Source organism: Armigeres subalbatus, chromosome 2, assembly GCF_024139115.2.
Source record: "Armigeres subalbatus isolate Guangzhou_Male chromosome 2, GZ_Asu_2, whole genome shotgun sequence".
In the NCBI taxonomy this organism is placed as follows: Eukaryota; Metazoa; Arthropoda; class Insecta; order Diptera; family Culicidae; genus Armigeres; species Armigeres subalbatus.
The window spans coordinates 168,965,433-169,109,611 of NC_085140.1; the positions used below are offsets into that span (position 1 = coordinate 168,965,433).

At 38.7% G+C, this 144,179-nt stretch overlaps 5 protein-coding genes and 3 long non-coding RNA genes across 37 annotated transcripts; 3 read left to right on the forward strand and 5 right to left on the reverse strand.

The window, feature by feature from the left end:
• Positions 1–6,490: 6,490 nt before the first annotated feature.
• Positions 6,491–10,950, reverse strand: LOC134215464 (uncharacterized). The gene is made up of 2 exons (XM_062694652.1): positions 10,012–10,950; positions 6,491–6,622 (listed from the first exon to the last, which is right to left on the reverse strand). The coding sequence occupies exons 1-2, from the start codon at positions 10,793–10,795 to the stop codon at positions 6,609–6,611; spliced, it is 798 nt and encodes a 265-aa protein (XP_062550636.1). The 5' UTR covers positions 10,796–10,950; the 3' UTR covers positions 6,491–6,608.
• A 3,670-nt stretch (positions 10,951–14,620) lies between these two features.
• LOC134211162 (protein lingerer) lies at positions 14,621–66,427 on the reverse strand. Of its 26 annotated transcripts, none has more exons than XM_062687807.1 (13): positions 65,995–66,014; positions 57,500–57,568; positions 54,085–55,337; positions 53,142–54,008; positions 52,742–52,914; positions 43,196–43,392; positions 42,188–42,325; positions 40,478–40,570; positions 31,665–32,238; positions 31,269–31,523; positions 30,983–31,144; positions 15,704–15,745; positions 14,621–15,541 (listed from the first exon to the last, which is right to left on the reverse strand). In XM_062687807.1, exons 1-13 carry the CDS (start codon positions 65,997–65,999, stop codon positions 15,443–15,445), a joined length of 3,927 nt encoding a protein of 1,308 aa, XP_062543791.1. In that variant the 5' UTR covers positions 66,000–66,014; the 3' UTR covers positions 14,621–15,442. The 26 variants fall into 26 exon arrangements, with proteins under 26 accessions (XP_062543791.1, XP_062543797.1, XP_062543796.1 ...); XM_062687813.1 differs by lacking the exons at positions 57,500–57,568; positions 65,995–66,014 and adding an exon at positions 60,052–60,149 and having other exon boundaries at positions 31,665–32,086; positions 32,141–32,238; positions 42,188–42,322; positions 43,196–43,389; XM_062687812.1 differs by lacking the exons at positions 57,500–57,568; positions 65,995–66,014 and adding an exon at positions 60,052–60,149 and having other exon boundaries at positions 31,665–32,086; positions 32,141–32,238; positions 43,196–43,389.
• Positions 66,428–72,539: 6,112 nt separating this feature from the next.
• Positions 72,540–73,339, forward strand: LOC134211165 (small ribosomal subunit protein bS16m). The gene is made up of 3 exons (XM_062687830.1): positions 72,540–72,819; positions 72,872–73,031; positions 73,124–73,339. Exons 1-3 carry the CDS (start codon positions 72,703–72,705, stop codon positions 73,261–73,263), a joined length of 417 nt encoding a protein of 138 aa, XP_062543814.1. The 5' UTR covers positions 72,540–72,702; the 3' UTR covers positions 73,264–73,339.
• A 3,628-nt stretch (positions 73,340–76,967) lies between these two features.
• Positions 76,968–78,208, forward strand: LOC134211166 (uncharacterized). The gene is made up of 2 exons (XR_009978951.1): positions 76,968–77,429; positions 77,545–78,208. It is a non-coding gene; the product is annotated as an uncharacterized LOC134211166 (long non-coding RNA).
• A 5,004-nt stretch (positions 78,209–83,212) lies between these two features.
• Positions 83,213–84,205, reverse strand: LOC134215465 (uncharacterized). Its single transcript, XR_009980177.1, has 2 exons — positions 83,718–84,205; positions 83,213–83,345 (listed from the first exon to the last, which is right to left on the reverse strand). It is a non-coding gene; the product is annotated as an uncharacterized LOC134215465 (long non-coding RNA).
• A 7,526-nt stretch (positions 84,206–91,731) lies between these two features.
• Positions 91,732–126,187, reverse strand: LOC134211167 (receptor expression-enhancing protein 5). 5 transcript variants are annotated; one of them, XR_009978953.1, is made up of 5 exons: positions 125,963–126,187; positions 123,322–123,493; positions 95,989–96,221; positions 95,747–95,912; positions 91,732–92,468 (listed from the first exon to the last, which is right to left on the reverse strand). XR_009978953.1 is itself a non-coding variant. In XM_062687831.1 (5 exons), the coding sequence occupies exons 2-5, from the start codon at positions 123,449–123,451 to the stop codon at positions 92,389–92,391; spliced, it is 543 nt and encodes a 180-aa protein (XP_062543815.1). In that variant the 5' UTR covers positions 123,452–123,493; positions 125,963–126,187; the 3' UTR covers positions 91,732–92,388. The 5 variants fall into 5 exon arrangements, 3 of the variants coding, with proteins under 3 accessions (XP_062543815.1, XP_062543816.1, XP_062543817.1); XM_062687831.1 differs by having other exon boundaries at positions 95,813–95,912; XM_062687832.1 differs by having other exon boundaries at positions 95,813–95,912; positions 125,977–126,186.
• A 165-nt stretch (positions 126,188–126,352) lies between these two features.
• Positions 126,353–127,445, reverse strand: LOC134211168 (uncharacterized). Its single transcript, XR_009978955.1, has 3 exons — positions 127,275–127,445; positions 126,856–127,207; positions 126,353–126,792 (listed from the first exon to the last, which is right to left on the reverse strand). It is a non-coding gene; the product is annotated as an uncharacterized LOC134211168 (long non-coding RNA).
• Positions 127,446–134,307: 6,862 nt separating this feature from the next.
• Positions 134,308–142,815, forward strand: LOC134211169 (RNA 3'-terminal phosphate cyclase). Its single transcript, XM_062687834.1, has 5 exons — positions 134,308–134,596; positions 134,933–135,502; positions 135,565–135,686; positions 142,317–142,575; positions 142,637–142,815. The coding sequence occupies exons 1-5, from the start codon at positions 134,555–134,557 to the stop codon at positions 142,718–142,720; spliced, it is 1,077 nt and encodes a 358-aa protein (XP_062543818.1). The 5' UTR covers positions 134,308–134,554; the 3' UTR covers positions 142,721–142,815.
• Positions 142,816–144,179: the final 1,364 nt, after the last annotated feature.

Below are 144,179 nucleotides of genomic sequence, written 5' to 3' on the forward strand. Positions count from 1 at the left end.
GTGTATGATAACAGCGTTTTGCCTTTTCGATGCCACGAAACAATATGATTTCTAATTAGAATCATGATCAACCCAACTAACGGTAATCTTGCTTTTATCGTGAATAGAAGAAGTTAATTAAAACCGAAATTTATCTCATCGCGGTGATGATGCCTTTTTCGATGAGATCTATGTGTGATTACATGCCTAAGCTAATTTTTGATCAATGAAAATAGCTTTATACAAAATAAAAATGCACGATCACAAAGCCAATGTTCTGGGCGGATTTATTTATACACGATAGTAATTAAATCAACTATTAATCAGTTCAAAATCACAACGATTGAATGGACCGGATTCATGAGTCACGGTGATCTTTTAAAGAATAAGGCTTGCTTAATGCAATTCCTTCGAAGTGTTGAATGGTTCTGTGGTAGAGTGAAAGACTATCAATCCATAGATCGAATCCAGTTTTATATTTTTTCCGTTGTAGTATTTGGCAACATTATTGCAATTTTACTGCAATCGAAGGATGTTTCCGTAGGCTCCACCCCTTGCGCTTTTTAGATTACAAAACAGTTATATTTGGCACATACGCAAAGATTGTTTATTTCCGAATACAGTCGACTCTCTCTCATCTCGATATCTCTTCTATGACGATGGTTTCCTCGGTCCCTTCAATCTACATACATTTGGGCATTCTAAATCTCGATAACCTCCCTATCTCGATGTGCTCTGATCATATTTTGTTCTGGATTCACTCTTCTTATGTCGATATGTTCAAATTTTTAGGCTACTAGACCATCTTTGGGGGCTTCGAAACGGTGAGTTGACATCTGGGAAGGGGCGCCTAACATAGCTCTGGTCCTCACAAGTTCCAATACTCACGCTTCCACGGGTCTTCCGATGACAATTGACCGCCAGCTAAGGATTGCGTACTTAGCTGGTAGTGTGGCCTGGGCACTGTTGTCCTTCTGACATCAGCTAGAGTTAGAGGGTGCGTCATGTGAGGTCTGCCTAGGATGTGGTGGGGTTCGACAGTGGGCTCTGTTGAACTTCTATAAAAAGCTGCATGTGTCCCCAAGCAGGCCCTATCAAAGCAACCATGTGCCGCTCAAAGCGCACTAGCCTAGTCCTGGTGTTGGGTGGGACTTTAAAGAAATTTGAAGAACTAGAGACGCGTGCTGCAGATATTCCGGAAGGTGGCAGCGTGGAAGACCAATGGACCGCCATCAAGAATGCCTTCATCGCCACCAGCGAGAACAATCTGGGCGAACTGCGCACCCAGAGAAAACAATGGATTACCGATGAGACCTGGAGGAAGATAGAGGAGCGAAGAGAAGCCAAAGCCGCGATAGAGCGATCAAAAACTAGAGGAGCCAAAGTCTTAGCCCGTCAACGATACTCGGCTCTTGAGAAGGAAGTAAAACGCTCATGTCGACGTGACAAGCGAGCGTGGGCAGACTCTCTGGCCTTCACCTCCTCTATGATATCTCACGACGCTTAGGCGGGGCGAAGATGAATGCAACGATGCCTGTGAAAGACGCGAATGATCAGTTATTGACCGGCCCAACTGACCAGCTGAAACGCTGGTTCGAGCACTTCGAACAACTTTTTCAAGTGCCAGCCAGGCCATCACCACCTCGGCATGATCTGCCTAAAATCTGACGTATAACACGCGTCAATACCGAAGCTCCATCACTGCTAGAGATTAGCCATCCAAAGCATGAAATCGAATAAAGCCCCAGGGGTCGATCGCATATCAGCCGAGATGCTCAAAGCTGACCCCATGACATCCGCTCAACTACTGCATCCTTTATTTCGTAATATCTGAGACACCGCAACTTTCCCGGTCGACTGGATGCAAGGTATCTTAGTGAAGGTGCCCGAAAAGGGTGACCTGACTGTATGCGATAACTGGCGAGGCATTATGTTGCTGTGTACCGTTCTCAAAGTTATATGCAAAATTATCCCAGCTCGGATTCAGGAGAAGATCGATGCGACTCTCCGGCGGCAGCAGGCCGGATTCCGTGCCGGAAGATCCTGTGTGGACCATATTGTCACGCTCCGCATCATTCTGGAGCAGGTCAACGAATTCCAAGAGTCCCTTTACTTGGTATTCATTGACTACGAAAAAGCTTTCGACCAGGTATCTGGCACCCCCAATTCTACCCACTACGTTTGACAATAGCCAACATCTTTGAGTTTCCCATTGTTCTATTGAAATTGGGTTTCCCACTGACAATTCTATTTTGTAAACAAACCACTATTCCGAAGTGATTTTTTCCAAATAGACGTAATTATTTTTCATCATTTTTCAAGAAATTGTGCGAAAGTATGAGCGAGGTGTATTTCAACAAGAATATTGATGTCTTCAATAAGTTTTCATATTTCAATCGGCACTAAGCGCTCTACTTCGCCAAAATATCATGATATTTGAAATATATTTTTAATGGCAGGTTTCAACCATTATGATTACGCCTTCGTATTAAATTAATCGTTGATTTTGATGCTGGCATCAGAAACATGGCCGCTTCGCAGACCCCTGCTTTCGACCGTCTCAATCACGAGAATATGTGGGGCGCCCTGAGACGCAAGGGGGTTCCTGAGAAAATCATCGGCCTCATCGAAGCACAGTACGAGGCCTTTTCGTGTAGAGTGCTGCACAATGGGGTCCTGTCCGACCCTATCCGGGTCGTAGCTGGTGTGAGGCAAGGATGTATTCTATCACCGTTACTGTTCCTCATCGTAATCGATGAGATTCTGGTAGATGCGATTGACAGTGAACCAAACCGCGGGCTGTTATGGCAGCCTATAACCATGGAGCACCTAAACGACTTCGAATTGGCGGATGACGTTGCACTACTCGCGCAACGGCGCTCTGATATGCAGAGTAAGCTCAACTACCTTGCCGATCGCTCCTCCTCGGCAGGTTTAGTCATCAACGTCAACAAAACCAAATCTTTGGATGAAAACACGGTGACTCCTTCCAGTTTCACAGTAGCCGGGCAACCAGTGGAGAATGTTGAAAGCTTCCAATATATTGGTAGCCAAATGGCGTCAGACGGCGGTACCAAGATCGACATAGGCGCACGGATCAAGAAAGCAAGGGCTGCCTTTGCGAGTTTAAGAAATATCTGGAAAAACAGGCAGATAAGTGAACGCACCAAAATACGAATTTTCAACTCTAACGTGAAATCTGTGCTGTTATACGCTAGCGAAACATGGTGTGTATCAGTGGAGCACACTCAACGGCTGCAGGTGTTCATTAACAGATGCCTGCGGTATATAATTCGGGCCTGGTGGCCTCACAACTGGATCTCAAACAACGAGCTCCATCGTCGTTGTCACCAGAGGCCGATAACAACAGAAATTCGGGATCGGAAGTGGGGCTGGGTCGGCCACACTCTACGTAGGGGCGGAAACGAAATCTGTAAGCAAGCATTAGACTGGAACCCAGCGGGACATCGCAGCAGAGGCAGACCCAGAGGCTCATGGCGGCGAAGCCTCAATAAAGAAATAAAAGAAGTCGACCGAAATTTAACCTGGCAACAGGTTAAAGCGATAGCCGGGCATCGCTCAGGATGGAAATCTTTCAAGTCGGCCCTTTGCACCACCGGAGGTGTACAGGATCCATAAGTAAGTAAGTAAGTCTACCGTCTTGTAGCCGCCCAATGTTAAGCCTCGGTGTCCGACTTCGACGCGTGTTGTACACCGTCGAGAGTTTTGAGCGCAGGCATACTGCAACGAGGTAGTGGTCGGATTCAATATTCGCACTGCGGTAAGTGCGGACGTTCGTGATGTCGGAGAAGAATTTATCGTCGATTAGAACGTGGTCGATTTGGTTTTCCGTTTCTTGATTAGGTGATCTCCATGTGGCCTTGTGGATATTTTTGCGGGGAAAGAAGGTGCTTCGGACTACCATTCCGCGGGAGGCTGCGAAGTTTATGCATCGTTGGCCGTTGTCATTCGATACGGTGTGCAGACTATCCGGTCCGATGACCGGTCTATACATTTCCTCCCTTCCTACCTGAGCGTTCATGTCACCGATGACGATTTTGACGTCCCGCAGTGGGCATCCATCGTATGTCTGCTCCATCTGTGCGTAGAACGCTTCTTTCTCGTCGTCGGGTCTCCCTTCGTGTGGGCAGTGCACGTTGATGATGCTATAGTTGAAGAAACGGCCTTTAATCCTCAGCTTGCACATCCTTGCGTTGATTGGCTGCCATCCAATCACGCGTTGGCGCATCTTACCCAGCACTATGAAGCCGGTTACCAGCCCGTTGGTAGTGCCACAGCTTTGGTAGAAGGTAGCCGCTCGATGCCCGCTTTTCCACACTTTCTGTCCTGTCCAGCAAATCTCCTGCAGCGCCACGACGTCGAAGTTGCGGGGATGTAATTCATCGTAGATCATCCTGTCGCAACCTGCGAAACCTAGCAACTTGCAGTTCCATGTTCCAAGCTTCCAATCGTGATCCTTTATTCGTCGCCTAGGTCTTTGCCGATTATATCGAGTCGCATTATTTCTTATATTCTTCGTAATGTTTGGTTTTCCAGGCGGCTTATTGGGCCTGTGCAAACCTCCTGTCTCGTCGGAGGGCCGTCGTTTCAGGGCTGTTTAGCGTCCCACCTAACACCAGGACTTGGGATTGTACGCTTTAAGCGGCACACGGTCGCTTTGGTGGGGCCTACTTGCGGATACATGCAGCTTTTTATACAAATTTAACAGGGGCCACTGTCAAACCCCACCACATCCTAGGCAAGCCCCACAATTCGCAGATGGCCTGGGGAGGGATCGTCAAGCCCTGTAGCCTACACTACTACCACTAATTGAAGAATTGACTTGGTTTTCCATTTTGGTCCCACGGTTTTCCCCATTTGGTTTGCTCAACATCTTACGCTCCACGTAAATAAAAAATCTTTTGTATGAACAAAATCTTGCATGGGGATCGCAGCAAACATTGCGCCTGGACAGCTGCGTTTATTTTTTTTGCAACCAAATTTTTCATTTTTCCGACTGAAGGCTGAAGAAAGCAAGAAATTGGAATACAAATCCGTACATCGATATTAGCGGTACTCCAGTATGAATAAGAAAACAGCAGCTGCTTCGCCAACCCGACAATGATTTTCCAACTCTATAATTGATGCATTGTCGTCAAGTGGCCCTCCAGTTACTCCCGCTCCTGCCCCAACAATATCCTATCCAGTGGTGGGAGTGTTTAGTTTAGTTTAGTTCAGCTTCACCTAAGAAACCGGGGCCTCTACGGATGGCTCTGTCTTCGAATAGTGCGCTCCACCGGGGAAGATATTCAGAATGTTCATACGAGGTTTCAACTACGCGCTTTTAAGGTGAAATGTTCGGAAAATGTTAACACCAATCGGACGACAGTATCTGGATGGAATCATCACCTACCTGAGGTTGCTGCTAAACATCCTGTTCTTGTGGGTAATAGAGGACACAACAGCTCAGTGAGATTGACCAAAACACTGCACAAGTAAGATCCATCCAATTCAATTATTTTTCCCCTCACCATATGACCATGACTGTTCTCGTGCACAAATTCGATTATTTTTTATTATATGTAATCGAAACTATTCATTCACTTACTAATGGGGTTCTAGCACAGACAAACAGACATAACACATTGAACATTCACTCATCAAATTCATCGTCGTTCAAACACTAACGACATCTGTTGATTTCAGTTAGTTGGGCAAATCACGAACCAGATGGCGGTAGTGAGCAAATGTCAAACTAGAGCAAATCCGATGCGAGCGCCACGAGTGATTGATTGGCCAACTAATGATTATTTGAATTGACCAGTAAATCAGTGAACGATGGAAATTTGACGAGTGTTATGTCTGTTTGTCTGTGGTTCTAGGGTTACCTTCATCCTAGGCGGAGACCTTATAAGATCTCCATCCTGGGCGGCTGCTCGCTTTAGCTTTGACCTGCACCCAGGTCAGATTTAATTGACTTCCTTTACTTCTTTGTTGAGGATTCATCACCGCGAGCTCTTTTGCTCTGAAGCTATTCGGGATCATAGATTTATTTTTCAAATAATGTCCCCAGGTTTCCATGAAATAATTTCAAAACTGATTTGTAGTTTCGATAAAAAATAACTATCACTATTAGCCTATATAATTTGATATAGCATATCTGTCTTTTAATGCGTAACGACTCTATATTCCTACTGGACAAGCATTGCGCTGTTCATCTAAGTTTTATTTTAATAGGGTAGCGGTACCAATAGTGGAGGTATTAGTAGATCCACAAAAGAAAATATTTTTTAAAAAATTGATAATTATGGGAATTTTAAAGCTTTAATATATTATTTAATAGAGAAAAATAATAAATTTACTAACAAAAACGAGATAGATGTCATTTAACATAATCAATTACTGTAATATACGACACGGATTTACATTAATTAAAGGTTTTATTTCCATATGTTTTCCGATACACGTTTTTCCACGGCACGCTCATAACTAAATAAATAAAATAAAACGAGGGGTTGTCGGATGAACATAACATATATCACATCCCCGCACTAATTCTATGTTACCATGGATAGCAATAAGATCATAAGATAATTGTAGTTTAATTGCTTACATCTGCTTATAGCACTTCAAATACTGAAATCTGTAAAAAAACATAATTTTATATCAGTCTCTCATTTGCTTCGTATTCTGCCTAAGAAGTCTCTGAATTTCCAAAAACCCCTCTCGAACCCTACTAATTCTAACTCATCGTCACTGTTATCGCTGATTTCCTCGCTATCAAACCTGTCTGAAATCTGTTCCGCAACTGATTCTGACCAATTTTCTTCCTCATCTACTTCTAACCCTGTCTCACACTCATTTTGTTGTTCAGATATCAACGGTGGGTCCATGAAAGTTTCGTCGTCGGCTCCTATCAACTCCTCATCCATCACTAGGTTTGGTACTGATAGTGGGGGTCCGTCGCCCCTTTCAGGTATGCCAATATCTCCTTGCGTCCGCTTGACTGGTACACGGAAGTATCTAGTACAGATGGGCTGCTTGACTTGTTCCTTTAGTTCATTGCTTTTTGGATTGCTGTCCGGTGTTCTTGTATCGTGTATCTGATTGATATGCCGCTTGATAGTTCTACCCGTTATGGTCAGCCGCACCAAGTAGTTTCGCCGTCCGAGGATTTTGATTACTTCAGCAGGTTTCCAAGTCCAAGGATCCAAGTAATCCCGAACCATTATCTTGTCACCACATGAAAACTTAACTTCTCTAGTACCGCGGTAGGTATCTACTTGGACAACTTGACGTTTAACAATTGCTGATTTTGCTTCTCGTTCCATTCTAGACTGCTTGAAATTCTTAGGCTTCGAAAGATCTAAAGTTGTTCGAATTTGACGTCCCATCATCATTTTTGCTGGAGAGATTCCTGTAGTGCAGTGACTTGTGGATCGATATCCCATCAAAAAATTTGCAACGGCTTCCCTGACCTCTGTCCTTCCACTGGATAAGCATTTTAAAAATGAGGCTTTAAATGTTTTCACTGCATTTTCCGCTTGACCGTTGGTTGCCGGCTGTCCTGGACTTGTTAAACGTAATTGGATACCGTTCGCTGTTAAAAAAATCCGAAACTTGCCGGCCGTGAATTGGGTACCATTGTCGCTAACTATTTCTTCCATGATTCCAAACCTACTTATACACTCGGTTAGTTTACTCAACACGAATTCTGTGTCGCACTTTGTTGTAGGAAAAACTTCCACCCATTTAGACAACGCATCTATCATTATCAGAAAGCTCATTCCCTTCACTGAGCCTGCGAAATCCAAGTGTACTCTGCTCCACACACGTTGAGGTGGTTCCCACGGAATTAATCGAGCTTTTTCTGGGGAAGGCTGTTAGTGAGACACGCTGAACAATTTTTAATATATTTTTCCAATTCCTCGTCTATTTTCGGCCACCATACCGTGCTTCTCAATATTGTCTTGCTCTTGACTACTCCTAAGTGTGACCGATGAATCTGTTCCAGTACAATTTTCCTGAGGCCGGTTGGGATGACCACTCTGATACCTCTCATCACTAATCCATCTTCCAGGGAAAGTTCGTTGCCAAACTTGCGGTATGGGCTATTCACTTCCAATGGCTTACCCGTAAGCAAATGCTGCTGAACCCTGCTTAACTCTTCATCCGTTTGCATTGCAGCTCTCACAACGTCACAATCCATCACCCTTTCTTCACTATTGTTCAGGAAGTTCAAATAGCTGTCATCTTCTTTCCACAGTTTCCACGATTCGAATGGAGCTCGCGATGGATAGTCTGCTATGTTGTTCTGTGAGCTAACATGTTCTATTTTATAGCTGAATCCTGCCATGAAATTTGCCCATCGCTGCATTCTACTCGCAGCTATTGGAGGGATTCCTTTAGTAGGATTTATAATCGAAAGCAGCGGTTTATGATCCGTTCTGATAGTAAATGTGTTCCCTATCAAATAGTGGAAGAACTTGTTCAGACCATATACTATTGCCAAACCTTCCCGATCAATGACACTATAGTTTCTCTCCGCCGCATGTAGAACTCTTGAAGCATAAGCTACTGGCCGTTCTCGTTCCTCTTCTCTTTGCAGCAGAACTGCTGAAACTCCCTTCATAGATGCATCACAAACCAATACAAGCGCTGCTTCTGGGTTGAAATGGGCTAACATAACATCCTGACAAATTTCATTTTTAACTTTGGCAAACGCGTCCTTACACTCTGCCGTCCACGAAAATCTTTCCCCCTTTCTCAAAAGGCGATACAACGGACACATAATCTCGGCCATACCTTTCACAAATTTAGCATAGTGATTTACAAGTCCAGCAAAAGCACGCACTTCTTGAACATTTTCTGGTTCTTTGGCTTCTCGAATTGCCTTTACCCGATCTTCCGTCTTCCTTAATCCATATGATCCTATGACATGGCCCACATAGGTTACTTCGCTTTTAAAAAACTGACATTTCGCTTTGTTGAGCTTAAGGCCTGCTTGCTCCAAAACATCTAGTACCATGGAAAGATTTCTCAAATGCTCCTCATCATCTTTTCCAGAGACTAGAACATCGTCAAGAAAATTTTGGACTCCAGGAATTCCACACAACAATTTTTCTAGCTCACGTTGAACGATACCAGATGCCGGACGGACTCCAAACGGCAGTCTGTTCATCTTGTACAACCCTTTGTTTGTAGAAATTGCACAAATTTCTTTGGATTCTTCATTCAGCAAAAATTGGTTGTAGCACTTTGACAAATCCAGCTTGGTAAACTTTTTTCCGCCATTCAACTTGCTGAAAACTTCCTCTACTGTTGGTAATGGATGAATTACATCCTTCACGTATTGGTTTACCGTTGACTTGTAGTCTCCGCAAAGCCGAACAGTTCCATCGCCTTTAAGTACCGGTACCAAAGGTGTTCCCCACGTCGAATTGTCGCACTTGCTGATTATTCCTTCTTTCTCCATCGCATCCAACTCCGATGACACTTTGTCTACTAACCTGTAAGCAACTGGCCGAGGCTTCCTAAACACCGGTTGCGCATTTTCTTCTAGATCAATATTCACGGTACAGTGTTTGTACGCTCCTAACCCCGAACTAAACAGCTCTCGATGTCGATTAATCAAATCGTGCAAACGCTGCTGTGTGGTGCCATACATTGTGCTTATAGAATACACCTTCAATTGGAACTGACGAACGAAATTTCTTCCAAGGAGGGGTGGTCCACCTCTGTCAATAATCGCAAATGTTAACGAACTAGAAGAATCCCGGTATTCGATTATCGGATTAATAACTCCCTTTACCGCCAATTTCTCTCCACTGTATCCCTTCAATTGTATGCTCGTTTTGTTCATTTCGTAGTTACGGAAGTGTTCAAGATAGAATGTCCATGACATGACTGACACTGAAGCTCCTGTATCTAACTGCATCTTGAATCTTCTTTTTCCAATGCCCACACTCAATACTACTGGCGAATCACATTCCTTCTCACTCACTGAAAACACATTCTCCACCCGACACTTACTGATGAAATTTTGCTGCAAGGTCACCTCATCCTCTGCTTCCTCCATTTGCTGCTCATCTTGCTCTCTTACGTAGAAATTCCGCTGGTACGAACAGGCCGCCTGTAAGTGACCTCGTTTGTTACACTTCTTGCAGACATATTCCTTGAAACGACAATCCCGTTTGTAGTGACCTTGCCTGTTGCAAGCTAAGCATCTGCCCATCGGTTGTCCTCGATTTCCGGTAGTCTGTCGACGGTTTGCTCCCTGTTTATTCTGATCGATTTGAAAAATTCCTGCTACTTTGATCGAATCCGGCTCATATTTAACTGCTATCTCGTACGCCCGCTCAAATGTTAGGGATTCGTCTTCTTCGCATATGCGATCGTACGCTTTCCCGTCCAATCCGTCAACAAATTTCATCAGCAAACTGTGCTGAAGATGATTTCCCATCTTGCAGTTCGAGGCTAAGTTCTTGAGGCGAGCCGCCCAAGCATTCAGTGATTCACCCTCCTCTCTTTTTGCTCTCACGAAGCCACGGCGTTCCTTATGAATTACAACTGGCGGTGTGAAATGCTTCGATAACAATTCGCACAGCTGATCATACGTCCTAGAGGCTGGAGCGTCTGGTGTGCACAAATCCCGGAGCAGTTTATAAGTTTTGGCTTCACATTGGTTTATCAAAACCGCTTTTTTCATATCCGGATCCACTTTGTTTGCAGCAAAATACTGCTCCAGCTGCTCCTTATACAGCTCCCATTCCTCACTGCCACAGTCGAAATTCCGAAATACTGGCCCTTGCGCCATGTCTCCGGCTCTTTAAGTACCCGAACACGCGTGTAACGATACACTACTCGTCGCCAATGTAATATACGACACGGATTTACATTAATTAAAGGTTTTATTTCCATATGTTTTCCGATACACGTTTTTCCACGGCACGCTCATAACTAACTGTCAAATAAAACGAGGGGTTGTCGGATGAACATAACATATATCACAATTACCAAATATTGCTTGCACCACTATGGGTGCACTGTTCCTTTAGTGGCTGTAAAAATTATTTTTGGTTCCCATAGGGGTGCTATACATTGGTTTCTTATGAGACTCGCCATTATTGGTAAAGTTGCACCACTATAGGTGCAAGGGAGTCAGTTTTGTTAAGGAAAATGATTGTTTTCAAAAGTTTTTCAAGCGAAATCTTAAGATAAGTTGCATTTAACAGGATATTTAAAGCACAACGCATCAACTGAAACCATCGTAACGTGTATAAATATGATAAATCTATTGGTGCTACCTCCACTAAGGGTACGGTTACCCTATATCTGTCTTAATTTAAAGGCTAATATTGTGACCGTTAACAAATTTTTCCCTTTTCGCGTGTACCACTGCGACCAGCTATAAGACCTATTGTATTATAAATTCAGTAGAAAACCGAATTATAGCCGCTATCGAAATTGGATTTATCTCACAATCCATACGTTAAACCTAATTTCGGAAGTGGTGCGCTGTATAGCACGTCACCAAATGAAAACAGCGCACCACTTCCGAAGTTAGGTTTAACGTATGGATTGTGAGAAAAATTCAACTTTGTTAGCGGCTATAACTCGGCTTTGCACTGAATTGATAATAGCGTTCCTCTTATGCCTAGTTTCTTTCACTGGTTTATGAAGAGGTAGATTGTACGTATTTAAACTACTGACTCGATTTTTTTTAAATGGTAGATGATTGAACATGAACCCTATAAGTTGTAGTTAATGCAAGTGCTACACAAATAAAAATCCACATATTTTTATTGAGAAAAATCTAAAGAAATTTGTGAATAAATTTTATGTGTGCGTTGTATTTGCGCTATAGGAAAATACATATGAAGATTATTAGATTAATAACCGCGCGGTTAGCGAAATGTCCGATCCTGCAGTGCTGGTGAGAAAAATTATAAGAAAATGAAACAATCAGTTTTTTGACCCTTCCTTCGGAAGTGTCTATAATTTCACTTTGTATGCGTTACGCAGGTGTGTTACGTATAAATCTATCAAGAAATCTCGTGAATAATTTAAAAAAATGTATGGTATTTGAAACAATTTTACTTTGATATTGATAATATAATTATAACAAATGATATGATATAGAAATATGCCTATTTTTCTAATTTGTTTCAAAGAAACAAATGATTTTAATTGAGGAACATATAGAAGCATGTACTAAAAAATCTTCTCAGAAAAGCAAAAACGTAAAAATTGAAAGGGATTTCAAAACTTTCTTCAGTGGAAGCTAGATAGCAAATGTGAGCATGTTTTGAGACACTCATAGACCACTTATATGCATGTTTGTGTGCGTATGTGTGCAAATTCTGAAAATTATTACCATATAAATCTTGCTCATTTTTTAGGTATTAAACAAGTTAAGTTTTACCAAATTAGGCATCCATAAGGCGAAATATATTTTATTATTGCACGCTATTGAGTTTCGCTCAGATTAATGACTGATTTAGTTAGTTCTAGATTAATTAATATCGAGGTCTCTGGAAATTACGAGTACAATATATGCAACCAGCGTTACGATAGTTACTAACCATGTCACAATCGCTATTCCATCCGACGAGCGCCTTTCAGATAGGCAGCATGAAGTACAGTGCGTTATCATTCGTTGAGTTGTCACTCAACCTATGACATCCGCCTTTGGGTAGGCAATTATTTTGTCACTTTCACGGTAAATCGCCGTTTGTTCTGCTTTGTGCGGTAAGCAGAACGATCAGCCGATCACCGAAATATTGTTCTGCTTTGTGCGGCCTTAAATTAAAATTACTAGTTTTTTTTATCGATCAAACTACACGTTATACACGGCATACCGTTTACCAAAACGAACCCTGCCACACTCCCTACCCCATATATCCAACATCCCAGTGATTTCTCGTGGAAGTGCAGATGACTCGTCGGCTTCTATCAAAGCGAGAATCATGTCAACATTATCCTACCCATTCCTCAATTGACCTGCATTCGGACACGGCCGGCGCTGGTATTGCTTATTTTTGGGTCACCAGTTCATACACATTGAAGATGATGTTAGTCCCAAACTTCATCTGTTGGTTCTCTGTGTAATTACAGCTGACCTGGCCATAACGGAGTAGCAACCGTGGGCGGTCAATCATGCTCATGCTCATGTATGAACAAAATTTTGCATGGGGGGGGTGGGGATGGCGGTCGAAAACCCCAGAAAAATAGCTTACGTAATAAGTGTACGACCCCTTTCTAACTATCAAATCGATTGTGTGTGGGGATTTACTTTCATAAGAATCGGCTAGTAGCGGAGCAAATAGACAAGTCCAAAATTATCTTCGCCGAGCGCGCTTAGGCAATTTACTTTACATGCATGTTTCTACTCATAGACCAATGATTTGTTGTTGCCGTTGTGGCTTCACGGGGACGCTGTTGTCGTTATGTTCTGGGCAACGGACTACGCTGATCGCCGGTCGGCGAGAGAAACAACGAACGACGCACGTGCTTTGCGGACGGAGATGCTGACGCTGACCATGTGCTTGTTCGATAGAGGGGGACGCTTACCTACGGCTCATCTTGACGATGCCTATCTCCTAGTGCGCGCTCTATTACTGATCCTCCTTCTACGCTACAAAATCCTTCATGCGCCTTGCCAACGAGATGTGGGCTTTGCTACTGCTCTCGGTCGTCACCGAAAGCGGGAATTACGGTTGCTGTTGCTGCTGACTTACTTTGCCTTCGCCCTGCCTGGGCGTGAAATTTACGATCGTGGCCCCTTCCGGCAGTCTTTGGTCCTTGCTCGTCTTGCCCCGAGGGGGTGGTCATATCGCCCCATATGGTAAATATAGGCATCATAAAAACGCCTTTTTGCCTTTCTCGTACAACAAAGTTGTACCGAAAGGCTATCATTTCACTCCAAAGTCGAACTTTTTACAGAAGTCTCGAAGACCCATGATGTTATATACCAATCGACTCAGCTCGTCGAGCTGAACAAATGTCTGTCTGTTCGTGTGTATGTGTGTGTGTGTGGATGTGTGTTTGCACACGAAAACCGAAAAATATTGGCCACTTTTTCATATAGTAATTCTTAACCGATTTTCTCGCAACAAGTTGCATTCGACGGGGGACAAACCCTAGTTGATCACTATTAAATTTGATAACGATCGATCATTGCGTTTAAAAGTTATTAAGAAAATGGTATCGAACTATGTAAGCGCCATATAAGGTTGGTGTCTTGGCTAAATGCGAGAAAGGCAGTGTCACCACTCGGTGAATTAAGTTGGGTTTTTAAAACCAATTTACAAAATACATTAGTGTGACTATTTTACAAGGGTTACCGCTTCGCTTAGGGTTGCCATCTTGCCCCACTTTACCCTATACTGCCGTGAATCGCATATTTGTCCCATATGAATAGAAAACTCAGCAAAGATGGGACAAATATGCGATTCACGGCAGTATACCCGATGAAAATGGTTAGCGATTCGAAGGATATATACAAGTCGAGGTTCACAGTGAGACAATAAATAATTTAGTTCATTAACATAAGTCATAACCAGACGATAGGCTTCTCAATGGCAAGTATAATAGCAAAATTAATGAGGAATAAGTGATACTAATTAAAAAGTGCAGAATAAAATGTTTACAGGTATATTAGAAATTTCGTTTCTACATTTTAAATTAAATTATTACAGAACATGTGTTTTTTAATTATTTTATGTGTGTTTTATTTTTTGTTTGTTCGCCATTGCGCTCGTTTTTTGTACACTACAATCATGTCTTCCTTATTCGATATTGAAGTGTAACCTTCGCGCCAAAGAAAGTTGACCGTGCCTTCACTCGCTTGACGCATGGTTCCTATATTTTCTCTATATTTTTAGGAGTGATTTGATCGGGGTAAATTAAACAAGATCTAAAAGAAGGCTTTGTATTCAATGAAAGAATAAACGAAAATCGAAAATACTTGTAGCTGCTCGTTCTCGAGAGAACGTGTATTTTTTTCATCGAAATACTGTGACATGGTTGTTTATTTACGAATGTGTGAACGTGTATTTTTTAATTCATTCAATGACTTTTTTTACTTTTTAAATACGATTGAATTATTTGGATTTTATATCTCTTGATTCCGTTAGATTTCAGCCTCGGCCTAAATCCTTAAGTAGATCTTTTTTCGCCTATTTTTTCTGAAATTCTCCTTTTTCGTCTTGCATAGAATCCAATCTCTCATTTCAGTGAGAGCGCTCAGAACGAACGGGATTTTCTATTTGTCTTATTATTGGGCAGCTTTTAACAAAAGTACCTTAACAACTGTTTGAAAGATCTATTTGGATGAATGTTCGAATGTACCTGCTATTGTGTTTTAAATTATTTATTCTGCGTCCGTTTTTTGCTTATTTTACCAATCGCTTCAAATACATTACACGAGCTTTAGTATTATGTTTAAATGTAGACATGTAGTTTAGTTCTGCCCAGTCCAATAAGACGGAGAATAGCCTTGCTTGGTTGCAGTCTTGCCCTGGCTGTTCGATTGTGGTCTTTGACCACTGCTGTTGGAATCCTAGAAGTATGACAAAAATCTTTTAGTGTGTATACTTATCTGGTGCGTGCATAAAACTATGTAAAAATATACAAATAAATCAAGCATTCGGTATTTGGCTACATACAGCGTCCAATAAGAAATTTAGTGCTAAATCTTTACAAGCTAGAAATAACTACTTACCCTCATCACACCACTACCACTATTATAAGTTCTATTGTCCATCTTCATCGTGTCGGTATCAATCGAAGAGAGACGCAAAGTTCCAGCACCAGCGCCAGCGGTCGCGCGTTTGGGTCGTTTGTACGCATTTTACACGAGAATATGGGCGTATCGTGCGATTGTTGTATGTGTGTTAGGTGGCGTTGATGAGCGAGTAGTTTTATATTTGCATTTCAACCAAAATCAAGACAAGTGTTTTTAATTTGTGTTTACGTTATTTGAATTTGTGTAGAAAGAAAGAAAAGAAAAATAAACCAAAATAGAAAAATAGAAACAAGACTATGAACAACATGCGAACACAATCTACAACAGAGCGACAATATCACCTACTTGTATCTATTCAAGAATAAAACAATTGAAAACGTTCATCAGACAATCAACTATTCTTAAATAACATGAAGAGCTTATGGTGTAAATTTGATTTATTTTGTGCAAATAACTTTTACGTAAGTTTTATCTTAGCCTTTAAATATCGAAATTTGAATGGGACCTACTAGAACCTACTTACAAACAATCATATAACTGTTGTAGAACAAACAGCAGACAAACAAACAGACTTAACACTGGATCATTGACTTATCAAATTTATAGTCATACAAACACACAAACGACATCTGTTGTTTTCGCCAACTTAGACAAATCACAAACCAGATAGCGGCAGTAAGCAAACTCGATTCGCGCGCCACGAGAGATTGAGTGGCTAACAAGTGATTATTTTAAAGTAAATCAGCGGACGATGAAATTTTGAGTGTTATGTCTGTTTATCTGTGAATTTACATAGAATTGCAGAAATTGCTGGTTTTGTAATAATACGAGACCTTGCATAAGTGTGTCAAAATCAATAGTTCATTGAACTTTCTGATCTGATCTCAATGTGGAACGACTGCTGTTGTACGCATAATTGTCCCGTTACCTTTAATGAAAAAATCTCAATACCTATCGGTTCAATTTGTGTGAATTAGCAACGAAGCAGGCGATCGTCCCGTTTGATTCATATTCCGCACTTTTTGCACTTCGGAGGTCTTTATGGTAGGTACCTACTAAATGACACGTTGCTTGTCGATTTCCGCTTTGCTTACGTAATCACCTTTGCTTCAGTTTAGGAGCCTTATTAGCCCGGAACAAATATAAATTTCTTCTTTTGTCTCATTCGTCTTATGAAAATGAAGGGGACGGGACATAAAAAAGTAAATGCATTACCTAATTGATAAAATCGAAAAACTCATCAGTCAAGGAATTTTTCACGAAAGTTCAAATTTCTATTTTGAATCTTGTGTGTTATCGCCTGCTCTCGACTGAATTTCACTATGAGTTTTTCATTTATTTGCCAGTAGAAACCGAGAGTGAACTTTACAAAATCCCAACATATTCAAAATTGCAACACGTTGAAACCATAACTATTAAAATAGAATATTATTCTTGAATTTCAAATTTTCTAAAAAGACTAGCTGTTAGAAGTGAAAAAGTGGAATTGGAAATAAACGTGGATAAAAAACGTCCTGAAAGTTTGGTTTTATTTGCGGTCACAAAAGTATCGAGCACTGCTAAAATTATTAAAATTCATTCCCCGGATTCCGCCGTGTCGGCTAGTTCAATTTTGCATCGGTGATGATCATTTTTCATTCATTTGAAATTTAGCAATCTTTGAAGAGTTCAAACCAGAATAAAATCAGGAACCATCGAAACAGCAAGATGACAACAACAGGGGTGAAGCTGTCAAAAGGATCAAATGGATAGTGGAGAGCCGAAAGAGCGTGTAAGGAACAGTAACCAGGCAGCAAACGAAACTAGATGGAGCCGGTTCTGAAGTTCTAGAAAAGAAAAGTTACGGATATTGGAAAGGTGGGGAGGCTTAGGTTTAAAGTTGAAACCTCAGAGGTCCAAAGGATGAAAAGCCTGAAGCTGGAAGAAGGAAACCTTCGAATCCACGAGCCAAAGAACCAAATCAAACGATCGTATTCGTAAGGGGAATTCACTGAATTTCGACGAAGAGGAGATGCTGGAGAATATTGAAGCAGGTTTCCCGGTGGTCGTAGTACAACATATAAAGAGGCAGAACAGAAACAAGGGCCTATTGGACACCTACAACATCAAAGTAAAGGTAGAAGGAGGACAGGTAGCCAACAGAGTCAAAGTTTATGGATGTAATTTCAGGGCTGGATTATACATATTCCCCATTAGACAGTGCAAAAGTTGTTGGCGATATGGCCGCGGTGCTAAATATTGCACCTCTATGACTCGCTGTTCCTTATGTGGAGGGTTGCACGACGCATCCGTCTGCAATAAAGAATTATTATCTTTATTAGAGAGGTTTTCGGCCCTGGGCCGGTTCACCTCGGATATACAATAAAGAAGTTAAATGTGCAAACAAACAAGCATGGGCACACAGCGGAAGACCCAGACTGTCCGGAGATGCAACGACACAAGAAAATTTGACTAGCAATGAAGGAAAAACAAATCCCCTTCAACCAAGCCCATAATTTCTACCCCAGACTGGAAAACCACTTCGACCTCTTGAAAGAAGAAGAAGCAGGAGAGACACTTTCATTCTCAAACCTCAACGACCAATAACAAACGAACATAACCACACAAAGAAGACAGTCGGCCAGACCTAATCCCAAAAATGCAGGCAGCTGGTTCATGCGTATGCGGAGTTTTTTGGTAGGCCAAATTACACTCGTTTCATACTCGTGAAGCGAGTATTTCCACCACTGAATATCAATGTCGTCGGCAAAACAAGATAGTTGAACGGATTTCGTGCAAAGCGATGTTGAATAGCGGGCACGAAAGACCTTCACCTTGCCGTGTAACCCTCTGCGCGTTTCAAAGGGAGACGAGAATGCACCTTAAACTCGAAACTACGCACATCACCCGATCCATCGTCGCTTTAATCAACCATATCAGTTTATCCGGAAAACCGTGTTCGTGCATTAGCTGTAATAGCTGGTCCCGATCGGTTGTATCATATGCGGCTTTGAAGTCGATGAATAGAAGATGTGTGGGCACGTTGTATTCACAGCATTTCTGCAATACCTGTAGGCGGCGTTCAACGCTTTTAAAACCTATAATAATAATAATAATAATAATAATAATAATAGTAAATCTACAGAACCTTTTACTGATGATCCTGAAACAGCTGAACATACCAGAAAACCTCATCTCATGGCTCCATACTTATCAAAATCGTCGATGGTTGTTTACAGTTTACAGAGAGGCCAGTGTTACCGCCTCTCCCCCATCCTGTTCAACTTCTACACACACGAGCTACACAAAATCAAGTTGGAGTTTCTGGAGTTTTCTTCAAGACTGGAGTTACTAGACCTTTAAATCAATGTGTCAAAATTGGCTGCAATAACGTTTACAAGAAAAGATATAAGAGGACTCAGAATAGATGTAGTAGATCTGGAGAAAATAAAATTTAACATCACCCACCGGTATTTCGACAGAAGCCTAACCCATCTTGCTGAAGTAAGAACGAAAGCAGCACAAAAATTAAAGGTCATCAAACTACTAGGCAAAAGAAATAGCAGCGCGAACCCAAATACCTCATGAAGGTAGGCAATGCCATCATATATGTAACGAATGAGGCTTAGCCTTTAAAGCCACGTAAATAAAACTATTAAGGGGGAAACACGCAGCGCAGATATATGGAAGTGCAGCTAAAACGAACCTCCAGAAAGTCCAAACTGTTCATAATAGCTATCTAAGATGTTCTGTGCGATACATGAAGTCGACTCCGATGCACGTCATCCTCGTAGAAACCGGACAATCGCCATCCGACGAGAATGGATTACGCTGAAAGAAGTACTGAAAAGCTCCTTCCACGTCAACCAACTCCAAGAGTTCGTCAGTAGAGCCATCCAAACGGACGCTAGAAATGGACCAAACTTCACAGAGATCGCCATAAAATACAATTATGTTGTACACCAAACGCCTCCAACTACATCAAACAAAGCCTTTTCGAAGGACAGCAACCGAAGGCAGAACCCAACCAGGAATTTTGGAAACAGGAGTTCTTAGAAACCAAAAGCCGCGAATTCCAGGACTACCACTAATTGTATACTCTAGCAGCCTATGACAGATTAAACGAACAAGTAAGCAGAAAATATCAATCTTAATTTCTCGATTAATGCTAAACTACCGGAAATCTTGACAGCCATAGAAATCATCCAAGTAAAACAATACAAGAAGGCAGTCATTTTCACCGATGCCTGTCAAACCAATCTTAACAAATCAAAGGCAGAAGAAAATTTCCAAGCATAGAAAATTCGAAATAAAATCAAGGAAGACAGGTCTTGCATCATAATATTACAACGGATGCCAAAAGCAACCAAGACATACCAGGGAATGAAAAAGCGGATTAAGTAGCTATTCGAGCCACAGCAGGACCCCAAACAACTTTCAACCCCCTAACCCTCTCTGATGCAATCCGTCTTGTGAAAGAAGAGATCTAGATTGATGTGTAATCCGAATACATAGAGACATCACAAGAAACAGAAATCTGGCATTTCAACTTAATGAATGAACCAAGCAACAAAATATGGCTCAACGGATTAGAACTGGACATACCACTACCAAGAAGGGAAAGACACCAATGGGGAACCGAATCAAATAAAGTATCATAATTGATTTAAACTCTCAGGTTAGCCATGAGGAGGAATTTGGGCCGACTCTCGGTTGTCATTTGGTGCCGATAAATGGAAAATCGGTTGAACGAACATCAATGAGAATAGATAGAAGGTGAGGAAGAAGACCAAATGCAAGTGTATTAGTAGATGATGAAAAATGAAAACAGCAAAGGGTGACGTACATATTTGCACGGCTTCTTATAGGAGTTCGTTTGAATCTAGTAGTGAAAGCTTTTTCGCCATACACGAAAGGCACGCTCACAATATGTGGATTTCCATACTTTAGTATATATTTTCATTGAGCGAACATTATGAAATATTGAAAAATTCCAAACCTAAATCAGAAAATTATCATGCTGTCACGAACAAAAAAATTAAGAAACGCCGCGTTGATTTTTTTTCCGGGAATTTTGTTATATTTGTTATTGTGGATTTACTTGACCAATGGATTCGAAGGTCGGTTCACTTGCCTATTTCAAACGTTTCTTTTGCAGCAAGGTTTGCCAAACTCAATAAATGTTTGGTAGACTACCTTGTTTTTTGTTTTTTTGCTCCTTGTCTATCAAAATAGATGTCAAAACATCGGAAAAGAAAGAGAAGTCCGAGGGAAACAGCAAAATGCACGTGGCAGACTTGTCAGTTTTGACAGATTTTACTATGAAATGAAGGTGAAAACGGCGATTCCAACGACCGTTCAAGGAGCGTGCGTTTCAGAATTTAATTCCAGTAATTCTTTCTAGATTTTCCTAGAATTCCTCCATATATTTTTTTTCAAGAGATCCCTTCGAGATGAATTCCTTTGGAAATCTTCTAGGAATATCTTTGAATACTGTTCCAGGATTTTCTCTGAAAGTGGTTCCAGGAATAAATTTAGAGGAATTCCTCTGAAAGATCTTTGAGGAATTCTTCCGGAAGTTCCTTGAGGAATTCTTCCGGAAGTTCCTTGAGGAATTCCTCTGGAAGTTGAGGAGCTCTTCCAAAAGTTCTTGGAGGAGTTCTATCAGAAGTTCTTCCAAGAAATCCTCTAGAAATTCCCCCGGAAGTCCCGCACGAGTTTCACCGGAAGCTCCTCCAGGAAGCAGGAAGTTTTTAGAAGAAATTCCTGGATGAATTCCTGAAGGAACTTCCGGAGGAGTTACTGGTGGAGCTTCCGGAGGAAATCCTGTAGGAACTTTCGGAGGAAATCCTGAAGAAACCTTCGGATCAATCCTTCCGGAACTTTAGTAGGATTTCCTCAAGGAACATGTAGAGATGAAACCTGCGGGGAATTCCTGAAGGAACTTCCGGAGCAAAACGTTGATGTTTTCCATGTTGGACTATTGAAAGATAAGGAATTTCAGAAGGAACTCCTAGCATTAAAGTAGCCTCACACCTCGGGAATTTGGTCCGCGGATTTTTTCCCCCTGTATTTTTACATATGTTTTCAGGATTTGGGTAAGGAAAATCAAAATCCCGGCCCCATTGAAAATGCACGGGGTCCAAAATCCGGCGGAAAATATTCCCGAGGTGTGAGGCTACCTTTATCAAGAGGGGCAAGGAAAAAAAATAAGCGTATCCTGGAGAATTTTTATTACATGTTTCTGAGTGTTTTTAAAAAAACAAAAACTTTTGCAGAAATAGTTATTGGAATTTCAATATGATTTATTAGATGAATTCTTGTAGAATAGAAAATCTCCTTTACATGAATTCTATACGGAATTCTTGGTATAAAAATGTGTACGGGATTATAGAATATAACAAACACGATGCTATGCACACCAACATATCCAAGGACAGATGGAACTGAAAATGTTTTTTTATTCTGGGTTCGGGTTGGCACTGACCCAGGTTTGTAAACGAATTCGACATAAGTACTTGATACAGTGACTCATTCTCACCACCATTTCACACACCTCATTTGACATTCATCACCTCCGGAACCTTTAAAAAAAATTAAAATACATATGCACAATTAAGTAAATAGCTTGAACTTTTGATACAATAAAAGATCAAAGCAAAAAGAGCTGCATTATACGAATGGCCTAACATTTACACAGGAACTTATATCGTAGGTACTTTATGTTTTTAAATGTCCAAAATATTCTCGGATTCGAGAAAAGATGCCCCGTCAGGCAATAAAAAGACTATGTAGACTATCAGGGGGCCCTCCTTAGCCGTGCGGTAAGACGCGCGGCTACAAAGCAAGACCATGCTCAGGGTGGCTGGGTTCGATTCCCGGTGCCGGTCTAGGCAATTTTCGGATTGGAAATTGTCTCGACTTCCCTGGGCATAAAAGATATCATCGTGTTAGCTTCATGATATACGAATGCAAAAATGGTAACTTGGCTTAGAAACCTCGCAGTTAATAAATGTGGAATTGCTTAATGAACACCAAGCTGCGAGGCGGCTCTGTCCCAGTATGGGGATGTAATGCCAATAAGAAGAAGAAGAAGACTATCAGAAGTAAAGACTATGAAAGATCTTTATTTGTTGAAATACTGTTTAAATGGAATTTTCAATTTATTGAAATTATATAATCAGTTAAACTAGATTACAAATTACCCTGAAAATTACCCAAGCATCTAGTGGAGCTGTTCAATTTTGCATCTCACGGTCATTTATGTGTTCAGTTAACCCTTTCAGGACTGATGGGTCATATTTGCCCAGCGCGCAGGGGCATATATGACTCATCCGTCCTGAAAGGGTTAGTGTTAGAGTTGAAATAAAAATCACAAAAAATGAGAATTAGGCCATACGTTTTTTTAAGATACTAAGAGATGAAAAACTGGAACAATAATCCTATATTAAACTCATCATGTCAATTAAGAATACTGGGGGATAGGGGAAATCCATAAATGACGCACCTTTTTGTATTTTAATATAAAATGGTACTTTTGTTTCTGCATTATCGATAAGAGTGAATTCTCATGAAAACAAGTTTTACATGGAGTCGAACATGTCCCTCGTTCGTTTAAAATTAAGCGTTTTTGGTTTATCCTAAGAAGGTGCGTAATTCATAGTATTTTCATATATCGTTATTATTATTTTGAATAGATAAACAAGTCTAATGTACGCAATAAACAAGATTCGCACAGTGATGTAGCATATGTAAATTGAAATGATAACTAATCATACTTTAATGTAACTACTTAATAACAAGCTTTTATTAGCCGATTTTCGACACTATTCACCAATACTCGTTTAATTCATACCATTTTATTGACCGCCCGATATACTAACTCAATATCACCAAGCAATGGTGTTGGAACACTACGTAAACAAGTTGATGCTCCCAACTAACTAGTGACAATTCGGAATGAATTCTAGCGCTAATTAGTAAAAAACGGGAAATGTCCTCCAATATTCTTAGCACACTAGCACCGCGCAACGGGTGCATAACGACATACTTCAAAATGACCAGTACAAAGTTTTACACAACTTCGCGACATGAGATGAACATCTGTTCTCTGTGGTGAAACTACGAAATAGTATAAAACGCCAACACTCTTGCTTAATCAAATACTAAACCCGAAGTACCATGGTAGCCCTTTCCACTCAGTCCAATTTGCTACGACGACTTTAAATTTCAAGGAACAACTCATAAGAACTTCGTAAACGCGTCGACGATTGTCTCTTTAGGACAAAAGTTACTGCAAAACTATCTGTTCTTATTCACACGAATTTTTCCGTCGTCTCAATATATTTTTAATTAGATTGCCTACTAACCTGCTCGTACAACGGCAATATACGATTGATTATTATCGTTCAGGGAATCAATATTCGAGCAACGCCTAACAATACAAAACGAAAACAAAGCTTTGTCGCTTGTTTCGCATGCGCATCCAAGAAAAATTGATTCCCTGTTATCGTTACAATACTGTCAGTTTCCCTCCAAAATCAGCTATGCTAGTCATCATAACCACAATATCTCCTGCGTTGCTTCACTGAGCACAATTTACTCCGATTGCATTGATGATAGTGGCACAATGTTCTGTTGCTTGCTTCTCCAGCCACTGTGAATACAAATCTTCATGTAGACTTCCAGGTCCTATGGTCCATCCAGTCTGCGTCAGAGTGTAGTGTTGGAGCTGATCCATTAAAGTGCAGTTTCCAATTAATTAGGCTTATTCTACTACTAGAGTGACGTGAGCTGAGTCGACTCACCTTGATTGAACGATTCCCCGAGTCGAATGCAGTAAGAAGAGTCGCTATGAATGAACTGAATTGGAAAACAATCAAGAAGAGATCTGATGACTCGTTTTTTGTCCAGTCTGTTGGTTGTGATACTTTTAAAGCAAGAGCTGAAATATCAATCGCTATCACAGAAACATACAACGCTCCAACCAAGCTTCTGTAGTTGATGTTTCAGTTAATGTGGCTTTGCAAGTGCAAGATGCCTGGAGAAGCTACCAAGTCTTCAGTTCTCGGTCTTGGATTCGTTTTCCTTCTGTATTCGTACCGCGTTGAATTTCTCGACCAATTACATCCGTGCCTCCCCTTTTGTACTACGATGCGAGCGTTTCAGGAATTCTTATAGACTATATTCATCAAATCAAAATCAAATTTTTCCGTTTCAATCCCTGTGTAAAACTCAAAAGTTTCCGCTTAATTGTACTCAAGTTCTTATTTACCATCATCCGTTTCAATCGGTAAACGGTTGACTTCAAATTTAACTACATTCCTCTTAAGTATCGTATCTGATATCCGAAACTGATTGTAACCCCGCACATAGTATGAATTTCCTGCCACGGACATGCGAAACTGAACTTTCTCCCCATTTGTGTAATGGAAATGAAGCATCTCGCTATTGTTCTCCAAGAGTACTGCATGGCATCTTCGGCTTTAAATCCAATGAAAACAGAATTTTCGTCAGAAATTTTATATGCAGTTTCCATCTGTGATTGATCACCGGTTAGAGATTTCACAAAGCGGCCCATATCCGCCAGAGATGGTTGAGCGGCATTCTCGGGGTAGAGAAATGCTAACGTGCTGTTAACCGTTGCTTTACTGCACATTCCGATTGGTTGATAGACATACCGTGCACGATTGAACAAAGCACCGAAAGCAAACGCGCGAGTGGACCAACAATACGTCAGTTTTAGGACACGCTCGATTCTCAGATTCCATTTAACGTTGTTTGGTGTCTATACAATGGCTGAGTTTTCAAGAATTGGCATTACCTGGGAACTATCATCTCGTAGTGGACACCGATTTATTTCTATCATTGATATGTTTATTCGTTCTCTGGCGTTTTGCTGGGGACATCCATTCCGGTTGCGTCTAAACCAGCAACGATTGTTCATTCCTTTGTTTCAAATGATACGAATTTTCATATCGCTTTACCAGCAACGATAATATTTCCATTTGCCATTATTTGGCACTCACAGTCACCGACAGCTTTTGAAACAACTTCATTACCATCTGCTAGTCAAAAAGGTTGCTTTCGTGAAATATACATTGTCGTAATCTCCGACACGTCACCAGTCATATGAGAGATACACGCCGAATCTAAATACCAAAGTCCATCTTCTTTCTTCGGCCGAAAACTAAAACAACTTAATTCTTGGGCTTTGTTCACTTTCTGCTTCTTTCCAGTCGCTTAGCTTCAGTAAGCCTTACGAGCGGAGGCAAAGGATTACCATTCCGGATACGGCGAGTTCGATTCTCGGTCCGGTCTAGGATGTTTTCGGGTGGAAAACGTTCTCGCCTCTTTGGGCTTAGTGTATCCATTGTACTGTCGTCATACGCATGTTTGTCCCATGTTTGCTGGGATTTCTATGTACATGGGACAGTTATGCGTATAACGGCAGTGTACTGCCCACACAAGATACCCAAGATACAATGATACATACTCATGCAAAGGCGGGCATATGACAGCTGTCAATTAATAACTGTGGAACTTAGAATACTTATTTGAAAAGCAGGCCAAACTCCAGTTGCAATGTAGTGCTATTGAAGAAGTAGAAGATGAAATCGATTATACACTCTAAAAAATCATCACGTCATATTCACGTGAAAAATCACGTAACTCGTCTGTCTTGAACAAACGACAATTGTTACGTGACGTTAGTAATGCTCACCTGAAATTCACGTAACTTTTACTAAAAATCTTGGCGAATATGACTGTATACCCACGTAAACAATTTAAGTGAGATTGTGTTAGTGTGATTGCAGCTTCGGCATTTGCGTAAGACCTGCATTGTAAACAAGAATGACAGATACATAACCTAAACATAATGAGGCTTCGCGGAGGTACACGCAAAATAATCTTCACGTCATGTCTACATGAAAACCTACGTGGTTTTTTTCCACAGCACTTTTCACGTAACGGATAAGTGATTCAATGGTGAAGGAACTCAGTACCACTCAATCGGATCTCACAGGCATTCAACATAAAGTCTACGTGACTTTTTCAATGAGTTACATGAGGAACATGAATAAATAATATTTGTTTTGTTTTTATTTAAAAAAAATGAAACCGCAATTTTTTTTATTGCTATCTTTGATTTGTATTTCTATTTATGTATTAAAATAAATCTTTCCCACATTCGAATTAATTATTACATAATCAATAATAGCTTGCGATGATCCTTATGTTCGGCCACCGTATGACGCAAAAGAAATTGATCCATAGTTGTATATGAGAAACGAGATGTTGTATTTTTGTTGAATATGAGCACGATGCTGGCGAATGCGAGGTCGAGGAGCGTGTGAAAATTGTGCACATGGCAGTTAATGATATGCATTTGTTGAGCTGCAGCTGGAAAATGTCCATCCATGTTCTAGCGATATTTTCCTGCAACTTGTTTTGTAAAACTAGATTAATACAATTTTCGCCACACGAATAACATGGGCATCTGTATCAGCATTCAGCAATACATACCTTATGAATCTCGATGAACAATTAATTCACGCTATTTAGAATTTGTAAAAAATAATGGATTCTTACAAAGTACTGGGGTGACATTGCGCATTTCGAATCGAATCACTCGATTCGTACTTTTTTGCATTCGTTTCGAAAAAATTGCGGCATTATGTATTTCGTTCGACTTCATTCAGTCGCAGTACAAGATTTCGAATGGTGCTGTACTAGCTCAATCGAGTATGTTCTGTCAAACGAAATGTAAACAGAGAGAATAAGAGATAATTGTCTCCGTGTTTATCATGCCGCCCCCTGGAGAGACAACCTTCAGCGCATTGCGAATGTGAGTAAACAAAGAGAATAAGAGTAATTTCATCTGCGTGTAGCATGTTGCCTGTTGCAAAGGCATCCTTCGTGGCATGAATTGGCAGTTAATTTATAAACAAGCAAATCGTGCTCAATGACTATAAAAGCAATATTATTTATTGAGCAGTTGAAATTGATTAAAACATTATGCCGATACGACATGTTTTATAAATTGAGATATAGTTACGACACAAATTATAAGTTATAATAAATTATAAGCAACTCGGTCGTACGAAAACCATTTTGTTTTTGTAAATGTCTTGGCTGTGCATGGCTTTTCTAAATCATTTGTTTAAACCGTCTAAGACGAATTAAGTACTATCCATTTAATTCCACCAGTTAATTTTCGTTATCTTTGCAGATACGTATTTCGACCACAACTGTGTGGTCGTCTTCAGTGTCTTGTACTTGACTCGACTTGCTTATAAGTCGAGTCAAGTACAAGACACTGAAGACGACCACACAGTTGTGGTCGAAATACGTATCTGCAAAGATAACGAAAATTAACTGGTGGAATTAAATGGATAGTACTTAATTCGTCTTAGACGGTTTAATACATTCCACTAAACGAGCTTAATATATTTTTCTGTCATTTGTTTAGTTTGATTGCTCTAATTGTATTCAAGTGTCGGTCTTCCACCGTCATTAGTCGTCTGAGTATACGCGACCGCATGCGTAGAGCAATCAAACTCATCAAATGCTTTAGCATTTATTATAATTATTCGAGTTTATGCCACATATCCAATTTTGAGCTAAATAATTTAAAGCTAAAAAAGGATTCGATAATAAATTACTTTGATGTTTCCATGTGCTTTAGTTAGATGCACTTGGGTCATCTCTTGCGCGTTTTTATTTAACTCAACTATTTTTACGTAGATTTTGGAATATATACGTTTTCACGCAGATTTTCCCCATAGATTTTTCACGCGGTTTATCGAAATTGTCAAGAAATACGTGGAAACTGCAAAAAAAAAACAATTTAAGTTGAAGTCGTTTTTACGAGGATTTCGGGATAATTAGAGATTGCATATTGTCTGGAAACTATAAAAGTAGGTATACTAATGACATTCTTTCCTTCAAGATACAATAATGAAACATTTATACTCTTCCCGTAGAGAAATAATAACAAATATAATGAAAAACTTTCAGCAAGAAATGACTCTCGAACAACATTCGAAAGCTATAAAGGTGACGAGTGATTTTCATTCGACTTGAGTCGTTTTTCAGTGTGCTATCGAGTCTCCATAATGCCAAAACATCTCGTTATTCTTGTACCTCCTCGAGCATACTCGAACGATGAGTCGTTTCCGAGATCGAATCGAAAACCGTAATGCCAAATATGTTCGACTCGATAGAATTACGTTCGAATCGAGATGCACAATGCCACCCCTGATTTGGTGAAAACTTTTGACATACGAAAAGTTTTGACATGTAAACATTAAGCTGAGTGAGCTTCTCTCTCAACTTATGCTTTAGTGAAGTGAAATTCACGTAAATCATATCGTTTATTTAGGTTAATCTCAAAAAGTTTCAGTCAAGATTCATGTTACACTCCTTACTTTTCATAGTTTTCCGGTAAATAGAGTGGGATGAGTGAATTTAGTGGGTACGTGATTTTTCACGTACTATTAATTTGTAGATTATTTTGAGTGTAAGTGATATATCTTGGTGGATATTTTCCGTGCATGCATTTTTCCTCCTTGGAAAAAAAAAAACAACGGAAGTTGGTTAAAATTTATTAGATTCGTTGAAAAATGATGTGGAAGAAAAGAAAGCTGCATGGAAGTCTAGAGCTACAGTTTTCCGGTCGCGTTAGTATAAAATTTGTAGTCTTTGTTCCACTACTTTTTGGTTAGTTAATAGCGGCAATATTAGCAATTTTCGAGCAAGAAACTGGTTTTCAAATTCTCAGCGATTCTCATTGACATCATTTCTCAACAAATCTGATAAATTCCATTCAACATCCGCCGATAACTTTTTTTTTTCAAAAGTGTTTCTGCGGTAACTCCAAAGCGCAATGACCAAATGACGGCATTTCAATGTATCAATGCATCAACAACGCGAAAAAGATTCCCCTTTATGGGCAGCCCCTGTTCATTTTTTATTCATTTCAAAATCACTATATTGCAATACATTTCAAAAGATGTAGTGGTTACCTGCTGTCTTGTAGCTTTCACTAAAATTTCACGTCACCAGTACGTACAAATCACGTCAGGTTCACCTGATCAAACACGTAACTACTTTCAAGCTTCACGTCATTAGTACTGGAAGATCCAGTCAGAGTCACCGGATAAATCACGTAACTCAAGGAAACTAAAATTTGTTCAGGTTACTTGTCATTCAGGTCACTCTTACGTGAAAAGTATGGTGGATGAGAACCACATTCGTTTTCAGGTAAATATGACGTGGAGATTTTGCAGAGTGTAGGGGAACTGCTCCTCCATCTTCATACCATGTACCATATCAATACCATTTGAAATCAAAGAATTGGTGCGCAAATTGCTTTATTTTTCATTTTTGTGATTTTTTTCAGCAGTGAGCACGCCGGATAAGAACAAAACACGACTCAAATTGAGCAGAAATTGCCTGTTTTGCAAATGTTATTGATATAGGAGCATGTTATTAATAATGGAACAGATACCCTACATAATATACATCGACTCCGTTAAGAGTTACATACGCCCAAGGGTATCAAAAAACTTTTGTCCAAAGAACCGTTAGAAACGACCATTATTCCGCCTTCCGTAGGGCATCCGTCTATGAGTATGTTTTGGAAAAGGAACCACCGTCGGGAAATACCTGTCGTTACCTATCTACCGTGGTATCTGTTGAAGTCGTGATAAATTCGACCATCATCAGCAATGCTTTGTTTCAGTGACATAGCTTGTATTTTTCTTATTGGCTTCCAAACAGTGGTGACAAAGGATCAAATTATTACTGCTAGAAAGAGTGCTTTTTACTGAGCACTTGATAATTGGGGTGTAGGTATAATAGTTCAACTTCGTTTGTAAGAAAAAAAAAATTGGTCAACCCCCTTATTCCCGTTCGTATTTGGACTTATTACTACAGAATCAATTGAATTTGGTACACGGTTAACATCTGTAATTTTCTAGTGATGTACGAATAATAAGCATTGCGGTCGGAATAGAAGTGCTGCCTGAATGGTGCAGTTACATGCTCAATGTGATATACTTTTACCAAAAATGTAAACATCTCAATTTATCATAAAATTGAATTCATTTTCTACATATGCTACACCACTGAAACTTTGAGGCTAATTTCTACCATTCCTACTGAAATTAATTCTAGACTTTTTTTTCGATTATCAAACATCTAAATTGTTTCTGCATACACATTCTACAACAAATCAGCCAGTACGAATAAAAATGGAATTGGCTATCATACCTGATGCATCGCCTGATGCATATTGATGTTGTGGTGCGTCGGAATCTGCGGAATATAGAGATGCTGTCCGTAGGGCTGACCGGACGTTGCACCAGCAGTCTGTGTTCCGGCTATATTGTAAGGTGGCGGAGTGCCAGAGTGAAACGATTGTTTCTCGTACGACTGTGGGAGAAAACGAAGTAGAAAAGCGAAAAGCAAGCCAAAATAGTATAGCATTGAATAAAGGTACATTATGAGCGAACGTATGAGCATGTTGCGTGAATAGATATGGACTCTAAAACCTTACATTGACTTTGTTTAGCGCAACATGGCTCTTGCCATACATCGAAGGCGCTATATCCGAACCGCTCCCTCCAGCCGATTGTTGATTCGACACAGTTTGTCCCTTGGACTGCTGTCCAACACCCGAAGATGGGTAAGGATTTTTGTTGTAATCCTGTCCTGACTGACTCAGAGCATCGTAACCACTAGTTCCATAACCACTGTTGTATGCCGGCTTTTGGAATTGTCCCCCGGACGTCGCATTCGTCGCCATTGGTTGCTATAGAGGTTGTTGAAGATTTTGGGTTGTTATTGTTGCATGATGATTGATTTTGGTTTTGAGTGAGAAGAAATACATGCAAAAAAGACAACAAGTCAAAAATCTACGTTCTTCTGCTAAATAATTAAACTAACTACTAACAGGAGGATAAACTGCTGGGGTGCCATATTGGAAGCCGCCGGGCATCACATTGCCGCCGTAAAAATAAGCGTATGGCAGGTTCAACATAGGACCACCAGACCCTGTTTGTTGTGACATGGTACTTGGTACATTACTAACAGGAGACGAGTTGTTGTCGGTCCGTGTGAACCGACCATCGGACATGGTTGAGTACGCAACTGAACCGAGGTTAGCGTCGCGCACACCGGCCGCACCGAGACTCGTCGGCGTCTGGTAGTTCATATCGTAGTATCCAGGCACATGAGAAATACGTTGCTGCAGCATTTGCAGGTCTTCGTACGAGTATAGTGGCTGCTGATAGAACGGCACACCGGGCTGGATGTACGGGCTGACCATGGGTATGTTGGGCACCACTCCAGTGCCACTGCTACTGCTGCTTTTAGCTGTGGAATTGGTCACTTTAGTATTCGTTAAACCAAGCGATGGTGAACTCATACTTGTCGTGGATACCACGGAGCTATTGGGCAGCGAGGACGATGAACTCGACACACTGTTATTGTTCGTACTGTTGTTGGAAACCGTGCTGGACGAAACGCTGAAAAGAGAAACAAAGTGTTCAATCATTCTCGAGGTGAAGTATATTATGTACTGGATACGCTGAAGTATTCTAAAACACTGCTATGTCTGAACTATATGGTTTCTATTTCGAATTCAGGGAAGTAGATTAAAGCAGTGATTGCAATTACACCCAATTGCATTTATTAAACTTAATGGCTCATAGTACAAACGTTGATCACATCTTCTACCGAGGTTGCAGCAATTGCTACTGAATTGGAATCAGCATTTTAACAGGTGTCGGAATTGGCGTAAGCCGAATCGGAACCAGCAACGAACGAAATGTGACGTGCCGCACAATCATCTACCCGCTAAATTTATTGCCTTTCAATTAACTTCATTTCAACAGAAACATATTCGAATTTGTTCTTTATCTGTGTCCGTGCTTTGAAGCTGCAGTGTGCATAATTATCGAAAACCATTATATTCTGTTAAAAGGTTCTATGACACTACCCCGAACGCCAGTACCCCGAGTACCCCACTACCCCGAAAGGCCGTTACCCCGAAAATCATAATTACATTACGTATTAATACTGCGGTCTCTTTTTACGCAGTTATATGGCATCAATTTCCCTGTCTACCTCAATTTCCTAATATTTGAGCTGGAAGCGCCCGAAAGAGTGAATGCCACAGAAGATGTTGATCTGGCTTCACGGCTAGCAGGGAAAAAAACAGTTTTATGAGATTGGCAACACAAAAATTTTCTATACAGTCAACTCTCTAAATCTCGATGTTCTATATCTCGATATCTCTCCCTATGTCGATGGTTTCCTCGGTCCCTTCAATCTACATACATTTTGACTTTCTACATCTCGATAACCTCCCTATCTCAACATCCTTCTATCTCGATGGGTTCTGAACATATTTTGTTCAGGATTAACTCTCCTTATGTCGATATGTTCAAATTTTATGGCTACTAGACCATCTTTGGACATTAACAAACACATCAACAATAAGAAATGACATTTGTTTTGTTGTCGTTTTTCGTAACAACGAGCTTTTTTGGATCTAGTACCCATTTCAATTTTCCTCCCATTTCTCGATCTCTCCCTATCTCGATGGTCCCTTCAATATCGAGATGTGGAGAGGCGAAAAAATGAAATGGTCTGTGTTCGTATCCGCGGTATCTGCATAACTCGAAAACGGCTTGATGGCATTCATTCGCACAAGCATTTGCTCAGAATAAGGTAGGGCAGTAAACACCTTTTTGCCTTTCTCGTACAACTAAGTTGTACCGAAAGGCTATCATTTCACTCCCAAAACGAACTTTTTATAGAAGCCTCTGAGACCCATAGTATTGTATACCAATCGACTCAGCTCGACGAGCTGAGCACATGTCTGTCTGTCCGTGTGTATGTGTGTGTGTGTGTATGTGTGTGCACAAAAGCTATAAAAAACATTAGACAACTTTTCGTATAGAAATCCTTAACCGATTTTCTCGCAAGTTTCATTCGACAGGGGACAAAGCCTTGTTGATCACTATTGAATTTCATAACGATCGGTCATTGCGTTTAAAAGTTATGAAGAAAATGGTACATCGGACCATATGAACCCCATATAATGTTGGTGTCCTTACTAAATGCGAGAAAGGCACCACCAACGCTAGGTGGATTAATCTGGGTTTTTAAAGAACGATTTGCCCGGATCCGAATAATGCGAAAGAGTGAATGCATCCTTCTTTTAAAGCACGAAATTGCGCGGAATAAGGTGGAAGTAAACGACAACATCTGCATTCAAAGCACGCATTTTCCCGAAATAATGAAAAAGAGTTAATGCCTTCTTCTTCTGAAGCACGGATTTCGAATAATGCGAAAGAGTGAATGCATCCTTCTTTTGAAGTACGCGCTTGCCCGGAATAAGACGGGTGAGTAAAGGACTATGTACTACTTTTGTTATTTTGAATATTGTTCAACACATAACATTAGAACCTATTTTCATTATTGTAACGCAATCTAATAAATTAATGTAGTGAGTACGTTTTATTATTTTTATTTTTTGACATTCGGGGTAATGGGATGTTCGGGGCAATGGCCTTTCGGGGTACTGGCGTGACATTCGGGGAAGTGTCATAGTATCTGGTTGGAGTCGAGAACAACGTCGAGCAATAACTCTAGGTGTAGTAGGGATGATAGTGGATGTATTTCTGCATTCCATGACTGGAGAAATGTAAAACAAATCTAGGAACTTGTCATAAAACGAGTTTGTACTATCCCATTTAATTCCACCACTTAAATGTACCTTGACAGATACGTATTTCGACTTCAACAGTAAGGTCGTCCTCAGTGTCTCGTACTTGACTCGACTTCGAGACACTGAGGACGACCTTACTGTTGAGGTCGAAATACGTATCTGTCAAGGTAAAATTAAGTGGTGGAATTAAATAGGATTGTACAAACTCGTCTTATGACAAGTGAAGACATTCCACTAAAAAGCTCAAAATAATTTTCCTAACAAATCTAGTCACTTTTTTCAAATAGGCGTAACTGTATTTGACCTTGAAACTTAATTTGAATTAACTGTAATAATCGCTATTCCAAAAATCAATGTCTGAATCAATTACGCCCATTTGAAAAAAGATCCTAGAAATCTCTTCGCTGTCGTCTGATACAAGCTCAATTAATTCGCAGCTAACTGAGATGAAAAGCAAAATTTCAAAAATTATGGACACGTTGCAACTAATTGACGTCAACGATGCACCTTTGAAAACAAGTTTCTTCCACTCCACTCGGAAATCAACCGAATAGGTAATGAGCAGGGGCGTCTCGTGAACTTTTGGTACACCTGTTCTACCAGCCTGCTAAAAAAATATACATCAAGCTGAGGTTTCGAATGAAAGTTGTGTATTTGATCTAATATTATAACCTTTTCTTGTACAACGTAACCAAATATTAGAAAAAAAAAACAATTTAAACAGAAAGGATTTTTAAAACAATAAACAGCTTCCTAATCTCCCTACTAAATTAATCTCTTTTGTTTGTTCTAAAAATGTTTCAAATTAAGATGCACTCAAAATTTAAAACTCTCCCAATTCGTCCGAAATCTAACTTGGTAACAGTTGACGATAACTGGATGTTGCTCAGAATAGAGATCTTTCAAATCGGCTCTTTCCACCATTCGGTTGCGCAGGACCCATCGCCCCTAGCATTTAAAAACTCTCACATATTTTGTTGTTATGAAGGAAATGTAATTAACCATTATTAGTATCATCATTTGATGCGACCCCAGATTGAGTGTACTGCAATGTTTTAGAGTTATTTAGTTTTTCAAATTTAGTGAAAACTTATTCAGGCCTCTAGTGAAAACCTGGGTGCTGCGGATAGAGCCGCTTTTTCTGTTTTCAAGCGAGTAGAGGATTATTTTGAAATCAATCTAATGAGCAAAATTATTTTGCAGTTACTTAGCTGTCAAACATTTCCCACTCTTCGAATTTCTCTTTCCATCCTGCATGGTGGCGCACGAATGTGCAAGACTCTACATGACTTTATGATTGTTTACATACATTCTTGCTCCTATCAGCTGTTGAATCTCGTGAAATTTCATAACGAGTGCTTTTTAATTGCATTCCTACTAATTTTACACTCGAAATATAATGCGAAAATATTTGTTACAAATAATACAAAACTCAAACTAAGTTTATTTTTATTGTTTCTCCCAAATAATAACAATACTTCTCGATAAAGAATCTGAAACGAACATAACCACAATCTTCAATGTTTGGCTCCGGCACAATAGAAAATTTTGGCTTCAGTTTGACAACCAAATCGATTCTATCCGCACCACCCAGGTGAAAACTATGCCTTTTTTTATGTTGATTGGTTTTGATTATTTTGAAAAAAAAAAAAACATTATTAAATAATTCAATTTTATAATATTTTATAATAATCAAATTTTGATGTCTTTTTAAAAACTCAAACATTAATTTAATATTGTTCTTGATACTGAATTGTTTATGATGCATAATCATCAGGAGAAAAAAAAACTGACCGTTCCCAATCATCGAAGTATAATCGAAAGCGTGTGCGGTCGCGGTGCGCCTTTCGGCAAAGCACAGCCCGACACTCCGACCGAGTCTAACCGAAGATACGTCGCGTCGTTGGTTGTTCTCGCAGCACGTCGAACGGGTTGGACTCCTGCGCACATAGCACGCACAACATTCATCTAAACGTGCCTGCGTTGCATGCGAAAGAGGATGATGTGAGGAAACGAAGAAAGCTGGCAACGCTCACGCTGGTTCTACGCGCGCGGAGAACAAGTGCGCATACCAAGGAGGAAATTATTTCAAAACTTTCGTCATGGCGCAGGCTTTAAATTTTACTTCTGCCAGCGCTGCTGTTGGTTCTTTATGAATCGTACGACTGGCAAAAGCTTTCTATGTGATGTGGTGTGCTGTTATTCGTCAGAGGAACACATATTTAACTGATCTTGTCTGAGTTGATCCGTCTACGCAATATTTTGTTTCGTTAGATATTAAACCATCATTGGAAACATTACGTGAAACTTTGTTTAAAAATTTCACTGAGTAATTATTTGCCCTAATTAATAATTGCAAAGAAATTAATTGTAAGGACATTAACTTTCCTACTTCTGAACTAAAAATGGTTACCTGTTCCATGAACAGGTAGAACATATGAACGAGTCGCCTCTGGTAATGAGCGACACGAATATTTTACTACTTTGTCTTTAATTGCTCTACATTCCAATTGGAACTTGGCCTGCTTTTCAACTTAGTATTCTATTAGCATCTCCTCAGTTATTAATTGAAAGCTTTTCTTTGCCCGCCATTGCATGAATATGTATCTTGTGTGGGCAGTACAATGGATACACTATGCCCAAGGAGTCGAGAATGTTTCCCCCGAAATATCCTAGACCGGACCGAGAATCGAACTCGCCATCTCTGGATTGGCAATCCTACGCCTTTGCTCGCAAGGCTACTGGAGACCCGAAAATCATTATATTCTGTTAAAAATGATGAAATCTTTTTCCAACAAAACTTATAACGACATGCCATCCGATTCCAAGCCTCCTGAAAGTAGGATTACGAGCCTCTTGAAAGGAGGCTTCCGAGATTCTGGAAGGAAGGCTTCCGTGCTTCTTGAAAGGAGGCTTCCGCGCCTCTTGAAAGGAGGCTTCCGCGCCTCTTGAAAAGAGGCTTCCGAGCATCTTAAGAGGAGCCTTCTGAGCACCTTGAAGAACCGCTCTCAGCATCTTGTAAGGGGATATTCAATTATCAATATTTTTTATTGGAGTTGTAATACATCCGCCATTACGGATTTTTGTTATAGGTGCCCCCCTGGGGCCAACAAAGATACCCCCAGGATTACATGTACACCAGGTTGGGAGCCGCTGTGTTAGCACATGGAAACCATGAAGTCTTGTATCTGAGCTGTTCGTTTATTGTAAATCTTTAATGATGTAAATTGTTCAATGAATGTAATTTTGTGCTCCTAAAATATTAATAACAGTACGTACAACATTATAGTGTTGAAGACGTCCCAAATAAACAAAAATAAATATTCTATTGCAACGATCGCCTGGAAATGTTTCAAGATTTATTTCTCAGATTTTATGTTCCGGAATTTGTTCAAAAGTTCCTTGGAATTTCCTTTATATTTCTTACACTGAGGATACTGGTCGTAAGATTTTCATACGACCAAACTAATGAGAATGTTTCATAAGAATTGAACTATGAAAATCATAAGATCATATTTCGGTCAAATCTATCTTCTTATAGGATTTCCAACAAGACGATGCCTCGAAGCGTCGGTGGACGTGTGGTGTTATCACACGTCTCCTAATCACGACGTCCATGGTTCGAAACCAGGTTACACTTTTTTAAACGAACTTGAAATTTTCATGAGATTGTCGTATGAAATGCTTTCTATTAGTGAATCGTATGAAAATCAATACATTTTCTTGTGGCGAAATTTCAAAAGAGAATCGTATGATAGTCTTACAACCAGTATCCTCAGTGATAGCTATTCACTCTTGAGAAACTTTACATCATTTGCTCGGCAAATTCTTCAAAATATCTTCGACAAATCCTTCGGAATGTCCTCGTCAAATTCTTTGCAAACCACTCATTGAGGAAAATGGCTCTTACGATTTTCATAAGGCCAATCTTATGAGAACATTTCATAAGAATGGAATTATGAAAATCATAAGACCTTGTTTTGACAAATTCTGGATATATTGGCTATCCAGCGAAATGTTTTCTTGAGGCGTTGATAGGCGTGTGATGTAATCACGCTTCTCCTAATCTCGACGTCCACGGTTCGAATACGGGTTACATTTTTTTTACATATATTGAAAATATTGCATAAGATCGTCTTATGAAATCCATTCCATAAGAAAAATTAACACATTTTCTGATGTCGCAATTTCAAAAGAGTATCTTATGATGTTCATACGACTCGTTTCCTCAGTGCTCGACAAATTCTTATGAATGTTTACGACAAGTTTTTGTTAATTTTACGGAATTCTCTCGAGCAATTCTCTAGCAGTTCCTTGGTAAAATCATTGGAATTTCCTCGGGAAATTCTGCCAAACTTGCACGGAAAATTCTTCTTAATTTCTTCGGCTTATTATTTTGCAATTTCCTCGAGAAGTTCGTTGGAATTTCCTCGCCGAATTTTTCAAAATTTCTTAGACAAACCCTTCGGGTTTTGCTCGACACATCCTTTTTGACTTTATTGAAAATTAATTTTTCTATTCCTTCTGCAAATTCTTTGCAATTCCTCGGCAAGCTCTTCTGAGTGTCCTCAGTAATTTTTTTTTTAGGAATGAGCATGAGCATGATGACCGTGCATTTCGTAGTTGCTACTCCGTGATCGATCAGAACAATCGCAATTGCACAGGGAACCAATGGATGGAAGCATGGGATTTTGCTCTCCAACCTCAATGTGCACAGTCTAAGAGCTCTAGTATTTTGAATGGTCGATAACGGCTGGCCACGTCCTCACGGTCATCGGGGATGGGAAGGAATTGATGATGCAATCACTCGTCCACTGCAAGCCGAGAACACCTCTGCACTAGCCACAAGTTCCTGCGGAATTTTATTGGAATCTGGGGTTAGGTTTTACGGCAGAGGTTCATCTTGGTTAACGGGTTGCCAATGTGTTAGTAATGAAAGGGTGGAGTATATTCTAATTGGATACCGAATACGAGCTTTTTGGCTCATTTCGAATTCTCACAGTTACCTGCTAGAGAACTAATCAAGTTGTAGGTATAGGTATATAAGATGGAAACGGTATGACAGTTAATTTCCAGTTCTAGCGATTGCCATCCGTGGTATAGCGAGGCGATATAAACTCGGAAAAATCACGTTAAGCGCTGACTTCCTGCCGTGGAAACTTCGAAGAACTTGCGTGGATAGTTAACGGAGGAAAAAGTTTCTCGAGGAAATACCAAGGAAACTGCGAAAAATTTATTTAAGAAATTAGGAGGAAGAGGACTCCTAATTTCTTAAATAAATTTTTCGCAGTTTCCTTGGTATTTCCTCGAGAAACTTTTTCCTCCGTTAACTATCCACGCAAGTTCTTCGAAGTTTCCACGGCAGAAATTCCAATATATGCGTTGTAAACATTTACTATTGAATAATGGAGATTTCTAAAAATTTCAACCGGAATGTCCAAGCCACAAATTTGTCATTTTACATAGATAGTATTATCTACCTATAAAAGCTCGAAAGAAAAGAATAAAACACCTATTCCTTCGGTTCTTATTCTGCCCATAAATGCATAATTGTTCTATGCGGATGTGAAATCAAGCAAACATGGGATAGTTATGCATGCTATCGGCAATATTGCAAACAAGAGGACTCACTGTTGAAAAACAACGGCATTTCATATTTCCATTTCTGAATATGGAAGCTGTGTGATGAAGAATTAGAGCTGTAACACTACTTAGAAGTATTTTTTTAAAAGGATTGTACCAATGTAACTTAAATTACCAAAACACATTTTTCATCTTGTTGCGCATCAATTCGTTGTTAATTACTAGTTGAAAAGCTGTTTGATGCTTTTTAGCACATTTGAACGTCACTCAAAGTTTTCATTTCTCAGTTTGATCTGTTTTACAACAATTCAAACTGAAAAAGCTAGCTGAAAAAAAATTCGACCAACTACAATAACAGCTGGACAGCATGACACCGAGTTATAAAACAACTTTGAGGACATAATCAATGTTCAACAAAACAAAATCTATTTTAACAAACGACTTACCTGTCAAACTGCGTAGAAACAGGAGTATCCTTTAGCTTCGAGCTACTGAAATTGCTGTACTGCCCGGAGGAAGTGCTGGTGCTGCCAGAATACCTAGTTCCACATGTGGCGCAATGGTAACGATTGTTCAGTGAAATGCACAAACAGCACACGGTATCCCAATTGGTCAGTTCCGAGCGCAACAATATGATAGGTTTTATGTATGGGTGTGAGTGTGAATACATTAGGATTGATCAATGGTAGATGACGTTGGTTGAAGAAAGCATTGGGTTTGTTGACCACAAACGGGGTTAGCGAAACAAACAAACATGAAATGTAAAAGAAAATAAAACATGGTTAGTTTCATTCATTCATGATTTTGTTTTAAATATGTGAGTTACAATTAGGTAAGTTATTGAAATTAACTATCTAGAAACTGGAGTATTCATTGGCAGATTTTTTTTTACAATAAAATTTGATTACATATTGACGCAAAAAATATGAAGAAGAAAAAGAAATCTGTCAGAGTAATATGTATTAAAATTAGAAAAATTGATTTTTTGCTCCACGGCGTTTTTACGATTGTGGTCTATGAGCTGATTGTTCTCCGAAAATGAGAGCTCATTTGGGTAAAAACTTAGTGGTTAGCCAAAGTAGACGCGGCAGTGCAATTTTACAGTTTATTTATAATAATTGTTATACCTTTGCGTGAGTCGTGTCGCGCTTATGGCCCGTTTACATATGAGCTAGTTCTAGCGGACAATGTACTATCCGACAATACTAGCACGAAATTAGCATAATGTAAACGCGTATTAGCGAGGACAATTCCTGTTTACATTGTGCTAATATCGCGCTAGTATTGTCGGACAGTGCATTGTCCGCTAGAACTAGCTCATATGTAAACGGGCCATTACTCTGGCAGGAACCTTAGGCTGCGTCCCATTTCCTCATCTAAACTAAAAAGTGACAGTTCTATACTGTTACAGAATAAACCTGTGAAGGGTAATTTTTAATTTTCGAATTGTTGTTTTTTAATATAATTTGAACTCAGCTTAGGAAATAAGACGCAGCACTAAAACTGCATATGCACAGTATTTTTTTGAGAAAATTAGCACGAATTGTTGAGCGACGCGAAGCCCGTGTTTGTTGGACATTTTATAGCTCTTTGATTGTTTGTGCCAAGAGGCCCAAATTTTATTATAATCATATTTGTATTTTATGCCAAATGGTCATTGTGCAAAGCGGTCGCTATGCTAAATTGCTCAGCACATGTCAAATGGTCGCAAAGCCAAATGACACTAACCTAGCCAATTTGTTATGCTAAACGGAATTATTCAAATTGGGGTAGCCCCTTACAAGAGCTGTATGACAGCAAACACTTATAAAATAAAATGTAGTTTGGAAAATAAAATAATAGTTTAATTTAATCCGAAATATGACAAAAAAGTATTATGTCTTATTATTTTAACTCTTTGTTAATAGGATATCAACCAATAAACCAATATAATAAGGTATTTTCTTGCATTTTTTTTCCACTAGATATGTAATTCAAAAACGGCATCGGAATTGTTTTTGATAACAAGTTACACGCTCTCAAGTGGTAGTCGGTCGGCTTACCAGCTTTTATGAATAAGGTGTATGCGCTTCTCCCTCGATTGATTCTGTTGGGAGTGCTGTTGACAAAAAGAGAAACGAAAAACCACACAAACAAGCCGTATTCTAAAAACTTACCCAGTGTTGCTGTTCAGGCCGGTGTTTCCGTACACATTTTGCGAGCTGTTCTGATAGCTCTGCTGTGAGGGAAAAGCTGAAGACGTTTGACTGACCGGATACTGGCTAGATAGATAACCAGTGTTGGTGTTCGAACTGCTGTAGTTCCATTCGAGTGAATCGGGATTGAGTTGAAGACAGAACATACACAACGTATGGAAAATTTTATATACATGAAAAAAATCAGAAACATATTAAATATAAGTTTTTTGCACGTACACTGGAGTCGATTTTTATGCGTTTTGTATGAAATTTTTATACGGTTTTTACGTGGATTTCAAGATTTACGCGAATTTTGGAACTAACGGCGTTGGGATGACCCATCATTGGGCTTAAAGTCTAATTTAATAAAAACAAATATGAACAATTACGTAGTCTTTTACATGGATTTTCGAATACTTTTTTACGCGATTATTTTTTATTGCATGATGATGGATAAGTAAAAACCGCGAAAACTGATTTCCGATTAAATCGTTTTTTGGGACCTACACAATTGTTTATGCCGAATTAGCAATTTACACGGTACTCATAACCCGCATAAAATCGACTTTAGTGTAAATTGAAGTTATTGACATTTTTTAAAAAGATCATGAATGCCTTGAAAACTAGAACAGATTTGATTAAGTGAATATGATTGATTTATCTCATTTTGCTGAGTAATTAACACCACATAACGAAAACAATATAGGGGAAGTGCACCGGTTTTGGCCAACTTAGTACCTATTTTGGCCAACCCTGAAAAATACATATTTTTCCAAAATAATCGATCAGTTTAAAGCAGCGTTGAATCGTGAGGGATATATCTTTTGTTGGAACTAATAAAACCCACCCGAATTGCTTTATTTCTGGAGTTATTCACAAAATTGGCCAAATTAGGAACATGGCCAAAACCGGTACAGTTCCCCTACAATCTGTTTTTAAAAAGTAATCAAGACATTTAATACAAGACATTATGAACGTATATATTACCTGTTATTGCTAACATTGTTGTTGACGGGCAGGCTGGGATTGGATTGATTCACAGTGGACACTCCAACTGAACTGGTGGGGTTGTTGTTGGGCACTACACTACTCGACACATTACTACCGGACTGTTGGTAGGAATTGACACCACCTTGGTTATACGAGCTATAATTGTTTGATGACGCTTGGTACGTCGATACCTGCTGAAAAAGAGAAGATTTTCAACATAAACATCATTAAATTTATACGTGAACTAATGTTAAATAAAAATTCTAAGGTACAATGGGGCAAGTGGGTAAAGGAAATCGTATATTTCATGTTCATCAAGTCATAAAAGTTGAATACCGTGCTGTGCCCTTATTCCAATCAGCGCCTAATTCCGTTCACGCAGAACAAAATAATAAATAATGAAGAATTTTTGTATAAAAATAACAGAAACATATTTTTATACTTTTCTTCGGTTATATATGCATGAAAAGAAATGAAAAGCAGGGTCATTCGAGTGATAAATGGTGAAAATTTCAACAAAGTTTGTTGATCGTCACTACAGGCGCCATTTTGACTGTTTTCATTAACCCACTTGCTAAGAACATCTACCATAATATTCAAGCATTTTTAGGTGAAAATTTGCCCTTAATTTGAAACAAAACTGCATAACAAGATATAACAGGTAACATTGCAGTGTATTACCTAATCGTTGACTGTATTGTTTCGATATAAAATGCTGAAAAGTGAAAAATATCTAGACCGGAATAAGGATACATCTAAATCAACTCGTTCCTTATTCCGTTCTATGGGTCTGGAGGATGGATTCCGAAAATTCCATTCGTGAGAATATAATCTATGAGTTAGGAAAGGTACATCGTACATTAATAAATTCATGCAGAATGATGAACTTTAGAAATTCTATCCTGCAAGCAATCAGACCGGAAGGAACTCCGTTCATAACTCTACGCAAAATAGTTATGGGAACGTTTTTCAATTCATGCCGGGGAAACGCAGTTTTTTTTTCAGTTATTAGTGATTGGCGAATTGTCAAGTGAACAATATTAAAAAAGGGCTTCCGAAGAATAAAGAAATATTCAATTCGAACGAAACAGCTATACGAACAATTCCAAACAAATAGAGACATTGTTTGGGAAGATTCAGGCCAAAATTAAAGTATCCAGGCCAAAGTCAAAATTACGTTGAGGATAAAGTGGGAAACTCCGATAGTGAATCGAATCTGCATTTATCTGTGGTACCTAATGCTACTGGGCTGGTAAGCTAGCATAAATGTTCATGTTGAACTCGTATGGTAAGTGAAACAAACGAAAAAACAACCAATTTAGCTAAACTAAGGAAATAACATTCATTGTATTTTAAATTTGGAAGAAAATAACTTTTTTTATTTGCAATAATAATGAATGAAAAGATGTATTTGTGAGAAAAATTATGTCTGATATTAACATCTCCAAGAAATTAAATGTTTTTCGAGTGATTGGAATTAGGAACACGAATGAACGGATTTAGGAACAATGCCATTTCAGATGATTGGAATTAGGACCACACAGTTGCTCAAGTTTATTTAAACTATTGGAACTTAAGTCTATGAATGCATCCCAACATATTTTATTTTCAATTGTATATTGAAAATGACACTATGTAGTGAAATTGCAGCTACAAAATACTTAACGGCTATTTTTTAGAGTTTTTAGACATAGCGCATTGTCTTAGGTGAACGGAATAAGGGCACAGCACGGTATAATATTGAAATTGATCATATTTATGACATAACGAATCATCTATCCAATCTTTATATGCCTGCGAACAAGATCTTTGAAAAATACTTTTAGGATACAAAATATTTGGAAAACAAAAAAATCGGTTTCAACTTTTCACTTGCCCCACATATGGGGTAAGTGAAAAAATGATTTAAAAAGAAGATTTTTCAATATAAGAACACATTTTCTGTTCATATATTTCATGCAAATGTTAATTATACTGAATAGAGCATAACTGTCATCTGTTGTGATGCTTTTTGACACTTCATGAATGCCAAAAGGCACTAGTACCTCCATTAAATGATTTTTATGTTTTCTTTACTTGAATTTTTTAGGTCTAATATCTCATTTCCATTTGTGTCTAACACTACTTTTTGTTTTAGGTTTATAGTAAGATAATGAACCTTGCCGATAATGCAGAGAAATTATCTTTGAAATATTCATCAAACCTGGAATCATATTGTGTTTCATTAACAATCCACTTATGATTTCAGTTCTACATTAACAAATAAATAAATTTTATAAATTTCAACTAAATAAATCATAATTGTTGATTTATTTGCAATAGTAATGATTCTTGTATTTAAGCTATATAAATAACATTTTTCACGAATTATTTATCAAATATGGATTATTTAAAACACTGACACGCTTGGCATTTTGTATTCCTGATTTAATATTACCACGTATCACTGTAATAACCAAAAGCCTTCAAATGAGTTCGAATTGGTATCATTTGTTTATATACGTTTAATAGAAATTATTTGTGTTTGGAAAAATAGAGAAATGCATTAAGTGTCGGGAAATTTTCACTTGCCCCACCCATGGTAAAAAACGGGTAAAGGAATAAAATATTTATTTCAAAATTTTTGATTTTCATATCAATATTTTGTGGCTGGAATTCAAAACTACAAAGAAAACCAACTTATCAATGCACTAATTGAATGTGTTATGGAAACCAACATAAAAAAATATTTGTATTTATTGACACGCAAAACAACTTGTGCAAAAGATAAACTTGAAAGGTTAATAAACTTTTACTCTCGCATGTTGAAATGGTTCATTATTTCATGTTTCACTTATTCAACGCATTGATTTGAATGGCCTTGTATGATTGTGAAGTGAAATTGAATAATTCTGTGCTTCATCAGTGAAATACTTGCGTTTTTTTCACTTACCCCATTTACCCACTTACCCCACTGTACCTTATTTGAAATTTTGTTTAATAAAGTTCTAGCTAAACTTGAAATGACCCGTAAAACAAAAATAGGGACTAGAAGAAAATATCAGATTCCACACTACTACTCTTTCTTTCCTCTTCATACGCAAGCTTGGTAGAAAGGAAGCTCGTAAGATTTATAGCGTAACAAAAATTGCCTTCCGCTCGTTTTCAAATCCACTTCTATATAAAAATCAACATGCCAGCCGTATCCTAACCTAAACGGAACTATCAAATCTATACTTTCGCCTCTAATTCTGTCATGAACATGTACGTCTAGGTTTGGGAGATGACATTAGTATTTCAATATAATTGATAAATAGGGTAGTTTTTAAGTGTCGTCTAAATAAGGTCCAATTATTATATCGTCATCGTTGATATGATCCCTCAATAAGAAAGGGAGGAAATGTATAGGCCGGTAATCAGACCGGATAGTCGGCATACCGCATCGAACGACAAATGCCAACGATGCATAAACTTTGCAGCTTCCCACAGAATGGTAGTCCGCTAATTTGCAAGTTCATGCTAGAATGTCTAATTTTCGATCAAAATTTATTCATTTCAACGCAGTTAGCACAACATCGCCTACATTACTTATGATACTTTCACTATATTACTAAAAATGTTTAAATTTCAGATTGCTCGACGAGATTACACGTTTTATAGAAAGTCTGTTTTGCATAAGAAACAATGCTGAAAAATATTTTAGCTTGCCATACTCTACCAGATGAAATTTTATCATCAAATCAAGTGACAATAAAGTAGAATCAAATTATTCATCCTACAAAGTCATAATCTTCAAATGAAAATGTATACGATGCTCAAAAACGGCCCTGACCCATCTTACCCCGTGATCCATCTTGCCCCGCCTAACTCTACCTCACAAAACTTGGATTTAGCCTACTAGGACCCTACCTGTTATTTTGATCAAAATAGTTGAAAATAGTGACTTTTTACGAGAAAAAGTGACTTTAGTGACTTAAGCTAGAAAAAAGAGACTTTTTAGTGACTTACCCGAAAAAAGTGACCAAGTCACTAAAAAGTGACCTGCTACCAGGCCTGCCGCTTAGCTAAGCTTTGACTGACTACACTTATATTTATTAGAGTGGGGCGTCATGGTCATTTTTTCAAATCAATGGTTTTTCGAAGCCATTCTGGGTCCTGAACAACTGTGCAGAATCTTGGACCGATTGGTTGCTTCCTCGCTTTCCGCATCGCGTTTGAAGTTTGTATGAAAATTAATATGGGAGAACGTATATTTTTGCATTTCTACTACTAGAGGTTTCAGTTCATCGTAAACCAAGTGGCACATTGCGTTGAAGTATAACCCAAAGGATGCCGAAAAACTTTGCTGAAGAAGGCACGTTGCTGGATCGTTTACGAAAAAAGTTATAACGCTTGAACATTGAGTATTCAAACCATATGCAAAAAATCGTTTATTCTGCCAGCACTGCCGTACTATGTACACCAATAATTTAACTGAGTGTTATTTCAAAATAATTTATCTTATAGGGCTATTGAGCTAATGGGAGCTATCCGGAATTATTTCACAAAGAAAAAAATCCGACAAGAAGGTAGATGAGTTTTGCCCTTCGATAACCATAGGTTGTCCGGTAGTGATGGCAGAAACATTGATTTCTTGCATATGGTTTGAACAATCAATTTTCGAAACGTAATCACATTTTTTGTAGACCTTCCAGCTACGTACCTTCTTCGGCAAAGTCTTTCGGCATCTTCCAGACTATATGCTAACGTATTCAGTCACGTGATTGATGATAAACTGAAGCCGCTAAGAGCAAAAATGTAAAAAGTACGTTTTCCCATACTAATCTCCATGTAAATTTAAAACGCGATGCGGCATGCGAGGTCACAACCAATCGAGCCCATATTTTGCACAGTTGATTGGGATCCCAACGCGATTCAGAAAAACTTTGATCTCACTTGATCGGACGAAGTTTGCGTTTTTCCATACAACTGCGCCCCACTCTAATATTTATATGGTTGCTACTACCATCAAACGGGGTGGCTTGCAACCAGTGTTGGAAAAAACTCAAAATCTCAAAACTCATGGATGATTCAAATCAAGCGTGAGTTGAAACGCACCCAACTCAGTACCCAAGAACTCATGGATGAGTTGAATCATCCGTTTGAATCATCGTAGGTTTTCTTTTGTTCTCCTTCGTTAAAAATAGTGAATTGACGTTTGTTGCATAAAATATTAGACCTCTTTTATGTATAAGCAATAAATTGCCCCCAAATTGATTTCAAATGCGTTTTTAAACCAAAATGATTTTTTGGCAAATGAGTGAAATGATGCGTTTAAGCATGAAATATTCAAGCGTGATGCATTCCTTTAAAATCGCAGATGATTTCGTTCGCACGGGAGCGCTCGTTGATTGAGATTTATGAGTGATGTTACCAACACTGCTTGCAACACTTTTCAAATTTCTCTCTCAATAATACACCCGATTCTGTTTTTACACGGATTTTTTTACACTGCCGTGTAAAAAAATTCCCATGCAAAATTTTTGCAAAGTTGCTCCAGTTTGCATGATTTGTCGAGAAATCATAAAAAAAATTTTACACGGATTTTCAAATTTTGAACTACAAACTTTTTTTACACGGAACGCATCCCCCGTGTAAAAAAAGAATCGGGTGTACTGAAGGGGCTACCCCGTTTGGCATAAAGTCATTTGGCATAAAGCCGTTTGGCATAATGGTCATTTGGCATAACGCAATGAAAATGATCTTATTTTTAAAATCATATTCCTTACGCAATTTAAAGCTAGACTTCAACATAGACTTCTTGATATTGACAATAAAGAAGGCATCATCAACTCTTTTGCTTTATTACGAGCAATCGCATAATATAATAGAACGAATGACCTCCCTTTTTGCATTGCACCGAGCAAATGTGGACTTTAAAAGAAGGCATCACCAACTCTTTTGCATTATCCTGAGCAATCGCGAATATTAAAAGAAGAAATGATCTCCCCTTTCGCATTGCACCGAGCAAACGCGTGCTTTGAAAGAAGGCATCATCAACTGTTTCGCATTATCTCGAGCAAATGCGAGCTTTAAAAGAAGGCAGCATCAATTCTTTTGCATTTATCTTGAACAATCGCGTCATTTTAAAGGAAGGAATGATCTTCTTTTTGCATTGCTCCGATCAAACGCGTGCTTTAAAGGGAGGCATCATCAACTCTTTTGCATTATTCAGAGCTATCGCGTAATTTAAAAGAAGGAATAGGCTCCCCTTTCGCATTGCACCGAACAAACGCGTGATTTAAAAGGCCACTTTACTTACTTCGCCTTATCTCGAGCAACCTTCTTCTTCTTATTATTGGCATTACATTCCCACACTGGGACAGAGCCGCCTCGCTGCTTAGTGTTCATTAAGCACTTCCACAGTTATTAACTGCGAGGTTTTAAAGGCAAGTTACCATTTTTGTATTCGTATATCATGAGGCTAACACGATGATACTTTTATGGTCAGGGAAGTCGAGATAATTTCCAATCCGAAAATTGTCTAGACTGGCACCGGGAATCAAACCCAGCCACCCTCAGCATGGTCTTGCTTGAAGAGGGCCTCGAGCAACCGTTTGATTTAACTTTGATAACTTTTACTTTCACTTTTTGGGGAATAATACGTTCTTTGGAATGGTCTCCTCGGAAATAATGAATATATTCTGAATATTTTATTCAAATGTTATGGTTTTCGACAGACAGTTTTCTGGAAAAAGGGGAGAACCTAAATCGTTGATAAGAATGTATCAATCAAAGTGTAGCCATCTAAATTTAAAGTACAGCCTATGTGCAAATGAGCATGAGCATGAGCATGAGCATTATGACCGCACAATTCGTAGTTGCTACTCCGTGATTGACTGAACTTGCGAAATTGTACAGAGAACACAATGAATGGGGCTTGGGATTAGCTACCCATTCTCAATGTACACGTTTCGGGAGCTCAAATATTTAAAGTCAATAACGGCGCCGGCCACGTCCTTACGGTCATATAGGAATGGAAGGATTGTTAGTCCGACTCTCGTTGCTACTAGAGACCGAGTATACCTCTGCATCTCCACGATTGTCTTGGGATAGGATATCGTCTTAGTTACAAAGGAGAATTCATCTGGATTCGCTTTGGTAAGCGATGCGATCTATGGGATGGGAAATGACACTAATACGAGTTAAAAGTTAAAAAACATGCACGCCCGGTGGCATATGAAAGCTAAGGAGATTCGCGTTTTGGACGACCGCACGGAAGCGCAGCACTCTGTACTCACTTGTTCGATGGCTACAGCAAACTATTGAAGAACTCGCTTTTTTCGACCGCGCGCGACATGCGCATGAGCCACCGAACACAAGATAGATACTTTATTCCTTTCCCGACGACTAAAACACGCACTGCACTTACTTGTTCGATAGCTACTCTTATTACCGGCCGCGCAATGCAGAACAAATATTTCGGCCGATCGCGCGATCGTTCTGCAGTCCGAAACAAGAGAAATCTCGCACTGAATTGATTTTTATTACCGGCCGCGCAATGCAGAACACATATTTCGGCCAATCGCGCGATCATTCTGCAGTCCGAAACAAGAGAAATCACGCACTGAACTGATTTTTATTACCGGCCGCGCAATGCAGAACAAATATTTCGGCCGATCGCGTCATCGTTCTGCAGTCCGAAACAAGAGAAATCACGCACTGAATTGATTTTTATTACCGGCCGCGCAATGCAGAACACATATTTCGGCCAATCGCGCGATCATTCTGCAGTCCGAAACAAGAGAAATCACGCACTGAACTCCTATCTGATATGCTTTTAAAGTATATAATACATAAAGGTGTCCCGGATTGGCCTAAGAAAAATCTGGTCACTTTATGCTAGCCCAATTAAATTGATACTGCTCAGCTAATTTTCCTATCATTTTCTATCTTCGCAGGTTCCATCCTGACCCTATGTGCAAATGAAGGGAAAATCATATTGAAATATATATTATAAAATATATAGGGGAATAGACGGCTTTGGCAGGTTTTGTTCTATTATTGGCAGGGGGGTTTTTGTTGACAAAATTTTATGAAATTTGGCCACAATATTCTTTGATATGCAAAGAATGTTTGGGCCAAATTTGAGCATAATCAGTCATAAAAAACCCCCTGCCAATAATAGAACAAAACCTGCCAAAGCCGTCATTACCCCTAAATGCCAATAATAACTATTCTGAAAAAATTGTAATTTTTCTGAGTTTTGCGTTGCAACGGGTTCAGACAAACATATTTCCAATTTCTTAAGGTCACTCCTGACGGAATCCGAGTTTCAAAGTGCTCGCGTTTTCAGGGGCACACCACTCGACACGGAGGCGGCGTACAACTGTCATTTTTGTTAATTTATCTTTGCTGCATCACAGCATGCGTAAAATAATAAAAATGACAGTTGTGCGTTGCTTCCGTATCAAGTGGTGTGCCCCCGCAAACGTGAGCACTTTGAAACCTGGATTCCGTCGTTAAAAAATTCCTGAAGAACATAATCAAAATACACAACGTGTTATCCATAATCAATAGTAAACTTCCTACTTATCTTACGTTTAGTGCCTGTTGTTAGATTCATTGCGGTATAATTGGAAGTGATGAGGTTTAATGATTTGTCGAAGGACTGAGTGCGTCCTTATGATCGGCTAGCAGCTAATAGAATAATGAGGTTAACAATATTATACATTAAGTTTAGGTATAATTGAAATGTGTTGTGTACTAACCTTTGCTATAATTAACCGTAATATATATCTTGGTTTAAGCTATCTTATCGTTCAACTTCAGTTAGGATTATTAACCGTTTTTCACTTATCCAAATTCCACTAACATTTCTAATTTAAATTAGATTTAAGCAATAGTTAAGTAGAAATAAAAACTAACAATAGTACTGATATAGTGTTTAGTTACATTCAAGACTGATTTGCTTCTCTTCTGTCATATAATCGCACTTGACGTATCGACGTTTCCATATCGTTCCAATAACTGACAAGCAGCCCCGCAAGGTAGTTGGATAAAAGCAAGCACGTACTATCTACGCTGTTGGATGTGTGGTGCTTTGCAACGAAACGTTGCAACAGAGTATATATTATTTTTAATCAATTATGCCAAACGGCTATTATGCCAAATTATTTTATGCCAAACGGCGTACCCCCGATTGTAGTGACATTTTGGGATATGAATTAATATTCGAAGATATACACACGGACAGACAGATATTTGTTCAGTTCGACGAGCTTATCCTTCATCTGGCATTAGATTAGAAACCGATTGCCACTAAAATAATTAATTTACCGAACATTTTTACAACAAAACAATGGAAATAGTTTTTTTTATAAAAGTTTTTTCAAAGTATGTTATCCCAACAATGTAAAAGTAATGGCTGAAATCCATATCTTTCTACTGCTGTGGGAGTATTATTGTGCCTTGGATTTTATAATACCTTCATCAACATCAAGTCGATGAACTTCGATATCAATTTGCATAAGAAACGCAAAGTATTACAAGGCATTGATTGCCTAAGACCTTTTTGCAACATACCTGTGTACTAGAGTAGCTAGAGTTATTGTATCCTTGCGGCGCAGCCGACGATGGATACGAAGAAGTTTTGTTCGCCTGCGACGTTGAGTACGACACGTTCTGATATCCTCCGGAGCCGGCATTCGTCCCGGTGGACTGACTATAGGGATCAGTCTTGGTTAGTTGCTCCAGTGCTGTAAGGAGGAGGGTGTCATAAATTAATCTATTCTTTCTTATAAAGTCAATGTGAGATTTGGCTTTCGTGTACTTCAATATTATCCAAATTCATGAGATTTCAACTGACACAAATCCTAAATCCCGCCCTTAAAATCTTAAAATACACGATGACCTTACTCGGCGGAACAAATGTGTTAAAAAAAAAACAAATGAAGTGTTAAGCTTTTTTATGATGTTAACTTACTCGACGTGGTACTGCTAATGGAGTTCACATTGACGCCGGAACTAACCGAGGAAGGAACAACGGTAGAGTTGTTACGCTGTGAGTAACTATTAGACAGACTATCGTTCTGAGTGGCCGTAAGTGAATCACTCTGTCCAGGTAGAATCTGCGTGCTTTGCAAGCTACTGGTGAGATTAGACTTTTGCTGGAGATTGTTCACGACACTAGGTTTATTTTGGTAGTCGCTAACTTCTGACTGCGAAGGTTGAACCGCAGATGGAAGCTGCACAGACGAAGGTGTGGTCTGCTCGAGACTATTCGAATTGAACTTGTCCGTCACGGGAACACTATCGAAAGTGTCATCGGTACCAAAGTCGAGTCCACCAAACTGCACATCCAAATAACCGATATTATTCAGACTATCACCTGGCATTTCGACAGCGCTTGCCGGAATTTTCGATGGCGGCGGAACACGTGCCCGCTGCCTTCGTGCTGCCGGTGCTTGCTGAGAGGATGTCACCTGATCACTGTAGGTGCTACTCGAACCGTACGAAGTTGAATATTGCACAGGGCTTTGTTGATACGAGTTCACAACACTCGATTGGAGATTGGAATTCTGAGAAGATAGTGTGTTGAAATACTGTGATTGTTCCGCGGAGAGCGACGACGACGAATTGATCTGTGGCATCTCGAGCGCTTGTCGCAGATGCTGCGCTGCACTGGGAGCCGAATGGAGATCGGGATACTGAACTGTCGCAGCTGCCGCTGCTGTTGCCGTGCTCGACACAACGGTGGTGCTGTATTGCTGCACCATATCAGTCTCTTTCGGCTGCGGAGGGTTGAGAATTTGCTGCTCCAAACCTGGAGGGGCGGACAACTCCGAAGGATCTACAAAAAATATATAGAATAAGTTGATGAAACATGGTGAAAATGGATGTTCTTCAAAATGAACAAAACAACTCACTCGTTACCGACGATGAAACCGCTGCAGGCTGAACAGGCAATGCTACTTGCGACTGCGCTGGCTGCGGCGTCGTTGGCGGTTGCGACTGCGACGACGGTTGAGATTGCGTTGACGATGTCGTAGTTTGTTGCTGCTGTTGCGCTGGGGGCGTAGTTGCAGCTACCTGCGTGCTCGGCGTGAAAACTTTGGTGTCTGATAACGAACCAGTGTACTCTTCGTTGTCCCAGTCTCCCCAAGTATCCGCGAATGCTGACGACTCCTCAGGCTTATTGAGATCATTAGCAGTAGATGACGCTACAGAATCCCACACATCGATTTCCTGGTGATCCGTAATACGGGCTGCCCGATTTGAGTCCCGCATACCCGGACCACGAGTGCCAACTCGAGGGCCCCCACCGCGTCCACCACGAGATCCTCCACCGTAACTGCCACGACCAGGACCACCATCACGACCATCGCGACCTCGAGGTCCTCGGCCACCGCGATCGAAACCATTACGATCACGATCACCTCCACGATCTCCATCACGGAATCCTCCGCGACCTCCACGAGAACCAGGACCTCGAGGGCCGTCTCCTGATCGTTGATTACCTGGCCGATTACCTCGACGATCTTTCGGATCCGTACTCAAGCCACCACCTCCACCAGATCCTGATCCAACATTGCCACCATTATCCCAATCGCCTTCAACAGCAGCAGTATCATTCTGCTCTTTGTTTTGCGATTTGTTTTTCTTCTTTTTGGAAGTGGTGGCGAACGCTCCGACCGGAAGTGTTTCGAGAAGGAAAATAACTGCGCGGTCTAAGTCATTGTCACACTCTTGAAGAGCGCAGCAGACCTCCTCCTCCGAGCGTTGCATTGTTTCCATCAGCTTTTGGATCTTCTCCTGAATCTTCGGATCGTCCATTCCGCTTTTTATGTCTGTGATAAGAGCAATGCGAATCTGTTCGGCAGTCGGCTGCTTCGTCTTGATTGTGTGTGTGGTGGTCTGCTGATGCTGTTTGTCCTTGGAGTCACCACCCTTGGAACCGCTGTTGTCTGTACCCTTCTTCTGTTTCTCGCCACCGCCGGAGTTGACTGTGGCGTTGCCTTTCTGCTGCTGTTGTTGCAACTGTTGCTGCGGCTGTTCGTCCGTGCCGGCATTTTCTTTGTTCTCCTTGCTGGCTTTGGACTTGTTGCGGCCACCGCCACCACCTCCGGAACGGGTTTGTGTGCTCATCTCCGCTATATATACAAAGGTATTTACAATGTAGCTACAAGTATAATAGAACGAAAAGTTATTTTTGGTTCGGTTTAAGTGAGAAAAAATTAGATTAAACTATCAAAATTATATTCATGTTTTATCACTTCATGGTTTGCCGCTTAGAAAAAAATAAAACGAGAACATATGTAGGTATATCACACCCATTCTAGATAAGACTTCTCTTTCAAAACTTTCTATACTATCTATACTAAATACTATCTATGTTAAATATGAGGGGGTCCATATGCCATACCAATAATCCAAAGTGGATGGTTTCCTCAATAAAGAAATAAAAGAAGTCGACCGAAATCTAACCTGGCAACAGGTCAAAGCGTTAGCCGGGCAACGCTCAGGATGGAGATCTTTCAAGTCGGCCCTTTGCACTACCGGAGGTGTACAGGATCCATAAGTAATTAAGTAAGGATGGTTTCCTTGCGAACATTAAAATTATGAACACTTTCTGTTTAGATTTTCAACTCCCCTCCCCCTTCGTTACACTTTTTGTATAAGCCTTTAGATTTTTGTTTGAATCGTCACGCTGTTCGGAGCCCCTCTTTCCCCCTCAAAGCGTGACATACTTTTTGCATGGCCGCTTATTATTGCGTTCATTTTTTTCAATTCATTGAAAATAATAACACCGATTTCATAGTGTGTTCGTACCAGAGTGTATTATATAGAGTTGCGCAAAGAGTGAAGTCAAAACTACCTATTGAACTGTCAAACAGTCTACATATCGAGCAAAGTGAACAAAATGCTCTTATTGATAAGGCGGAAGTATTGTTATCGCCTAATGATTTTTATTGCGAATTATAACACAAGAATTAAAATGCATTAGATTTGATTTAGAAACAACTTAAAAACACTTCAATAAAGTCCTCCGAATAAAGTAGTAACAAGAAACTCCTTAGCCGTGCGGTAAGACGCGCGGCTACAAAGCAAGACCATGCTGAGGGTGGCTGGGTTCGATTCCCGGTGCCGGTCTAGGCAATTTTCGGATTGGAAATTGTCTCGACTTCCCTGGGCATAAAAGTATCATCGTGTTAGCCTCATGATATACGAATGCAAAAATGGTAACCTGGCTAAGAAACCTCGCAGTTAATAACTGTGGAAGTGCTTAATGAACACTAAGCTGCGAGGCGGTTTTGTCCCAGTGTGGGGATGTAATGCCAATAAGAAGAAGAAGAAGAAGAAACTTAATTGTCTGCACTCTGTGAATAACTTGGTTATCGAATTCTTTAGAAGTAAACACTCCCGTGAAGTCACTTGAAGGGTTAAACAAAAATGAAAGTTGCCAACATAATAACATGAGCATCATTTAGAATCAGTATAAGCAGATCCTCTTTGCACAACTTTACTATCATAAACTTTTGTTTGTACTATTAGCAAGTTACACTAAGGTAGCTTTTTCCGCGTTTTTTGTTGTTCCTGGCTTTTGGAGTTTCGAAAAAAAAAATCGATTCTAGTGTATACAAATTCATGGTTTATAAAACTCCAGTTACAAAAATTTGCAGCAAATGACTGTGAAACTGATAATGTTAAACAATTATCTGATTTAGACGTTATTTGAATTAGAATTGATTAATATCAACTGATCTTCTTGAAATTTGCACGAAAACTCAAACTCAAAATACAAGTCAGCAATATTTAAAAAAAAAAAATTGGCCATTATGTAACAGTCGTCTTGAATTTTAGGCTTTTCCAAAAACTGACTTTATAGTTTTTCAACTCCTTCGAACGCACGATAGTCTAAATTTTATCTTCTAATGAAATGTTAACGTATGTGCTCAAACTTGCTGGGACTACTATTTTTACTTGTTACATACCGTTAATGGGGGCGATTAGTATGCTGATGTTAATTGAAATAAATTATGTCTGCAAATCGACGCAAACCTTGATTCTCAAGCAATGGTTTTCAAACTGTGTTCTTTCTGTGTCAAAATATAATAGAAATCATAAATAAATATATTATTATTATTAGCATACCAACACAATTTTGGCATACAAAAAATTAGTCAACAAGAAATCCCTTATCAAACAGTTTTATTTCTAAGACCATTCGTCGTATATATAAACAGCCGATACTATCACTTTGTACACTGTTGCTCTGGCTATCTTCTCAAATTTACCGTAACCAGTGCATCGAACCATGAATCAAACGATCCCCTCTCTTACCCTTGGCAATCAATGCTTGCAATAAATCTAGTATACACTAAACAATACTTGCTACATTTTACGGCAAACCTTCAAAAATGATAAAACATGAAAAATTATTATTTTTGGTGTTGAAAAAATGGAGCTGAAAGCGATCATTAAATGAAAATTTTAATGTGAATCAAACACTATGTATTGCGCTCTCTCCCGGTACGTCAAACTGAATGGCTTCCGCGGTTGCTTGTCTGGGTGCGCTGCCTTCCTTTATTAACCCTATAACCGATACCAGGTGTACGACATTGATGTCGCGATTCGCTGGTTGGGCCACATCTAGGATCCTAGGGCCACATGATCTCGACCTAACTAACGAATTCGGTTTTAGTTGGGTCAACTGACAGCCCTTTGGACACGTGCATTTCGACTTGAATATCACATATGATGTCCAGTGACGCCAAAACCCATTTTCAGTGTTTTCATTGCATTTTGACGTACCGTGCAAACTCAAACCTCGGACACTTAAGCACTTTCTGGTTGAAAATCAATCTGCAGTCACACATTTTAAGTCACTCAGTTCAAATTAACATTGCAACCATAACATATACTATTCTTCTTTGAACTACGGGTTAAATAGATCCATATTGTTGCGTATAATATTTGTGATTAATGAAAATGTCCGGCATTTGATTGTTTCTAACTTCGGACAGCAGCTGATTCGGATTCATATTTCGGACATCATGAATCAAACTTCGGACATCCAATTACACGGTATCGAGGAGAAAAATTGCAAATAATTTTAACTAGATAGCTCAGGCTGACTTTCAATTGTTTTCCTGTACTGAATTATCACGGCTTACTATAATGCAACTATATTAAATTAAGCTATAGCTATGGGTTCTTTCCACCCAGCTTGAGGAAACATTTCGTTGAAATATTTCAGAAAATTTCTCATACAAATTGAAGTGTCCGAAGTTTGAATATGTCCGAAATATGATTATCCACGGTATATGATTGCTTTTTAGTTTGGTCATGGCCCAGCCAGCGGAGGTCCAACTAATAAAAAGCGATCCTAGTATTAAAATCCCAACCAGCGATGTGTAAAGTTCTTCCACAAATTACGTAACGCTAAATTTGATGATTTTGGACCCCCTCTCTCCCCCTCGTAACTTTTTGTATGGAAGGTATTATTATTTTTTGTATGAATCGTAACACTCGGTCTGACCCCCTCCCTACAGCGTTAAGTAATTTGTGAAAGGCCCCGTAGTGCCGTCTAATGACTCAGTTCTTGAAGGACTTAAAGTAGCTCGGTTTTACTTGAGAAAGATGCAGAGAACTCGATGGTGCCACAGTAGGTTTTGGAAACAGTAGGAATCGTTTTGGTAGAACGTGAAACACAGAAAAAACTATGATAGAAATACAAAGTAGGAAAGGTACGAGCCTGGCATTGAACCCACGACCTCCTGCTTATAAGGCAGAAGTGGTAGCTACTAGACCACCGAGCTCGTCTGTAAAACCAAAACACTACAAAATACATTTACCTACATAAACTCCAGTTCATTCAAGGACATCTTTGCAGGGTTAAATGCTGATTATTCTATTCAAAACCACGGTCAGTTTTGTCTCACACAACCAAGGGGACTTCGATGCAGGTGCGGGTAGAGGCGTATGAAGAAACCCACCCTTTCGAGTGACGGATTGCCGTCGATGTAACACAAAACACATTGCGAAAAGGTGAAAATTTCCAAACGGGGGCGCTGATAGGGCGAAAAAAAACTATCTCTCTTATCCGTACGAGAGTTCCGGACCGTTTCCCTGGCAACGAAACAGTCAATAATTGCGTATCTCGAAAAGAGGATTCTTATGGGAAACCATGGATTGAATGAAGAATCTTCAAGAATGAATGATAAATAAAGAGACGCAGCAAGAGGTGACTACTACTACAGGGTAAAAAAATGAAAGACGTCGCCGTGTCAGACACAAAGACCGGAACAGCAGAAGGCGTAGCATCGAAAGCCTGCTGAGTTTCACTGCACGAATCGATTTTCATCCATTGAGACCCATATTTACCGATAGCTAGAAATGCTTGTGTGCTACTTTAGGATACCACAATGCTATTTCTTTCCGGTCGGAACAATCCACTACACTTGAGGAACTTCCACACTCGCGAACTACGGAGAAAAATGGACCATGTGCCAAATTTTACTTTCTGCTGCTGTTGGCTGCCAGCCGTATTTGCTTCCTCCTTTTCGTCTTCTTCTTATTTCTATTTTGATCGTTCTCCTCAATGAAAAGGTGTGGAACAGAACAGCGAAGTAGTCGTTTGTCGTTGTCAAAGTCGGCGGAATTCTCTCTTCGCCTGTATATGGAACGCGACCAATCAAGCACAATTTTTCAAATCGTCGCAATGGTGAATTTTCATTTTATTCTCGATTATTTCTTCACACTGGCAAGCATCTATATACATAAATAGCGTACAAATCATAATCCGTTATCGGTTAAGGTCGTTATCAATCGGTTAAGGGAGAGAAGATCGATATCAACTAATTGGGAAATGTGTGAAAACGAATAGTTCTTACTTACGAACGGTAATCCTAACTGTCACTTTCGATAGCGGTAATTTAGGATTATTACGATTTATTGATATTTTTCCATTTTTCATTATGTTATCTCATTCTCATATACAGTTAAATTTACTAATAATATTATGTCCTGTCCTGTTTATGCGGGTATTGCGGAAATATTCGATACAAAGTGAAGTTGAGACATAAATAATAAATTTGCTATATATTCCGAACGGATTTATTATAGGAACCTAAATCCAAAATTATGTAAATCGTTGCGCACACTTTTTATTTACTTTTGTCAGTCACGTCAGATTGGAAAGTTCTGCTTGCAATATTCTCTCAAAACAAAAGGCACGGCAGACGCCATTATTTTGCTAAGAACTTGCTCAACACATTGAAACATTGGGATCGCGACTGAATGAACAATCAGAGAGGGAGAGAGAGTTGGCGGATTGTTTTGTCGAAAGGGAGAAGCCGGAGAAGAACCGCAAAGTGTGTAAGTGTTGCCAGTATTGTTATGCAAATGCTAAACAAAATATTACTACAAGACAAAATATTCAAAACGACTTATCTGCTTTTATAAACAAAAATTCAAACGACGTTTTGACGAATTTGATAGCTCTCCCACGCAAACCAACACCATCAATAGGTAGGTGAAGGTTCCCGCTACCTGTTGGTGATGTTGGTTTGCGTGGGAGAGCTATCAGATTCGTCAAAACGTCGTTTGAATCTTTGTTTACAAAAGCAGATAAGTCGTTTTGAAAATTTTGTCTTGACTACATACCTTCTCGAATTGAGTAAGTTCAGTAGATCGCGCATAAGCACATAGATTAAGTTTTAAATAATTATTTTTCAGCTCACAACGTTTTTTTTCTCCTTACTCTTAGTTTCCATTGCCTGTCTTATAACCACTTATAACTTTCGGGCTAATTGGGTCTTAATTTAGAAGCCCTGCCTTGTTTACGGTTGCAAACGATAGTGCATCGTTAGCAATCACGTTTATGTTATTCTGTACGTCAAACAAGACCGAAAATGTATTTTGCGCGGTCATCAATTTTTATATTTTAAATTAAGGAATGTTTTTTACGACTGACTGGAAAAAAATCTGAAGCGATCAGAATGATTGGCTTTATCATTTTCTGAAAAAAAATTGAATATCGATTCTTCATTTTATAACCAAATTGAAATAATAACTCTGATAACATTATGAAAGCTCATATGTGAATATGTACGTTATGTGGAAGATATTGATTTGGAAAATGTATTGGAGGTAACCACTTTCCCTTCGATGGGACTCGAACCCATGACCCTACAGTACGCTAGACTGGTGCTTTAACCAACTAAGCTACGAAGGACCTCCGTCGGCCTTCGCAACCTAGCGGCTACTGAACGAGCTCGAGATTCCCAAATTGGACGCATAGTCAAATCACTCGCAATCCACTTCTCAAGCCAATACTTCCACATGTGTATTGTACACGTCTACATTAGAGGAGCGTGAGTATTTAGAATGTCTGGCGGCTATACACATTCTTCATCAACAACGGTACTGATCAAGTGAGGTTGTGTAAGCTATTTGCCAGTCGGTCGTCAAGCTCAGACCCGACCGCATTGCGTAGGCAAGAGCACGCAACTTAAGTTCAGTTCAATCAAAGGTAATTACCTATTTCCGGGGAATAAACCACCCGACTTGGACGTTAATTTACAATGTTATGAAAACTCATATGTGAATATGTACGTTATGTGGAAGATATTGATTTGGAAAATGTATTGGAGGTAACCACTTTCCCTTCGATGGGACTCGAACCCATGACCCTACAGTATGCTAGACTGGTGCTTTAACCAACTAAGCTACGAAGGACCTCCGTCGGTGTGGAAGTATTGGCTTGAGAAATGGATTGCGAGTGATTTGACTATGCGTCCAATTTGGGAATCTCGAGCTCGTTCAGTAGCCGCTAGGTTGCGAAGGCCGACGGAGGTCCTTCGTAGCTTAGTTGGTTAAAGCACCAGTCTAGCGTACTGTAGGGTCATGGGTTCGAGTCCCATCGAAGGGAAAGTGGTTACCTCCAATACATTTTCCAAATCAATATCTTCCACATAACGTACATATTCACATGAGTTTTCATAACATTGTAAATTAACGTCCAAGTCGGGTGGTTTAATCTCCGGAAATAGGCAATTACCTTTGATTGATCTGATAACATGTCCCATCCCAGTGGCAATCAAAAACCAATAAAACAATCTCTTTGTAGCTGTAACTCATCCGTATCAGCACGTAGGCTCAAAATGAACGTTTTGATATAGTGGGGGTACAGCAAATAGACACCATTTTGATTTATTTTAGCGCTGTTGACGAGAATTACATCATGGGTGAAAATTCCTGCTGAATCCCTATTCAATTGAGGCAGAGGCTACAAAAGTGCCTTGTTGATTTATGGCCATTTCGATTTTTTTTTTCAAAAATAAACTTAAGTTTTTTGATGCCAGTGTCTAACTATTTCTGTCACTGACATTTGTCTGTAAAATATTTATCGCAGCTTAGCATTACAGCGCAATGTTTATATGCTTTTGCAGATGACGGATACATTGCGCAAAAATGTATCAGATCTATTTATTGAGACCAAAAAAAAAACAAGTAAAATAAGAATATTAAGACACGATGGTGTTAACTCTGACAGATCCTACAGTACAGCATAGGATGCCAATTTTGAAACGCTTATAATAAATTCTAGAAAAATTGTAAATAAAATCTGATTGATGTACGATAGGGAAAAAATTCTTAATTACAACTTGAGATTTTTTTTGTATATTTTTCAAAAATGTATCTACCTTACAGTTTGGAACTTTGTCTGTATCATGTACACTCAGGCAAATGAACATACGAAAAACATAAGTCCAAAGTTATGAATCCACAAGAATGTTGGAATCGGTTGAAACATAGTTCCTCATGCTTTTCATCTCTAGCCCTTCAAATTTCATTTCTGGTCGTATAATGTTCATTTGTTGCATGTAAAGAATATCATAAGACTCCTTTTAACATTTCATTTAATAATTTAACAAACCTTATAAGGCATTTTATGAAAGACATCATGCTCATTTCAATATTATACGCTAATCGAAAGTCAATGTAATCTGGTTCTCATTGTGAAGCTTTCCAAGTCGTGCGGTTGATTTGTGCATCGTATGAGTGAATCAAAAATTAGGTTGAACTGTTCTCAAGTGCCAATAATAAAATAATAATTGCCGCAACATTTGCATGAAAATAGTATTATAATCCAAGAAAAATGTGTAACTTATAATCATATAATCAACTATTTGAAGACATTTGGAACACGCTCGTGGACAACGTGGAACGTAAAACGTTCGGATAATGGTTCGGCCATCGTTTGGATTTATGCTGATGTACATCAATCTGATTTTAATTATATTTTGTCTAGAATTTATTATAAGCATTTTAAAATGATCTTCCTATCCTGTGATGTTCTGCCGTTATACACATATTTGTCCCATGTTCGCTGGGATTTCTTATGTATATGGGACAATTATGCGTATAACGGCAGCGTAGGACCTGTCCAAGTTAACACCGTCGTTAGTCTTTATATTTTTACTGAAATTCGTCTATTAAACTAATTTTGACTGATTCCCGTGACAAAACATGCCGCTAGAAAAAAAACTGATTGATGTGCGATGAATAGAATCATACATTTGTGATGAAATCAAAGAACTTTCGTACTGTTTGAACTGGAATATGCAAGGACGGGATGTATTCATCTAAAGTTTTACAACTGGTAGGCTACCGTTGATCCATGTATTGTGCTTTGCAACGACTATCTGGCGCTTAATTTTCGTTGCGACTAAAAATAAGCGGAGATTTTTTATGTGCAGTACAATAATTACAATTACAATTTGTAATCCGGATTTCGAAAGAAAAAATAGTCATTCGAATAGATATAACAAACAATAAATTGATTTTTGTAAAATTAATATAAATAGGGTATCCAATCATGGTTTGAACTAGTGAATAGCGTATCATGGTTTGAACCATTTTGAAATCAGTAGAAATTACCATCTCATTGGCAGGAAATGAACCTAAAACAGTATGAATGGCATATTTAGGTATACAGGAAGTAATAAAGTTTATTTAGACATTTGTACATATTGTTTAAGTAATAAAATAAAGCGATTTAAAATCGTCCTGAATTTCTGCTAAATTCCCCCCACCAGTGGCATAATTTCAAAAAGCTCGTGAAGGTCGCATTTTATGACACAGGAGTGAGATCAATATATCAAAAGAATGCTATTTTTATCTGTAATCGATTGACATCGTCATACAATTGAGAAACAGTTTTAAATTGTTGAAATAGTAACATTTATACAAGGTAAAAACTGATCATGGTTTGAACTAAATTCGTACCATGGTTTGAACTTGTAAATGCAGTCATGTTCTGATGCTGTCCGCTAGGAGCGCTGCATGCGCCTAGCTGGAGCATTTTGTTTACATTTCCAATATGAAAAAATCGCAAAATTCATATCGATAATTTAGACGATTTTCACACGTTTCGAGTTACTAATCTAATGCGAGAGGATGAATAGTAAAACAAATTTGCTTTTCTAAAGATTTCCTCAGCGTTGCATGCATGTGATTAGTATTATATTTAGGAGCTGCTGGCTGCTGCAGTAGTTCAAACCATGGTACGATTTTAGTTCAAACCATGAACAGTGTAGTTCAAACCATGGTACGAATCAAAGTTATGTAATTATTAAGTTTTTTCAATGAAACTAAGCATAAATATGTGCACCCAGGATGTCTTTAGAAAGATAATGAACTAAGCTTCCATATAAACTAGAAATCGCAGTTCTAACATGTCCCTTTAATGAAATAAATCAACTTTGTTTTGACGGCTCATCTGAAACCCGCCATTTGGTTCAAACCATGATTGGATACCCTATATTGAGTTTTGAAAAAAGGCAACAAACCTCTAGCATTTTTTTATATACACCTGTGTTCAGAATAATAGCAGCGGAAGCCGTTTTTCATACAAAATGGTCAACTTTGACAAGCTGTAACTTTGTACCCCGATGACCGATTGAGCTGAAATTTTGACAGTGAACTACAAATATGATGAATTTTACACATAATACGTACCAATTTTTTCGAATGACGCGTTCAAAAATTACGCACTACGTCAAATTGTTAAAAAAAATAGCAGTTTTTATTTTTGTTATATTGGCCAATTCAAATGTCAAATTCAACAATTTATATTTTTTAAATTTTAAACTTAGTGTCTCGCAGCACCTGAATTCAAATTGATAACATTCCAATCAATTGTTTTATTGATATTTACAAAACAAAAACTGCTATTATTTTGAACAATTTGACCTAGTGCGTAATTTTTGAACGCGTCATTCGAAAAAATGATACTTGCTATGTGTAAAATTCATCATATTTGTAGTTCACTGCCAAAATTTCAGCTCAATTGGTCATCGGGGTGCAAAGTTACAGCTTGTCAAAGTTGACCATTTTGTATGAAAAACGGCTTCTGCTGCTATTATTCTGAACACAGGTGTACATACTTCGTTCAAACTTGCTTCCTTGACCCGATAAAAAGTATGTATATACTAACTGGTTATCGTTAAAAAGGAATAAACAATTACAATTTCCCCTGAATGACACTTACACGTACACCATTTGCTTCCAACTCTTTAACTTGCCTAACTTTATTTGCATTTTAACTTAATCTTTTTATTCAATTTTGTATTAAAGTGTGTCTATAGAGAAATTTGTTCGAATCAACCTTTAATTTCTAGCACAAGCTTTTTGTTCAATAACGTTTAATGTGCAATAACAATTTCTGGCAACACTGACAATCGAAGGGATGAGTCAATCGTGAAGGGAGAACTCTCTCGCTCACGCTCCGATTTCCACGCTTCGCCACCCTCAATCCGGCTTGCACTTACCGCATCCAGCAACAAACGCGATTGTTTGCACGTATAGGAATATGATTTTACTCACGGCAGCACCAGCCAAGCAAACCGGAGCTCACTGCCCCACACACCATGGAATGAGGGAAAAATCCTTACAAAAGATGATCCACCAAGTGGGAACGAAAAATCGGGAAGTCTGGGTCAGACGCGAACACACTTTTTACGCAATACTTCGGCCAATTTCGGTCACAAACTAGCACACGATAGAATTCGTCTCTATCTCTATCGTTTCACAATAGATATAGCACTCAATTGCCACTTTTTCAACACCAAAAATTAAAATGAAAAATTGTTGACTAATAATGATGTCTGAAAGATAGGTACCTGCAAATGCGCTTTAATACGCACGTCGAACGTTTGCACTACTGTACAACTCTCGCACCGCCACACTCGCAGAATGAGGCGAAAGCTCACGGGGTTTGTCTTGTTGACCTACCGCAAAAATGCGCTACTTTTACAGTCGACATATACGTTACGTCACTATAGAATATTTTTAAAAAGTGGCCAAAACCTAAAACCGATAATTTGCAAAACCTAGAACCGATAATTTGCAATAAACTTCTGGTACTTATTCAAAACGACGTACAGCTTTTGTAAGGAAATATATAGATGAATTCGAATTAGATCTGAATGTATCGAATATTAATCAAAGAAATTCAATTTACGTTCCGTCCATTGACGAATTTAACCTTTCAAACTTGTTCGGGTCAATATTATCAATTCGGTGCAAAACCGAATTATAGCCGCAAACAAAGTTGGATTTTTCTCACAATCCATACGTTAAACCAAAAGATATTTTAGTTACTAGATAAAGATTGTCGCTGTCGTCGCTGTCCGGAACATCTTTTGCTGGCGAGGATAGGGGAGCTAAATGTCAAAGAAGGAAAATCCATACGATTTGACAGGTATGTACCACACATGTTTCGGACAGCAGAACAAAGGGAACCGAAGCGACAATCTTTATCTAGTAACTAAAATATCTTTTGTTAAACCTAACTTCGGAAGTGGTGCGCTGTTTTCATTTGGTGATATGCTATACAGCGCACTACTTCCGAAATTAGGTTTAACGTATGGATTGTGAGAAAAATCCAATTTCGATAGCGGCTATAATTCGGTTTTCTACTGAATTTATAATATTGTCTGATTTTCTCAAAATTGCACGCGGCGAACCCTTCATGAAAGGTACCGCCGCGCTTTCTGCACCCCGTTTACTTGATTCTTATGGGTGAATAGCATTGCGGTGTATCGTTTGGCGCGGCCGTACCTTTCGACAGTCATTCGCCGCGTGAAGTTTTGTGCAAGTACCCGTTTGGGAACACTACAAACGCCGTGCAGTGTATCATATCTAGAAAATCTGACAATATGAACAATATGACCCGAAACGTATACACGGTTAAACTCATCTACCCAAAATGAAGTTCAAACAACTCAAAATTAAGTTCAATTCACTTCATTTGGACCGTTGGTGGGGGAAGCCAATTTTGAGTTGGATGGCCCAACTCGGATTTGAGCAGTTTCCGTTTGATCCCGTGTGAAAAAGTACCTAAATATTAAGTTGTTTCCACCTAATGTTAAGTTCAAGTAGGTTTAAATAACATAAATTTGAGTTCAACCCCTTTAACCTAGCGTTGGCTTCCCCCATCGAACTGCTATCATTGGGTGGTTTTCTTTCTCTGTTTTTGATATAAAAGGATAGAATGAAAGAGATGCCAGATCGAAAACAACTCAAAATTTGGGTTGTTTGATCTACCCATGTACTTTCAAACTGTAAGGGCCTGTTGAAATATTACATAACAATTCTTCGAACCACCCCCACCCCTATGCGTAACGCGTAATAAATGCTATTTTTAGAAAAAAATCTCAATTTTAGTAGAATTTGAATATTTTAAAAAAATATTTTTTCTCTATGCAAATAACTTGTTACGCGGACCCCCACCCCCTATATTTTGCGTAACATATCTTTTGGTCAAATTGAGTTCAATTTATTATCCAAATGAGACCAAAGCCTATAAGGCATTTTATGAGACAGATCGAAACGGCTGTTTTTCTCGTGTTTATCTACTTTGTCAATTAGTGGGAGCCCGTTTGTTTGGTAATTTCTCGATGAACATTTCGATGGGTCCCATCATCAATTCTACCAGTTTTACTTTTCGACTATACCAGGATTTTAGAACATAGTTTTTCATATGACTTTTAAGACGTGTCGTTAGATTATTCATACCAATGCATTCTAAGCATGAAACCTAAAAATTAAAAAATCACCCCGTTATAAGAATGGCTGGTGCTACCCAGCAATTCCAATAGGACATCGATGGAAAATGATTCGATATCTGTCAAAAGTAATCTTGCTCTGCGAGCAGGGTTATTCGATAATTATTGAAATGTCACTTATAAGTTTAATTTCAGTTTAATTATCCAATTGAGACAGACCCTCAGTAGCATCGCTGGTGGTGTGTACCCTATTCGATTCTCCTTGCACTGAACTTGGGCTGGTGTATCTTAGTTATTATGGAGGAACAAACTTACTCAAGGTACACGATCCTATTAAACACCTGTATCTGCAACGCATCATACGACGGAACGCCCTTTGAATCCCTCGCTCCGAAATAGAGTTACGGCATTCGATTCATAGTAAGCAGTTTCCAAAAGCACCACTGGAAGTTTGAAAACAGAAGAGCTAGTCGTAGTAGTAGATAGCTGAAATATTAGTAAAGCTAACTATAAACTAGTAAATATATAAATAGTAAAAACATAAATTGTTTTTGTATTAATTATTGAAACTTTTCATTTGTGGAATAAAACCATATCCTTGCCTCACATTGGAATTATAAATCTGTTTCATATGATTTATTTGATTCAACAAATTCAAAATATTAACCGATAAATAAACTTCATTTTTGATTTAGTATAAAATTTATGTGTGGGCACAAATAATTATGATAAAAGCAGAAAGACAAATGGTTATATGTGTCACACATAGACAGCATTTGTATAGACAAATTGCTGAAAAATATATGTTCGAAACATACAATCGATATGGATAATTTTCTCAGTGTAGGTTATCGAATTAAAAAGCTTTAGAAGTGAACACTCCCGTGAAGTCACTTGAAGGGTTGGACAAAAGTGAAAGTTGGCAACAGAATAACAAGAGCATCATTCAGAATAAGTGTAAGAAGATCCTCTTTTCGTAACTCTATTGCGATTCTTTTCTAAAATTAGCATACAGGCTCACCAGTTACGCGCCGGGTCCCATGCGCCGAGTTGTGCGCCATGCAAAAAGTAAATAAACGAATGTCAAACAGATGTAAGCTTTCGGTATGAGCTTTTCCACATTCGGTTCTAAGGTATGCAGCATATTGTCGTCCCTTTACGAAACGATATTCTTTAGTGAAATTGTTCAAAGTTTAGTAGTTTTGTATTTCTCGTACAACAAAGTTGTACCGAAAGGCTATATGATTGCTGCAAAAAAGAACTTTTGATAGAAGGCTCGGAGACCCATAGTGTTATATACCGATCAACTCAGCTCGACGAACTGAGGTGATGTCTGTATGTGTGTATGTATGTGTGTGTGTGTATGTATGTGTGTATGTGTACAAATTTTGTAGACACACTTTTTGGAACCTAGCATTATCCGATTTACTCGCAACAAGTTGCTTCCGACGGGGAATGCGGTCCCATTGTTTGCTATTGAAAATTGGCTCGATCGGACATTGCATTTCGGAATTATTGAAAAATCATTGTTGTTTTCCCAAGGGTCCCCCCTTGGAAAAAAAATTCAAAACCAAAAAATTTGTTTTTTTCGAAAATGATGGCGATGCATTTTAACTAATGCAAAAACATGCGAAATGATCGAAAAAAATGTGATCTATTCTCCAAAAGAGCTTTTTTGACCTTTCTAATGTGATTCTTTCAATATATTTTATAATGCACGAAAAAGGCATCATCACTGCTAGGTGGATTAATCTGGGTTTTTTTTGCTTTTCTTTCGCTTGCGCTGCGTTCGGTATATTGTTTAAGTGGATCTTAGCAGTGCAATTATTGTGTTGAATTTGTGATGTAATATTCTACACTTAAATTGAGTAAGTACCACAATATGACAAAATACGTTGGTGGCGCACAACTAAGGCTGTGAACCATTCCACCGATTCGTTTAACTTTTAGTTAAAATTTGACAGTTCGATGGTTATTTCGCCGTGGTTAAAAATAACCCTGCTCCGGAGCATGGTTAGATTTGACAGTTCGATAGTTGAACTTTGTTCGCGAGAAAATTGGCGCCAAATCCATTTCGTTCCGAATAACTATCAATCTGTCAGAACTCAAATGGGTCGGCTTCGGAGTAAAATTTTAACCACGATGGGAAAATAACAATCGTAGTGTCAAATTTTAACTAAAAGTTAAACGAATCGGTGGAATGGTTCGCAGCCTAAGCGATACTATAATATCTCGAGAATCACAATATTATAAGCCATTTTATGAGACAGATTCGAACAGCTGATCGAAATTTCATTTCATTTTCGCAAATGCTCCTTGTAAAATATAAGAATTAGTATTTGGTCTGCTGTCATTTGAGCTTCTATAAAATGGCTTATATACACGTAAAAAAAATAACCTTATATGTTATGGCAAAAAACCATTCGAAAATACTTATACTCTTCATTATGCCACCTAATGAATGATCCCATATCAAAAAGCTAATAAAATTCATAAGTTAATGAAAAGTATAAGTTTCCGAATGTATGTGACTAATGCGATGTATAAGTTTTTCTTATACATGTCATTAAGCGCCTGCTTTGGCAAAAAAGTATTAGAAATATTAATAATAAACAACATTAAATTTTTTTACGTGTAGACTCTGGGTTTTACTATAGATATAGTAGAATCTATACACTCAAGAAAATTGGCACATACTTTATGGCAAAAATCCATGTATTTTGAAATATACATATCATGTGTCGCCACATACTTAATTGCATATAAATTCACACATGGATACTATGACCCACATGGATAGTATGTGTGAACACTCATGCAATGCATGTGGGCACATGGAATATATGTGTCGAAACTATGAAATCCATTTCGGTACCCCCATTGCAAAAATCCATGTGTGAACTCATGAATATAATGCGGAATTTTTTGTGAGTGTAGATGACCGAAAGCATGGCTGAGTCGATTTTTTTGACCGTGCATACGCGCATATGACGTCACAGCCCTTAACATTTCCATTGAAATCGTGACGTCATGCTCGTTTGGAGACACGTTTGACAGTTCGTTTGGAGACAGAGGATATATTATCAATTCAGTGCAAATCCGAATTATAGCCGGTAACAAAGTTTGATTTTTCTCACAATTCGTACGTTAAACCTAACTTCGGAAGTGGTGCGCTGTTTTCATTTGGTGATGTGCTATACAGCGCACTACTTCCGAAATTAGGTTTAACGTATGGATTGTGAGAAAAATCCAATTTCAATAGCGGCTATAATTCGATTTTCTACTGAATTTATAATATCTTCGCTCATCTATATATTGTCAGTTTCGCTGCAGGTAACAAAACGCGCCGATCACTTTTTAAGCACCTTTAAAATCGTCGACAATATCATTATTTTCAATCTGTGGTAGTTCAAAGCCAAATTATGAAAATATGCATGAAAAATAGTACTAAATTTCGGGAAATAATGTGATTATTGAAATCAAACAATTTTGTTCACAGTTGATCTGACAGATCTTATGGCCATTTTTGCTGGCGACGATTTCGGCGACGATTTGCTTTGCGACGATTTCAAATCGTCGCGGCCGATAAGGTGGGAAATTGATAATATTCCACTATCTATTTTAAAAAATCAACACGCTCAATTTAACTGTTCCATCTATTGAATGATCAACTTTAAAATCACTGTTATTGAAAATGATATTCCTTTGATTTTGAAGTGGTGTCACACCTTTCACAAGTGTGTTGAATGCAGACAATTCCATAACATCAACACTGTTGATCAAAGTGCTACTCACTGGATGTTGAAATGATTAGCACTTCGATCAGCACTAATAATGTCTCCAAGAATTGAAAGTGCTATGCTATTGAATTCACAGGTTCAAGGCTATTGATTTAAGAGTGGAGCGATATTGGTGTTGTTCTAAAAATAGATGACAGTTCTTTCATCTGTTCTGCTTATTTCAAGAGATATTTCGAAGTGTGAGATGGAGTCATGGTAAGACGAAGGACTTTCAAGCAAAGGTATGTTATTCAAATCTGAGCTGAGGTAATTCTATTTTTTTATTTTGTGGTTTTATTTTCAAAATATTGCGCACGTCAAATGGAAGTGATGGTCTTTGAATGCGACGAGCTCAGCTATTGATATTGATTTGATTCCAAAGTAGTGCATATAAATATTCAAATGCAGAACAGTTCGCATGGACGTGTATATTTTTTACCGTATTTTTTCCGTGTATCAGAAACTTTGGCTTCACCCGCAGTCGACATATGCATGTCGACTCAAATCAAATCAATATGACAATTCGCCAGGTCAAAAACCCAAAACGTCAGATTTACTGTGCGAATCGTGCGAATACCAAAGCTCAAAAGAAACAAAAACATTGTATCAGTGATTAGCCGAAAATTAGCAAATAATTTGCTAATAACTAATAATTTTAATAACATACTTTATAACATAGTTAGTTTCTGAGATGCCCCTTATTCCAGCTAGTGGAACCGGTAGGTTTTGGGCACGTTCCGCAAAGATCATACGGTTCGCACGGCATGGGTGTACCAACAGGCCCTTTTATCACATTGTCGTTATGGAGGTAAGTGTTTTATATTTTTTGAAAATTATTTCTTATTCGCAGTTAATTACAGCGTCGAAAAAATCAACATCAACCAGTGATCGAGCAAATTGGTACCTATGATCCAATTCCCAACGAGTTTAACGAGAAGTTGGTTTCTTTCAATTTCGAGCGAGTTCGTTATTGGTTAGGAAGTGGAGCTCACCTTTCATCGCCAGTAGCTGAACTGTTAGGTAACAGTAGTGTTGATATTGCGATGGAGAAAAATGCATTCGAACGTAAAAAAAGCATAAATATTTAACATATTATGGTTTTTGTTTAACAGGCATTGCTGGTTTGCTTCCCATTCATCCGCGCACTTACATGACCTCATGGAGAAATAGACAAGCATCAGAGAAAGCCGCACAACTTGAAGCAGCGGAGCAACACGTTGATGAGTCTGAGTCTGCGGAGGGTAGTAAATAATGCCTAAGTAATTGAGTGAGAATAATGAAATTGGTAACGTTTATATAGTTGAATACAAACAATGGTTAATTCCAAATCCTTGTTCTTAACACGAATAGAGAAATGGAGGGTGCAACACTTGAAATTATTCCGTAAACAATGTTCATCAGATTTTTTGTTCGATCTATTTGAAACTTTTAGGATATGTAGTACAATATGTATACTAGAGTGGGGCGCAGTTGTATGAAAAAAACGCAAACTTCGTCCGATCAAGCGAGATCAAGGTTTTTCTGAATCGTTTTGGGACCCCTATCAACTGTGCAAAATATGGGCTCGATTGGTTGCGACCTCGCATGCCGCATCGCGTTTTAAATTTACATGGAGATTAGTATGGGAAAACTTACTTTTTCACATTTTTGCTATTAGCGGCTTCAATTTATCATCAATCACGTGACTCAATACGTTAGCATATAGTCTGAAAGATGCCGGAAGACTTTGCCGAATAAGGTACGTAGCTGGAAGGTCTACAAAAAATGTTATCACGTTTCGAAAATTTATTGTTCAAACCATATGCAAGAAATCAATGTTTCTGCCAACACTACCGGACGACCTATGGTTATCGAAAGGCAAAACCCATTTTCCTTCTTGTCGGTTTTTTTCTTTGTGAAATGATTCAGGATAGCTCCCATGAGCTCTAAAACCCAATAAGAACAATTATTTTGAAATAACACTCAGTTAAATTATTGGTCAACGTAGTTCGGCAGTGCTGGCAGAATAAACGATTTTTTGCATATGGTTTGAACATTCAATCTTCGAAACGTTATAACGTTATAACTCGTAGACGTTCCAGCAACGTGCCTTCTCCAGCAATGTTTTTCGGCATCCTTTGGGTTATACTTTAACGCAATGTGCCACTTGGTTTACGATGAACTGAAACCTCTAGTAGTATAAATGTAAAAATAGATTGTGCCACGTTTGGCCTAAAGTCGTTTGGCCTAATGCCGTTTGGCATAAGGTCGTTTGGCCTAAAGTCATTTGGCCTAATGGTCGTTTGGCCTAATGGTCGATTGGCCTAATAGTCGATTGGCCTAATGGTCGTTTGGCATAATAGGTACATATAGGCGTAAGGTAGGTGCAAAATAAAGCCATGTGCATGTGATCAAAAAGCGTAATACAAACTAACGTTAAAATATTGCAAATCACTTTTATAATACAATAAAACCAGGAATTTATAAAAAGGAAGGTATAAAAACAATGAATCAGATATATTTTGGCAATGTCGACATATGAAAACAGTATAACTTGAAAGAACTGATCATGCTTCAAAGAAGGCATCAACATTTTTGGAAAATGCTTGTCATATGCAATACCAAAGCAACATGCAGTAAATCTAGAAAGAACAGCTCATGCTTTAAAGAAGGTGTCAACCATATTGTAAAGATTGTATGTTACCTATACAATGTCAAAACTCAGACCCCATTCGATTTTGGCATCACGTTCGTTGCCATTTATGTTGCCAAAATCGAATGGTTTTTGTTTTCTTATGATACTTTAACATTTCTTCACTTCATGTGACGCTAGACACACTGTGACCTTTTTTTACATTAAGATACTGATTTTTCTTATATTTATGTTGTAAACATATGTTGGTTTTTCTTAAAATTGAGCCCACAGAATTTTATTTCGAAATGAAAAGTGAAATGAAACCCTATTTTAATCATCTTTTTGCCTTTATCGTACAACAAAGTTGTACCGAAAGGCTATCATTTCACTCCGCAAACGAACTTTTTATAGAAGCCTCTGAGACCCATAGTATTATATACCAATCGACTCAGCTCGACGAGCTGAGCACATGTCTGTCTGTCTGTGTGTATGTATGTGTATATATGTGTGTGTGTGTGCACAAAAGCTATAAAAAACATTAGACAACTTTTCGTATAGTAAACCTTAACCGATTTTCTCGTAACAAGTTTCATTCGGCAGGGGACAAAGCCTTGTTGATCACTATTGAATTTTATAACGATCGGTCATTGCGTTTAAAAGTTATGAAGAAAATGGTACATCGGACCATTTAAACCCCGCATAAGGTTGGTGTCTTAACTGAATGCGAGAAAGGCACCACCAACGCTAGGTGGATTAATCTGGGTTTTTAGTATAATTTCAGGCAAAATATACATTGAAGAAAGTGAGTTTCCAAACAAAACATCAAGAACTGTACTGCCGTGAATCGCATATCTGTCCCATCTTTGCTGGGTTTCCTGTTCATATGGGAAAAATATGCGATTCACGACAGTGTACTTCAGACAATATTCGGCTAAAATTGTGAACGGCTAAATAAAGTGAACCCAAACTTTTGGCCTTTTACACTTGAGTAAACATTTTGATTTTTAAAAATAAAACAATTTTTTTCCGCCTAAAAATTATCAACGTCCCTCAAAGATGATTAAAATTGGGTTCCATCTCACTTTTCATTTCGAAATTTTGTGGGCTCAATTTAGATAAAAATCAACATATTTTTACAACATAATAATAAGACAAATAAGTATCTTAATGTAATATTTTAGTACATAAAAATAGAAATTATTAGTTTCAAATACCTACGGTGCAAGATCTACTCAAATTCTTTGTATCGAGCTAACAATACCCGAAATCGGATGTACGACGGCGAAAATACGACCAAAAACTTTTGCCTATATTTTTTGAGGGTGAACCCAAACTTTTGGCCGGGAGTTTACGTACATATCGTATGTGACTGACGATGATTATCGGATGATGTTGTTATACACCAATAATAGTAATGTGTATTTCCAAAAGTAGCATTAAATAAAATATTAACGTTTTCACATATTTTACTACTAAGAATAATTAACGTTTTTCAAATTATGCCAAAGGACCATTAGGCCAAATAACCATTAGGTCAAACAACCATTAGGCCAAACGACTTTAGGCCAAATGACCATTAGGCCAAACGGCCTTATGCCAAACGTCATTAGGCCAAACGACTTTAGGCCAAATGACCTACAACCGTAAAAATATACGTTCTCCCATACTAATTTCCGTACAACCTTCAAACGCGATGCGGTAAGCGAGGAAGCAACCAATCGGTCCCAAATTCTGCACAGTTGTTCAGGACCCAGAATGGCTTCGAAAAACCATTGATTTGAAAAAATGACCATGACGCCCCACTCTAATGTATACCCATGTGACTTCATGTAATTTCGTTGTCAATTCCAAGCTACGTCACTTTTATGTCAAAACTCGATACAATTTGTAGTGGCTCGGTAACATAGCCGAACCCTCTGGAAGGGTTCTCAGTGTAGACTGAGTGTACTGTATGAGATAGGATCTAATGATGTACTGAATAAAGCTGAAGTTGTTTTCTGACTATGAACTGAAACAGTTGTCTTTTGTATTATTGTAGAAAATTAATAACTAAGCAGGTTATTACAGTGGCGACGAGGATGAAATAAGCGTTTTATCGTGCGTGCACTGCGTGCAACTGTTTTTTTTGTTTTCACGACCGCCGGCAATTTTGCTTTTGGCGTGATTTTTTTCGTAGTAAGTTGTTTTGGTGAATAGTGTTCCCGTGCGATTCGGACATTTTTTTCTCATCACCATTGTAAAACGTTTGCAAGAGATAATGCAATATATCCATTTCATAGATTTTAGTGAGTGTGAAGTTGCACTTTTGTATACTGTTTTGTGGTTTAGCATGGCGTGAGAAATTGCTTTTGTGAAATTGGCGCAAACCATTTTATTTTATTTTAGTGAATGAAGCGTACTTTTGTTGGAAGCACCAAAATGAGAGGCTTTATTTTTCACCATTTGTTTTGCTTCATGTGCATTATTTATTTCGTAACACCATTTTCTTTTTATCCTTAACAAACCAAGAAAAAGCGGCATTATTTACAACCAGTGTTATGATCAACTGTGACAGTAAGACGGTAAAATGAACGCAGACCACCACAACCACAGTTTGTAGACATATTTATTTACGTGCGGCGAATGTGTGGTGACGAATTTGAATGCATTTCGACTGCATTTTGTTTTTGCTGCAGCTGATGGTTGTGTTGTTGATTTTAACAACCTTCTCCAGTTTATGATCCATTTGCATTGAAAGAAACCATTTATGCTTTCAACGGAGGATGTGTTGTTTTTGTTTGGCCTTTGATTTGTGCTATTGAAAGGTTTGTGAATGAATTTGTGGTGCAGTTTTTCGAGCCGTTATTTCGGTTTGGTGAGCCGGTTTTGACCGTTGGTGATTTTAACGGTGAACTTCTGTTTTTTTTTCTCATTGAGCAGCCGGACCATTTCGCAATGCATCGCCGCATGCCTGCTCGACGTTTCATTCCAAAAGGACATAGTTTTCAACTGAATGTAAGAAATCAAGAAACGATGAAGAGGAAGAGTGAATGTTTGTGGATTCCGTAGCAGACTTTTACGGATTCATTTGTGGATAATTGTTTCGGTAGACAATGTTGCATGTTGCTATATAGAATGATGCACCTACGAGTTGAGCTACTGCATCTGCAGGTTTAAATCTTCCCTAGAAAACAATGTTCGACCAACATCGAGTGTTACAATAAATATGCATAGTATTTACCAGAAAGAACAGGAAGTAATGAATTCATGGATTTGTTTGCAAAAAAAAGAAAGTTTATGTTTGTTAAAATTAGAGTTATGAAATTGTTCTGTGTAATGTCAGCATGGAATTTCGATTTTGTGAATTAAAAATAATTATTTGCTTTCTGAAATTTCTAACTAGCAAATATGAATAAATATTAAGTTGCTTATGAATGTATTAGGTAATGTAGTATTTTTACTAAGGGGGAAGGAGTTGTAGTGGCTCGGTAACATAGCCGAACCCTCTGGAAGGGTTCTCAGTGTAGACTGAGTGTACTGTATGAGATAGGATCTAATGATGTACTGAATAAAGCTGAAGTTGTTTTCTGACTATGAACTGAAACAGTTGTCTTTTGTATTATTGTAGAAAATTAATAACTAAGCAGGTTATTACACAATTGTCTTGATTCTATAACATTTCCCAGAATAAACCATTCCCCAGCATTAGTTTCCTATATTTGAAAACAATTCTATCAATGATTTGTGGTGGTGGCTGGCCCAATTATTACTTCCGGTCTTTTACTATACTTAGTATAGTAATAGTCAAGCATTCGTTCTACATATTACTAATATGGGGGTAAGCGTGGAGAATTGTTATAGAATTTAAAAAGAAAACGAATGCTAAGACCAAGTGCCACTGGATGACTCCAAACGGGCCAGTATAATGTGGGGTAGTCAGGGTTTAACTAAATTAGCTAATAGTATAACTTATTTTGCCACGCACCAATTTCAGTATAATTTGTTTCTACGAATCAAATTCCTAGAAGTTAGGTTTTCAGCATTACTTAGCGCAAGAGAGGGTTTAAACTCTGCGTTAAACTGAACTTTATTCGCCGATTCGGGGCGTTATCATGAGTGATCAGCACTCATGGAACACATTGTTTAACGCGAATGTCAGACGGGTTCGATCAAAAGTGTAAGATTTAGTGTAATTAGTTTAATTATTTTTATTTTTAGGCATCAAACGTTAGGAGCATGTTTTCAGCGTCGCACAGCCCAGGAGAGGGTGTAAGCTCACAACGGTATAGTGTAGTCCGTCCTCGATTGGGGTCCTGTGGGTCGCATTTAGTGGCTGTGCTCGGGGCAGTTATGTGTTGAAAGCGGTTTCGGAGCAGTTAGGATTGAGTTTTAATATAAAAAGATGTAGGATTGAACAAAGTTATAACCTTTAAGGTGATTATAGAATGAAGCCCGTTGTGAATTTCAAATTCACCACACGTTTATCTACATACATTTCCAAAACCCCATATCTGGCGTAATAGTTTTCGTACAGTGCCGAAACACAAATTATGATTGTTCAGCATAACTAAGCAAACGATCTACCATTATTTTAGCCCCATACGCGTTATGGTTCTTTCATCTCGTGCTCTTGAAAAAAATATTGGAAAAGTACGTGGTTTACAAAATGGCCGATTTCTGGCTTCATTCTATAATCACCTTAAGGTTCATATTGTGAAGACTATTGACAGCCAAAGCGTTGAGGATAAGCTTTTAGTTAGCAACTGAATTAATTTATCCGATTTGGAATCCTAGATTGAATAGTAGGTATATATGGACAATAATAGAAACTATATACAGTTATCATTTTATTAAGTATTGAGGATATGTTTTTGGTTAAGTTGAGTATCAGGTGGGCATGTGTGATATCCATTAATAAGACAGAATTATTAGAACTGTATTTTTGTCTTTGTAGTAAGATTAATTACTTACTAATGTTTTGCGGGCCGGCGAGTGAAAGCGGCCCAATTCTTTATCTACCTCTTTCCAGACGACCAGTGATGAAGAAAATCTTATTGTTCCGGTATCAGCAGTGGTATTCATATTCATAACAACCACCGTCAATACAGGAAGTCTGTGTTCACAACGTGATTACTTCAAGGACAATCCCAACATCTTCTGTGAATTGCAGATAAGTATTGCGTTTATATTTTAATTGCACTGAGCTCGTTCTAATCTGATCGATGAATGAATTTACTTGTCACTAATCAATATCATTAGTAAATTTAAATATTGCCGTAGATTAGAAAAGCAAGTGCATATATTTCTATTTTATGGCAACATATCACAACGAAACGGACCCTTGGGAGCCTTAAGTAAGATCTCGGTCCGGTTGCATCTAAGGAGATCTTAGTGCAGTGCACACCGGACGTGTTGCCCAGTAGACGTATCGCTCAGTGGTATTTAAATACAACGCAGATAGGCTATGGTCAGAGGGTGCGTTGATATTACAAGATTACAAGATTACAAGATTCTATCAATGATTTGTGTTTCTATACAGTCAAACATTCATGAATCGAAATTAAAGGGACCATCGATTCAGTAACTATAGTTGTCCTATATAGTTGGCAAAAAAGTTGCTCTTTTATTTTAAATTATTTTGACCTTTTGTCCATTCGACGTTTTGTCCTCTTTACCTTTTGTCCCTTTCGACCTTTTGTCCTTTTCTACCATTTGTTCCTTCGACCTTTTGTCCCTAACCCTTTTTGCAAAACTCGCTTCGACCAGGTCTTCACTCTTGGCATGTTCATCATTGAAAATGGCTGCTAGGGTGGGCTTGGTCAACTGGAACGCTTGCTCCCTAAAGATCAAAACAATTGAGCTGATGGATTTCCTTGTGGAGAAGGCAATAGCCGTGGCGTTCATCACCGAAACGCACCTTAAACCGGAGGTGAACGTCAACATTCCGGACTTTCGAATCGTGCGACTCGACCGGCCGACCAGGGGAGGTGGTGTGGCCATCGCTCTTCGCTACAATATCAACTGTCGCCTGCTGCCAAGCTTCCACCTGCGCATCGTTGAGGCCATCAGTGTGGAAGTTACTACCTCTGTCGTAATCACGCTCATCGCTAAAGCTGGCGACGGATCATCGGCCGCCCTTCGAAGGGACATCATCAAGCTTACCCGGAGACAAGGTCAGTTCATCATTGCCGGCGACCTGAATGCCAAGCACCAGGCGATCACCCAGGCCCGTGAACAACATATGCCAACTGCTAGACTGATAGGCAACACCCTAAACATTGATTTACTCACCAAAGATTTGATCCGTCTGCGAAATGTCACTCACAGACAGTACCAACGTACTGGTCTGCCTGCGCTTAATACTAAGGACACACCTGTGGTACTTGTGCCATGGTACAAGAGGACAAGAAAATTATTCCAAGACTATCTTTGATAAAGACAATAATCGATACGGTACTCGTTTCAAGATTCTTGTACCATGGTACTTATACCACCAGTGTGTCATTAGTATAAGGCTCGGTGCAATCGCATGACCAAAATTATCCAGGCAAGAATGGTGGACCTCAGAAATAGTTATTTTTCCAATGAGATCCGCGCTCTCCCAGACTGTGCCAAGTCGTTCTGGAAGCTAACAAAAATTCTAAAATCTAAGCCTCGACCCATCCCACCTTTCATCCCATCAGACAGCAATGGCTCTAAGGATCGCTTGATAACTCCTGCAGAGAAGGTTTCTGAAATAGGTCGTCACTTCGTCACCACACACAATCTTGGAACATTCCATTCCAGAACATCACCAGCTACTTTCCATCGTCCTGGAAGTCAGCGAAAGTCATCCCCATCCGTAAGCCTGGGAAGGACCCTTCCTCCCCCAAAAGTTATCGTCCCATCAGCCTTCTCTCAGGGTTATCCAAGTTATTCGAAAAAGCTATTTATCACCGGTTACTTGAGTCTGCCGAAAATCTCAACATCTTGCTCGAGGAACAGTTTGGTTTCCGACGCGGTCGATCAACCGTTCACCAACTGACCCGAGTTACCAACGTCCTCAGACGGAACAAGTTTGTCTCAAAAACCACCGCCATGGTCTTACTCGATGTCGAGAAAGCGTTTGACAATGTCTGGCATGATGGCCTGGTCGGGCCTGGTGTACAAACTACAGCGCTACAATCTTCCCAGCTACCTGATAAAAATCATCAACAACCCTCGACAGCAAGCTTATTTTCAGCCAACAGGTTGAGAGAGCTACGCAAATACTCATCATCTGAAACTACAATAAGTTCAAAACAAGTTCCATGGATAAGTGACCATGAACACCCCTCCCAGGACACGAACTTCTAGGATCCACCGTCTGGCCGGTATTAAAACGCTACACGAGCGCTTTGGTGAGTGTAAGGAAAGGTTTAGGGTCCGTTGCTGACAATCGGACCAGGCGACTATTAGGGCACTAGTTCCAATTTAGGTTATCCAATTATTATTGTAAATATTAGTGTACATAGTAGTTGGGTTATCAAATTTTCTAAATTAATCATTGCCTAATTAAGGCTATTCTGATACATTAGATAAACTTTATAAATTACATTTAAATCCTAACCATTGCTATTGAACCCAATGAAAGATGAAGGGCCAAAGGGACAAACACTTGAAATGATAAAAATAATGTAACAAACGAAAATAATAAATAAACGAATTAAAAAAAAAAGGAATCATTTTCTCATTTTACTTTTTTTGGGCAAACTCGTGCCTTAACAGAAGGCATATACTATGCATAGCAATAAGAATATAATGAATCATTTGGCTTAATCCGGGAAAATTCACTTTTCAAAAGAAGGAATCATCTACTTATTTTTCTTATTCAGTGCAAATGCGTGGGTCCCTATTTCTTGTTCCTTATTCGGAGCGAATGCGTGCTTTAACATAAGAAGCTATTCACTTTTTCTGTTTTTGCTCATTGCGCCAGAAGCAGTGTTGTAAAATGTCATTTGCATTCGTTTGTATAATTTTCGCAGAACTTTTTTCAGAAGGTAGCTATCAATTCATGTTGTATGACGAACTTATAGCGCTTAAATGGACCTACAACTTTGTCTAACATGACTTTGCTGTAATTATGTAATCCGGGGGGTGGGAGGCAAAACGTCGTTCAAATGACACGTGACATTTTGGAGAGTTTTCACTCTTCAGCCTCAGATGTTATCCAGCTTTTTACGCTAAAACCCGACAAGGGGTGATTCAACAATGACATGTGCTGTGTACTGATTTTTTGTATAAACATCAAAGTAGCCTTAGAAGTTACACAGAAAGAAAAACCATTATTAAAATTAAAAAAACCATTGGTAAAAATAAAAAGTTGCATTGGTTCTTTTTCGTAGAGAGTTGCAAATATTCAAAATAAAAGTACGTTTACTTTTGCAACAACTATGGTTCAAAAGTTGCATCCCGTTCTGAAAATAAAAGTTTGAACTTTTAAAACAATGCTGTAGAACTGTCAAAAAGAAAGTATCACATCGTAAATACTAGAGTAAAATAATTTCATTCAGAAAGGAGAATTTCGCTTGCCCAAAGGAACCTCCCACCCATTCAACTTTTCTTTTCCATTTTAACTACATTACAATAATTATTATAGGTTTTGTTTTTTATTTCATAATTTCATTCAACATTGAAAATGTGTAGCAGCTCCAAAAAGCCCCGACAGCTCGCCTAACAGTCGCTTGTCTGGTGTGCATTGCAGGCATTATAATGCTGTTTTGCTGAAAAATAAAGATTTTTGCATACCGTTAAATATTATACTAATGACACACTGGTGGTATTCGTACCATGGTACAAGTTGTACCACAGGTGTGTCACCTTGTACCATGCTGGTACAACGTGGAAAACCATGGTACAATATGTACTAGGGTACATAACCGTGGTATACCACGGTCCTTGTACCATCAGTGTGTCTTTAGTATTAATTGTATTTCTCAAAATCACGCCAAGCCCCTTGCGCAATGCAGCGAAACTTCGACGGGAACAACGAGATTTGTCAACCGTTCCGTTGCATTGTGTATGGGCCTGGCCGTAAGCTAGATATTTTTGTTTGATATGATGATGTTGTTCAAAAATATAACACTATGACCTACCTTCCATTCCCGTAGTTATTCAGCACTGCTAGCACCACAGATTGATTGAACAAATCAATCTTCAGGAGATAAAATATTTCCACGAAGAAAAACAAAGCAAAACAAAAATTCCGCGACTTGTTCCTGGTCAAAAAGCTTCGCGGCGAATAAAGGCGAAAACGATTATGCACACGGAAAGATACTATGGGAGTTTTTTTTTTAAATTATTGGACAAAAAACAACTTTAATCACATTGGGCTTGGATAGAAATCTTATGTTAGTACATATTATATATATATATTTTTTCCTAAATGTTGTAGATAAATGTCATTCGAGAAATAGACAATAATTAAGGTGACAAGCGAAATAAATATATGTACATTTTTATAAATTTTATTTAACCACCTGATAGTCCATAGTGGAACTGGGTAAACAGAAGTAAACGTTTTTCTCTTTCTGTTTTCTCTCAAGACTTAGGAAATTTGACAGTTCTACAGTTTTCTAGTTAAATGGATGAACTTTCAATTTCACAATGGGAACATGAGAAAAAAACTTTCGAAATGATAAAATTACTTTGAAAGGAACAATATCACTTTTATTTTTAAGAAAACGGAACACTTTTCAAATGTAAAGTGCAAAATATTCTATGAAACAATGTTTGTTTTTTGTGTGTAAATTTGTGTTTCTATTTGTCAAAAAATTTCACTTTTTCGACAGCGGTAAATTACTCCACGTATTTTAATAAAATAATAAGTTGTATTTTCTAGGTTCTATGAAGGCACTCACTGAAACGCTCTATGGATAATTGTGCGAAACCGTTGATCCTTGGGTTGATCTATAGCTATGAGATTAGAACCAGATCTTGTGTTCCGTGGCTAATGATCACCATGTATACACTACACGACAGTGTTCATCAAATGTTGATTCTAAACTAAGAAAAGCAAATTGAAAAATCGCGAGATTCTAGATGGTATCATCGACGTTGAGCACATGCTAAGTTGGGTGGTTTAATAGACTGCGTTTTCCGAATTCAACCTCGATTTAAAAATATAAAATGATAGATCAATAATCACCGAATAACCCTGTATGAAGAGAAAGATTACTTTTGACATTGAATTGCTTTTGATAGATGTCTTTTGTCTTACTGAAAAGCATAACAGTTCTAATGACCGAATAATTTTCAATTTTTGCACTCCCACTTTCAGTTTAACTCGAGGAATTTGTAATGTTTATGATACCCCAAATTATTTCCAAGATATGGTTATTTCTCCTGCTAAGAATTAATTCGACTGTTTTTAAGAATATTGCAGGCTATTTAAAAAACATTTTCGATCAGTCAATGTTTGGGGTATATATTTGAGATACAACAAAATATATTGTGCGTGTTTATTCGTGTATCACGGACAAATGCGTGACACTCATTCATTTTGTTTTAGAAAGATATATTAAAGAATTTTCCAGCAGCGCTGATTGACCTTAAAAACACATTTTTCATAGAGTTACTTATTTGCTCGAAAACTATAGGAAAGTATGCTTGATAATGCAAAGTAAGCTCCCTCACAAGGATCAGAAGGATTCAAAAGTTATGGTTTTCACCGCTTCACATAAATTAATTTCGATACTCTGGAACAGCTTTTTGAATTTCGTATCAACTTGCTGAAAATGTTTCTTCATGAAATGGTGCAGTTTATGTATAGTTTGTGACGAAGTTCCTTCCAACTGACGAACAATAATGAATATTTTTGATTTTTTTCATTTAAACCTAAAAAGAAAGATATTGAATTAATGGTGAGAAATAAAATTGATTAGAAATAGAACAATAACACGTCAATTCAATATTTATGTACACAAAAATTTCATCCACTCAATGATTGCTATGTTTTAAAAAATTATAGTGGACACGCCATGTGTCAAAAGGGGTTATTCAAAGCATTATGGCAACATAGCGTAAAAACCTGGATACTTAGAACAATGTACCCTTGGACAAAAATATAGCCCTACTCAAGCGTTATGAGTACATTCAAAATTATGGAATAAATTTGGCTTCTAAAGAAAGTTATGAACAAATTAGTCAAATGACATGCAGATGACATTTTACATGCCTGGCCAGAAGGCCGAACGAATTTGAGTCTAATTCATAACATTGCTAAATGACCCTTGCACATCCAACTAATTTAAGCACGGATCAACATAACGATTTTAGGGCTTCGCGCGGATTTAGTTTTTGATGAAAAATTCAACAAATAAAATGCCGATCTAAGAACGTTTTCTAAACAATTCTGTAACATGACGCGTCTGTTGAAGGACATGAACACCCGTTTTTTGCTTACCCCGGCAATTTCGTCGTAATTCCGAGATATTTAAGGTACCCAGGGGCAAGTGAAAATACGGGGTAAGTGGGTACTATGGCTGTCGATTAATCGGTGAACGTTTTTAATGGTAACAATGTTCTAGAAAGATGAAGCAGAATTATCAACGAATTCGCCTGACACAAAAAAAAAATGGAATCAAAACCATTTGCGGCACCATACTAATGGTATTGTTTAATCTATTGACTTTAAACTATCGGCAGAATCTATTACTTCTTCCTGATATATCCCGATGAAAACAAACCACATCCTTTCTATGCGCTTGAAAGGGAAAGGTGATTGAACGTCAGCAACCCTTATTGTTATACAGAAGAAAACCACCCTACTGTCATCGTCTATCTCTCTAATAGACTTATGCAGGGGTTCATCGAATTCACTCACCCGACGGATTTTGACATTTGAGCGGGTCGTCTTCTCGAACAAAAGTTCATTTTGCGTTCATTATGCGACCCGCTCAAACGTCATAATTTCTTGGGGGAGTTCATTTTGCGTTAGTCTATGGGAAAAAATGGTGGCTAACATCTCTGGGGTTACCGCGCGGTGGGCCCCACTGACAATTCAAAATTAGTATAAACAAAAACATCATTTCGGGACTAATTTTCTGTGATGGAGTAATTGTTGTTAAGCGATTTGAATGAATTTATTACTATTTTCGTTATGTACCATAAATTCCGTGCCGTGAAAAATGTGTTCGATTTTCAATTCAATTGTAATAAGACCGTCATTCAACACAACACGGTTAGTACGGTGCAAAACAAATTTGAATATTTGGTGACACTATTGTATCAGAAAATAACGCCCACAACAAAATAATAACGTGAATTTTATGGTGGAGCCAGAAGCATAGCTGTGTGTCATCCGGCTGAAGAAAACCATCACCTAAACGGTGCTTTTTGAAATATTGGATGTTTAGTTCTTGCTATAGATAGTAGAATCTATAGATGAGCGAAAGCATGGCTGAGTCGCTTTTTTTGACCGTGCACACGCGCATATGACGTCACAGTCCTTAACATTTCCATTGAAATCGTGACGTCATGCTCGTTTGGAGACACGTTTGACAGTTCGTTTGGAGACAGAGGATTTATCTTCGCTCATCTATATATTCCACTATCTATAGTTCTTGCTCACTTAGCCTCGGTACTTCTAGTGGTAAAGAGGACCATCTAGAAAGGTTGTTATATTAACTGCGATCTTAGCTATATTTTAAATTTGGTACAAAAAAAGACAACACGAAAAGAGTGCGATAGCTGAAGCGCAGGAGAACATGGATAGAAACGATATGCGAAGGTTTTACGCAACTGTCAATGGCGCGCGGCATAAGTGCCCGCCATGTGCAATGACCGAGAGGGGAATTTGGTGACAGACAAGACTATGGTGGCAGCCAGGTGGAAGGAGGAACGGTCAAGCTGTGGAACCAACGCTGGACGAGGTAAAGAAGGCTCTAAGCGAGCTGAAAAACAGTAAACCTGCTGGGAAGGACGAGATCCCGGTCGAGCTTCTCAAACACGGAAGTGAGCAGCTGCATCAATCAATCCACCACATTATCCTGTCGCGTATCCTGTTTAACAGACTGAGACCGCACGAGGAGTCTTTCATCGGCGAATACCAAGCAGGTTTTCGTGAGGGCCGATCAACGACGGATCGGATGTTTAGCCTGCGGATAATCCTTGATAAATTCCGGGAGTACAACTTGCAGACTCACCATCTGTTCATTGATTTCAAAGCGGCGTACGATTCAGTGAAGGGAAATGAGCTGTGGCAGATAATGTCCGAACATGGTTTTCCGGCGAAACTGATAAGACTGATACGTGCAACGCTGGATGGCTCGGAATCAAGTATTCGGATTGTAGACGAAGTGTCAACCTCGTTTGTGACCTTAGGCGGATTGAAGCAGGGTGATGCACTTTCGAATTTATTGTTCAATATTGCACTCGAGGGCGCTATTAGGAGATCTGGCGTGCAGAGGAACGGCACTATCATCACACGGTCGCATATGCCAGAACCATGAGTCTTTCTGATCCAGCTTGATGAAACATTTCGACGAAATATTTTATAAAATTTCCCATACGAATTGAAGCATCCGAAGTTTAACTATGTCCGAAATTTGATTATCCACGGTACTTTGATTACCCAAAGTTTTTTTTTGCAGCGACGATAAGCTCGTCGTTAGTCACTAGCGGTTCCACGTCAACTGACACATATGGACGGTGTAACCTGAGGGGGAGGAGGGATGCCCAAAATGTGACAACCCATACAAAAAAAAAATTATTCATGCGAAAAGTGTGACATAGGGGGGAGGGAAGGTTGAAAATGGTCGTTTTTTAAGTTACGTAATTAATGGATCTTCCCTTATTCCTATGGCGATTAATGTAGCCCGTAACGCTGGGTAGACACCTTTGCGTGGTGTGTTACGGTGTAAGATCTACCACGGTCACATTGTCAGCTACAGACAAATCCTGACGCAACGAATACCTTCCCCAATATCCCACTCCGTGGTACTTATGAGGGTGTCGCTGAGTCGGGGGCCTCTCGTTAAGTAAGTACTACATCAACACTTCCTTCCCTTCCCAAGTTACGGTGAAGATGGGCGTGGCCAGGAGTAGTAATCCTCATGCCTTTGTGATTTTTATCCTAGATTGAAATCAAAGACCACACTCACCTTGATTTCTGATAGCAATCTGAATAAGGATTTCAAAAGAAAAACATGAGTATCACTAGTGTCCAATCTACGAAGTACACCGTAACTATGCTATGCTATGCTTCCCTTATTCCTATGGCGATTAATGTAAATTTATTCGTTGAAAGAATTATACTTCATGCAAAACAAAATGAATTAAAAATAATTCGACTTTTCTTTAGAAACTTTATAAAAATTTTCTAAAACTCTATCCGAAAAAATAACGTAACGAAAGAAGTACACAGGATTTTGTTTTTACACGATTTTTTTTCGCTCGTATTTTTGATCGTGTGACTTCAATTTGCCACCAAACTCTTCGCAACATGTTTCAAAAAATCCAGAATAAATCAAAGAAAAATCACATGATAATTATTATACGTTAAACATTTAGGATGAGTGGAAAATTGAGAAAATGTAAATCGCGTAAAAACAAAATCCAGTGTACAAGATTTTGTCTACCCCCGAGATTTTATCACGTTTTCGACCCGATTTTGTCACCCCAAAAAAATTTGTCATTCTTTTTATTTTCGTAAATAGTACCACAAACAAACAACATAGATTTTCATGAAATAACTTTCACCGCCTGTAGTTTATTACGAACGACTTTTGAGTACCTACCTGGGAAATATTCTGTAAGCAATTTCGACAAGAAATACCGTTCACGCATTTGGCCTTTCCAAGGCATAAAATGGTTCATATTTGTGGAATGGGTTTAACAAATTGGAAATATTTGTTTTTCCAATTTTGTCACATACCCTGTTTTATCACCCCAAAATTCACCAGGGGGGTGATAAAATCGGGATATTACTGTAGTTGCTCTCGCGTTTGCCACTCCGCCACTCGCTGGTACTTCATTTGCCGGAAATCTGATGTGCTTCCTTTCTGGCATTGACCATATCGACCAGATCCTTCTGCACCCATCGATTTGTACTTCTTTGTTTGATTCGGGATACATTCCGCTATCCAGTTTCACCGAACCTTTCAACAAAATGGCATCCTACTGCCAGCAGTACTACCATCGTTAACGCTTCCCCTGACTCAAATATTTATTCCTTCGGTTAAATCTCGGGTATTCCCGGATAACTCCGACAAGTAGATTCGCCATTATGTTGCCGATGCTGATGGGGTTACGACGCCTGTCCATCGGAACTTAGGCAACTACATTAGCTTTTGCATTTTTCTCCTGGTTGATAGCAATCTATGTAGGTATGGAACCGGTCATGATGACATCACATAGTTTGGTTCTACGCGAAAAATGACGTTTCCAAAGAGCAACTATTGTATAGCTTTAGGGCCAGGGTAAACAACCCTTCAGGGAAATCTCAATGTTTTGGAAGATCCCGATGTGGATTATTTGCAGGCTTTCTATGCATGTCTTTCCTCGACTGATATCAAAGTCGAATACCCGTGTAGGGGTGATCGGGGCAATATGGGCCACCTAAGGAAATCGTTCCGAAAAGCGCTGAAAAGCTCAAAAAAGCATCGTTCAAATGTAGTTGACTTATACTAGAGAATGTTACCTTTCATATAACGTCGATGAATGACAAAAAATGCGTTTAGAAGTTGTTGCAATGCACTTTTGAAAATGTATTGATTTCAATGTGTGTTCCCGACTATACGGGGCAATATGAGCCACCATTTGGGGCAGTATGGGCCACCCTTCCAAAACCTTTATTTAGGCGAAAAAAGTATCGTAATATAGAAGAATATGATATTCCTACAACAGTTGTGAGTATTCCATACCAAATAAAATGAAAAAAATGCACAACAGCGGACTGAACTGATTTGCCACTCTTCACCGTTTGACCAGCCACATTTCAATTGGTCAATAATCATTTTTTCTGTTTCTATCGCAATAATGCGCTGTTGTAATTTTTCCGTAATGAATCTTCCATGTATGATAATATTCTTGTATTTGAATACTGAAATTTGAACTTATTCGCATTTTAAGGCCAGATATCTTGTTCTATGCAGGTATGCCCATATTGCCCCATAGAGACTGGTTTTGGGAAAAAAAAGTTTTATGAAAAATTCAGATTTGTATCAATATAAACATGTGTGCACAATATTCAATTTTAATATATCTTTTGATTGTGGTGTATTTTTGACCTGTATTTTAATCAGTTTTGTGTCAAAACCTTATTTATAAACTTGAAATCTTATAATAATTTTGCCTATGCAGTGAAAATTTACATTTTCAAGTATATTTTCATATTTGAATTGAATTTTAATGCGGTTTTCATGTTGATGCATATGTGGAGCATCCTCTTAAAGATCATATAACTTTTACATGATAAAACTTGTCAATAAGCTCAAAATGAGGGTGGCTCATATTGCCCCGTATGTTCATATTGCCCCTACTGCCCCTATTGCTCTTTTCAGTTTTTTTTCTCTTGTTCGATTCTGTTTTTCTGTTCCGTGTACAATGAAGTTTTGGCCACCATGCTCCTTGTCGAACCAAAATAGAGTACGACGACGCCACGCAAAACTGTTTCTAACGCCAAACGCCAAAGCTGGAATAACCTAAACCCAAATCTCTACCCCGTCCGTCCTTAATAAAGTAATTTCTAACCTTGAATCACCACGAGTATATTCCTTCCCTACTAACTTCAAATGATAAGATGATAAAATTATAAAATAAAATTATAATATATAATCTTTCCGATTCGGGTCACGACAGTTTGAAGGCCACTTAGTTAAATACCTTAGTTAAGGCCCGTTATGGAGTTTCAGCTTCCTTTTTCTCTATGTGATGGTTCTGAAAATACTATTCGATTAGATCAAATCACAAGGAACTACCTACAGTATCTTTTAGAAGCTCCGGGTAGACTGATTGGTTGATTTTGGTGCCTTATTCGACTAACTGTGGGAAAAAACAAGGATAATTATTCCCCACCCTGTGTATCAGTAAGAACTTACTGTGTCCCAAATATGAATGTGGACGGTACCGTTACGGTTCAAGGGAAGATTCTTTCTAACAAATAAAAAGTTTGATTTTGTGATGTCATCTGTGTCTTTCATGTTTTCTATAACTCAATGCGATTTTTTTTCGTTAAAATATTTAAACATACGTGTCTTTTCCACAAACCACTACTTATCCCTTGAAAAAATAAAGCATTTTAATCCGTAATGATGCAGTTTTCTTGCGTTACCTTTCCTCAGATTCACATTTTGCATGACTTGGCGATTGTTTGGTTGTTTTATGTGTGCTGTTGTACTATCAACAAAAATAATGGCGTCTTATTTCCATTTCAATAAATAAATCAGCAATAGTGATTTGTAACTTTTGTTGCAGAAGTTGGACTAAGGCAAGTGTGTACTGCTGACTACTTAACTAATCTATCCACGTCTACCCTAAGAATCGTCAGAGTCACGTTGTTACATTTAGATCTAGCAGAATCCAAATAGATACATATGATACAATCAAAGCATTAAGCCGAATACCGCGTTGAAATTTAAATCATAACGAAAAGCTTAAATTTCGTTTTTCTTTGCATTTTGATGTTTCTGCGCTAGCAGCCAGTTGACAGAAGAATTGAGTGAAAATGATGAAACTTGTCTTCAAATTGCGTACAAGAAAAATGTTTTAAATTTATAATAAACATGCTACAAACATTCTAATGAGACCTAATCGTGGGGTGTTGTTTTAAGACAGCTTCTTGGAGATCACATCACCGGCCACCTGTTTGATCTTATCAGTGGCTTGTCCGATCAGATTGTCCGCACCTTTCAGAAAAAAAAACTCTTATTAATAAGCAAAAACGTATTTTTATTACTTCTAGGAATCCTTACATAAATATCGGTTTTATAATAATAAATAATATAATCTAAATTAACTACATACAAATGAGATAAATTAATGATCCTTCAAAAGCCTAAATTTTTGATCATTCGAAAACTTTTGTCAATTATATGAAGGACCAGGGCTGAATTGGCTTTGTTTGCAAACGAAATTCTTTTTGTTGCACTCGATTTTGACAATTTCTAATCTCATTAAAACTGTCATAACTTTCATTTTTTAAACCTAGGATTCTGCTTAAACGCAAAGGGGGTCGACACGATCGACAACCAATTCGATCAAAAAACCCTAAATTCTGCGCTCTGATGGTGGAGGAGAGTATTTCCGTTTAAGAAATGTTTAGCAGATACCGGAAACCGGAATTATATTGCAACTAACGGCACCATGAAGTCCACAACGAAATGGCGAAAAGGAAAAAATCGATTTTTCGGTAACATGGTGCGCTATTAGTTACACATATTAATGAAAAAAAATTGGGGTGAAGCCATCGCAACAGCAAACTATTTGTAAAATTTGCTATCATCAACACTGCCCCTATTCGCATAAGCGTCCCATGTCAGTTTTCTTCAACTTAAGAAATATGCCGTTGAGTTTTTCAAACTCGTTTTACATGGAGAAATTAAAAAAATACTAATAAATCGATAAAACCAGCAATCTTTCTGAAAATTTGGTATAATATTCTTCACCTGTGTACATTGCTATGGAACTGTTAAATGGACCATAATTACATTGATGTTTGGTGCGAGAGTGTATCAAAAACTGGAATGTGACTGTTATGCGAATAAATAGCAAGATGGGACAACACAAGTGGGTTTTGATTTTCAAATTTCTAGAACAAAGCCTATTATTTTATCAGTTTTTCTTAAAGATGAGTTTATTGCTTATTTCTGAAAGAAAATCAAAATCGTCAAAAATCGACATGGGACTCTTATGCGAATCGCGGCAGAACAGCTGTGGCATGAAGGAACACCTTCTTATACCAAGCTACGTGTATTTTTTATTAGCAGCGTGGGCGTATATTCAAAGTGGGAGGAGAAAAAGGCTGGACAAGAAAACTTATAATTTGATGCAGGTGGGTAACGCTGAGGGATGCAACGCCTGCCGCTGCCTAACTACTGAAAATTGTCAAAGGCGTCAAGTTTGATGGACTGAGTAGATGAGGAATCAAAAAGCAGGAAAACAATGAATCATGTAATGAAAGCGAATCAAACGATAATGGTGAAGAGTGTATGAATTTTCACGGTTTCCAAGAAGTAGAACCAGAAAGTGAACCAATCAACGACGGTTAAGGAGCTAGAAATGTGTTTCCAGTAGCTGATTTTTACGGTTTTGAAGATCAAACTCCAATACGTTCCCAGCGGGTGACGAAAGGTATTCCTTCACGACGACTATTAGTTTATGCCGAAAATGAACACCTAATGAAACAAAGTTAATTGCCTATTTCCGGGGATGAAACCACCCGACTTGGACATTATTTTACAATGTTAAGAAAACTCATATGTGAATATGTACTAGGGTGGCTCAAATTAGTATGGAAAAAACTTTTTCCAATTTTTTGATGGGCCGGCCTGTTATTCGGTTCTATTTGATGCCCGCAATTAACTCTGATCGAACTAAACCTGAGTTGCGTGCTCTTGCCTACACAATGCGGTCGGGTCTGAGGTTGACGACCGACTGGCAAATAGCTCACACAACCTTACTTGATCAGTACAGTTGCTGATGAAGAATGTGTGTTGCCGCCAGACATTCTAAATACCTTAGATAATTAATACAGTAGCCGCTAGGTTGCGAAGGCCGACGGAGGTCCTTCGTAGCTTAGTTGGTTGAAGCACCAGTCTAGCGTACTATAGGTTCGTGGGTTCGAGGCCCATCGAAGGGAAAGTGGTTACCTTCAATACATTTTTCAAATCAATATCTTCCACATAATGATAATGTACATATTCACATATGAGTTTTCATTACATTGTAAACCAAAAACGTTTGTTGAAGCTATGGAGAGTTCTTTGAAACAAGTGTGGTATTCGAACATGAAGAAGGAGTTGCAATCAATAGAAGCTAATGAGATCTGCAATTATGGGGATTTGCCGATGGCATAAACCGGATCAAAATGGGTTTTTGATTGAGAATCAGAATCTGAGAATCTGCTACGCGATTCCAATTCGCAAGAGATAATGAACAGAAGTGTCATTGTTATTTGAATAGTGTCCCAGGAATTAAAGGACTGCCTATTTGCTCATCAAACCATTAGTGCTGGATACACTTTTTTTCAAGCTGCTGATAATGAGGAACGAATTAATTTTTTATCAATCAAATGAAGGCCACATTGAAATGGTTGAGTTGTGGGTGTTTTAGTGAGTCAAGAATTGATAAACATTGAGGAATCTATTAAAATGATTTTATGCATGACTAATGAGAGGACCATCTCCCTTTGTAATTCAACCCAGATCCCAAAAATACTCGTCAAAAGCTTCCAAAGATTCATTTATAAATATATGTGTATACACTTTAGAAAACCTTGTGTGAATAGTGGCCTGGTCATGACGAGAATAGCTCTTTATGTGATTGAATTTTGAAATCTCCAGCGATGTTGGCACCTTTGTGGTTCATTTAAAAAAATATAATTTAGAATTTAGAAATTTTTAAATCAATTCTCGATTTTTAACTGACATTTAGCTCCCAACCTATCTCAACCTCTTTGTCAGCAAAGAATGTTCGGGATGTGTTGATAGCGACAATCTTTCTTTTGAACAAACTGATTTACATCGATGAGTAATTTTCTATTTCAAAATACCCTCACTTGACATTATTGCTATAATTTCGATTGGTTTTCGTAAGCATATTTCATATCGATTTTGATATTCGGAAGGGTTGTATGAGCTATGCTCTGAAATTTAGGTGGAACAAAAAAATCAATATGACCGTCAGACAAAAATCTATTCGAATATAATTTAATTTGTCAAAAAAAAGCCAAACAGGTTTTATTCTATCCCTCATGCTCTCCATAGTTACATAATAATGATAATAAAAAACGATTCGTAACATTGATTGAACTGAACAGTATTTTGTTGAAAACTATTTTTTGTGGAATTATTTAATCTGAGAATGGTAAAGGTTTTACTAAAAATAGGTTTCGGAGAAATCTAATATCTATAATTGAAAACAGCAGAGTAATGATTTGTAGAAATATATGTGAAAGCAAACTTACCACGACTTCAAATTTGTGAATACTTGCTTTTTGTACTTGGATGCTTCTCATGCTCGCATTACTTACTTTTTTCGTATTTCTTGAAATATGGCAGGATGACCTTGTGGTACATTACGGTCGATCCATTGTTATCAATTGGTACCATGCACCAGACGAAGAAGACGCACTGCATCGAGGAATAAATGAATTAATGTTACACCTTTTCAAACTTGTCCTTGATTATGATAAATCCGCCGACTTACCTTCAGCAGCCAGTAGAATGGGATGATTTGCACCAGGAAAAAGGAGAAATGCTCAAACACGGACAGAACGCCGTAGATTACCCAGTAGGTGAGCCATCTGGTGTCGTCTTCCTTTGTGCGGGTTTCGATTGCTTTCATGGAAATGTACGCCGGATAAGCTACGCCGATAGCGTTGCACAGGATCTGTGCGGCATAGCCGAAGGCCAGATAGAGAACCACAATGGCAACACCACCTGTGGATTGGAGAGAGAAAAACAAAATTTTACAATCGCATCGAATTCATAGAAATTTGATAACTTTATGTAGCTTTCTTTTTGCCGGTTTTGATTGGATTTCTTCGACTGGATACTTAAGAAAAAGTAATAAGTGGCATAATAAGTGGCATAGAATCCCATACCTCAGAATGTACCATTCAAAGATTAGACTAAATTATACAAATATTATACAGATTTATGAAAATGAAATTATATGTAAAAATGAAAAAATCTAAAATGAAACGACTTATTTGCTTTTGTAAACATTGATTCAAACGTCGATGACTACTGTCCGATCTATCCAAACAGTCTCGCAGTTCACTTCCGTTCAGAAATTCCATGACAAAAGGGAATATCGGGTTAGTTTGCGACTAGTTCCATGCCTCAAGCTAACACAAGCATCTCCGGAGAGCAGTTTAAAGTAAAATTAAGTATAAAGTTCAAATTTTTAACTCACTAGTAGGTAGTTTTTCACTCTCTCTCATGAATGATATTGAAAACAAAGCAAGTTACATTTACTCAACGTGTAATGTTCCGTGCCAGAAGCTTAATTTGAGTATTTTTCATCATAGTCCCGGTTGAGTGAAAATAACATACATTTGAGTTGATAGAACTTAACCCCTTTCTTTCCACGGTAGCTGTAGTAGAGCTCCATCAAATTTAGCACTTCCCAACTTTCATTCAATTAGGGTAAAATGCCCAATAGTGGACCCCTTAGTAGCGAAATTTTGCTCTTCCTGGCATAAGGAGTGGAAATTTTTAAAATATTAATTTTGCGTGATATCTAATATCAAGCTCTGCATCTCCTCTTTATGATACATACATAAAACACTCAAATACTCGACGTTATTCGTTGAAATTAACATTTTAAAGTCTGACTGAATTCGCCCTATAGTAGACCCCCTGGGGGTCCATAATAGGAAATTGCTTCCCTATAGTCGACACTTCATTTGATTTTTATGTTCCGTTTCGAGACGTTCTTCTTTCCTATTATAGACCCCCCAAATATTCCTATAATGGACACTCTCGTGTTTATTTTTTATAGAATTGTAAAAAATCATCTAATTTTACTTTCCATAGCATTTCTAATGCATGTAGTCAAATCATAGGAGTGTAAGGTAGGTTCTCCCGATGGAATTTCATAGCAAAATGTTTACATTGTGCTATAATAATGCAAAAATGGCTGGAGGGTCCACTATTGGTTGGGGGTCCACTATTGGGCACTTTACCCTATTTCCACAACAAAAAGCAATATTTGGCACTTGTGTATGTTTTCAGAAAGCTTATATTCAATTGTGTGTAAAAATTGTGAAACTATTGATAAACAATCCGAAACTCTCTCGTTTTCCACTATTTTTTCTATGCCAAATGACTTTTGTTCTAGCATTTTCCTCAAAGGTGATTCCTTGCTACTGAAAACTTTGGAAAAAGTCGTGGGAAGGAAAGGGTAATGATGGGTTTACAAGGGAGCAAAGGCAAAGTGTTCACCGGAGTTTTTAGGCATTTTACTTACTTTTGGCTTCTTCCACACAAGGGAGGATTTGAGTGAAAGGATCCCAAAAGTGAGTTGATTTCCTTTTCTGACAATGACTTTTCTGATAATGAATACTTTTGCGTACGTTTTGACAATTTTTCTGTTGAAAAACTGTCATAAACGTACGCAAACCTATCCATTATTCAGGCCGGCATCTTGGACATCAAAGCATATCTTGATTTCATCGTACTATGTTTCCTGGAATTTGATTATTTAAGGTGATTATACAATGCAATTCGTGGTCCTAAAAATCACTAGAAAAAGCACGTGGTTTCCAAGATGGCTTTGTTGTATAATCACCTTAATCAATAGTGTTTGTTTTATTACGTGATAGTTTCCATTTGTCGACCAGTTTTCCTCATCAACTGTTTTTTACTCGAATTTTAGGTTTTAAATTATTACAGTGAACTCTGCCTAAATCGATGTTCTGTAACTCGATATTTTCCCTTACGCGATGAAATACAAAGTCCCTTGAGTCTAGCATACTGAGTTTACTCCGTAAGTCGATACCTCCCTTACTCGATATTCTCTAAGTCGAAGTAATTTTTCAATGCATTTTCTCGCTATCTCGATGTTGTCATAATCGGTTCACATGCACGCACAATATACACGATCTCGGGCTATTTGCCCGAATTACGTTTGGTCGAATGCTGTTTGGCCGAATAGTTAAAAATAAACTTATATTGTGAGTCTTGAAAAGTGAGTAATGAGAAGTGAGAAGCTCGGATGAGAAATTAGAAACTGCGAAATGAGAAGTGGAAAATGACTAATGAAAAGAGTAAAGTGTGAAGTGGAAAGTGAGAAATATGAAGTAAGAAGCGAGAAGTGAAAAATAAGAAGTGAGAAGTGGGAATTAAGAAGTGCTAAGTAAGAAGTGAGTAGTAAGCGGTGAGATGTGAGAAACGAAAAGTGAGAAATGAGAGATATGAAGCGAGAAGTAAAAAGTGAGAAGTGAAAAGTAAGTAGGAGTGAGGAGTAAGAAGTGGAAATTAAGAAGTGAGAAGTGGGAGTTGAAAAGTGAGAAGTCCGAAGTAAGCTTTCTTCCTCTTTATTCATTCTTTTTTCTACTATCTTCCTTTTTCTTTATCTTTTCTCTTAATCCTTATTCTTCCTTCCCTCTTCCTTCTACTTACTTCCGCTTTCTTTCCACGTAAGAAAGAAATTAGAAGTAGGAATTGAGAAATGAGAAGTAAAAACTGAGAAATAAAAAAAACGAAGCGAGAAGTAAGTAGAAGTAGTAAGTAAGTAAGAAGTGAGAAGTAAGAAGAGAAGCAAAAATTTAGAAAAGAGAAGTGTTTAGTGATAAGTGAGCAGAGAGCAGTAAGAAGAAGTGAAAAGTGAGGAGTGTGGGGTAAGAAAAGAATAGTGAAATTAATCCTTATTCTTTCCAATTTCATTCATTCCACTTGCTACCTTTTTCCTTCTTCTTCCTCTTTTTATACCTATTACTTTTTTCTTCTTCCTTATTCTCTTTTCCAACTATTTTCTTCCTTCTTCCTTCACCCTTCTTCTTATTTCTTTTTCCCTCTTCCATCTACACTCTCCCGATTTCATATTTTTTTCTCCTTCTATCTACCTAATTCCTTCATCCCTTTTTTCCCTTCCTTTTTCCTTTTTATTTCTTCCTTTTCCTTTCTTCCATCCTCCTTCTTCTTCCTGTCTTATATCTCACTAACTTCTCAGTTCTCAGCATCTCGTTTCTCACATTCCAGTTATCATTCATCACTTCTCACCTCTTGTCTATGTTTTCCTCACTACTAATTCCTACTTTTCACGTCGTAACTATCACATCTCAATTCTCACTAATCCCTTCTCATTTCTCACTTCCCACTACTCCCTTTTCATGTGCTACTGCACACATCTCACTACTAAGTACTCACTTCCATTTCTCAGTACTCACTTCTCACTACCCTGTACTTCTCAGTTCTCACTTTTAACTGTCTATTCGCCCAAATGGCCATGTTTCTACATGCTCTGAAAAGTATTTGATATTTTGGGAAAAAAATATAAATGTGTCCGATATCTCGATACCTCTTTAACTCGATGGTCCCTACAATTTCGAGTAGGGGAGAGTTCACTGTATTATTAAGTTTGATTTAAGTGAATTTTACCAATAAAAAGTATCACGGTTGGACCTCAGGGTGGCCAATGCTGCCCTCTCCCCCTGCCAAGTACCTTTGTCTTTGATATTTACGAGTGAAGAATTTATAAACTCTCGTGCCCACTTGATGAAATTCTTTTTTCATTTCATCATTCTTACGCCCCGCGAAAATTTTCAGTATGCATTTATAAAAATGTTATGACCGCAACGGGGCTCGAACCCAGAACACCAACAAAAATGGCACTGGGTTGCGCTCACTTTATCCACACCACCACATCAACTGCTTATTTGGGATAAGTTATTTCTCGCTTAACTTTTTAAAAGGACCGAAGTAACATTTTTTTCATGATTTAATTTGAGTACTGCAATCAAAAGCTTTCATGTTTTTCTGTTGATTGCGCTATTCAAATTAATTCATGAAAATTTTTTTACTTAGGTCCTTTTGAAAAGTTAAGCGAGATTTGTTCCATAAAAGCTACACGGTCAACCATTTCTTCAAGTTTCTTCAAAAATCTTCATATAGATCTTTAAAGGTTTTCTTATCAACCATCGATAGCGATCGATGCCATTTCATGAAGAATTATAAATTGTTCAAAAGTTACAACACGGAAAATTTATAACGATCTTTTCCAAAGTATCGATACCAATTGATGCCGTTGGAACGATATGATTTTTCACCGTTCTTCTTTATCGACCTGTCAAAACTTTCGACAAAAACAAAAATCTTCAGAGGTACTTCGAGAACATGTTCATTTTTTTCATTTATTCGCTTATTCGAGAATCAAACCTGAAGAATTGTTGAAGATGTTGTATTTTCCCACAGAGATCTTAACCACTAGACCACGTTATATTCTGATTGTGAGTAGCTAAATTGCATTAACATTCTACACCATATTATTTATTTGAAATATTACTTATATATAGGGGAATTATTTTCCACCCTACAGCACTTTCTTATAATCATCGTTCACTTAGCTCCATGCTAATTTTATCATACATCAATTTCGGTCATATCGAAGTAAAATGGTTTTCCATTACGGCATAGTTTTTCTTTGAAAGTCGTTTCATTCCATTATCCATTTGTTTCCGAAAATCTTTATTTCCGGGGAAATAAACAAACGCCAAAATGACAATCGATTTTTCGATATTCAGTGATATGAATCGATGAACTAAAAAGTGATAAAGGGTCAACGGTGTATATCTATGAAATTCTTTGTCAAAATACAGGTATACCTCGATTATATGGACTTTTTCGATGCAAAAAAGTCCATATAATCAAATTTTCCATATAATCGAAGCAAATGATGTAAAGTTTTGTCCTATTGTCTCCTTATGAAAATTGGCCGGATTGGACCGGCTCAGAAGATATGGCCAAAATGCATTTGTTTATGCAATAATCGCGTAGAAACAGTCTCACTTTTCTGACACTTATCTTTAAAAGATCTCCTTGCAACAAGTTGCGTTTGATTGATATTCTTAAAAAGAATTTAAATCAATGTAAATAAGAGGCTCTATCCACGTATCAGTGTCATTTTTACAAGAACCAATGTTTCCCGTTTCCTGTCATTTCCCGCCAAAAAATGTATCTCGTTTTATTGTCTCAGTCAATTATTTGACTTATTAAGTTCAACTTTTTCACATAATTCATATTTTAGAATAAAAAAAAGATCGGAAAAGTGCCGCACGTTTGAAGACTTGGAATTGGCCTTATTTTAATTCAAAATAGGTTGGAAACCAGCACTATTTGTCAAAAAGTATGGCGTCAAAAAGTATGGGTTCTTTGGGAAAGTTGTCCTCAAAAAAATGAAGAATCGATTAAGCGGATAAAAATTGTCGACGGGAAAGGTCAATTGCAGAGTGTACCTACATCTGCTAAGTGGAATATTAAAGGATAAATTGGCATGGCTATGCTGGACTATGTTCGTATATTAAAGCAGGGCTGTATTTTGCAACGGGTTTTAAAATTCAAAACGACGCACAGTGGCGGGCCCTCATAAACATCCCGGCCAAAACTTGAGGTTGCATTAAAAATTCCACCACCGCGCGCTGTTGTATTTTGTACAACACTAACGAAAAACACATCGCTCACATTACACAGCATGAACGAGTTTGCATGAGCGTTTCAGGATCACGCTTTGCTGAACGGTTTAGCAGCAATTGATTTAAGAACTGCTAACAAGAACATTCTAAAGATATTCAATTTCTTTTCCTATCGTTGATCGTCAGTATAATCCTTAAGCCTTGTGCTGAACAAATGTGAATACCAGGATATTCGACAACATTTATTTAAACATAAAGACTGCTCGAAGAGTTTTCAGTTTTTTACATTCAAATAATCATCAAGTTCGTTCAGAAGAAATAATTCCAGGTTAGAAAACCATTTGGAACTTTATGTATCACATATTGAAATAAACTCTTCCAGTTTCGTGGATATACCTAAAAAATCAGTCTCAGTGGGTCCGGTTTGCTAAATGTTAATGCATCATCCGTCCTTCTATACTTAATTCCATGCACCAAAAGCAGAAAAAGGTTGGAAGCAAAGATCTAACAGCTAAATATGACAATCTCATCTTATCACTTGCTCCACATACTGTCAGTCTGACAATTCACTTCACGTTTTCGTATGGCAGAGATCACCAAAAATACGCATTATTTTTCACCACCTATTTGTAAGGACGTGGCAGTGGCTGTTGCATATTAAAGAATTGTATATTTATCATTATAAACAATGAAATTTTCTAACGCGAAAATGGTAAATCAATCAAGTCAATCGAACATATGACTCAGAGTGCATCTCCATATATAACATGCCTTACGGGCCTTTATTTGCCCAAATGTACCATAATAAATATAGAATCAATGTAAAATATGACTTACAATATTCAACATCTTTTTAAAACCCCAAAACACATAAAAAAATTGAGCGAAAAAAAAAGTCCATATAATTGAGGTAAAAAGTCCATATAATCGAGGGTCCATATAATCGAGGTAAACCTGTATATCATTGCTTTGAGATCGTTCTTTAACAGATATTAGTTAACGTTTCATGAATATTCATATCGTTATTGCGATTAACTTAATGATAAAGATGTAGCGGTGTTCATCTTTGAAATGCTTTGTCAAAGTATAACATTCTTTACATGAATTGAGATAACGATTCATTAAGATTTATATCGTTTTTGGAAATATTTAAGGGTAAAGAAATACCGACAAAATTATTTAATTTTGTATAAATTACTTTGAAGTAGTTTGACGAATGGTTGGTCGGGTACTCTTGTTCGCATTAGTGAAGGCCCGAAAAGGATGAAAGAAGGGAGAAAACGAGCAAACAGTGGCGTTTCCTAACCTCAGTCTACCTGTGCACTGGATTTAAATTTAAGGAATTGGTGTGTGGAAATGCATAGAATAACTAGATTTTGATTAGTCTAAACGACTCTTATAATTTTATTTTCCATTTGGGCTGTCAAAATATCAAAAATTTAATTTTTTGGGTCAGTGCACAGGTAAAATGTGAGGTTAAGCGACGCCACTGCGAGCAAATCTCGCTTAACTTTTCAAAAGGACCTAAGTAACATTTTTTCATGAATTAATTTGAATTGCGTAATCAACTGAACAACATGAAAGCTTTTGATAGCAGTACTCAAATTAATTCATGAAAAACATGTTACTTAGGTCCTTTTGAAAAGTTAAGCGAGAAAACAACTTTTCGCGGCACTGACAGTGAGGGAGAAATAGTTATCTTTCATCAGGCCTTTTTTCTTTCCCGCAAAATGATTTCTCGGCGAAAATCTGCGTGAGTGAGCAATCTCTGCTCGTGAGAATAAGGGAGTATTACGATCCCTGACTATAGGGCATTGCATCAGTTCTGAACAAAAAGTGAATGATAGAGTTTAGTTTTTTTTATTTATATAAATTAAGGCGTTAACAAAACTTTTTATACACTCTTTGTAGTACATTCGATTTTGGCAACACAATCGGAACATATGTTGCCAAAATTGAATAGTTTTTGTTTTCTCTAGACACGATTTTTACGCGGATTTTGAAAGCTAAGCGTTTTTTCTAGAGTCGTTTTTAACAATTTTTCACGTCGGTTTCGGGGTCTAACCAGTTTTCATTACGCGGATTATAAGATTTACGCGTTATGAATCCCTAAAAAAATGTTGCCAAAATCGAATGAGTCGGTAACACATCTTTTTTTTTTGGTTTTTCCATTCTGCGGAATGGGTTATTCAAGGTTTATTTTTCTGGGGAATGGGTCATTCTAGTTTTTTTTCAGGGAGATGGGGTGCATTCTAGGAAATGTTATTTTGGAATTTTGAAGAATTGGTTGTTCTGGGATATTCCATTCAGGAATTGCTCTTCTTAACATTGACCTACATATAACTGAAATCTGCATTTAAAAAGGGACATTAGGCCTCCGTTATTATTTGGTAAATACCAAATCAATAATTCATTGATAATGAGTCTTTATAGAAGCTGAATTTTTAAATGGGTTGTAGGGTAAACTTGTTGCACTTTATTGTTAACCTTCGGTTTAATGACCTGATACCCGTAACTAGAATGTGAGGAGAAGAACGCATCGTTGACACAGCCATGATACTCACCAGCCTACCACTCGTGATGCATTTGCAACATCAGCTAAATAAGTTTTTTAAGACTTGACCCAAACAAAATTTTTGCTAAAGGTCAGACTTCAGTTTCGGAAAAAAAAACTTCACGATAAAAGGCTTTGTGGAACAAGATATTGGCAAATGAGTTAAACTGTGACTAAACGAACGGCTACATCCTTTCTGATGCTATCACATTTCATTTTTAAATTAAGATTAACATTGACATTGATTGAAAAATTAATTTGCGTAAGGTTCATAGACAGATAGTATGTAAGTAGACTTTGATAAACTACAGAAAATTATCGTCTGCATGATTCACTATTGATGAAATACTGATTGTGTATTCGCAATATTCTGCGTAATGTTCAGTTTTATTTTTTTTCCCATGTATCGAATAAGAAAGGGTAGACTGTAGTTGCTATAAATAGAGGTGGAGTATGTCACACTTTCAAAACCAATAACAAGAATTAGCACTTATATATATATATTAAACCAATAAATCATTACCAATCACAATGCATTTTGTCTTCATATCATTCTGCGGTTCTCCATCAACGGAATCCTGTGAATTACTATCGTGCGCCATCTTTTTGTTGATATAACTTTGTTGTGGCTCTCGAGGCAGCGAATTAATTAGCACCTTATACCACTAAACAAGCGCCGACTCTGTCCAGCCGAAACAAATGGCACAAAACCGGAACACGGCACGCACACTTTGGAGTCGATTCCTGATCGGTGCGAACACCGTTGATCTACGTTCTACAATCACGAGCACGACACAAAGGGTGGTGGTAAATTTTCCACTGAATAAGACTATAACCTTTGCTTTGGGGACTCTGACACGTTGGGTATGGGTGTGGAAGGAGTACCAGAAACGGGGCTGAGCGAATCGCAAAAGTTCCCCGGGATCATTAAAATTGTGCTGCGGAGACACATCATGAACAGGTAGTGCTCCCCACGTTTTCACTGGCAGGATTTGTTTGAAGAAACGAACGCATGGCTCGCCCCAAGCCAATGCTTCTAATAATAACCACACTTCTAACGAGTATATCAACTGGTCGGTGGTCATATCAGTGTTCTGCTGCTGAGTGAAGTGCCAAGTGGTCATTTTCATTTCACTGTATAGCCACAGATAACAGATATTCGGGCTAGTATCTGATACGTAACTTAAACGTGCGGAACCGGTAATTCATTTGTATTGTCTATGAGAAGCCCCACTTACAATTATTTCAAGACGGCGCTATGAATGTTACAACGCATAAATAAACAGCTCAAATGCACTTCACCAATTTTTATTTACTTATCTAGAATACTCGATTGTTCAAAATACCTAATCGGTATAAAGAAAAACACAAGCTTTTCAATGAAATTTGTTCTAATACTATGTTCGCACTACAGCCTGAATAACATGTTATTTAAATTATCGACAAAAGATAGCTCATCAAGATAGCCGAATAACATGTTACAAGTGCGAACATAGTATAACATAAATATCTGTTATCTGTGGTATAGTCGCAAGGAACTCTTTGAGCAGACAAGCGTCATAGTTATTATAATTCTATCCTGTTCACACTAGATTGTCTTTCTTTCGCGGAAATGCTAACGAGTGACGAATTTACTGGGGCTGGGATGATTTACCAACAGCTGATTGATTTCGGCAGTAGGATCGAAATGATGTAGCAATTCTAAAGCAAGTACATAACAAAGAGGGATGAACAATTGGATACATGAACTCTTTGTAATTTCATTGCCATTCTCATACAACAGAATGGGCTTGTTGATCATATGCAGGGTCAGATTTAGCCGGAAGGGGCCCCGGGTCCGGTGAGGTTGTTGGTTTTGGTACATAAGATTTGTGGGGGCCCGAGGCCACCCCTAAATCCGGCCCTGGTCATATGGGTACCACTTCTGCCTCATACTCAGGAGGTTGTGGGTTTAATACCATTTCTCCTACTTTGTATTTTTCATATATTTTTAAATGGGCTTTGAAGACCGTTTCTATCTTCTATCCTATACATACGACAGCAGCAGGTAACTGTTAGAATTCAAAATGAGCGAAAAAGCTCGTTTCGATATCGAATTAAGAATATAATCACCATTTCATTTCTATCTCTTTGGCAACCCATTAACCAAGACCATGGAACTCTGCCATAGAACCTAACCACCAGATTCCAATAAAATTCCGCATGAACTAGTGGCGAGTGCAGCGGTGTTCTCGGCTTACAGTGGACGAGCGATTGCATAATCAATTCATTCGCATCTCCGATAGACGAATCCAAGTAAAAATAAGAAGAAGACACACGACGGTGTTAACTTTGACAGATCCTACAGCACAGCATAGGAAGATCATTTTAAAATGCTTATAATAAATTCAAGACAAAATGTAATTAAAATCTGATTGAAACATGATACGGAAAAAGTTCTGAACTGTATGATAGATACATTTTTGGAAAATATTCAAAAAATTGAGATAAGCTCCCGAATATGTAATTCAGAACTTTTTCCGAACCCTACATTAATCAGATTTTAATTACAATTTGTCTAGAATTTATTATAAGCATTTTAAAATGATCTTCCTATGCTGTGCTGTAGGATCTGTCAAAGTTAACACCGTCGTATGTCTTCTTCTTATTTTTACTTGGATTCGTCTATAGACCGTGAGAACGTTGCCAGCGCCGTTATAGACCATTTGAAAATATTAGAAAAAAATCGGATTGTGCACATTGAGGTTGGAGAGCGAATCCTATGCTTCAATCCATTGGTTCTCTGTGCAATTGCGATTGTGCTGGCCAATCACGGAGTAGCAACTACGAAAAGCACGGTCATCATGCTCATTGCCATTCGCATACAACAACAGGCACGAAAACATATAACACTAGTACGTACGGGGTTCTGCAAATCCTCACCAAGCGCCAATGATAAATCATCTAATTTTAAGCACAAAATAACGTTTTGATTATTAATAAACCATATCGAACATTTCTTGACCAGGTAATCAAGGGTGTTCTTTATTTAATTTGCACTAAAGGAATATTGCTTTGTGTTCTTTTTACGAATAAAGTACCATAAGACTGTCTAGAAGCGGTCTTTTACGGTTTAGCAAAACCCCGATCATAAAGCAGTGTTTCCCAGCGTTTTCGGTTTTATATTCCTCAATTTGCTTCTCACAGCCTTGATCTAAGCTTAATTATTATGCAGACCACTGGAAAATGTGTTTCGTCTAAAGAGTAACCCGGGTTAGGGACAAAAGGTCGAAAGACAAAAAGTCGAAAGACAAAAGGTTGAAAGACGAAAGGTCGCAGGGACAAATGGTCGAAAAGGACAAAAGGTCAAAAGGGACATAAGGTCGAAAGGGACAAAAGGTCGAAAGGACAAAACATCGAACTGGACAAAAGGTCGAAACGGACAGAACGTCGAACGGGACAAAAGATCGAAAGAAACTAAAGATCAATAAGATCAAAAGGTCAAAATGGACAAGGAACTGAAACGGAGAGAGTCAATCTAGCACCAGAGTTGCCCTACACAGTTAACAAAAACTCTGCTCTTTTATTTTTTACATTTTTTAACAAATAAATAAAATTCATTCAGTGAGTACAACTAATAGATGGATGTTGAGTTTTATAAATGTCACTTCGATCTGTTATAATGGCGCACGCCGCACATCAAATACACCGGCGTATATTACACGCCGGTGTATTTTCAATGCGTGCGCCTTTTGACAGATCGAAACGACATTCAGAAAACCTAGATTTTCATCTATTATTTGCACTCATTGAATGAATTTTATTTAATTGCTAAAAATAGTTTAAAATAAAAGAGCAACTTTATAGAGTAACTGTATAGGACAACTCTGTCTCGCGCAATACAAGTCCCTAAATCAACAATCTTTTTATCTCTAATAGAACTATGTAGATATTCATAATATTGTTTCATAGTAATTACTTCTTCTTTGAAAACTGCTCATTCTTCAACTTTGAATGATGTGATGAGTGTGTTATTTCTACTTGAAGTTAAAGGCATTTCATAAATACTTTCGGAATACACCCAACTTGTTATCAAGTTGTTCTTGATCGACCTTTTGTCCTTTTCGACCCTTTGTGCCTTTCGACCTTTTATGTCTTTCGACCTTTTGTCCTTTCGACCATTTGTCCTTTCGACCTTTTCTCTTTCGACGTTTTGTCTTTTCGACCTTTTGTCCTTTCGACCTTTTGTCTTTCGACCTTTTGTCCTTTCGACCTTGTCTTTCGACCTTTTGTCCTTTCGACCTTTTGTCCTTCGACCTTTTGTCATAGATTCAGAGTAACCCAGCAATAATGAGTTCGAGGGGGTAGTGTACTCTAAGTTACAAAAAAGCGGTTATCTCGAAACCATGTTGGCGGACATCATAGCTCGAAAGCAATTCGACCGATTTTAACGCGGTCTTGAAGGTACATGTAAGACTTCTTTGATGGATCTCGCATGGATTTCTTAGAAGTTTTGATTTCCTTGGCATTTTTTTGATGGAACGCATCAGGTTGCGAGCAATCGTTTCACAAGCCGATTTGATCACGTTTGGCATACGTGCAAAGTATGGACGTCTACTTCCCGGCTTTCGCTACTAAGACCCATCCTGCAGAGACGTTTTAAGGCTCAAGAAAGAATGGCAGATGGAAAGAGCTTTCTGAGTGATTAATAACCGGCAGTGTGTCGTCTGTCTCTTTCCGTCCTTCGGGAAATTGTGATTGTGGTAGTGCAACACCGAGAAATAACACAACCACTCATTCAAAAAATACGGATTTGTGTAGTGGTATGTTGCCAATCTGTGTCCCCCCTTAAGGCGATAAACTGTGGCCAAAAGACATCCTACCACCATAGTAATCTCATTCGGCGTCTTCTGGGCGAGCAACAAACTAGTAACCACTTCTTTTGCGTACATTTTAGAAATTTGAAATAAAACAATTACAATCTCTCGGTGCAGCATTTAAAAGTAAACATAAACAAATATATTGCTTTTCTCACCGAAGAATAGACTACCGTGCATATTTGTCGAAGTACCAAAACAAATGCTCACACGTCCAATTGTATAGAAAATAGCGAAAGCACAATCCAAAACATCATTCTTGCACCTTATTTCACACCCCAAAAAGCTCTTTCTTGTAGTGGAGACGTCATCCATATATGGAAAAACTGGTGGGAACATATTTTGGTGGGACAATATTTTTTGCATGGGAGTCGAACACGGCGCAAAATGCGCAATACTTTCAACAGAAATTAGTCACTAGCTACTCGAATTAACCCAATATTCAAGTTTAAACATTTTCAAATTTTATAATTTGAAATCGTATCATGGGCCGAAACGGGTTCAAATTTCATAAAATTTAATTCACGAATGATGTTGAATTATTCATGTTCTACGAACACAGTTCATAATTTCCGGTTCCCGGTCTGGTCTAGGAAATATTCTCGACGTTCCTGGGCATAAAAGTATATTCGTATTAGCCTCATGATATACAAATGCAAAAATGTTAAGTTAATAACTGTTGAAGTGCTGAATGAACACTAAGCTGCGAGGCGGCTATGTCCCATCTACTTGACAATAATTAAATTTCAAATGATAAGTCGGTACAAGGTATTCTCCATTTATGTTGTTTATAAGAAATAGAGATGACGGTGGCGATTTTGACCTTGATTTCTAATTTGGCCACTTTATCAACTAAAACAACAAACACACTTTCTGGTTTTCTACATTATTAAATGTAGTAATTTGGAGATACCCATTTTGGGAATCACTGCACGAGATTGTACACACTTTTACTTGTTTCTATTTGAACAGATGATGTACGGACGTCATTTAGCATTGAATGACTAACATGGCAAATGGTAAAATTCTCTTATAAAACCCAAATTTATCCACCGGTGGTGATGATGCCTTTCTCGATTCAATATGTTGAATTCGAATTAATGTTGTAAATGCAGTGCTTATTGCCTACAATTCGGCGGTAAAAATATTTGGTGCAATTCTAGTACGTTACTTTAAAATTACTTACCGTGGGTTACCCTGGGTTGCGCCACGGCTAAAATGATTAATGATTCAATGTACATTTGTGTTTTTGTTGATTAAAAAATAAAAATATAATCCAAACTGCTTGATTTATTAAAAAACAAAATCAATAGTATCCAACTAGGAAATTTGCTCCGTCGAATGAAATCAGTTGCACTCATATCTGTCAAGCCCTTCTATATGAAACGCGTTTAACAAAAAAAATATTTATAGGCTACACATATACACACTTTTGGAGTGAAATTATAGCCTTCTGGTACAACTTTGTTATACGAGAAAGGCAAAAAGATGCAAGACTGAATTAGCCACGGTAGATGAACAGTAATGAACCACGTGGCATGTAGGTTCATCTACAAGCCCAATGAACTTCATGCAACATATGTCTAAAAACATATCACAATAGAATAGATTTCTACGAGCTCATTATAAATAATCACTTTTATGTATACGAATCCAGCCAACACGTATCAGAGAATTACTAAAATCGAGTAGATCAACAAATGTTCCACGTAATAAATAAGCACCACAAATTATAGTGCAAACTTTCACTACCGATTGTAAGCGATAACCACCGAAGTTGATCGAACTCGTAGCAAGGAGTGCTTTGCTTTGTGTCGCAAAAGTATATCGAACCCAATGACTGATACCAACTTAACTGGGGACGCGTGTAAAAAAGTAACAAGCAATCGAGCTACAAGCATCTAATACACCATCCATGAATTACGTCACTCATTGAGTAGCAAGACACCTCACATTTTGAATTTATACGCTTCCCAAATTAAGCTTAGTGACGCTTCTCGAGTTATGTTTACAGAGTGGCGTATATTATAGACGATCCCTAACAGGAGTTTACTTACTCGCTAGACCTTATTTGGAAAATGCCTAATACTAAAAAGCAGACAATGCCGTGCAATTCGACTATATATTATTTTTCCCTGGAACTTATTACATCTGTCTTGTTAATCAATTAATATCTTTTGTTGATACTAGTGATAACAAATCACAAATGATAACGACCAATGAAATTCAAGCAGGTACATGTTAGCTATATGTATTTCTTGCTTGTTCGTCTTTCTCGCACATTGAGTGTTCGTAACGACTACAAAACCGAACTTTTAATAGCAGGCTCAGAGATCCATAGAGATAAGCATGATGACCGTATATTTCGTGGCGCTACTCCGTGATTGACCAGAAAAATCGCAATTGCACTGGGATGGGAATCAATGGATAGAAGCTTGGTATTTGCTCTCCAACTTTAATGTGCACATTCTGAGAGGTCTAGTACAGTGGTTCCCAACACAGAAAAACAAAAAATGGCATAATTTATACTACTGAAAAGTAGTACATTTTCTTGGAAATAAAAGTCAAATAACTTTCTATAAAACTGTTATGTTTTGAAAGTGTTTGTCGTCTGTTCTGAATCTAAATTTAAAAGTTCTTCCTTTCAGCTTTAAAACTTTAGAACTGTCAAATTGATCAAATATGCTCAGATCTGACCATGTCAAATAAAAAAAATAATAACATCCGTCAATGTTGTATAAATTAATCAGTGTAAAAATAGGGTAATTCCATTAGGTAAGTCGAGTCGTTATTTATTTTAAAATGTCTAGATGCCGGATAAAGTAGCAGTAACTAAATTCTTGCTTCGTATCGGACAGAAAATTTTGCTCCGCGGCCGGTAATAAAGGTTATTAGTTCAGTGCGTGTTTTAGTCGTCGCGATGTAGTTAAGATATCGAATCAGTCATCGGGAAAATACATAAGACACGCGTTGCTTTTCCGTTTTTGTATCATCATTTTTGTATCAGCTTACCAAGCCAATTTCCAATATATTTCCTTCCCAACTAACATACTATTCCTTTCCAGTGCGCTCATGGAGATGGCCAGGCCATCTGCAAGTTGTGGGGCTTGCCTAGGATGTGATGGGGTTTTACAGTGGGCCCTGTTAAACCTCTATAAAAAGCTGCATGTATCCGCAAGTAGGCCCCACCAAAGCGACCGTGTGCCGCTCAAAGCGCACAAGCCCAAGTCCTGGTGTTAGGTGGGACGCTATACAGCCCTGACACGACGGCCCTCCGACGAGACAGGAGATTTGCGCAGGCCCAATAAGCCGCCTGGAAAACCAAACATTACGAACAATATAAGAGATAATGCGACTCGATATAATCGGCAAAGACCTAGGCGACGAAAAAAGGATCACGATTGGAAGCTTGGAACATGGAACTGCAAGTCGCTAGGTTTCGCAGGTTGCGACAGGATGATCTACGATGAATTACATCCCCGCAACTTCGACGTCGTGGCGCTGCAGGAGATTTGCTGGACAGGACAGAAAGTGTGGAAAAGCGGGCATCGAGCGGCTACCTTCTACCACAGACAAACAGACATAACACTTGTGAAATTTTCATCGTTCATTGATTTGCTGGCCAATTTAAATAATCATTGGTTGGTCAATCGATCACTCGTGGCGCGTGCATCGGATTTGCTCGTGTTTGACGTTTGCTCACTACCGCCATCTAATTCGCGGTTTGCCCGACTTAGTGAAAACAACAGATGTCGTTAGTATTTGTAGGACGATGAATTTGATGAGTAAATGGTCAATGTGTTATGTCTGTTTGTCTGTGCTTCTACCAAAGCTGCGGCACCACCAACGAGCTGGGAACCGGCTTCATAGTGCTGGGTAAGATGCGCCAACGCGTGATTGGGTGGCAGCCAGTCAACGCAAGGATGTGCAAGCTGAGGATTAAAGGCCGTTTCTTCAACTATAGCATCATCAACGTGCACTGCCCACACGAAGGAGACCCGACGACGAGAAAGAAGCGTTCTACGCACAGCTGGAGCAGACATACGATGGATGCCCACTGCGGGACGTCAAAATCGTCATCTTGACATGAACGCTCAGGTAGGAAGGGAGGAAATGTATAGACCGGTCATCGGACCGGATAGTCTGCACACCGTATCGAATAACAACGGCCAACGATACATAAACTTCGCAGCCTCCCGCGGAATGGTAGTCCGAAGCACCTTCTTTCCCCGCAAAAATATTTACAAGGCCACATGGAGATCACCTAACCAAGAAACGAAAAACCAAATCGACCACGTTCTAATCGACGGTAAATTCTTCTCCGACATCACGAACGTCCGCACTTACCGCAGTGCGAATATTGAATCCGACCACTACCTCGTTGCAGTATGCCTGCGCTCAAAACTCTCGACGGTGTACAACACGCGTCGAAGTCGGACGCCGCGGCTTAACATTGGGCGGCTACAGTAGGGGTAGACTAGCCCAAGAATACGCGCAGCAGCTGGAAGTGGCACTCCCAACGGAAAAGCCGCTAGGCACAGCGTCTCTTGAAGATGGCTGGAGAGATATTCGATCCGCCATTGGTAGCATCGCAACCGCTGCACTTGGCACGGTGCCCCCGGATCAGAATGCAGCATGGGCGAGATTGCTGCAACACCGCACGAGGGCGAACAAGGCACGATATAAACATTCGCGGAACAGACAAAACTTGATTTCCAGAGGAAAAAGCGTCAGCAGGAAGATCGAGACCGTGAAGAGACGGAGCAACTGTACCGCGCTAATAACACACGAAAGTTCTATGAGAAATTGAACCGTTCACGTAAGGGCCACGTGCCACAGCCCGATATGTGTAAGGACATAAACGGGAACCTTCTTACGAACGGGCGTGAGGTGATCCAAAGGTGGCGGCAGCACTACGAAGAGCATCTGAATGGCGATGTAGCAGACGAAGATGGCGGTATGGTGATGGACCTGGGGGAACGCGCGCAGGATATAATTCTACCGGCTCCGGATCTTCAGGAAATCCAGGAGGAGATTGGCCGGCTGAAGAACAACAAAGCCCCTGGAGTTGACCAACTACCAGGAGAGCTATTTAAACACGGTGGTGAGGCACTGGCTAGAGCGCTGCACTGGGTCATTACCAAGATTTGGGAGGAGGAAGTTTTGCCGCAGGAGTGGATGAAAGGTGTTGTGTGTCCCATCTACAAAAAGGGCGATAAGCTGGATTGTAGCAACTACCGCGCAATCACATTGCTGAACGCCGCCTACAAGGTACTCTACCAAATGTTATGCCGTCGACTAGCACCAATTGCAAGGGAGTTCGTGGGGCAGTACCAGGCGGGTTTTATGGACGAACGCTCCACCACGGACCAGGTGTTCGCCATTCGCTAAGTACTGCAGAAATGCCGCGAATACAACGATCCCACACATCATCTATTCATCGACTTCAAAGCAGCATATGATACAATCGATCGGGACCAGCTATGGCAGCTAATGCACGAACACGGATTTCCGGATAAACTGACACGGTTGATCAGAGCGACGATGGATCGGGTGATGTGCGTAATTCCAGTTTCTGGGGCATTTTCGAGTCCCTTCGAAACCCGCAGAGGGTTACGGCAAGATGATGGTCTTTCTTGTCTGCTATTCATCATCGCTTTGGAAGGGGTAATACGAAGAGCAGGGATTAACACGAGTGGTACAATTTTCAATAAGTCCGTCCAGCTATTTGGCTTCGCCGACGACATAGATATTATGGCACGTAACTTTGAGAAGATGGAGGAAGCCTACATCAGACTGAAGAGGGAAGCCAAGCGGATCGGACTAGTCATCAACACGTCGAAGACGAAGTACATGATAGGAAAAGGTTCAAGAGAAGAAAATGTGAGCCACCCACCGCGAGTTGGCATCGGTGGTGATGAAATCGAGGTGGTAGAAGAATTTGTGTACTTGGGCTTACTGGTGACTGCCGAAAATGATACCAGCAGAGAAATTCGGAGACGTATAGTGGCTGGAAATCGTACATACTTTGGACTCCGCAAGACGCTCCGACGGTCTTTCTCTTTCTAAAAAAAAAATTTCAATTTCATCTCTCGAGCAACATATGATTACGGCCGAAAAACCAACAATGCTGAACCGAGAAAAATGAGGTTCAAGTTTTCTATGACTAATTTAATTCATTTATTGAATTTGAAACTCATTTCATGGCCAAAACCATGTCATTACAATACGTAAATGGTTATATTATAACAGCAGATTAAAATTAATTGAAAAACCATTCGAAATCTACAAAATTTCAGCTAAAACAAAAATAGCGCCGTTTACTCGCATTACCGGCAACACATCCGGCTTTTAAGCCGTTTGCTCAAAGCTAGTAACATCATCGGATTTGTTTAGATTTGTTAGCCAGAGTAGTTCTGCTATGCGATATATCAAAAACCTAGTAAGAATATACATTTTGAAATAACTTGAAGCAAGTTTTTCTAAATAAACAATATAAAGTGAACGGCCTAAAAACCAAAGCAAACATTCCGCATGGTAGTTAAGGGCGCCAACAAAGGACTTAAAAACCACTAAGGTGCAAATGGTTCATGAGACGTTCACTCAAAATAGCAATAAATGTGTTTCTTAAGAGATATTAAGTACCGAGTTTTACCAACGATAAAGAATAATTTACAAAGCAATCGTTTATGCTAGAAAATGAAAAATCATGGTTTTGGTTTATAAGCCGTAATCATATGTTACGCGAGATCTGAAAATTTTGTCTCTGAGGGGGGGCTTTATGTCCAAAACCACCCCCGTGGCTACGCCACTGTCGCCTGAGCCTGTCAAATAAACGTAATAGATAAAAGAAATTCGGAGACTCCGCAAGACGCTCCGATCGAATAGAGTTCGCCGCCGTACCAAACTGACAATCTACAAAACGCTCATTAGACCGGTAGTCCTCTACGGACACGAGACCTGGACGATGCTCGTGGAGGAGCAACGCGCACTTGGAGTTTTCGAAAGGAAAGTGCTGCGTACCATCTATGGTGGGGTGCAGACGGCGGACGGTACGTGGAGGAGGCGAATGAACCACTAGTTGCATCAGCTGTTGGGAGAACCATCCATCGTTCATACCGCGAAATTAGGACGACTGCGGTGGGCCGGGCACGTAGCCAGAATGTCGGACATTAACCCGGTGAAAATGGTTCTCGACAACGATCCGACGGGCACAAGAAGGCGAGGTGCGCAGCGGGCAAGGTGGATCGATCAGGTGGAAGATGACTTGCGGACCCTTCGTAGACTGCGTGGTTGGCGACGTGTAGCCATGGACCGAGCCGAATGGAGAAGACTCTTATATACCGCACAGGCCACTTCGGCCTTAGTCTGAATAAATAAATAATAATAGATAAAAAAACGCCATCTGTAAATTTCACTTCAGATAAACACAATAACTATAAACAAATGTGTTCTTGCTCGAACATGCGTGACCGTGAGAAACATGTTCCAAGGTTGTTTTATGACATTTTGTAAATTAACCCGAATGACTTGCGAAGCTTCACGAACATTTTTCGGGGTTCGTTTTTCTGTTGTCTCTGTGAGTAGTAGGTAGGCAAGCAAAAAGCAAAACAAGGGTTCGCGAGTATTTTGCATTGCCTACTTCTCGTTTTGTGAGCAAGGTTTATAGTTTTCCACCACTATTGATAAAACGAGCTCGGTGGTCTAGTGACTATTATTGTCTATCCGGAATAAATTTATACCGCTCTTTATACCGAAGTTGGATTTTTCTCCAGATACAGGCAACTTTCCCAACTTCGGAAGTGGTGCGCTGGATTCGTCTAAAGATGCGCTAAACAACGCATCAATTAGTTTGACAAATAAAACTTCGGAAGAAAGTTCGGTTCGGAAGTCCCGACTTCCGAATTCTAACTTGGTGCTACGCCGACAATATAACCTTTCGCCTGGGGCCCTCCTTAGCCGTGCGGTAAGACGCGCGGCTACAAAGCAAGACCATGCTGAGGGTGGCTGGGTTCGATTCCCGGTGCCGGTCTAGGCAATTTTCGGATTGGAAATTGTCTCGACTTCCTTGGGCATAAAAGTATCATCGTGTTAGCCTCATGATATACGAATGCAAAAATGGCAACTTGGCTCGCAGTTAATAACTGTGGAAGTGCTTAATGAACACTAAGCTGCGAGGCGGCTCTGTCCCAGTGTAGGGATGTAATGCCAATAAGAAGAAGAAGAAGATAACCTTTCTCACTAACAATCACAAAAACATTTCGTGGCACCTATGAGACGTCGTAGAGTTCTCTGCATCTTTCTTAAGTAGGTGTCAAACTAACCATCCTTCTCCTATCAGCATTGGCAAGGACGTGGCAGACAGATCTTGACTATTGGACATTGGCGTAAATAAGGGGGGGGCGGGGGGGGGGGGCTGCCCCCCCCCCCAGACCTACTTTTGGCCCCCCCCAGAAAATTTTGAAAAGTAATTCCAACTTAGTCAGTTTTTATTTCATTTACATATTTCCTACATATTTCTTAATTTTGATTATGAATTCTATAAACATATTTTTTGTTGCGTTATCACATCTATGACCATTTGTTCAGCAAAGCATCGAAATATTTAAGTTGGACCCCCGGGAACATTTTCTCGATTTTTAAGCTAAAATCAATGCCGCTTCTAATTCAGTTGCTAGCTTAAAACAATAAATTTGTTCTGCATTTGTTTGACTAGTATCCTGGTCGCAGAAACATAAAAACATAATTGTTTTAAGAGTGCATTGCTTCCACCTAAGAGATAGTGATTGGTCCCAAATCAATATCTGAAGTAACGGATGAAAGTAATGGTATTCTCATGTCTCATATAATAGTCCAGACTTATACTACCTACGAATTTGTGCGAATTGCTCAATGTTAATGCTTATGCTAACTTGACCACAAGATCCCTTGATATACAATGGCCAAACTTGAACTTTTTTTTTTCTTAGAAATCCACTTGACATTCAATGTTTCAGAAAATGTGGAAAATAGAACACTTCTGGAAATTGCGTCGAAAATACTTTAAATTCTACAATTTATTCAACAAAATTTTCAAGATTTGTTTCAAGAATTCCTCCAGTAAGACCATGGAAATCCACGCATTATATCGAAAATTCATTCAAGAATTTACCTAAACAATACTCCAGGGATTCAAACCAGAACTTTCTTGAATAAATCCCCCCGGAGTTGTTTCATAAAATCTTTCAGGAGCTCCTGCTCCTCCTACAGAAGATCCATCGTGACTTCTTCTAAAAGAAGAATACACCGGTACCATTTATGGAATTTTGGGGGAAGTACCTGAAGATGTTTTAATGGGACTTTCTGTACTATTATGGAGGTTGACGACTAAAGTTGTACTTTTAAGCATTGGCGTAAAAAGGGGAGGGGGGTTAGCCCTCCCTAGAATAAAATTATCCTCCCTCCCTAGGATTTGAAAAGATAATTAGCAGTTATATAAATTTTTAACATAATAGCATTGAATGAATAACTGAAAAAGTTTAAAGACAACAGTGTTATCGCCCATATTCACCCTATCATAATGCAATGAGTGGAAGACAAAAGAGCTTGTCTTTCAATTCTAAAAAAGCTTCCTGTGTGTCGATGAAATTGCACTTGGTGTTAAATATGAAACGGCAACATCTAATTGATTTGAAACCATCGAAGTATGCTTGATATGAACAACAACGGAGAACCATCGAAATATCAATCAAAGCTAAGAAACCCTTCGATGATTTGCTTCGGAGTCCCGGAGTCCCGGAGTCCGGAGATTCATTCGAAGTCCCGCCCGACGATTTTCTTCGGGATCCCTCGACAGATTGCATTGGAATCTTTCTACCATTTGATATGCATCCCTGGAACTTTGCCAACGAAATCCCTGAAACATTCACGTTGGAATTCATGGAGGATTTCTGACGGAATTCCTGGAGGATTTCTGACGGAATTCCTGGAGGATTTCTGACGGAATTCCTGGAGGATTTCATTCGGAATCTCTAGATGATTCTCAATGGAATCCCTAAAAACCTTTCCGTCGGATTTTTGGAACATTCCCGTCGGAATCCCTGGAACAATCCTGTTCAAATCCCTGGAATATTCCCGTCGGTATTCCAGAAGGATGGAGGATCCCTATAAGATTCTCATTAGAATCTCTGGAACATTCCCGTTGAAATTCCTGAAAAAATCCCGTCGGAATCCCTGGAAGATTTCCGCCGACATCCCCGGTTAATTTGGAATCCCTGGAAAATTCCCTCCGGACTCCCTGGATTATTCCTGTCGACATTCCTAGTGGATTGCCTCCAGATTCCTTTGGGGTTTCCTTCGGTATGCTTGGAGGATTTCCGTCAAAATCTCTGAAGATTCTCCTCGCAATTCCTGGAACATTTCCGTCGGAATCATCAAAGGATTCTCATCGGAATCCTTGGAGGAATGTTCCATTTTTTTCATTTGAGATAGGTAGATAGAATATTAATGAAAAATGCAAAAATATCCTCTGACTACCGGTGCCGAGCCGAGCGCTACTACACACGCAATAGCCATGTGCTGTAAATTTGAGTCGTTGTAGCAATCATCGGCTGGTAAGAAAACACACTTTGATACTGTGGGCTACAACAGAAAGCACGTGCTTCTGAACAAGATTTTTTTTATGTACAGGTTATCCGACTTGTCAATATCCCCAACTCAGCCATCTTGGATTTTTGTATGGAATTTATGCTCGTTTGTTTACGTTTTGCACTGAAAATGTATGTTTCCCCCCCCGCGCTGGTTATTCCCATCTACTGACGAAGTCGGATAACCTGTACATAAAAAAATCTTGCTTCTGAAAAAAGGCTGAGGCTCTCTTTATCCACGCTCTCTTTCGCTAATACATAAATAGTTAAGCTATTTTTTTTTCAAATAGGGAAAATGACGGCTGCTGCAGGTTTTTTTTTCTATTAATGTCAGGGGTTTCTATAACTAATTATGCTCAAATTTGGCATAAACATATTTTGCATATCAAAGAATATTGTGGCCAAATTTCATTAAATTTGGTCAACGAAAACCCCCTGACAATAATAGAACAAAACCTGCCAAAGCCGTCATTTTCGCTATCTGCCAAGAAGTCCGCTGTAAACTTTAGTAAAGTTAGTGTTTTTATAATCGAAAGAGAAAGGAAGCAAAAAGAGACTTTTTTTGCACATACGACCTATCCTCAAAGCACTCTAGGGATGAGTGTGATAGATCCGCATTTGCCGTAGGGGGCGATTCAAATATGACATCCACTACTTTTTAGGATTTGTAGACCACCCCTCCTCCATTTTCATCATTTATTTCGTTAACATCTAAACAGATAACACTGAATCAACAATTTGACGCCACAATACACGGTTCGAGGCCGCATCTCTCCATCCTCGGATACGCCCCACGCTCGCCAAGTCGTTTTGCACCTGGTCTGCCCATCTCGCTCGCTGCGCTCCACGCCGTCTCGTACCTGCCGGATCGGAAGCGAAAACCATCTTTGCAGGGTTGCTGTCCGGCATTCTTGCAACATGTCCTGCCCATCGTACCCTTCCGGCTTTAGCTACCTTCTGGATACTGGCACAGATAAACAGACGTCTCACTTATAACAAAATGCAATCAAAATCATCGTCATGAAAACATTATCGCCCAATGCTAAATACCCTGTGTGTGGTCAAGCGGCAACCAGATGGCGGTAGTGAGCAAACGTCAAACACAAACAAAACAGATGGAAGCGCCATCGGTGGCCGATCGACCACCTACAAAAAATTGAATCCACCGTTAAAAAGCTGAACGATGGAACATGTGTTGAGTGAGACGTCTGTTTCTCTGTGATACTGGGTTCGCCGTAGAGTTGGGCGAGCTCATGGTTCATTCTTCGCCGCCACACACCGTCTTCTTGCACACCGCCAAAGATGGTCCTAAGCTCCCGTCTCTCGAATACTCCGAGTGCTTGCAAGTCCTCCTCGAGCATTGTCCATGTTTCATGTCCGTAGAGGACAACCGGTCTTATAAGCGTCTTGTACATGACACATTTGGTGCGGTGGCGAATCTTTTTCGACCGCAGTTTCTTCTGGAGCCCGTAGTAGGCCCGACTTCCACAGATGATGCGCCTTCGTATTTCACGACTAACGTTGTTGTCAGCCGTTAGCAAGGATCCGAGGTAAACGAATTCCTCGACCACCTCGAAGGTATCCCCGTCTATCGTAACACTGCTTCCCAGGCGGGCCCTGTCGCGCTCGGTTCCGCCCACAAGCATGTACTTTGTCTTTGACGCATTCACCACCAGTCCAACTTTTGTTGCTTCACGTTTCAGGCGGGTGTATAGTTCTGCCACCTTTGCAAATGTTCGGCCGACAATGTCCATGTCATCCGCGAAGCAAATAAATTGACTGGATCTGTTGAAAATCGTACCCCGGCTGTTACACCCGGCTCTCCGCATGACACCTTCTAGCGCAATGTTGAACAACAGGCACGAAAGTCCATCACCTTGTCTTAGTCCCCGGTGCGATTCGAACGAACTGGAGTGTTCGCCCGAAATCTTCACACAGTTTTGCACACCATCCACCGTTGCTTTGATCAGTCTGGTAAGCTTCCCAGGGAAGCTGTTCTCGTCCCCTCCTCCATCTGTCACGCTTATTTGTATACCTATTACATGTACTGTCACAAAATCTTCGACCCCCTCTCCCCCTTAAGCGTGTGACATCATTTTTGAACGACCCCTAGGTGGCTGTACCGTATTTATCACATTGCCACTAAGATAACTTAATGGGTTGGTAAAGTGTTCGACAATTTTTGGAAGCTCAAAATAGAGAAAATTGATGAAAGGGCTATATAGCCAGCCCTAAAGACATCGGCAAATAATACCAGATGAACTTCCGGAGGATTTCTTGAAACAACTTCCATGGGAGGAGCTCCCGGAGGAATTTCTTGTTGAACTTCTAAAGGATTTTTTGGAGGAATTTCCGGAGGAACTTCTGGGAGAGTTTCTGAAAGCTTTCGAGGAATTTTTGATGCATAAAATTTGCCCATGTGCCGCACCAACCCATCAATTGGTTTTTGACGTAGAATACGTCCTTCGGGAAAGCATGGGGGGGGCTTGTCATTCTGCAGAATCAAATTTGAGACCCTTACGAGAAGTGGTCAGGAAGTATGGGCTAATAACTCAGCCATCTTTCAACCGATTTTGATGATTTTTGTATCAATAGATCGACAAACTCTTTAAGATTTTGCACAACTAGTAATAACCATTGAATAAATGCGTTAAACTTTTGAAAAATTGAATTCCGAGAGACACTGTTGAAAATTGGTTATACACAGTTAAGAGGGCATCCACAAAGCGAGGCGGAGGGAGGAGAGAGGTTGAAAATTGCCATTTTTTTTGCGTGGCGTACTTTATAGATCTTCCCTAATAGCATACATTTAGGCTATTGGTCATCTGGCACGTGAATTAATAAATGTTAAAAATCAAATTCGAAAAATGATTAAAGATTAAAGTATGTGAATTGTTTTCTGGAAATTTGCATTGAACCAAACACGATTTTCTATCTATGTTCAACTAATGTCGAACTTTTCCATTTAAAATAGATTGATTATATTAGTAACATATAGGATATTACTAAAAAAAATATCTATGCAAGTATTCCAAATTTTAATATAAGGAGCGCACTGTTCCAAGTTACTCCGGTTTGACGGTATCCATCCAAATCTCTCTATGTCGTGTTTGTATCGTTCGCAAAACAGGTGTACGATGATGCAATCAGCGGCAATTTTCCGCACGCATGTAGTAGTTTTCTATGTCGTTACTATATAAAGATGCATTGTATGTATATAATTTGTCATCTTATGCCGATAATTCTAAGCCAATAATTGCGTCTGACATTATGATCATGTACATATTTCCGTATTGTATTTGTATTTTCATGACCTACCAGAGCTAGCGAAACGCTAGTGGTTAGTTGTTACTAATCAGACTTACTCACCCAGGAAAATGTATAGCCTCGGAACACCGGTCTTCTCTTCGGCCAGCTTAAAAGCCTGTGTCCATGGCTTGGTGTCATCCTTCAAGGATGATTCGATGGATGTTCGCACCTCCTCGATTTTGTTGGCCATCTTTCTGATATAGGTAGATCCGGCTGGTAACACTCACAAGCACTGTTAAGTTAGACGAAAAACAATGGAACAATTTGATTTCACAGTGTTTTATGATCGGAATTTCCACCACTTCACTACGGTTTTGTATCTAGGTAGCAGTCTCCAAGAGTTAGAATCGGATATACTGTTTGTTGAAGTCTAGAGTAGGTATATTATATACCTCGTATATACTATTAAACATGCAGATAGCATGTGAAATTTTCTACTTCAGGGCTGGTGGCGAATCACTTTCTTTAAGCTAGTCAGAAAAAGTAAATAAATTCAAATATTGACTTTAAATAATAATAACGAATATGAAAAAATAAAACCAAACCCAGCTTTTTACCGACAAATTTTAGAAAAGTAGATGAAATAAGGTTTAAAAAAAAAACATTACAATTACCGGCGTTTTTTTAGTTTTTAAAACCATTTAAGGTAATCGTTCGCTAACTTTCTGAAATCCCAATAGTTATTGGATTAGTCGTTTTGGAAAAAACATACTTGAAATATTAATCATCTACAGAAGAAGGAAAGATGAGTTTTGTTGTTCTTCTTTAATGATTCTACATTACAAATGAAATTTGTCGTGCGTTTCACCTTTAAATTGAATGTTTATCTTGTGTAACATGGCAAGTACAAAAGATATAATATCTCCAGCGAGCCTAGAATGTTTCCCAGTTGAAAATATCTTAGGGCTACCAAAGAAAATAGGGCTACAGAAGTGATTTCGAATAAATACCAGTCCGTTAATTTGTTTTCCGTATTTGTTCTAACATGCATATCAAAAATTCATCAACAATACGCATGTGGTCATTTCCGTAAAAAACGGTCCCGGGAATCGACCATGCACCATGTACCGATCGTCGGTAACAAAACACTGAATACGCTTTTAAAGTTTCGAGTAGGAAACAAAATACGTATCTGTTGAAAAACAATAGTTTATATAGTGGATGTAAATGAAAGCAGAATATTTGTAATCCTATGACTTGGCTATGCTTTGTAAAAGTATGTTAAAGTTATGCTGATTTAAGAATTGGGCGAAATTAGGTGCGGTCAATGTCGCATATGTTTTTACGCCTCTTTTTTATAACTGGACAAACCATCCAGCAGAAGAGGATTAAGTGCAAAGATAAAAACAATTTTGTTGATTTTATGATGAAATCGACATGAGTTGCCAAATTCCACTTTCGAAAGAAGATAACAATAGTGCTGTCCAATGAGCAGCTCGAAGTTGTACCCGTCCTGCTCGTTCTTTTTTTTGCCAACAAATGGGCATGAGAGGGATGGGAATAACTTCGAGCTGCTCATTGGACAGCATTAATGTAGAACGTGTAATCCTTATCCGATTTTCTCGCTACAAGTTGCATTCGACGGGGGAAAAACATGGATAAACTCTAGTTGGTTACTATTGAATTTGATAACGATCGATCATGGCGTTCATAAGTTATAAAGAAAATGGTTTTCAAGCCATATAACGTTGATACATTGCGGTATATCCAGCATAGTTGATACGCCGTTAAGGAAGGCAATTAATTTTGGTATTGCACTAAGTCGAAATCAAATTATTGCAACAAGAAAGGCATCAACACCGCTAGGTGGAATTATTTGGGATTTTTTTCTTTGTACTTAATTAGGTTGCCTCCTATTTCTTAATTGATTGCCGAATAACTTATTAATTTTTAATTTTCGAACTGCAAGTTTGAATCGGAAAATAAGACGCAGCCTCAATACAAAATAAAACAGACGTAGTCTACGTCAAAATTATGTGACATTCGCTACCAGCCCTGTACATGTTACGCTGTGAATAGGGATCCTATATTAAGAGATGTGCGAATACTTTTCCAGACGATTTAGCAACGCTGTTACTTTCGTCAACAAACGCTGCCAGCACTTGCCATGGCGCAAAATGTTGGAGCTCGAACATGACTTTGCGCATAATAGCATTTTCAGACTTCGTTATCTAACGTCCAACAGTGTATTATCACTAAAATAAAAGTGCAATACAAATGAACAAAGTACCATGCATGAACTAGACTACTTCAACTTGCCAATGTAAAACAAATTGTTTATTCGACAAAACTTTTCATAAAATCTTTTTCATTACAATCGCAATACCTTTCAATCCGCAACAATAACGATGTTCATTTGGCTCAGATTCTGACAGCTCTCAATGCTCGATTGGCTCAAGATGGCCGCTTTCGCATATCTCTGAATGTAGGATCCCTAGCTGTGAATATCGTCACTACACCGACCGGGACGGCGATTTTCCAATGAATCTGTTTCGGGAACTTTACGTACTCAAATAATTAGATGAGTAGGATGGCGGTTCCCTACTTCAAAATTATTTTTAGAACAAGCAAAATTCCGGACACTGGGAGAGTACGAATGTAAAATGGGAGGAGCACAGAAAATAATTGTGGAAGGCAAGTCAAGAACTTCTTGGGAACACATTTTTCGTGGTTTTAAACAGGAAATATGCAAACTCACTACCTTATCACACTTACGAACGTGACACCGCTAAATTAACACTGATGTGAGTCACAAAATGCTTGCGCTGCGCGATTTTACGATAATATTTGATAACTACGGCGGAGCACTCGACAGAGAATCTAGACGCTAACAGAAGCAGATGTATTGCCAGGAACAAGAAAGAAGTAGACGCGTTTTCAGATTTTTTTTTGCAACCGCGGTGCCGCCAGCTGTCCAAAATGTTTTGCGTCATTCGGTTGTCAACGTTGTCAACACGCTCGTCCGGCTGAACTCAAATTTGGGTCAGTTTAACTCAAAATCGTAAAAACTGGCTCAAGACAAAATTGAGTTAAGGCCATCGAACTCAATTTTGAGTAACGGAGGAAGATATTTTATTTTGAGTTGCTTCAACTCAAATTCATAAAATTTGATATATAGGATTTTGAGTTTGTCAAATCGAGAAAACCAATCTTGTTCAGTTAAAAGATAATTAATTCGGAAACAGAGTACATTTATTATCAAATATAAATTGAAATAAATACAATAGTTTCTAAATATAATAAATTCTTTCTAAATATAATAAAATAATTCAACGATCCTAAAATGGTTGTTGAGCGGTCGTTGGTAATGACGAGGGTAATGATGCGGCAAGAAGAAAAGAGCATTGGCACAAGAAGCATAAATTAGTAAGGGATCTAATCGTGGACCTCTGCCCAAACCTCCTTCATATCTGCTGTTATAGCTGGATGTCGTAATAGCGGTCACTGATGCTGACATTTGACGAAGTGTACAAAGGCGACGACAAAATCCCGGAAATGTTTCATCCATTTTTCGAGTGATCTGTGAATGTCCTGAAAATATGAAAAAAAATTCTTCTTATTGGCATTTTACATATCCCACTGGGATATTCTTACCTTGCTGCTTAGTATTTATTAAGCACTTCCACAGTTATAAACAGCGACGTTTCTAAGCCAAGTTACCATTTTTGCATTCGTATGAAGCTAACACGATGGTACTTTTATGCCCAGGGAAGTCAAGAAAATCACTAACCCGAAAATTTCCTAGACCGAACCGAGGATCGGACCCGGTCACCTTCAGCATCGTCTTGCTCTGTAGACCTCGTTATAGGCGAGCATCTTAGCGAACGGCTAGTGAAGGTCCCATTGTATAGATCCAAAATAGTAAAATAGATAATATATGTTCCTTGTCTAAATAGTTGTGCTTCAGTTGCCTATAGGCTTGGGTCGTTGTTTCAAGATGTTAATGCTGCAATGAGAAAGAGTTAAATATTCAAATTTATTGAGACTTTAGGTTATTAAATCAGAAAGCTTACGTGAAATTCTATCAGTGACCGTTGAACTTCTTGAAATTTTCACTGTGAACTCATTTTCTAGTTCTGCTTCGATTTATTCAGAATGAGTCAAACCAACTCAAAATAATAATTCTCAGTTACTCAGAGTTTGATGTCTCTCAAGAAGTTATTATTTTGAGTTAAGGCGACTCAAAATTGAGTTCAGCCGGACGAGCGTGAACATTTTTGGAAAGAATACCTTCTTTTCAAGCACGCTCATTTAAATTTACACGTTTACACACCACACGGTTAAACTCATCTACCCAAAATAAAGTTCAAACAAGTCAAAATTAAGTTCAATTCACGTAAAAAATAACCTTATATGTTATGGCAAAAAAACCATTCGAAAATACTTATACTCTTCATAATGCCACCTAATGAATGATCCCCTATCAAAAGGCTAATAACATTCATAAGTTAATGAAAAGTATAAGTTTCCGAATGTATGTGACTAAGGGAGCATCCATAAATTACGTAACGCTCAGAGGGGGAGGGGGGGTTGCCCGAAGTGTGACAACCCTTACAAAAATTTTCAATGTTTCATACAAAAAGTGTGACATAGGGAGGAGGGGGGGTTAAAAATCGTCAATTTTTGCGTTACGTAATTAATGTATCTTCCCTAATGCGATGTATTTTCTTATACATCCCTATGCGATGTTTTTTCTTATACATGTCATTAAGCGCCTGATATTGGCAAAAAAGTATTAGAAATATTAATAATAAACAATATTAAAATTTTTTACGTGTAACCGAATATAAATCTCGCTTAATTTTTCAAAAGGTCCTAAGTAACATTTTTTTCATGAATTAATTTGAGTACTGCAATCAAAAGCTTTCATGTTGTTCTGTTGATTGCGCTATTCAAATTAATTCATGAAAAATGTTACTAGAACCTTTGAAAGAAACGAGAATTAATTTGAATACAGCAATCACTAGCTTTCATGTTGTTCTGTTGATTGCGCTATTCAAATTAATTCATGAAAAAAATGTTACTTAGGTCCTTTTGAAAAGTTAAGCGAGAAATGTTCGCATTAACGATTGCGTCCTAACACCGGTTCTACACACCCGTTTCAAATCACTCAGAGACTGAGTGAAATTGTATTGCCGTCTCTTTTTTTCCCACGGAAAAGTTACTCAATTTTCGTAAAAAGTGGAACAACTCAAAATTTGAGTAGTTCCACTTTTTACGAAAATTGAGTAACTTTTCCGTGGGAAAAAAAGAGACGGCAATACAATTTCACTCAGTCTCTGAGTGATTTGAAACGGGCGTGTAAGCTTCGATTCAGAGTACACGAGCTTTGTTCGCCAGTGATAGGCGTATGAGGCCCTTGAAAAACATAGAAAGAAAATCACCCAACGATATAGAAGTTCGATGGGGAAGTCAACGCTAGGTTGAAGGGGTTGAACTCAAATTTAGGTTGTTTGAACCTATTTGAACTTAAAACATTAGGTGCACGGACAGACAAATCGTATAAAAAATTAATGTTGTTTATTATTAATATTTCTAATACTTTTTTTGCCAAAGCAGGCGCTTAATGACATGCATAAGAAAAAACTTATACATCGCATTAGTCAAATACATTCGGAAACTTATACTGTTCATTAACTTGATCATTCATTATGTGGCATAATGAAGAGTATAAGTATTTTCGAATGGTTTTTTGCCATAACATATAAGGTTATTTTTTTACGTGTAGTTACTGCAAATAAATTCTTTTTCGAGTCCCTACACGCTTAGATAACATTACCTAAAATTACATTATTATTTTACCTAAAATTAGGTAATTGACGTTTATCGGTTAATATCGGTAAAAAATAGCGATAATTATCGTTAATTTTTACCGACTTTTAGGTATTTGACGTTTTCAGTAGACGTCGTTAATTTTACCTAAAAATCGATATTTCTTGTGTTTGTCAAAAAAGATTCAATCTTTTCCAGTTCCACAATTTCCAGCCACACAATTTCCTGTTTTTTCTTGTTTCCGGTGAGGTTTCCGGGACTACATTATTGAACAAAAAATTCCGGTAAGTGTTTGATACTTATATAAATTGCAATGAATGATGACCTCTATTTATTGGTATCGTTTCCTCAACAGATTCTTCCCCGCAGATCATCCCTGAGCGGATCGGGATCAGGACATCAGTCATCTACGGTCTATGGCGTGCGTCATCCCGCTAAACAACGGAAGGCTCGCGATGAAAATATAAAGTTTGATGAAGTGAACATAGCTTCCATAAGATAGGTACCACCAGGTATTCTCGGTACTTTGGTACACCCGTCCAAGACGACAATTTTATAAGATTACCAAGCTCTAAAGGCAAATGCGACTCTCAGTCCGGAGGATGCTTCCGAGTATTCACTGCTTCCTAGGCATTACATTGTACTTACAGTGGTAGGCATAGAAAATTTTCAATTAATGACTGTGAAAATGCTAAAAGGACAATTTGAGAGCCGGCAAAGTTCTGGTTGGAATGCCGAGCCATTTGAGAGGAAGAACTAACTACATATTAAATGATCGAAACACAGCTGTGAGAAAGATGATTATGGGGATGTTTTGTCAGAATTATGGGTTTTATATGTGACTTTGATAATTAGCTGAAAAGAAACCCCAGTCTGGAATACTTTACTGATGATTGTGCATGATGAGCATATGCTCATGCTCCTATATTTATTCTATTGAAAATAAAAAATAATGAACGGAACAATTTAGTTTTATTTCAAACAAAACACTAAATAATAACCGAATAATCGGTAATTTTGAACGTTTTTGCGTGACCAAAACAAACATCTATTACCTATTTTTAGGTAAAAATTAACGACCGAAAATCGGTAATTTTTAACGATAATTCTTGACAACCACCACTACCTAACTTTAGGTAATCGATGATTACCTACATTTTAGGTATGTGCACTTTAGTTCGATTATCGGTATTTTTCACCGACTTTTAGATTATCCTAACTAAGCGTGTATATAATCAAGCAGGTACCCGGATAAAAATTTACAGTAACTTGTATGACATAACCCATTGAAATACAATAGATTGTGTGGCAAACAATACCAACTATTGTATGCTTATTGTAAAATGTTCACGGTTGTAAAAGATCTTTATTGTACGTACATTAAAATAACAATATATTTAAATGTTTCCGATATATTCTATTATATTTTTATTGTTTAGTATTGCTCATCCAAAAACTAAACAAATTTTAAAAGTATTCGGTTTGGATGATCTGGAAATCCGTCTAATGTTATTGATTTAATATAATTTTGGAATATTTCATGGATTTATTATGTTGATGAAATAACAATTGAAAACAATAAAATTACAATAGCTTTGTTTGTTAAATAAATAAAAATGTTATACCGATTATCAAGTATATATTTTCATATTGCAGGTCTTGTTGCAGGTCTAGAAATGTTATGCAATACAAATTTAATTTCAAAAAAATGAAAGGGAACAAAAACTTTTGCTTATCATTTTACTCGGAGAATGGCTGGATTCATTTGAGCGTGTACAGTTTTGTTTATAATTAGTGAAGAGATGAAAATAATGAAACTGTATGGTGCAGAAAGTGTCTTTTTCATTACAGTTTCTGCTGCTGGGCAAGCGGTAGATCACTATGGCACAGACAAACAGACATAACACATTGAACATTTACCCATCAAATTCATCGTCGTTCAAACACTAACGACATCTGTTGATTTCAGTTAGTTGGGCAAATCACGAACCAGATGGCGGTAGTGAGCAAACGTCAAACTAGAGCAAAAACGATGCGCGCGCCACAAGTGATCGATTGGCCAACTAATGATTATTTGAATTGACCAGTAAATCAGTGAACGATGGAAATTTGACGAATGTTATGTCTGTTTGTCTGTGACTATGGCTTCTGTACCGTGGTAAGTATCTGAAGTGTTGAAGCGCGTTAGAGCATTATTACTGGGCGCGAGTATTTTGATAACCCTCACTGTACTGTCATTTTAGATTAGTCACTCTTTTTCGCATCGGTCACTATTTTCGGTATTTTCGGTTATCATTTTGGTGGCTGCATTCCGTATCGGTGACGTTCGACGTTTGATAGTTCATCAAATAGTAGCGCTGTTATTTGGTCAATTTGGTCACCTGTCAGCTGCGCTCCTGTTTTAGCAGCGCGTTTAGTAGAGACCGGTAAAGTGTCAAGTAATGATACTGCGCTGACAAACGGTTTATACTCACCACCGGTAATCGTAATCTTATATGTACTACAAAAGTTCAATGTGCATAATGAACGCAGTGGTTCATCCCGAACAAAAAATAAATGAAAATTTTATCATCATAATAGGGGAAAAGACGTCTTTGGCAGGTTTTGTTCTATTATTGGCAGGGGGGTTTTTGTCGACCAAATTTTATGAAATTTGGCCACAATATTCTTTGATATGTAAATAACTTTTAAGCCAAATTTGAGCATAATCAGTCATAAAAAACCCCCCTGACAATAATAGAACAAAACCTGCCAAAGCCGTCATTTCCCCTACCTGATGACATGCCTTGTAACATGTATTCTTGTTCCTTTACAGAAATGGAGCTTATGATAAATAAAATACTGCTGCTTGCTGGTCACTGATTCAAGATCGTTCAGTGGCTACCATAGGCCAATCTCACCAACGGGATATAATAAGAACTGATGCAGGTAATTTTTTCTTTTCTTCTCGACGTATTTTTTCTAATAAAACTGACATTCTTTTATAATTTACATTTTTCACAGGTTTATATCTATATGTATTGTCTATTCGGAACAAAGTTAGTACGATTTTTAAAACCGATGTTGGATTTGTCTCCAGATACAGGCAACCCACTTAACTTTGGAAGTAGTGCGCTGGATTCGTCTAAAGATATGCTAAACAACCGAAGAAAAATAAAATAATTTGTAAAACAATTATTTGTATTGAATTTTTATTGTAATATTGGAGTATAATGTATTCTAAATCCTGTTGTATTTCTATTGTAAAACAATAGAAACAGTAATTGAAAACATTTGAAACACAATGTTTTCTATTGTTTTGTCGCTCGAAATCATCCCATTGAAGTACCGTAAAATCAATTGTTTTGCTCCGAATTTTGTATGGAAAATTTTCGATTTTTTTATTGTAAAGATACATAACAACCCCCCTTTTTAATTGTAAAAGTCGCATTTACCATTAATTTTATCGTGGAAAACCATTATTTCTTATGTGATTTTATTGTCAAAATTCCATTATATTCAATGGTAAAAATTATGTTTTAAATGGTGTTGTAACAATAAAATTTATGATATTTTAATGATATTTTTTATCCGGGTATCTCAAGCATACCATATCGTTATATTGCTGCATGATTGTTTAATTTTGATAAAATATCGAAAACAAAAGTGTGCATAAAAAATGCATCGCCATAACAAAAAGGTGGTAGAGAATTAACACTTTTTTTTGTGTCTTTATTAAGGAGACTTTCAGCCCGAGGCTGGCTCGTCTCCGGAAAGAATTAACACTGTTGTTTACAGTTTAGAACTAAATCCCGATGTCGCACATGTTGGGGTAGGAATTCAGTGCTTCGCCTTCTCCCCCTGATGTTGTTGATATCAAAGGATGGAATGAAAGAGATGCCAGATCGAAAACAACTCAAAATTTGGGTTGTTTTGATCTACCCGTGCAGAAAAATGTTGAAATTGGGTTCTTTTTTTTCAGGGGACTGAAGAGTTGGCTTCCCAGGTAAAAAAGAAACATAGGCTCAATAGTGTAAACAATTGAATTACCATATGCTCTACAGTATACAATATGGTATTTTGTTTCTTGATGGTTGTACATATTGTATCAACGCCGTGTTTATAAATATGTCAACTTCGATGTCAACATAGTTTTCTAATGTGACAATACTTGCAATTGTTTTTGGTACATAAGTTATAATCATTGATAACCTATGAAAACTTTGTTCAAATAGCTAAACAATATTTACCCCATTACAATAAATATGCATTATTTTTCTCTAATTTCATTGTTGAAAGCCGTCATAATTAGGATATCGAAATACAATTCAATTTAATGTGATTTAATGTAACTTGAATGGTTTTCTTCGGATATTTCAAAAATATATTTACGATACACTCTATTATTTGACAAAAAATGTATCAAAAATCTCAATTCGATCATTTAGTAGTTTGTCAATAACACATTCCAGAGACTGAATTTCAAAATAGGTTTACTGATGGACTTTTAGTGCGAAGGATTTTCTACAACTTTGCCTAATGGTTCGGTATTAGAACTCAACTAATAACGGAGTTAGAGCGCTAGTTGCAGTAACTCAAACTAAATGATTGGAATTTTATTATCATTTAGTCTAAGTTACTGAAACTATAGCTATAACTCCATTACTAGTGGAATTCAAACATCGAACCATTACGCAGAGTTGTAGAAAAACCATCGCACTAGAAGTCCACCATATAACATATTTTGAAATTCAGCCTCTGGAATGTGTTATTGACAAACTACTAAATGATCGAACGCAAATTATTGAATGATCGTTAACATCCTTGGCCAAAATTAAGTATTTTTTTCTTGAAATTAAGTAAAATTCACTTAATATTAAGTAAAATATACTTAATTTTAAATAGAAGCTAACCAAAAGTTAGGTAAATTTCACTCAACTTTGGTAAACATGAGGTTACCCAACGTTGGATTCCCACACCTTAATACTAATGACACACTGGTGGTCCATGTACCATGGTACAAGAATCTTGAAATGAGTACCATACCAATTATTGTCTTTATTAAAGTTAGTCTTGGAATAATTTTCTTGTTCTCTTGTACCATGGTACAAGTACCACAGGTGTGTCCTTAGTATAATGCCCTTGTTGAGTGGTTTCCCACACCTTAATGCCCTTGGAGTGGACCTAAAATTAGGTACTTTTTTCTAACCGTGTGTAGATTGAAAAGACCGTGCAAATATTTTTAACTGTCAAATAAATACATACCTTCTTTCTTTTGGTTCACGCTATGTTCTTCATTTGGTCCAAATTAAAAATCAAATGCCGTTCTGGTTTTCGGAAGAACGGCCTTTCAGTTTTTTGGTCAACGCGCAGCGAAATAAACATTTTTTTATTGGCCACATAAGATTCTGATTCTGTCTAAACAAAAAGTTTAAATAATAACTTATATCTTATACCTATACCTAAATATATATTTAATAGAAGTTGTGAAATATAATATCATCGTAAAATTTCTAATAAATAAAAGTTTTTGTTCAGAACTATGGCAAAAGTTATGGACATTGACGGAAGCTTGTTGGAAGGAGTAAGTAATTAAGTATTCGTATCCAAAATAATATAATTAAACCATACAAATTACAAATAAATTGTAATATGATTACAAGCTTGGATAAGAGTTGGTCGAGATTTTAATGATATCGTGATTTTCGCGTTTTTCGATTAAATTCATTATGGCAAGTAGGTACATAGTTATAGCACAAAGTTATAGGCTATCCAGGCCTCCAGCTTCTTCACTTCACTAATATTGATGACAAAGTTATATGAGGCTGTAATAAAGGGTCTACTAAAATAATTCATTCTCTATTTGAAAGTTATTGCACGCCCAATAATATACATCGCATCGTTCTGGAATCCTTTTCAGGGTGGTCAAATTCTGAGAATGTCTCTCTGCTTCAGCATACTGTGCAAAAAGCCCATCAGGGTGTTCAACATCCGGGGAGGTCGTAAAAAGCCGGGTCTAATGGCACAACATATGAAAGGAATCGAGCTACTGCGAGATCTATGCAACGCCAGAGTCCGAGGTATCGGATTGGGTTCAATGGAGATCGAGTTCCATCCGGGCGACATTGGCCGGGGTAAATTTGTGGCTCACGTTCAGACGGCTGGCAGTGTGAGCTTATTATTGCAAGCCGCTTTGCCTGTGGCCATATTCGGATCAGGAGCAATAACGTTGGATCTAAAAGGAGGTACCAACGTGGATATGGCCCCACAGGTCGATTTTATGACGGAGATCTTTCGACCGAATATGGAGAGGTTTGGAGCGACGTTTGATTTCGATCTATTTCGAAGGGGTTATTTTCCTAAAGGCGGAGGACACTGTGTAGCTCATATAAACCCGGTGCAATCCCTGTCATCGGTTACCTTGGTAGACTTTGGAACGATCAATCGATGCTTTGGATGGAGCTTCGTGGCAGGAGCGGTTCCAATAAGAGTGAGTTTATTATTAGCTATTGTTTATTATATTTAAATGTTATAACCACTCTATTGTTATAGGTTGCTAAGGATTTAGCGAATGGCGCCAAAAATTTGTTGAATCACGTTTATCGGGACCAAATAAATATTGAAGAATACAAAGAGAGTGTTGATATGGCTCCTGATAACTGTTCTGGGATTATGTAAGTAAAGAAAGAGGATATTATTAATGTTGATTCATTATTATTTTTGACTTTCTCATACAACAAAGTACAACATCATTTCATTCCAAAATCGAAGTTTTAATAGAAGACTCGTCGTTAGCGACAGAGTAATATTGCATATGAACCTGCTATAAAAAATGCCTTGCTATTATAAAATACTAGCGGACCCGTCGAACTTCGTATCGCCCAAAAATAATCAGTGAGCACAAACATTCATTTGCAATTCAAAATTTTACGTTTGCTCTGCGATTCGATTTCATTTGGCAGAGCCAATGTTAAAACTTCCCTTTACACATTCTAAATTGTGTTCCATTTGCTTAATTGGATCTCGAGTTTTTCAGAAATGTGTGTTTCTTTTGAATGCCTCTCCCCTCTTCTAGAGCGGGGAGGAATCACGAACCGCCATGGAAACGTGATGTGTCTCTGCATTACTCGGGAAATAGGCAAGCAAATTTGGATCAATTTGCTTGCCTATTTCCCGAGTTATGCGGAAAATTTTGTTTTATTTGTATAGGAGCTCCCCCTTCTATATCGGGGAGGGGTTTCAAGCCATGTTAAGAACCTTCCCTGTCCCCAAAAACCCACGTCGATCGGTTCATTAGTTTCCGAGTCTATAAGGGTCAGACAGACAAAAAATCATTTTTATGTATATATAGATTTAGGCGTGGCTCGCTCCCAACAACAGTTGCTGCAGCGTGCATAAAAAGTTTCTAAGCGTTTATTCGCCGAAATGTACCCCCGTAACGCTGGGTAGAGACCTTTGCGTGGTGTGTTACGGTGTAAGCTCTACCGCGGTCACATTGTCAGCTACAGGCAAATCCTGACCCAACGAATACTTTCCTCAATATCCCGTGGTACTTATGAGGGTGTCTCTGAGTCGGGGGCCTCTCGTTAAGTAAGTACTACACCAACAATTCCTTTCCCTCCCAAGTTTCGTTGAAGATGGGCGTAGCCAGGAGTAGTAATCCTCATGCTTTTGTGATTTTTATCCTAGATTGAAATCAAGGACCGCATCCACCTTGATTTCTGATAGCAATCTGAATAAGGATTTCATAAGTATCATGAGTATCACTAGTGTCCAATCTACGAAGTACACCGTAACTATGCTATGCTAATATTCGCCGAAATGTATGCAATTAACGTAAACACGGCACGGCAAATGCTGGGTAAAGCGTACCATTGGTACTTCGCGTACCTGAAGGAATAAAATAGACCCCATCTCGCGGTCCTTAGCCTCTTACCCAGCAACTCCTATCCCTACCTCCCCGCGGTGCTGGCTGGGATACGAGCAACCTTAGGGAAGATCGGGTAACCAACCCCGGTGGGAACTGTGGTCGTATGGGGTTTGCTCCTCTCCGGAGGTGCAAATCTTATTGAGCGTCTGTTCTCCATGTCAGGATCGGCTCACAACAGCGTCTGTTCTCCATGTTAGGGGCGGCTGATCATCGTCCGAGTGCCAGCGAGGGACTCTAAATGAAACTGTGCACCATGGTCCACCGGAAATAAGGAGGAATGGTCCTCCGGAAATTTAGGGGGTTTGGTGTCAGGCCCTGCAAGCCAGCCTTTAAAAAATCATAAGCAACGAACAATCAACAAGAGAGTACGGACCGGAACCATCGGCGAAGACCACTGCGACGAAAAGGGACTAGCGGAAAAGGGACCAGCTGCCCAAGCCACGACGTCAAAATCATCATAGGAGATTTGAACGCTCAGGTTGGCCAAGAGGAGGAGTTTAGACCAACTATTGGAAAGTTCAGCGCTCACCGGCTGACGAACGAAAACGGCCTACGACTAATTGATTTCGCCGCCTCCAAGAATATGGCCATTCGCAGCACCTACTTCCAACACAGCCTCCCGTATCGGTACACCTGGAGATCACCACTGCAGACAGAATCACAAATCGACCACGTTCTGATTGATGGACGGCACTTCTCCGACATTATCGACGTCAGGACATATCGTGGCGCTAACATCGACTCTATCTGGTGATGGTTAAACTGCGCCCAAAACTATCCGTCATCAACAATGTTCGGTACCGACGACCGCCGCGGTACGACCTAGAGCGACTGAAGCAACCTGATGTCGCCACTGCATACGCGCAGCATCTCGAGGCAGCGTTGCCGGAAGAGGGTGAGCTCGATGGGGCCCCTCTTGAGGACTGCTGGAGTACAGTTAAAGCAGCCATTAACGACGCAGCGGAGAACAACGTCGGGTATATGGGTCGAAGTCGACGGAACGATTGGTTCGACGAAGAGTGCAGACAGATTCTGGAGGAGAAGGACGCAGCGCGGGCGGTCGCGCTGCAGCAAGGTACCCGGCAGAACGTGGAACGTTATAGACGGAAGCGGAGACAGCAGACCCGCCTTTTTCAGGAGAAGAAACGCCGCCTGGAAGAAGCGGAGTGCGAGGAGATGGAACAGCTGTGCCGTTCTCAAGATACACGCAAGTTCTATCAGAAGCTCAACGCATCCCGCAAAGGCTTCGTGCCGCGAGCCGAAATGTGCCGGGATAAGGATGTGAGCATCTTGACGGACGAACGTGTGGTGATCGAAAGGTGGAAGCAGCACTACGAGGAACATCTGAATGGGGCTGAGAGTACAGGCAGTGAAAGTCAAGGCAGCGGAGGAGATGACTACGTCAGTTCAGCGGACGATGGAAGCCAACCAGCCCCCACCTTGAGGGAAGTTAAGGATGCCATTCAACAGCTAAAGACCAATAAAGCAGCTGGTAAGGATGGTATCGAAGCTGAGCTCATCAAGATGAGCCCGGAAAAGCTGGCCAAGCTGGTGTGATATCCCAGATCATCTTCCGTCGTCTGTCACCATTAGTGAACGAGTTCGTGGGAAGTTATCAAGCCGGCTTCGTTGACGGCCGCTCGACAATGGACCAGATCTTTACTGTACGGCAAATCCTTCAAAAATGCCGTGAATACCAGGTCCCAACGCACCATCTGTTCGTTGATTTCAAGGCGGCATACGACAGTATAGACCGCGTAGAGCTATGGAAAATTATGGACGAGAACAGCTTCCCTGGGAAGCTTACCAGACTGATCAAAGCAACGGTGGATGGTGTGCAAAACTGTGTGAAGATTTCGGGCGAATACTCCAGTTCGTTCGTGATGCACTTTCGTGCCTGTTGTTCAACATTGCGCTAGAAGGTGTCATGCCGGGTGTAACAGCCGGGGTACGATTTTCAACAGATCCAGTCAATTTATTTGCTTCGCGGATGACATGGACATTGTCGGCCGAACATTTGCAAAGGTGGCAGAACTGTACACCCGCCTGAAACGTGAAGCAACAAAAGTTGGACTGGTGGTGAATGCGTCAAAGACAAAGTACATGCTTGTGGGCGGAACCGAGCGCGACAGGGCCCGCCTGGGAAGCAGTGTTACGATAGACGGGGATACCTTCGAGGTGGTCGAGGAATTCGTCTACCTCGGATCCTTGCTAACGGCTGACAACAACGTTAGTCGTGAAATACGAAGGCGCATCATCTGTGGAAGTCGGGCCTACTACGGGCTCCAGAAGAAACTGCGGTCGAAAAGATTCGCCACCGCACCAAATGTGTCATGTACAAGACGTTAATAAGACCGGTAGTCCTCTACGGACATGAAACATGGACAATGCTCGAGGAGGACTTGCAAGCACTCGGAGTATTCGAGAGACGGGTGCTTAGGACCATCTTTGGCGGTGTGCAAGAAGACGGTGTGTGGCGGCGAAGAATGAACCATGAGCTCGCCCAACTCTACGGCGAACCCAGTATCCAGAAGGTAGCTAAAGCCGGAAGGGTACGATGGGCAGGACATGTTGCAAGAATGCCGGACAGCAACCCTGCAAAGATGGTGTTCGCTTCCGATCCGGCAGGTACGAGACGGCGTGGAGCGCAGCGAGCGAGATGGGCAGACCAGGTGCAGAACGACTTGGCGAGCGTGGGGCGTATCCGAGGATGGAGAGATGCGGCCTCGAACCGTGCATTGTGGCGTCAAATTGTTGATTCAGTGTTATCTGTTTAGATGTTAACTAAATAAATGAAATGAATAACGTGAACATAGTAAATAAAACACGGTAGATCACTTTGACATAGTGTGTTACGGTGTAAGATCTACCAAACAAAGCCCTAGTTAATAAGTTGTGATAATAAGGGACTCATCGTATTTAGTCTTCGCTATCAACAGCAGTCTCAGAAAAAAAAAACCCAGATTAATCCACCTACAGTGAGATTTTGACCCTTCCTTAGTTATAAGGAATTTTTTTCCAGTCTCCAGTATTTAAAACGAGATAAAACTACTCAGCTTCCCACGGCGATTTACCGTGAAAGTGACAAAATAATTGCCTACCCAAAGGCGGATGTCATGGATTGAGTGACAACTCAACGAATGATAACGTACTGTACTTCATGCTGCCTATCTATAAGGAGCTCGTCGGATTGAATAGCTATTGTGACATGGTTAGTAACAATCGTAACGCTGGTTGCATATATTGCACTCATAATTTACAGAGACCTCGATATTAATTAATCCAGAACTAACTAAATCAGTAAGGGGCCGTCCACAAAGTACGTCACGCCTCTAGGGGGGAGGGGGGGGGTTCTGAGCAGCGTGACGATCCATACAAAAATTTTGGGGGTTTGTTACAAAAAACGTGACGAAGGGGGGAGGGGGTGTTGAAAATCGCCAATTTTTGCGTGACGTACTTTATGGATCTTCCCTAATTGATCTGAGCGAAACTCAATAGCGTTCAATAATAACATATATTTCGCCTTATGGATGCTTAATTTGGTAAAACTAAACTTGTTCAATACCTTAAAAATGAGCTAGATTTTTATGGTAGTAAATTTCAGAATTTGCACACATACGCACACATACATGCATACAAGTGGTCTATTAGTGTCTCAAAACATGCTCACATTTGCTATCTAGCTTCCACTGAAGAAATTTTTGAAATCCCTTTCAATTTTTACGTTTTTGCTTTTCTGAGAAGATTTTTTTGTACATGCTTCTATATGTTCCTCAATTAAAATCATTTGTTTCTTTGAAACAAATAAGAAAAATAGGCATAATTCCATATCGTATCATTTGTTATAATTATATTTTTTAATATCAAAGTGAATTTGTTTCAAATACCATACATTTTATTTAATAATTCACGAGATTTCTTGATAGATTAATACGTAACACATCTGCGTAACGCATACAAAGTGAAATTATAGACACTTCCGAAGGAAGGGTCAAAAACATAATTAATTTTACCCTGCAGATTTTTGAAAGACTCGAATTTTGAACACCGCTACATTATTTTGTCATCAATCGTTCACAAATTTTTCTAAGAGTCAAAACCACCAAAAAATCTAATATTTTTTAATAGTGAACCCTTAGGGTAACTGTCCTATTTTGGAACCCTAGAGGAAGTGCATCCTAATATATGCTTATATCTATTGAAAAAATAGTACCTAGAGAGTATATTTTTAAAAGTGACGGGATCTATACTTATACACGTGGTTATCCGTATATAACGACGCGTAGAACCACTTATATAGGGCTTTCCCTTCATAGCTTTTACACGTAGTTTTAAGGGGTCCCTTCTCAAGTTGTTTGTTATCGTTGTTGGGTAGGTTTTATTGAACGGTTTAAAAGTCTGATGCAACATATGCAGGGATTAAATCCTAAAGAGAAAGAACAAGTCTCTCACTTATCATATCTGTATATATGTATACATATACGATATGTAGCATACCGCGAGAGACTTTTTTCGCAAGCTGTGATGATAGATTCGGGAGGCTATGCCCCATGATAAATTTCTTTTAGAAATCTCCAAATGCGGGGAGCACTGGCTCTGATGATGCATTTCAACTTGTTTTACTCAGCTGTGCAGTAACCAACACGAAAGAAGCAAAAACAAAGCAAGAATCACTATTTTTCTGTGGGGGCTGTCTATCCGATTCTGTTTTTTTTCGCACGTGTATACAAGTTTGATAAATTTGTTATCATGGTTTGTCATAATTCGGAACAGTTTTCAGCCTCTCTTTTATCGTTATTCGTTATCTATTGAGAGCCATTTCTGCAAACCCTGAACCCTGATTTTCCATGTTTTTTTTTTAATTCCTATGTAAAAACCCAGATCGATTCGCCTAGCAGTGACGATGCCTTTCTCGATTCAATCCCTTGGTTTTGCATTAGTGTGATACACATCATAAATAATTGCCTACATTACGGCTCTTGCAAACACTGTAAGGCAAATCAACCACCAGTCGTATATGGTTCAACATACCATTTTCTTCATAACTTTTGAACCCAATGACCGATTATATAGGGTATATAGAATAGGGTATCTCACCCGTCGTATGCAACTTGTTGCGGGAAAATCGGTTAAGAATTACTATATAAAAAAGTGGATAATGTTTTTCGATTTTCGTGTACACACACACATACACGCGGACAGACAGGCATTTGCTCAGCTAGACGAGCTGATTCGATTGGTATATAACATCATGGGTCTCCGAGACTTCTATAAAAAGTTCGATTTTGGAGTGAAAAGATAGCCTTGCGGTACAACTTTGTTGTACGAGAAAGGCAAAAATGATGATCATATCATTCTTTCATTTTTTTTTCAGTTTAGGGATTGAAACTTCCAGCGGAGTAGTGATGGGAGGTGCGGCTCTAGGGAATCGTAATAAAGCCGCCTTTGAGACCGGTCAAGAAGCTGCTAACGTTGTGAAGACAGCTGTTCACCTGCAAGCTTGCGTCGACAGGCACGTGCAGGATATGTTGATTGTGCTGATGGCGTTAGCTGAAGGACGTAGCCGTATCCGAACGGAACCACTTACGATGCACACTCAAACTGCTATTCACGTTGCAGAATTGATGACTAAAGTTTGTATTGACAATTGTTTCATTTGTTATTATTCGTAAAAAAATTTTTAATTTTTTTCAGGCAAGGTTTAGAGTAGTTGAGCAGCCAAACGAAAGTGTCATTATAGAATGCGATGGAATAGGATATCGCAATGGTCATAGATAAATAAATGGGTCAGTCTGAATGTATTTATTTAACTTAGAGTCTGCCATCTAATCTTAGGTTTCATCATAAATTTTATTAAATTATTCAACATGATTTTAGTATATTAGATTATCAGAAGGATAGAATGAAGACTCTTCGCAATAGGATTTGATCAAGTTGGAGGAATGAAGGTAACGAACGGATACGTATAATTGTATTGCGCGAGAAAAAGACCGTTCGGTTTTGATAGCCGAAGCTGGGTTCAGATTGATGCTTCCACGAAAGAGTTTTAGCGTCATTCTTTTGGCGATTTTTGAAGGCGATAGTTCGTTTTGGTTTTTATCGCGGTTGGCATTTTAAACTGCCAGCCGAAGTTTGAGTTTCGCGAGTAGGCGTCACGACAATTGGCGCAGCCGGTAGGATAATTAGTTAGTAAAGGTTTTTGTTGGTGTAAAGGATTCAATCAGGTAACTTTGCGCGAAAAGCGCCATTTAAAATATACTTGTTTGGCTGTGGAGAAAGAAAACTCCCTTGGAAATAAATGGATTGGTCAAAAGATGGAAATAGGAACATTTGGATTCCTATTCTAAATAAAAGGAAAGATGGTAGAGGAGCAAGAGGACTCCATGTTGGAAATAGGAACATTTGGATTCCTATTCAAAAATAAAAGGAAAAATGGTGGAGGAGCAAGAGGACTCCCATGTTGGAAATAGGAACATTTGGATTCCTATTCAAAAATAAAAGGAAAGATGGTAGAGGAGCAAGAGGACTCCCATGTTTTGGAAATAGAAACATTTGGATTCCTATTAAAAAAAAAGGAAGATGGAAGAGGAGCATGAGGACTCCAATGTTTTGGAAACAGGAACATTTGGATTCCTATTCAAAATAAAAGGAAAGATGGTAGAGCAAGAAGACTCCCATGTTTTGGAAATAGGAACATTTGGATTCCTATTCAAAAAAAAAAGGAAGATGGAAGAGGAGCATGAGGACTCCAATGTTTTGGAAACAGGAACATTTGGATTCCTATTCAAAATAAAAGGAAAGATGGTAGAGGAGCAAAGAACTCCATGCTGGAAATAGGAACATTTGGATTCCTATTCAAAAAAAGGAAGATGGAAGAGGAGCGTGAGGACTCCCATGTTTTGGAAACAGGAACATTTGGATTCCTTTTAAAATGGAAAGATGGTAAAGTAGCATGAGAACTCAGGTTTACCATGTTTTTTTCATTGAACGTAGTGATTCAGTATGCTGTTTTTTTCTACGAAATAGCTCTTGTGTGTACCTATTTAGTTCAGATCGATTGATGTATTTGAGAATAATTGCGCGTTCAATTTAGAACTAAGGGCCGCCCAATAAACATTTCCCTAAGAGTGTCACAGCTCTGATAGCACCATTTTCATGTTTGAGAATGGCATAACTAATAATGTACGTGACCTTATAAACCTTTCCAGAAATTATGAGCATTTATTTTTTTGACGTT

What these genes read in the sequence shown, in the direction of transcription:
- LOC134211167 (XM_062687831.1), bottom strand. Translation starts at nt 123,451, where the DNA reads ATGGCCAACAAAATCGAGGAGGTGCGAACATCCATCGAATCATCCTTG. An exon ending in GAGGCTATACATTTTCCTGG is followed by an intron (nt 96,222 to 123,321) that starts GTGAGTAAGTCT and finishes TCCAATCCACAG; the next exon opens with GTGGTGTTGCCATTGTGGTT. An exon ending in CATTCTACTGGCTGCTGAAG is followed by an intron (nt 95,913 to 95,988) that starts GTAAGTCGGCGG and finishes TCCTCGATGCAG; the next exon opens with TGCGTCTTCTTCGTCTGGTG.
- LOC134215464 (XM_062694652.1), bottom strand. Translation starts at nt 10,795, where the DNA reads ATGGCGCAAGGGCCAGTATTTCGGAATTTCGACTGTGGCAGTGAGGAA.
- LOC134211165 (XM_062687830.1), top strand. Translation starts at nt 72,703, where the DNA reads ATGCCCCTTATTCCAGCTAGTGGAACCGGTAGGTTTTGGGCACGTTCC. An exon ending in ATCACATTGTCGTTATGGAG is followed by an intron (nt 72,820 to 72,871) that starts GTAAGTGTTTTA and finishes AGTTAATTACAG; the next exon opens with CGTCGAAAAAATCAACATCA. An exon ending in GCCAGTAGCTGAACTGTTAG is followed by an intron (nt 73,032 to 73,123) that starts GTAACAGTAGTG and finishes TTTGTTTAACAG; the next exon opens with GCATTGCTGGTTTGCTTCCC.
- LOC134211169 (XM_062687834.1), top strand. Translation starts at nt 134,555, where the DNA reads ATGGCAAAAGTTATGGACATTGACGGAAGCTTGTTGGAAGGA. An exon ending in ACGGAAGCTTGTTGGAAGGA is followed by an intron (nt 134,597 to 134,932) that starts GTAAGTAATTAA and finishes AATCCTTTTCAG; the next exon opens with GGTGGTCAAATTCTGAGAAT. An exon ending in TTGCAGAATTGATGACTAAA is followed by an intron (nt 142,576 to 142,636) that starts GTTTGTATTGAC and finishes AATTTTTTTCAG; the next exon opens with GCAAGGTTTAGAGTAGTTGA.
- LOC134211162 (XM_062687803.1), bottom strand. Translation starts at nt 60,134, where the DNA reads ATGAAAAATGGAAAAATATCAATAAATCGTAATAATCCTAAATTACCG. An exon ending in GTTAGGATTACCGTTCGTAA is followed by an intron (nt 55,338 to 60,051) that starts GTAAGAACTATT and finishes TTATACTTGTAG; the next exon opens with CTACATTGTAAATACCTTTG. An exon ending in GTGGTAGTGGTGTGATGAGG is followed by an intron (nt 15,542 to 15,703) that starts GTAAGTAGTTAT and finishes TCATACTTCTAG; the next exon opens with GATTCCAACAGCAGTGGTCA.